Raw genomic sequence first — 144,179 nt, forward strand, 5'->3', positions numbered from 1 at the left:
ATATGTCATATCTAGAGTTCAAAATGACAATTCTCAAGGTTATAGCCAGGCTTGAAAAAGGCATGGAAGATATTAGAGAAACCCTCTCCAGAGATATAAAAGCCCTTTCTGGAGAAATAAAAGAACTAAAATCTAACCAAGTTGAAATCAAAAAAGCTATTAATGAAGTTCAATCAAAAATGGAGGCGCTCACTGCTAGGATAAATGAGGCAGAAGAAAGAATTAGCGATATAGAAGACCAAATGACAGAGAATAAAGAAGCTGAGCAAAAGAGGGACAAACAGCTACTGGACCATGAGGGGAGAATTCGAGAGATAAGTGACACCGTAAGACGAAACAACATTAGAATAATTGGGATTCCAGAAGAAGAAGAAAGAGACAGGGGAGCAGAAGGTATACTGGAGAGAATTATTGGGGAGAATTTCCCCAATATAGCAAAGGGAACGAGCATCAAAATTCAGGAGGTTCAGAGAACGCCCCTCAAAATCAATAAGAATAGGCCCACACCCCGTCACCTAATAGTAAAATTTACAAGCCTTAGTGACAAAGAGCAAATCCTGAAAGCAGCCCGGGAAAAGAAGTCTGTAACATACAATGGTATAAATATTAGATTGGCAGATGACTTATCCACAGAGACCTGGCAGGCCAGAAAGAGCTGGCATGATATTTTCAGAGCACTAAACGAGAAAAACATGCAGCCAAGAATACTATATCCAGCTAGGCTATCATTGAAAATAGAAGGAGAGATTAAAAGCTTCCAGGACAAACAAAAACTGAAAGAATTTGCAAACACCAAACCAGCTCTACAGGAAATACTGAAAGGGGTCCTCTAAGCAAAGAGAGAGCCTACAAGTGGTAGATCAGAAAGGAACAGAGACAATATACAGTAACAGTCACCTTACAGGCAATACAATGGCACTAAAATCATATCTCTCAATAGTTACCCTGAATGTTAATGGGCTAAATGCCCCAATCAAAAGACACAGGGTATCAGAATGGATAAAAAAACAAAACCCATCTATATGTTGCCTCCAAGAAACTCATTTTAAACCCGAAGACACCTCCAGATTTAAAGTGAGGGGGTGGAAAAGAATTTACCATGCTAATGGACATCAGAAAAAAGCAGGAGTGGCAATCCTTATATCAGATCAATTAGATTTTAAGCCAAAGACTATAATAAGAGATGAGGAAGGACACTATATCATACTCAAAGGGTCTGTCCAACAAGAAGATCTATCAATTTTAAATATCTATGCCCCCAACGTGGGTGCAGCAAACTATATAAACCAATTAATAACAAAATCAAAGAAACACATCAACAATAATACAATCATAGTAGGGGACTTTAACACTCCCCTCACTGAAATGGACAGATCATCCAAGCAAAAGATCAACAGGGAAATAAAGGCCTTAAATGATATACTGGATGAGATGGACATCACAGATATATTCAGAACATTTCAACCCAAAGCAACAGAATACACATTCTTCTCTAGTGCACATGGAACATTCTCCAGAATAGATCACATCCTCAGTCCTAAATCAGGACTGAACCAGTATCAAAAGATTGGGATCATTCCCTGCATATTTTCAGACCAAAATGCTCTGAAGCTAGAACTCAACCACAAGAGGAAGTTTGGAAAGAACACAAATACATGGAGACTAAACAGCATCCTTCTAAAGAATAAATGGGTCAACCGGGAAATTAAAGAAGAATTGAAAAAAATCATGGAAACAAATGATAATGAAAATACAACAGTTCAAAATCTGTGGGACACAACAAAGGCAGTCCTGAGAGGAAAATATATAGCGGTACAAGCTTTTCTCAAGAAACAAGAAAGGTCTCAGGTACACAACCTAACCCTACACCTAAAGGAGCTGGAGAAAGAACAAGAAAGAAACCCTAAGCCCAGCAGGAGAAGAGAAATCATAAAGATCAGAGCAGAAATCAATGAAATAGAAACCAAAAAAACAATAGAACAAATCAACCAAACTAGGAGCTGGTTCTTTGAAAGAATTAATAAAATTGATAAACCCTTGGCCAGACTTATCAAAAAGAAAAGAGAAAGGACCCAAATAAATAAAATCATGAATGAAAGAGGAGAGATCACAACTAACACCAAAGAAATACAAACTATTATAAGAACATACTATGAGCAACTCTACACCAACAAATTTGACAATCTGGAAGAAATGGATGCATTCCTAGAAACATATAAACTACCAAAATTGAACCAGGAAGAAATAGAAAGCCTGAACAGACCCATAACCAGTAAGGAGATTGAAACAGTCATTAAAAATCTCCAAACAAACAAAAGCCCAGGGCCAGATGGCTTCCCGGGGGAATTCTACCAAACATTTAAAGAAGAACTAATTCCTATTCTCCTGAAACTGTTCCAAAAAATAGAAATGGAAGGAAAACTCCCAAACTCATTTTATGAGGCCAGCATCACCTTGATCCCCAAACCAGACAAGGATCCCATCAAAAAAGAGAGCTATAGACCAATATCCTTGATGAACACAGATGCAAAAATTCTCACCAAAATACTAGCCAATAGGATTCAACAGTACATTAAAAGGATTATTCACCACGACCAAGTGGGATTTATCCCAGGGCTGCAAGGTTGGTTCAACATCCGCAAATCAGTCAATGTGATACAACACATCAATAAAAGAAAGAACAAGAACCATATGATACTCTCAATAGATGCTGAAAAAGCATTTGACAAAGTACAGCATCCCTTCCTGATCAAAACCCTTCAAAGTGTAGGGATAGAGGGCACATACCTCAATATCATCAAAGCCATCTATGAAAAACCCACTGCAAATATCATTCTCAATGGAGAAAAACTGAAAGCTTTTCCACTAAGGTCAGGAACACGGCAGGGATGTCCATTATCACCACTGCTATTCAACATAGTACTAGAAGTCCTAGCCTCAGCAATCAGACAACAAAAGGAAATTAAAGGCATCCAAATCGGCAAAGAAGAAGTCAAATTATCACTCTTCGCAGATGATATGATACTCTATGTGGAAAACCCAAAAGACTCCACTCCAAAACTGCTAGAACTTATACAGGAATTCAGTAAAGTGTCAGGATATAAGATCAATGCACAGAAATCAGTTGCATTTCTCTACACCAACAACAAGACAGAAGAAAGAGAAATTAAGGAGTCAATCCCATTTACAATTGCACCCCAAACCATAAGATACCTAGGAATAAACCTAACCAAAGAGGCACAGAATCTATATTCAGAAAACTATAAAGTACTCATGAAAGAAATTGAGGAAGACACAAAGAAATGGAAAAATGTTCCATGCTCCTGGATTGGAAGAATAAATATTGTGAAAATGTCTATGCTACCTAAAGCAATCTACACATTTAATGCAATTCCTATCAAAGTACCATCCATCTTTTTCAAAGAAATGGAACAAATAATTTTAAAATTTATATGGAACCAGAAAAGACCTCGAATAGCCAAAGGGATATTGAAAAACAAAGCCAAAGTTGGTGGCATCACAATTCCGGACTTCAAGCTTTATTACAAAGCTGTCATCATCAAGACAGCATGGTACTGGCACAAAAACACATAGACCAATGGAACAGAATAGAGAGCCCAGAAATAGACCCTCAACTCTATGGTCAACTAATCTTCGACAAAGCAGGAAAGAATGTCCAATGGAAAAAAGACAGGCTCTTCAATAAATGGTGTTGGGAAAATTGGACCATTTCCTTACACCACACACAAAAATAGATTCAAAATGGACTAAGGACCTCAATGTGAGATAGGAATCCATCAAAATCCTTGAGGAGAACACAGGCAGCAACCTCTTCGACCTCAGCCGCAGCAACATCTTCCTAGGAACATCGCCAAAGGCAAGGGAAGCAAAGGCAAAAATGAACTTTTGGGATTTCATCAAAATCAAAAGCTTTTGCACAGCAAAGGAAACAGTTAACAAAACCAAAAGACAACTGACAGAATGGGAGAAGATATTTGCAAACGACATATCAGATAAAGGACTAGTGTCCAAAATCTATAAAGAACTTAACAAACTCAACACCCAAAGAACAAATAATCCAATCAAGAAATGGGCAGAGGACATGAACAGACGTTTATGCAAAGAAGACATCCAGATGGCCAACAGACACATGAAAAAGTGCTCCATATCACTCGGCATCAGGGAAATACAAATCAAAACCACAATGAGATATCACCTCACACCAGTCAGAATGGCTAAAATCAACAAGTCAGGAAATGACAGATGCTGGCGAGGATGCAGAGAAAGGGGAACCCTCCTACACTGTTGGTGGGAATGCAAGCTGGTGCAACCACTCTGGAAAACAGCATGGAGGTTCCTCAAAATGTTGAAAATAGAACTGCCCTATGACCCAGCAATTGCACTACTGGGAATTTACCCTAAAGATACAAACGTAGTGATCCAAAGGGGCACGTGCACCTGAATGTTTATAGCAGCAATGTCCACAATAGCCAAACTATGGAAAGAACCTAGATGTCCATCAACAGATGAATGGATCAAGAAGATGTGGTATATATACACAATGGAATACTATGCAGCCATCAAAAGAAACAAAATCTTGCCATTTGCGACAACATGGATGGAACTAGAGCGTATCATACTTATCGAAATAAGTCAAGCGGAGAAAGACAAATATCATATGATCTCCCTGATATGAGGAAGTGGTGATGCAACATGGGGGCTTAAGTGGGTAGGAGAAGAATCCATGAAACAAGATGGGATAGGGAGGGAGACAAACCATAAGTGACTCTTAATCTCATGAAACAAACTGTGGGTTGCTGGGGGGAGGGGTGTTGGGAGAAGGGGGGTAGGGTTATGGACATTGGGGAGGGTATGTGCTTTTGGGTAAATTGGAAGGGGAGATGAACCATGAGAGACTATGGACTCTGAAAAACAATCTGAGGGGTTTGCAGTGGCGGGGGGGTGGAGGTTGGGGTACCAGGTGGTGGGTATTATAGAGGGCACAGCTTGCATGGAGCACTGGGTGTGGTGAAAAAATAATGAATACTGTTTTTCTGAAAATAAATAAATTGCAGGAAAAAAACAAAACAAAACAAAAAAACAAACAAACAAAAAGATTAGAGCTGAGATCAATGAGGTAGAAACCAGAGATACAGTAGAACGTATCAATGAAACTAGAAGATGGTTTTTTTTCCCAATTTATTTATTTTCAGAAAAACAGTATTCATTATTTTTTCACCACACCCAGTGCTCCATGCAAGCCGTGCCCTCTATAATACCCACCACCTGGTACCCCAACCTCCCACCCCCCCGCCACTTCAAACCCCTCAGACTGTTTTTCAGAGTCCATAGTCTCTCATGGTTCACCTCCCCTTCCAATTTACCCAAATTCCCTACACCTCTCTAACGCCCCTTGTCCTCCATGCTATTGGTTATGCTCCACAAATGAGTGAAACCATATGATAATTGACTCTCTCTGCTTGACTGATTTCACTCAGCATAATCTCTTCCAGTCCCGTCCATGTTGCTACAAAAGTTGGGTATTCGTCCTTTCGGATGGAGGCATAATACTCCATAGTGTATATGGACCACATCTTCCTTATCCATTCATCCGTTGAAGGGCATCTTTGTTCTTTCCATAGTTTGGCGACTGTGGCCATTGCTGCTATAAACATTGGGGTACAGATGGCCCTTCTTTTCACGACATCTGTATCTTTGGGGTAAATACCCAGGAGTGCAATTGCAGGGTCATAGGGAAGCTCTATTTTTAATTTCTTGAGGAATCTCCACACTGTTCTCCAAAGAGGCTGCACCAACTTGCATTCCCACCAACCGTGGAAGAGGGTTCCCCTTTCTCCACATCCTCTCCAACACATGTTGTTTCCTGTTTTGTTAATTTTGGCCATTCTAACTGGTGTAAGGTGATATCTCAATGTGGTTTTAATTTGAATCTCCCTGAGGGCTAATGATGATGAGCATTTTTTCATGTGTCTGATAGCCATTTGTATGTCTTGATTGGAGAAGTGTCTGTTCATATCTTCTGCCCATTTTTTGATGTGTTTGTCTGTTTCGTGTGGGTTGAGTTTGAGGAGTTCATTATAGATCCTGGATATCAACCTTTTGTCTGTACTGTCATTTGCAAATATCTTCTCCCATTCCGTGGGTTGCCTCTTTGTTTTTTTGACTGTTTCCTTTGCTGTGCTGAAGCTTTTGATTTTGATGAAGTCCCAGAAGTTTATTTTCGCTTTTGTTTCCCTTGCCTTTGGAGACGTATCTTGAAAGAAGTTGCTATGGCTGATGAAGATGGTTTTTTGAAAGAATCAATAAGATCAATAAACCATTGGCGACACTAATCCAAAAGAAAAGAGAGAAAGCTCAAATACATAAAATTATGAATGAAAAGGGAGAGTTCACAACAAACACCAAGGAAGTAGAAACAATCATCAGAAGTTATTATCAACAGTTATATGCCAATAAGCTAAGCAACCTAGATGAAATGGATGCATTCCTGGAAAACTATAAACTCTCAAAATTGAATCAGGAAGAAATTGACAACCTGAATAGACCAATATCTAGTAATGAGATTAAAGCAGTGATCAAAAACCTCCCAAAAAACAAGAGCCCAGGACCTGATGGATTCCCTGGGGAATTCTACCAAACCTTCAAAGAAGAAATAACACCTATTCTCCTGAAGCTGTTTCAAAAAACTGAAGCAGAAGGAAAACTTCCTGACTCTCTCTATGAAGTCAGCATTACCCTGATCCCCAAACCAGGCCTACGAAAAAGGAGAATTTCAGACCAGTATCACTGATGAATATGGATGCTAAGATTCTCAACAAGATCCTAGCAAATAGGATCCAACAGCACATTGAAAAGATTATCCACCATGACCAGGTGGGATTCATCCCTGGGATACAAGGATGGTTCAACATTCGCAAATCAATCAATGTGATTAAAAAAATTAATAAGAGAAGAGAGAAGAACCACATGGTCCTCTCAATTGATGCAGAAAAAGCATTTGACAAAATCCAGCATCCATTCCTGATTAAAACGCTTCAAAGTATAGAGATAGAGGGAAAATTCCTGAGCTTCATCAAATCTATCTATCAAAGACCCACAGCAAATATCATCCTCAATAGGAAATAGCTTGCATCCTTCCCGTTGAGGTCAGGAACACGACAAGGATGCCCACTTTCACCACTCTTGTTCAACATAGTATTAGAAGTCCTAGCAACAGCAATCAGACAACAGAGAGAAATAAAAGGTATCCAAATTGGTAATGAAGAAGTCAAACTCTCTCTCTTCGCAGATGACATGATTCTTTATATGGAAAACCCAAAAGACTCCATCCCCAAACTACTAGAACTCATACAGCAATTCAGCAACGTGGCAGGATACAAAGTCAATGTGCAGAAATCAGTGGCTTTCTATACACTAACAATGAAAATACAGAAAGGGAAATTAGAGAATCAATTCCGTTTACTATAGCACCAAGAACCATAAGATACCTGGGAATAAACCTAACCAAAGAGGTAAAGGATCTGTACTAGAGGAACTACAGAACACTCATGAAAGAAATTGAAGAAGACACAAATAGATGGAAGACCATTCCATGCTCTTTGATCGGAAGAATTAACATTGTTAAAATGTCTATACTGCCTAGAGCAATCTATACTTTTAATGCTATTCTGATCAAAATTCCACCGGTATTCTTCAAAGAGCTGGAGGAAATAATCCTAAAATTTAATGGAATCAGAAGAGACCCTGAATCACTAAGGAAATGTTGAAAAACAAAAATAAAATGGGGGCATCATGTTGCCTGATTTCAAGCTTTACTACAAAGCTGTGATCACCAAGACAGCATGGTACTGGCATAAAACAGACACATAGACCAGTGGAACAGAGTAGAGAGCCCAGATATGGACCCTCAACTCTATGGTCAAATAATCTTCGACAAAACAGGAAAAAATATACAGTGGAAAAAAGACAGTCTCTTCAATAAATGGTGCTGGGAAAACTGGGCAGCTATATGTACAAGAATGAAACTCGACCATTCTCTTACACTGTACACAAAGATAACCTCAAAATGGATAAAAGATCTCAATGTGAGACAGGAATCCATCAGAATCCTAGAGGAGAACATAGGCCGTAATCTCTTCGATATCAGTCACAGCAACTTCTTTCAAGATATGTCTCCAAAGGCAAAGGAAACAAAAGCGAAGATGAACTTTTGGAACTTCATCAAAATCAAAAGCTTTTGCACAGCAAAGGAAACAGTCAAAAAAACAAAGAGGCAACCCACGGAATGGGAGAAGATATTTGCAAATGACAGTACAGACAAAAGGTTGATATCCAGGATCTATAATGAACTCCTCAAACTCAACACACACAAAACAGACAAGCATATCAAAAAATGGGCAGAAGTTATGAACAGACACTTCTCCAATAAAGACATACAAATGGGTATCAGACACATGAAAAAATGCTCATCATCACTAGCCGTCAGGGAGATTCAATTTAAAACTACATTGAGATATCACCTTACACCAGTTAGAATGGCCAAAATTAGCAAGACAAGAAACAACATGTGTTGGAGGGAATGTAGAGAAAGGGGAACCCTCTTCCACTGTTGGTGGGAATGCAAGTTGGTGCAGCCTCTTTGGAGAACAGTGTGGAGATTCCTTAAGAAATTAAAAACAGAACTTTCCTATGACCCTGCAATTGCACTCCTGGGTATTTACCCCAAAGATACAGATGTCGTGAAAAGAAGGGCCATCTGTACCCCAATGTTTATAGCAGCAATGGCCATAGTCGCCAAACTATGGAAAAAACCAAGATGCCCTTCAACGGATGAATGGATAAGGAAGATGTGGTCCATACACACTATGGAGTATTATGCCTCCATCAGAAAGGATGAATACCCAACTTTTGTAGCAACATGGACAGGACTGGAAGAGATTATGCTGAGTGAAATATGGACTCTGAAAAACAATCTGAGGGTTTTGAAGGGGCGTGGGGTGAGAGGTCGAGTACCAGGTGGTGGGTATTATAGAGGGCACAGATTGCATGGAGCTCTGAGTGTGGTGAAAAAAGAATGAATACTGTTTTTCTAAAAATAAATAAATTGGGAAAAAAAAGAATTCTTGGGAGCATGTTCTTCTCATTAATTGCCCTGAATATGTCTTGCCAGCCATTTCTGGACTGTCAGTTTTCTGTGGTTGGGTCTAGTGTTATTCTGATGTTCCCACCTCCGTACATAAGTAATTTCTTCCCCTAGCTTCCCTTAAAATGGTTTCCTTGATTCTAAGATTCACGAGTTTTGCTCTCATATACTGGGGGGGGGGTGTCAGTCTACCCTCATTGATCTTGGGGGGTGTCCTGTGCCTCTAGGACATGATTATTTGTTTTATCCCCCAGATTAGGGAAATTTTCAGGTAGGATTTGGACAAATATATCTTCTAGACCCCCTCTATCTTTCCTAACCCTTAGGGATCCTAAAAATTTTAAATTAAAAAAAAAGTCTGATATTTACTGTTTTCCCTAAGACCTGAAGTTTTGCATCCCTCTATCAGAAAATACCATAGGAAACCATTGTTTCTCCTCCTTATCTCAGAGAGGGCCCCCTTGTGCTTATTCTCATGTGTACTTGCCCTACTGAAATACACCTCCAGTGTGCCAAGAGGCAGGGGTCAGTGTAAGGGGCTCTAGATTGTTCTATGTGGTGGTGCTTTGCTCCCTGTAAGTGTTCAGCACCATTGGTGGGATGAATATGGTGGTGCTATGCTCTGTATAGCCTCAGAACTGATAGTTCCTGAACCTCACTCTTCAGATAGCCCTCACAGGAAAGTGGGAAATCACTCTTGTTTCCCCGGTTTCCATGAGAACTTTGTATTCAGCCAACCTGGGACCTATTGTTTTTATCTCAGGCAGGTGACTGAGTTTCAAAATTTCAAATTTTCTAGACTCCTGAAGTGCAGACCTGCACTGTTCCCTCTTGGGGAGAGGGGAGTGTCTCCATGCTTCTTTCTTTCTCTGGGCCTCTGCCAGGAAAATGGTCACAAGACCGTGCAGATGTTCAGTTTATGACATCCCAGAGCAGAAAGCCTTCACCTGGACTCACTGTTTGCAGCTGGCTTTCCCACTCTTGTTTCTTGGAAATCTGCCACACTCAGGCAACCCCTGTTCTTCTTGTGACCACAAGGACCCTGAGACCATAGAGTCCCACCTGGGATTCTGCCCTGCTTTGCTAAGCGAGCACCTTTAATCCAGGGACATAGCCCACTGTAGCAGACTTCTAGCTCCAGTTTTGCTCTCTACTATTTTTAACACTTCAAGGTAGCCTCCTTAAGCAGACTCCCTCCCTTCTGCTTTTATCCTCAGATATATCATCCCATAATCAAGGATTTGCACCTTCTACCTTCCAAAAAGTGGTTGCTCTTCTACTTGGATATTTGCAGCATTTCCTTTCTCAAATCTCTAATGGATTTTGTAGGTGTTCCAAATGATTTGGTAACCATCTAGATCTATTGAAGGGACAAGACAAACTTATGATCTCCTACACTTCTGCCACCTTAAATCACAATCACTGTTGCAAATTCTTTATAACACCCCCAGACCGTTGATGAATTTGCTTTACGTATGGCAACACTCTCTTGTTTAACTTGTCATGTTCACTTTAACCTTGAATTGGGGGCTTATCACTTCTCTAACTCTGGCCAGTTATGATGACCATAGTATAAGAGTGGGTGTGATTAGATATTGAATGATGAACCATAACACACATACAATCCTAGAGTTTTGGTTATCTGAAGTGTTTAAAACAATATCGTTTGTGGGCACATGGGTGGCTTAGTTTGTTAAGTGTCCAACTCCCAATTTTGACTTAAGCCATGATCTCAAGGTCCGGAGACTGAGGCCTGCATCAGGTTCCATGCTAAGAGGGGAGTCTGTTTGCAATTCTCCCTTTCTCTCACTCACCCTGCCCCTCCTCTCTTTTTCTCCATCTTTCTTTCCCTGCCTTAAATATGCAGATAAATCTTTAGAAAAAGAAAAGATTGATTTTATATTTTCACCCTACCCACTGCTGAAAATATATTGATTCTTTCTTCTTAATCACTATGGAAATAGCTGGTTCTTTGCCTGCATGGTAACGGAAAATGTTCAAGGTACTCACAGAGTTTGAAATAACAAAGTATATGGAATTAGCTGCATACAGAGGAAATGTATGAGATACAGAGAGATGATGACAGGACTTCTATAGTTTGATAATTATATGCTGAGAGAGAGGAAAAGTGACTTTTACAAATTGAATCTCTACTATGTTTTTGTTTCCTCTACAACAAATTGTAATAGTGTTTCCTTAAAATGTGGTGGCTCAGGAATAGTGGAAATGAGTGGAGATGATATTTCAAATCAAGACTGGAGTTTCTCTGTTCTCAACATCCTAGCTTCATCCCTTTTCACACTGAACTTTCCCTGCCCATTCTATTTGGTGGGATTTTCTGATATAACCTGTTATCATAATAGAACAACAATGTGTGGGCCTGGGAACAGATTGTGAAACAAACATGTCCTCTTAAATGCCACACATGCCCCTGTAGTCACACACTATTCTACACAGCAGCAGTTGGACCCACAGTGTGTAGAGGCACATGAAGCACTTTCACTCTGAACACTCTACAATGACCTGTTGGAATGGGGATGTGATGATACACACATTGCCTTCCATTCCAATTGTCACTCTCTGAGCTGAGGAGCAACAGTAGGGTAACAGTTGACATGCTCCGTATGGTGGGAAATCTGATCTTTTTTTTTTCTACAGGTGAGTTCATATTAATTTTCCAAAGGCTGTTCCTTTAAATGGGTTGGATCACGTAAACTGAAATTTTTCTCACTTGTTTTTCATTTCCAGCCTCCACTTTGTCTACAGGGTTATTGAGGTATTTCATAATTTTGTGATAATATTTTATAGTTTTCAGACTTTAATCAAGCTGCCTGCCTTAAATATGTTCTTAATGTTAGAAAAATATATGATTTCCAGAAGTCAATTTTTTTTCATTTAGTGATTCATCACATGCATATTATATGCAGTGCTCCTCATAAGAAGTTTCCTCCTTAATACCCATCACCCATTTAGCCCATCCCCTAACCACCTCCCTCCACTAACCCTCAGTTTCTTCTCTATCATTAAGAGACTATTATGATTTTTATCCCACTATATTTTTCCCACTTGTTATATATGTTATATATATGTCAAGTATATATATATAGTTGTTATATATATGTCCCCACTTGTTCATCTGTTCACTACCCACTATGTTCATCTGTTCTGTTCATTCAGTTCCACATTTGAGGAAACCATATAGTATTTGTCTTTCTGTGACTGACTTGTTTCACTGAGCATAATATACTCTAGCTCCATCCACCTCACTGCAAATGGCACAATTTCAACCCCCATGATAGCTGAGTAATATTACATTGTGTGTATATACCAAATGCCCCTTTTCTACATAGTCATACAGAGAACAAGCAAAGGGAACAAATTCACACTGCTTTCATAGGATGAAGAGAATCTTGATGCTGCCATCCCAGCGATAGACATTACAGGGTAGGAGAATTACAGGTCAAGTCTTCCTGATTGAGATGTCAAAACAAAAACCAGTATTAAGGGTTTATTTCCAGAAATCCTAAAACAAACAAACAAACACAAAACTGGGATATCCTGTGGGATTTTTATGGGTTGATATGGATGGGATAACTGACTGGGTAAAACCCAGGAGAATGGTGAGAAGGGACAGTACCATTGGCTTGATGGAGCTGAAAGTTTGGGAGCTGAGAGTGAAGATCTCTGTTGTGATCCTCAAGAAGAGATACAGGGTGGCATATCCAGGCTGGGGTTTGGTGGGTGTGGACAGAGAACCCTGTTTCTCATAAATACAGGGTCTAGATGGCAATGTGTAGAAGAATGAAACTCGACTATTATCTTACACCATACACAAAGATAAACTTGAAATCGATAAAAGACCTCAACGTGAGGCAGGAATCCATCAAAATCCTAAAAGAGAACATAGGCAGTAATCACTTCAACATTGGCCACAGCAACTTCTATCAAGATATAGCTCACTTCTCTTAATCTCACGAAACAAACTGTGGGTTGCTGGGGGGAGGGAGGTTGGGAGAAGGGGGGTAGGGTTATGGACATTGGGGAGGGTATGTGCTTTTGGGTAAATTGGAAGGGGAGATGAACCATGAGAGACTATGGACTCTGAAAAACAATCTGAGGGGTTTGAAGTGGCGGGGGGGTGGGAGGTTGGGGTACCAGGTGGTGGGTATTATAGAGGGCACAGCTTGCATGGAGCACTGGGTGTGGTGAAAAAATAATGAATACTGTTTTTCTGAAAATAAATAAATTGGAAAAAAAAGATTAAAAAAAAAAGATATAGCTCACTTATTTGTGGAGCTTAACAAAAAGCATGGAGGACATGGGGAGTTAGAGAGAAGGGGGTTGGGGTAAGTTGGAAGGGGAGGTGAATCATGAGAGACTATGGACTCTGAACAACAATCTGAGGGATTTGAAGTGGCAGGGGAGTGGGAGGTCGGGGTACCAGGTGCTGGGTATTATAGAGGGCACGGATTGCATGGAGCACTGGGTGTGGTGAAAAAATAATGATACTGTTATGCTGAAAATAAATAAATTAAAAAAAAAGATTATCAATAAGACCAGGTGGGATTCATCCCTGGGCTAAAAGGATGGTTCAACATTCACAAATCAATCAATGTGATAGAACAAATTAATATGAGAAGAGAGAAGAACCACATGGTCCTCTCAATTGATGCAGAAAAGGCATTTGACAAAAATCCAGCATCCGTTCCTGATTAAAGCACTTCAAAGTATAGGGATAGAGGGAACATTCCTGAACTTCATCAAATCTATCTATGAAAGACACACAGCAAATATGATCCATAATGGGAAAAAGCTTGCAGCCTTCCCATTGAGACAGGAACATGACAGGATGCCCACTCTCTCCACTCTTGTTCAACATTGTATTAGAAGTCCTAGCAACAGCAATCAGACAACAAAAAGAAATAAAAGGTATCCAAATTGGCAAGGAAGAAGTCAAACTCTCTCTCTTTGCAGATGACGTGATTCTTTATATGGAAAACCCAAAAGACTCCACCCCCAAACTACTAGAAATCATTCAGCAATTCAGCAACGTGGCAGGATACAAAGTCAATGTGCAGAAATCAGTGGCTTTCTTATACACTAACAATGAAAATACAGAAAGGGAAATTAGAGAATCGATTCCATTTACTATAGCACCAAGAACCCTAAGATACCTGGGAATAAACCTAACTAAAGAGGTAAAGGATCTGTACTTGAGGAACTACAGAACACTCATGAAAGAAATCGAAGAAGACACAAAAACATGGCAGACCATTCCATGCTCTTGGATCGGAAGAATAAACATTGTTAAAATTTCTATACTGCCTAGAGCAATCTATACTTTAATGCTATTCTGATCAAAATTCCACCGGTATTCTTCAAAGAGCTGGAGCAAATAATCCTAAAAATTGTATGGAATCAGAAGAGACCCCGAATCGCTAAGGAAATGTTGAAAAACAAAAACAAAACTGTGGGCATCACATTGCCTGATTTCAAGCTTTACTACAAAGCTGTGATCAAGCTGCTGACCAAGACAGCATGGTACTGGCATAAAAACAGACACATAGACCAGTGGAACAGAGTAGAGAGCCCAGATATATGGACCCTCAACTCTATGGTCAAATAATCTTCGACAAAACAGGAAAAAATATACAGTGGAAAAAAGACAGTCTCTTCAATAAATGGTCCTGGGAAAATCGGACAGCTATATGTAGAAGAATGAAGCTCGACCATTCTCTTACGCCATACACAAATATAAACTCAAAATGGATAAGAGACCTCAACATAAGACAGGAATCCATTAGAATCCTAGAGGAGAACATAGGCAGTAATCTCTTCGATATCAGCCACAGCAACTTTCAAGATATGTCTCCAAAGACAAAGGAAACAAAAGTGAAAATAAACTTTTGGGACTTCATCAAAATCAAAAGCTTCTGCACAGCCAAGGAAACAGTCAAGAAAACAAAGAGGCAACCCACGGAATGCAAGAAGATGTTTGCAAATGACATAACAGACAAAAGGTTGATATCCAGGATCTATAATGAACTCCTCAAACTCAACACACACAAAACAGACAAGCATATCAAAAAATGGCGGGGGGGTGGGAGGTTGGGGTACCAGGTGGTGGGTATTATAGAGGGCACGGCTTGCATGGAGCACTGGGTGTGGTGGAAAAATAATGAATACTGTTTTTCTGAAAATAAATAAATTAGAAAAAAATATATTAAAAAAAATAGAACTTCCCTATGACCCTGCCATTGTACTCCTGGGTATTTACCCCAAAGATACAGATGTAGTGAAAAGAAGGGCCATCTGTACCCCAATGTTTATAGCAGCAATGGCCACGGTTGCCAAGCTGTGGAAAGAACCAAGATGCCCTTCAATGGATGAATGGATAAGGAAGATGTGGTCCATACACACTATGGAGTATTATGCCTCCATCAGAAAGGACGAATACCCAACTTTTGTAGCAACATGGACGGGAGTGGAAGAGATTATGCTGAGTGAAATAAGTCAAGCAGAGAGAGTCAATTATCATATGGTTTCACTTATTTGTGGAGCATGACAAATAGCATGGAGGGCATGGGGAGTTAGAGAGGAGAAGGGAGTTGGGGGGAATTGGAAGGGGAGGTGAACCATGGGAGACTATGGACTCTGAAAAACAATCTGAGGGTTTTGAATGGGCGGGGGGTGGGAGGTCGGGGTACCAGGTGGTGGGTATTATAGAGGGCATGGATTACATGTAGCACTGGGTGTGGTGCAAAAATAATGAATACTGTTATGCAGAAAATAAAAAATAAATTAAAAAAACAGATAATCATATCAAAAAATGCACAGAAGACATGAACAGACACTACTCCAAAGAAGACACAAATGGCTAACAGACACTCGAAAAAATGTTCATCATCACTAGCCATCAGGGGCATTCAAATCAAAACCACACTGAGATACCACCTTACACAGTTAGAATGGCCAAAATTAACAAGACAGGAAACAACACGTGTTGGAGAGGATGTGAAGAAAGGGGAACCCTCTTACACTGTTAGTGGGAATGCAAGTTGGTGCAGCCACTTTGGAAAACATGTGGAGATTCCTCAAGAAATTAAAAATAGAGCTTCCCTATGACCCTGCCATTGCACTCCTGGGTATTTACCCCAAATATACAGATGTAGTGAAAAGAAGGGCCATCTGTACCCCAATGTTTATAGCAGCAATGGCCACGGTCGCCAAGCTGTGGAAAGAACCAAGATGCCCTTCAACAGACGAATGGATAAGGAAGATGTGGTCCATACACACTATGGAGTATTATGCCTCCATCAGAAAGGATGAATACCCAACTTTTGTAGCAACATGGACGGGACTGGAAGAGATTATGCTGAGTGAAATAAGTCAAGCAGAGAGAGTCAATTATCATATGGTTTCACTTATTTGTGGAGCATAACAAATAGCATGGAGGACAGGGGGTGTTAGAGAGGAGAAGGGAGTTGGGGTAAATTGGAAGGGGAGGTGAATCATGAGAGACTATGGACTCTGAAAAACAATCTGAGGGGTTTGAAATGGCGGGGGTGTGGGAGGTTGGGGTACCAGGTGGTGGGTATTATAGAGAGCACGGATTGCATGGAGCACTGGGTGTGGTGAAAAAATAATGAATACTGTTTTTCTGAAAATAATTAAGTTAAAAATAAATAAATACATACATACATACATACATACATACATACATACCAAAAAAAAAAAATTCCTCCAATCTGGTGAGCTTGAAATTGTATCTTATTTTATTTTTTATTTTGTATTTCCTTGATTAATAATGAGGATAAGTACATTTTCAAATACACATTAAACATTCTTGTGTATTTTTCTCTAAATAGCCTGTTCACATGCTTGCCCACTTTCCCACTGGGCTATTTGTAGTTTAATTATTAGGGGTCCATTTGATATTCTGTATATTAATAATTTGTCAATTACATATACTACAAGTACCTTCTCCCAGTTTGCAGCTTGTTTTTTACACAGTTCATGGTATCTCTTTTCAACTTTTTTTTTAAACTTACTATATAAAATATGGGATATAAACAAAAAAAAGGGTAGTATAATATCAGCTATGTACTCATTACCCTTCTTCAAAAATCATCAGTTCATGGCTAATTTCATTTCATTTATAGCCACTACTCTCCCAACTTATTTTTTTAAGATTTCATTTTTCACTTGAGAGAGAGAGACAGGGAGAAAACAAGCAGTGGGAGAAGCAGAGGGGGCAGGGAGCCCAATGTGGGGCTTAATCCCAGGACTCTGGGATCACAACCTAAGCCAAAGGCAGACGCTTAACTGGCTGAGTCACCCAGGTGCCTCCTACCCTCCCATCTTATGCTGAAACAAATATCTCTAATAAATTACTTCATCAGTAAAAAGCCAATGTTTCTATTAAACAAGGGAATTTTCCTTTTTAAACATATTCACAATATCATTATTGCACCCCAAAATTTAACTTAATTAGATATATCGTCAAATATCAAATGGCCATGTTTTCTATATTGTGTATATATCTTCAGTTTGTTTGTTTGAATCTGGTCAAATAAAGTACCACAATACCTTGTGATTGATTGATAGGTCTTTTAAAACAGCATCCACATATCCCAAGAAAATAGTCTGGGACAGTTTCAGTTTTCATCATTTACTTTGTTTGCTAGCATAATCCAAAGTGACTAAAGAGTTATTTTTGTATTATTATGAATTCAGAGGCTTAAACATTTTTAATATGTTTCAACATATTACATTTATTATCCTTACTGAAGATCAAACTCTCCTGTCTTTGGTATGTAGAAGTCTATTCATTGTGGCTTCTGGGTCCTCACAGTATTTGATAGCATAGCATCCACACTTCTTTGTATAAGAAATTCCAAGTTCATCTACCTTTTCTGCCCCAGACTTGAAGTCAACCATTTCACCAACAGGTGAATGCTTTGTAGAGACCACAATCTGGATGCTAGAGAAATTCGTTGCTATTGGGTTTGTAATTTTTCTTAGACATTCTTTATCAAAAACTGAAAAGCATTCTATTAAAAAATACATATGAGTTTACACTGATAACTTAAATTTGAATTAGAACAGAGGGTTTTCACTATATTTTATCAATTTTATATATTTGTTTCTTTCTGATATTATACCACCCTTTCTGCTTTTGTTTATATTTCAAATTTTCTATAATAAAAGAAGTTGAGAAAAGATATCATAGATGGTTTTTAAAAAAAGTTGCAAACCAGAAGATATTTGTAGGATATATTATTGACCAAGAATTAATAGTTCTCTAAATTTCCAAAATTCCTAGTTCTCAAAGGCATGAAAATCATTTCTCATTTGCATTACCCCACATTACAATCTTATCCATTTACAATAAGAACTTGGACTAGTTACTTCATGAAGTCAGAAAGTCAAGGAAGATATTTTTTGCCTTCCTGGTCCCACTATGATATTTCAAGATATGCTCTTAGCTGTAGTCAGCCTACTCATGTATGAGAAGCTTTCAGCCATGTCACCTTACTTTGGACCCAGGGAAACCTGGGCTACATGCCTAGATCTTGTATTTTGCAGAAGCTGATAACTCATTTATTTCCCTGCATTTCTTCCTTACTTCCCTACTCATTCTAAATTAATGCCATTTTCAGTCTTTCATATTTTTCATATATATATATTTATTTATCTAAAAATATTCTTGAGCCCTTAGTATGTGCCAGCTACTGAGTAAGGCTTTCAAGAGGAAATTTTTTTCATTTTTATTTTTTAACAGGATTATTGATGTGTGATTAATATAAAAATTGCACATATTTAATGTATACGGTTTGATGGGGTTGAACATATGTATGCACCTGGGGAACCAGGATTAATTTGTGATCAAGACACATACAGTCACTGCCCTCATAAATCTTACAGCCTAATAGGGGATCCAGACATTAATAAAGTATTCATGCAAATAAATGCAGAAGATAAATATGGTGAATGCCATGAAGTACAGATGTAGTGTTTAAGGGATAAATATGTCCAAGGTATTACAGGAATTTTGAGCAATGGCCTATGAGGTTTAGAGATATGTGTAAAAGTGCAGAATGTACATTCCAAAAAGTGTGGAACTCATGCAGATAAACACAGGATCGAAAAATAGTTGATTTGAAAGGAGAACTATAGGCTATGCCATGTTTTAGAAATTAAAAGTGAGTCAGAGAGTACAGTAGATCCCTGTAAGTGAAAAGTATCTCAATTCTTCACTGAAAAACCATCCTTCCCCCTTTTTCACTCCATGTAATTCCACAGAGTTGACTCCAGCAATGAAATCATGAAGAAGACCTCTAAAAATGTCAAATCCAGAGAGTTTATCTCATCTACACTGATGTACAGAGATAACCATGTGAACCATCATGAGCCTATCAGGGAAATGAACTTTGTGTTAGGTTCCAAAACAGACATTATTCATTCAACCTGCTGTACCTCTAACAAGGGCATCAGAGTTGATCCTGCTGTCCCTATCTGAAGCCTGATTCTAAAACCAATACAGAAGCACCAAGCCCTCCAAGCCTACCAAGCCCAAAGCTGCAAAAATAGGAAACAAAGATTCTTCAAAGTGGATTGCTACATGTAATCATTAAAGGGCCTACCCTCTTGCCTCAGGTTTCCAGATCTGTGCACTCTCGCTTTGAGGTAAGCAGATCCATTTATTGAACATACAACCCTGTCTGTAGCAGCATCCCAAACCCACAAGGTTTTGGATGTTCACAGATGGTTGTGCAGGGAGAAGATCTGTGGGCAGGGATTCAAATCCATACTCAGATTATGTCTACCCCAGTGCATAATATGTCACCTTCTCTCCCCACCCCTCGCCATGATCAGAGAAGTCCAATACAGTCAATCTGTCACTATGGAATATTTACATATCAAAGACTCAGTATCAACCTCTACATTTGGAAGGCTGGGTGCCTAGCAGTGGTAGCCATATCAGCCTTGGTGAGTGGAAAGTCATGGTGCCGTCTCTTCTGCCACGGCCATTTTGTGCATGGTCACAATGAATATGGAGGAAGCTGGGCCAGAAGTTGAGTGATATCCACAGGATCATGATTATGGAGAATTCCCTCTGATATGGCTGCCTTTGCTGGGCATTTGTGTGGTGATAAGTATATACATATTCCGCCTATTCTGCAGGATTGATCCTCTTACCACCCTCCCACCTCCACTGCACCCTCCCACTCCCACCCCATGAGACTGTAGGTATAGACTGAGGGAGAGAAGGTAAAGCAGAGGAGAGATGACTGTGATTGTCTAAGTTCCCAGTCCATGAACTTTACTTGTGGCTATTGAAATGGCTTTGGCCCAAACTTGCATATGCCCAAATCAACTTATATTTATTTTATATGCATTTTTTGTGATTCAGTGGATCACATTATACCCAATTCATAAGACATTCCATTTACTTGCTGTCCCATGACCAGGGATCTACTTTCTTGCAGTGTTCATACAAAGAGGGAATAACTTTTAAAATGGAGAGTAGTGGACAGCAGAATAGGAGAAAGGCACAATCTTTCTCTTTATGGTCAGTACTGATTCTACTGTAGGTTTTACCAGTGGAACCCTGTAGCCATCTGTCTGCCATGAACACCTCTGATACAGTTAGGTTTGCTGGGGCTTAAGGACCAAGAACCAGAGCAACTAGTCCTGTTACAGAGACGTTTCTTGTTCCAAGTCCCATTCCAAACTGGGAGCCTTATGGATTACCCTGTAAAGGATCAGCACTGCAGGTCCCAAAGTAAAGCACGTTGCCTCCAAAATCCTGAGATACTCACCATTATGACTCTTTCTTTGTTGTGAGCAGTACAATATACAGCAACTTCTCTTTCACTTTCCTATAAATATCCCCTTTTGCTCCAGAATTTTGGACTCTTAGGAACTCCAACTATTTGACAATGATGCTGAACTTTATCTCCCGCCATCTGGCACACTTAATCGTCTTAATAGGACGGTTATCTAGAGTGCTTCCTGTAGGGGCCTACTTAGCCAGAGTGACTCCATCTCGGTTAAACAGCCGTTTTGTTGTTTGTGCAGTACAACTTAAACTGACCCTGGCTCCCACCCCCAGAGGAACTTACTTAAAAGCAAGTCTAGAAAACCAGTAAAATATGGTTGACCAGTCCCTGGTAACAGCCCAAATACAAGAATGGGTCAGGTCAGGTGGAGATAACAGAGCCCAAATACAAGGAAAGGTCAGGTCAGGTGGAGACATCCAATCAGTAAATCACACATACTATCTCCCTAACCACCAAAGAATGTTAACTCCACCTTTTGGGTGCCAAACTAGGGTGCCAATTCTGATCAGAATGATAGGCTAGTTCAAACAGCTACTATAGGGTAAACTATAATTCAATTGGCCACCCACGTGTGACCTAACAAGACTATGCAACTTTCTCTGCATGTTACAATCTCACTGGCCAGGCTCAACCACATGGCCTTTGCTCTATAAAAGCTAGTCTGTGAGGCTGGGGATGGTCGCTCTCTCTGTAAGAGACGGCCCTGGCCAGTTGGTTTGATTCTTGATGCTGGCGCAAAATAAAGCTTGGCTTGACTTTCGCTTTAGTCTCACTCCTTTGATCACGGACCCCATCACTTCCTAATGCCCGATCACCAGATCCCATTAGCACGGGGTCATGAACCAACATGATGATCTGGTGCATACAAAGATGAAAAGCTCCCCCAGACTTTATTATAATACAAAGGAGGAAAATGAGTATAGCAGTTGGCAAAATAGTCAAGTAATTTTGTCCTTGCCTTATAAATGCAAACTTGTCTTTTATTATCAGTGGGAATGGAAAATCAAACACATGACTGGATCTATTCCCCATGTGCCTTGTACCACATCTGCCTCCCCTCTACTGGCCATCCCCTGTGCTCAGGCTCCACCCAGATGCCTAGAACCATAGCTACAAATCATCGCCCCATGCTATGTTTACAATAACCTTTGGTCATTCTCCATCACCCACTGTTGAGCAGTCAAGTAGTCCCTAATCAGCAGCGTAGTGGCTCACAGGGCATCAGGGATCAGTTATGGAGCTATAAGACTGGCTGGTTACATTTCCACAGAGTCAAACAGAAAAGATGCAACAGGCCCAGAAGGATTCAGAATGGAGGGACACGTTATTAGGTCCCCACTCATCTGGTCCCATAGGACGGCATAGAAATGGAGGGACCACATGACAAATAGCACAATTGGCAGTTTGCTCTGCCACCCAAGAGCCAACTCTAAACTCCAGCCAAGTCATTTTCAGATTCACATGGAAGCAGGAAAGCTGTTTCTGACTAGAGTTTTCCTTCTTGTTGAAAAAATGTCCTTTAGAATTTTTTAAAAATTTCAACAGGGCTCTATGTAAGTAGTAAGATTTCCATATATTTCCCAATATTCTTGTGCCTTTTCCCCTCTAATATCTTTAATTGTATGTAGATTCTATTGGGAGCCACCAATTACTATGACCTCTCTGCATTTTGGAGATACTTACTCACTTTATTACTCATCTATTTTGCTGATGAGAAATCCACTGTCATTTTTACTGTTACTGATTTTTTTGAAAAGTTGTCTCTTTCCCTTGAAGGTATTTAAGATTTTTCTTTATTCTTGATGTATCAGTAACTTCTTCACTAGTGTTCCACTTCTACATATGGACAAAAAAGAAAAAAAAAATCTGTGTTGCATTCTGGTAAAGAAGCTCCCCAAACCCTGTAATTTGTGGGATTTTGCAAAGGTCCCATTATGTAGACATGATGGATTAAACCACTCATCACTGGTGATGAGACTGGTTTATTTTTTTAATTTTTATTTTTTAAAGATTTTATTTACTTATTAGAGAGATAGAGAAAAAGCACAAGTAAGGAAAGCAGCAGACAGAGGGAGAGGGAGAAGCAGGCTCTCTGCTGAGCAGGAAGCCTGATATAGGGCTTGATCCCAGGACTGGTGCTCTGATGAGACTAGTTTAAACTCGATCTTGACTTTTGAAGAATTTTTCCTTTCAACAGTCTTTTTTTTTTTTTTTTAAGATTTTACTTATTTATTTGACAGACACAGTGAGCAAGGGAACACAAGCAGGGGGAGTGGGAGAGGGGCAGACACTCAATGACTGAGCCACCCAGGCACCCCTCAATGATCTTTTTATATTTCCAAGTGTTCCATTTTTTTCTTATCTACTTGTATTTATTTCTGTTTTAAGTTTTTCTTTGAATTCCTGTGAGTTCATTTACAGTGTAATATTAGTTTCAGGTGTAAAATGCAGTGATTCAACAATTCTATATGCTTCTTAGTACTCATCGTAAGTGCATTCTTAATCCCCTTCACCTGTTTCACCTATCCCTGCCCTCCTGGGTGACCATCAGTTTCTTCTCTATAGTTAGGTGTCTATTTTCTTGGTGTCTCTCTTTCTCTCATTTATAGCAGCATTATCTACAATAGCTTATTAAGGAAACAGCCCAAGTGTCCATTGACTGATGAATGGATAAAGATGTGGTACATATGTCTGCAATAGAATATTATGCTGCTTGTTTTTCTCCCCCTGGGATAAAATATTAAAAAAAGAAAAAGTTTTACTAATGTATAACTGATACTCTGTTGTATGTATATAACTGATACAGTTGGATGAGTTTTGACATATGTATGCACCCATGACACCATCTTCACAATTAAAATAATGTATCACCACCTGCAAAATTTTCATGAATTGCCTCTTCCCTCCTGATCCAACCCTATCCCCAGGCAATGGGGATCTATTTTATTCTTTTTTCTTAAGATTTTATTTATTTATTTGAAAGAGAGAGAGAGAGAGCAAGAGGGACAAGCAGACTCCATGCTGAGTGTGCAACCCAACATGGGGCTTAATCCCATGACTGTGAGATCATGATCTGAGCCAAAATCAACTGAATGAGCCACCCAGGCACCCCGATCTGTTTTCTATTATTACTGTTTGCACTTTGTAGAATTTTTATAGAAATGAAAGCACACAGAATGTACTTTTTATCTGGCTTCCTTAATTAAGATTCATCCATGTTGTAACAACATTTCAGTTTTTATTGCTGAGTATTCCATTGTATGAATATACCATAATTTGTTTAATCACTCACCTGTTAATGGGCTTTTTAGTAGTTTCCAGGTTTTTGTTACTACAAACAAAGCTAGTATGAACACTCATGCACAAGTTTTGTGTGGACATGTGCACATTTCTCTTGGATAAATAGGTAGGTGTGAAATGCCTGGGTCATATGGTGGGTGTGTGTTTAAACTTTCTAAAAACTGTCAAACTTTTTTCCAAAATGCTTGTACCATTTTGTACTTGATTCCCTTCTCCCTGTAACTGGGATTTCAATTTTTTAAAAACCGAGGTGAAATTCACATAACATACAATTGTGTTAAAGTGTACAACTTGGTGTTTAGTGCATTCACAATGTTGTGTGACTTCTCTCTAGTTTCAAAGCTTTTTCATATCCCATACCCATTAAGTAATCACTTTCAATTCTTCCCTACTCCCTGGAAACCACTAATCTGCTTTCTGTTGCTTTGGAGTTGGCTATTCTAGAAATTTCATAAAAATGGACTCACACAGGGGTGCCTGGGTGGCTCAGTGGGTTAGGGCCTCTGCCTTCGGCTCAGGTCGTGAACCCGGGGTCCTGGGATCGAGTGCCGCATCTGGCTCTCTGCTCAGAAGGGAGCCTGCTTCCTCCTCTCTCTGCCTGCATCTCTGCCTACTTGTGATCTTTGTCTATCAAATAAATAAATAAATAATCTTTTAAAATAAATAAACAAATGGACTCACACAATTTGTGACCTTTTGCGTCTGGCTTCTTTCACTGAGCGTGCTGTTGAAGCTTATCCAACTTGTATTATCAGTACTGCATTCCTTCTTCTGGCTGAATATAGTCCACTGTATGTATGTATATGTGTATGTATATGTATATGTATGTATCACATTTTGCTTATCCATTTATCTACTGATGAATATTTAGGTGGTTTCCACCTTTTGGTTATAGTGAAGAGTGCTGCTATGAACATTAATGATAAATGACTTAATACCCATTTTCAATTTGGAGGAAATATACCTAAGGAAATTGTGGGATAATATGCTAACTTGGTGTTATGCTAACTTGCTAACTTTTTGAAGAAACTCCAAGGTTCCTATGTTTCTATATGCTTACTAACAGTTATTTTCCTGTTTGTTTGGTTTTTTTAAATAATAGCCACCCTAATGGGTGCAAGGTGGTTATTTCATTGTGGTTTTGATTTGCATTCTCCTAATGACAAATGATGTTGAGCACCTTTTCATGTTGACCATTTGCATATCTTTAGAGAAATATCTATAGGGCCATTATTTTGGACAGCAAAAATTTGGCTCTGAGCCTCCACTGACTTGAGGTAATAAGGAGCGCTTAAACATTCTTGCTTAGCATATGCTTTTTAACTTTCTATTATGGAAAATTTCAAAGATATGAAATTAGTTATTCAATTAATAATTCATAGATATCCCTTGTAGTATTAGCCCTGACAATATTGGGTTTTCTTTCCTTATTTGATTGCCTAGCCGTTCACTTCAAAGATGGCCATCTCTAATAAACACATTGCCAGCTATACCCTAAGATGCCAGCATTTACTCCCCTATGGCCCAGGCTCCTTGGTTTTAGGGATCCTAGTTGGTTTCTGTAACTGACTACTTAAGCCACTTGTTTTTTCTCTTCCAGCACTTTAAATTCCCACTCTTATGTTTTAAATTCACCAATAAAATGTGAGTTCATGAAACCCCAGGCCCCACCCTCAGCCCCAATAAAAGCATAACCCCGGGCCCGCTCATTCACTCTTTCTCTTCCTCCCCAACCTTCCCCCCAATCTCACTGCGTGGCACACATAACTTCAGGTCCTGTAAGTAATAAACTTTTTTTTTCAGTTTCTTGATGTTGACTGCTGCAAGGGATCTTGTAAACATTTACTAAGAACCATAAGGGCTGGTCCAGTCATAATACTGGTTAATGATAGGCTGTACCCAACACCAAACAGTCCTACTGTCTTCTTAATACTTGATTTTGACAAACTATGTGCTCTCTTTCTCCCTTTGTTTAATTAGAGGAAAAAGCCTGTCTACTTACATCACACTAACAAGTGATTTCTACAATTACTATTTTGGGCCTATAGCAGACCTATAAAGTTATGTGTAAAATTATCTAATGCATGTGATTTTTCTTTGGTTCTTCCAGGAGAATGAGAAGGCTTTTATTTTTATATAAGAGCTATTTTCTAATAGTTTGGGCTACTAAAATGTTACTATTATAATAACATTTATGGGTTACCAAAATGTTGTTAAAATCTATATAGTCATAGAACTTACTGAGAAAAAAAAAAAATGAGAACAGAACAATGTTCTGCTAAGAAGCCTGGCTGATACAACACACCAGCCTGCATCACAAAATAACAAAACACAGACCGAAAACACTGTGTGTAGGTAGCTGGTGCAAATCACTGGGATTCTGGGTCACAGCTTCACCTTGCTCTCACTTGTTCTCACAGAAGCCACCAGCCATGTTATCAGCGGCCCTAAGGAGAGGCCTACGTGACCAAGAACTGAGGGAGGATGCTGGCAGACAGGCAGGGAGGAACTGAGAGCCTCAGCCCAACCATCCCAAAGGAACAGAGTTTTGCCCCCAACTACCTGAGTGACTTTGGAAGGCCTGTCAAGCTTTGAGATGATCACAACCCTGGCTGACACTGGGTGTCAGATGATCACAGACTCTGAGCCATGGACCCAGGTAAGCTGTGCCCAGACCCCTGACCATCAGAAGCTATGAGATAATAAATGTTTGTTTCAAACTTCTAAGTTTTAAGGTTAATTTTTTACATGGCAATAAATAACTAATACACCAGGAACAAATGAGGTAGTACTATATCCTGGCCTAGAATTTGTCCTAAAGTTGCCTTGGGCTAGTTACTTAACCTGTGAAGGCGGCAGTTCCTTATCTTTAAGATGGGCAGAGCCTTCCCTGCCTCACAAATTAACTGTGGTATCTGCATGGAAGATCTACTCATTGACAAAAACAACAGGCTTGCTAGGAATTCAACAGAAAACTTGAACAGATTCAAACCTGCTTACCAATATCTTCAAGGAAGAATTTCAGGGAATTTTTCATATTTCTATTTCCTTATACCAAAAATATTTATAATTAGTAAAAACAAAGGACACACTCAACATCAGGTAAAAATCACGTTTTCCTTTAATTGACTACTTAATTCACACCGTTTCATCTCTTGGTTGCTACTTTGGTAACAATTAGGTCCCCACCTCAAGAACATTGCATTCTGAACGGGCTGACACAGAGCCAGTAAGAACACAGGCCCCAAACCAGGGCTTTTAGAATAACTAGAACAGCAGAACCAGCCTTTCTCTTCACTCAGAAAGGGATATTGAATCAGAGGGTCTAAAGCTCCAATTTCCAAACACAGAAAACCTGGAGCTCAACGTAAAAATGGAAACCAAAATGCATCAGAAATGAAATATTGCACCTCCTCATATACTCAAGGTCAAGATGGCTCATGAGAAGTATGTTATCTGATCAGCTGACTTGTGTTAGGAATGGCCCCACTCCAGCAACTCTAAAGGAAGCTGTTTTTGTTTCTATTTCATTTCCCAGAGGGGTATAAAAATCTACTAAAAGGGATATAATCAATCAGAATAAATCAGCTCACTCACAAGACACTCCCAGATAATGATTTTTGGTTGCTGAACACAGTCAGCACATTATTTCAAAGTGGCAAAATTCGGGATAATTTGAAAAGAGAATTCAAAAATGACAGCTACATTTGCTGATAGGTTTATGTGAGACACACATACATTTTTTTTCCAGTGTATATGTCAAAGGACCAAGATCCCTGATCATCAAAATAAGTTATTTTGTACATTATAGTGCACAGAACAACAGAGGGAAAGACACTTTCTCGGAGAATGACCAAAAGGCATTTTGCAAAAGGTTCATATCACTCTGAAGCATAAGGACTGGAGCCCAGTGCCTTGTGGCCTTCATTAGCTTGACCCCTCTTCTTCTTTGGTTGCAGTGGCCTCAGTGGCAGCTGTCTCTTCTAAACGTTCTGCTGGCTTCTTCTCTTCCTCTTCCTCCTCGTCCTCCTGGGGATAGAGGTCGGGATATTTCTGCATGCATTCCTGCATGGCCCGGAACTGGTCTACACAGTCTGACCCCTTGACATCCTGTGTGCTATAGTGGAAGCAGGAAAAGGCTGACTTGAACTGTTCCCCGCAGGGGCCACTGGCCATTCCCCCAAGGCACGGGCAGTTCCAGTTAATGTCTCCATTTGGCAGGATCAATCCTAGAATGGGAAAATGTGAGACAGGCTCTCGAAGGTTTCTGAAAAAGCAAAACCAAGTCCAGGCCTCAAAAGATACTTGGCAGGTACAGAACAGCAGGAAATACTGACTGGTAGGCCCTTGCCTGTGGACCTACCTCTATATTTGGATTAGGCTCAAATGCCTGTGCAAATGCAGCATCCTTTGGCTTGGCTGGAGAGAAGCCACCAAAGGCAACTTTCTCCATGCACTACCCTGATCTATATTTTCAGCCGCCTCCCAGTGCAATGGCTCTGGCTGTGCTAAACATTGTAAAGCACTTAATCTGAAGAAGAAACCACCACTGGGTTGGTGAGCAAGAAGCTTTAAGGAGCTGAAGTACTGACCTCCTTCTTTCACCCTCTGCTCAGCTCCTGCTCAAATGATCAGAACCAGAACACCCCTGCCTCCAAAAAAGGCACCTTGCCCCCTCAAGCACCTCTGGCTCTGCAGATGCTCTCAGAAGCTCAGTGTGAGGACTGGTCAAGAGGAGGCTGAGCCTTCTGCACTGGCAGGGAGCTACCCAAGGCATGCTGTACGAGGAAAAAGCTAATGGCACACCAAATGGTGTGTTCTAGTTTTGTAACAATGAAAAACCTAGAAGGATGTTAACCATACTGACCAACTGCTAAACAGCACATGTGCTTCAGGGAAAGGGGGCCACTACAGACTGAATTCGGTTGCAATATTCTACAGGGCCCCTTACTTTTGAAATTTACACTTTCTTTGAACCTTACTCACATCTAAATAGTATTTCCTGGTTTTCTAAAAAGCTTTCAAGATGACGGCTTCATTTCCAGCTTTGTAACAGACAGGGAAATAGGATTCATATGAAAGTTTCTTACATGAGTTTTTTACAGGACTGAGAGCACTCTGTAAGATTCTAAGATGCCCAGTGAAGTGACAAAATTTTTCGCTCTAACCAAATACCGAGGCGTGGTCCTCTGAGTTAGTGTCCAAAGTCCTAGGCCTAGGCTGAGCCCCACCTCTTTGTTCTAGCTCAGGAAACTTCAATGACCAACAGATCTGCTGCTGCAGTTGCTTACTGGTAAACTGGGCTACCAGTGGAGATGTCAGTGGTTACCGCAACCCCAGCAGGCAGGTCACCACTAGACCATCACTCGCTGCAGGGCATGCTCTCGAGTACCGAACTATACGTGGCAAAACACATACTCCTTCTGACAACCTTCTTCAGTATGTACTACAAATCCCAGTTCGCACAGGAGATTTTGTGGTTCAGTGGGGTCTAAATCAGGACTACAGCCAGGGCCCAAAGGATTCCCAGAGCCTAAGCTGTCTCCCTCACATTGTACCACCTCTTCCTATGCAGGTGCCAGAAACCTACGGGTTCCCCTCAGAGATACTGTGGATTAGCCTCCAGACACAATAAAGCTAGTAGCACAAAAAGCACATCACATTATGTTCTTGGTTTCCCGGCGCATATGAAAGCTGTGTTTGCACCACCCTGTATTCAGGGCATAATAGCATTATGTGTAAAAAACAATGTATATACATTAATTGAAAATACTTTATTGCTAAAGAATGTTAACCATCATCTGAGCTTTCAGAGAGTTGTAAATTTTTGCTGGTGGAGGGCCTTGCCATGATGTTGATGGCTGCTGACTGATTTGGGTTGTGGTTCTGGCAATTCTTAAGGTAAGACAACAGTGAAATTTGCTGCATCAATGGCCTCTTCCTTTCACAAAGAATTTCTCTGTAGCACGTGATGCTGTTTGATAGCATTTTACCAGAACAGAGCTTCTTTCAAATTGAAATCAATCCTCTCAAACCCTGCTGTGGTTTTATGCCCTATTCTAAATCTTTTGTTGTCATTTCAATGATCATAGCATCTCTACTTGGTGTAGATTACATCTCAAGAAACCACTTTCTTTGCTTAGCAATCAAAAATAACCTCTGATCCGATAAAGCTTCTTTTTTTTAATTGAAGTGTAATTAACTTACAGTACTATATTAATTTCATGTGTATGATATATAATTCTATACCCTTCTTGGTGCTCATCAAGATAACTGTACTCTTAATCCCCCTCCCAGTTCACTCCCCCAATCCCGCAACCATCAGTGAAAGCTTGATCATGAGATCAAAGCAGTTCGGTCACGCCTTTAGGCTCCACTTTTTTTTTTTTTTTTTTTTAAGATTTTATTTATCTGACAGAGAGAGAGAGAGAGATCACAAGTAGGCAGAGAGAGAGGGGGCAGCAGGCTTCCTGCTGAGCAGAGAGCCCAATACAGTGTCCAATCCCAGGGCCATGAGATCATGACCTGAGCTGAAGGCAGAGGCTTGACCTACTGAGCCACCCAGGTGCCCCTTCAGTCTCCACTTCTAATCCTAGTTCTCTTGCTATTTCCACCACATCTGCAGTTACTTCCCTCCCTGAAGTCCTGAAGCCCTTAAAGTCCTCCACAAGGCTTGTAATCTGCTTCTTCCAAATTCCTCTTCATGGTGATATTTTGACCTCTTCCCATGAGTCACACATGTTCTTTATGACATCTAGAACGGTAAATCCTTTCCTGAAGGTTTTCATTGACTTTGCCCAGATCCAACAGAGGAATCACTGTCTAACAACAGCTATAGCCTTTTGAAATTACTTCTTAAATAGTAAGACTTGAAATCAAAGTGACTCCTTGATCTATGGAATGCAGAATGGATGTTGTGGTAGCAGGCATGAAAACAACAATCTTGTACATCTTCACCAATGCTCTTGGAGGACCAGGTGCACTGTCAATGAACAGTAGTATTTTGAAAGGAATCTTTCTTTTCTGAGCAGTAGGGCTCAACAGTGGGTTTAAAATATTCAGTAAACTACACTGTAAACAGATGTGCTATTATCCAGGCCCATCCTCAAGGTCCTGAGGATTTCTGGAATGTTAAGTGAGCACTGGCTTCAACTTTAAGTCACCAGTGGAATTAGCCTCTAACAAGAGAGTCAGTCTGTCCTTTGAAGCTCTGAAGCCAGGCACTGACTTCTCTCTGGCTATGAAAGTCCTCATTGGCATCTTCTTGCACTAGAAGGCTGTTTCACCTGCACTGGAAATCTGTCGTTTAGGGCGGCCACCTTCATTCATGATCTCAGCGAGATCTGGGCGACGCGCTGTAGCTTCTGCACCAGCACTGGCTGCTTCACTTGCTCTTTTCTGTCACGGAGACGTCTTCTCTCCTTCACCCTCGTGAACCACCTCTGCCAGCTTCACACTTCTCTCCTGCAGCTTCCGCACCTCGCTCAGCCTTCACAGAATGACAGGGAGAGGGCCTTGCTGTCCGTGAGGCTCTGGCTAAGGGAATGCTGTGGCTGGTGTTACCTTCTCTCCAGACCACTGAGACCTCCGTATCAGTGATGAGGTTGTCGGCTTCCTTATCATTTGTATTCACTGGAGGAGCACTTTTCATTTCCTTCGAGAACTTTTCCTTTGCCTTCACAACTTGGCTAACTGTTCAGTGCAACAGGCCTAGCCTTCTGCCCATCTTGGCTCCTGACAGGCCTTCTTCACTAAGCTCAATGACTTCTAACTTTTGGTGTGATGGAAGAGACTACAAACTCCCCCTTTCACCTGAACACTTAGAGGCCACAGCCAGGCTGTTAACTGGCCTAATCTCGGTATTGTCGTGTCAGGGAACGGGGAGACCAAAGGAGAGGGAGAGTGACAAGGAAGAGCCAGTCTTGGAGCAGTCAGAACTCACACAATATTTACTGATTAAATTTCCTGGCTTATGGCACCCAAAACAGTTATGAGTAACAGCAAAGATCACCAATCACAGATCACCATAAAATTTATAATAATAACAAAGTTGGAAATACTGCAAGAATTACCAAAAGTGACAGAGACATGAAGTGAACAAATGCTGTTGACAAAAATGGCACCAACAGGGCTTCGAGCATGGTCCTAACAAACCTTCAATTTGTGAAAAGCGCGGTATCTGCAAAGCGTGATAAAACAAGGCTTATATACAAACACTGCCCTCGGAAGGCTCAAGACCTGGAAACCTGCACAGCCAATTTCCAAATGAAATACTAACTTTTTAAAGTAACAGCCCAGGTCTGCAGGAGTCTATGCTTCGTCATTTCTCCGGGGAAGGCATGCTAGAATGAGGTCGCTTCTCCCAGAGGGCGCTTAGGCAGCCAATCTACATTTCAAGGATAAAATGTAAAAATACACAGACATCAAGATGTCAAATTAAGCCCGGATGCTGCAGGTTTGGAACATACAATCAAAAGCCTGCAGTTCTAGTCCCTGCCACTAACTTCCTTGACCAGTCCCCACTTCCTCCTGGGCCCTCAGTTTTCCCCCAAACCAGGAGATCTTTAAGGCCCTCATCTAGTCTTTTTGAGTGGGTGCAAATTCCTTCTGCCGCCCTTCTCCTGGCACTCTAACAGCACGAAGTGCTATCTTAGCCACAGAGCTGGGTGCTTGGATGCAGGCGGCCGGCAGGAACCGGGGGCCTACTTAGTCTGCTGAGTGGTTCTGCCACTGATGGCTCAAACCCAGGTCCCAGAGCTCTCTGTTGTATAAGCTTTTTGGTTAAATCATTCATTAGAAGGGGCTGCAAAGGCATATACCTCTACGGTCCAAGCAGATCAATTATAAATGACAGAATGAGGTAGCACAGAAAACAGCAGGGATGGTAAGTCCTGGCAGGAATGGAAGGGGAATGCACAGGCTCAGCAGAGACACAGCCAATTTTTAAAATGCCGTGAGGCAAACAAAACACGGCGTGATTGGTTCTGTAGGCCCCACAAAATGTGCTTAACTAATACAGACCTTAAGAAAGGCAGAGCACTGGAACTGACAGGCGACTTATCTCCAGAGCACTGGAACTAAGAGACCGAGTGCTGATTGAAGGTCACTTCCATAGCTGCCTTTCTTTTAAAACACCTTTGCCTCCCACCATTCCCAAAGGGGTGCTCAACATGCCGCCTTGGCTCGACTACTCTCAACCCCCAGAGCAGTAAGTCATTCTCCCTGAAAACATATGCTTCAATTAGCGTCTGAAAAATTCTAATTGGGAGCCTATACCCCATGGGCTGCTGCTGCTACAAGCTCTCTCGACCACAGTTACCACCAGGCAGCACTGGAAGGGTCACTAATTATCATCACAGGTGTCAGAAATGGCTTTAGATTGGTCAACTGAGTACTGTTTATGATACAGACTGTATATAAACCCTGCACACACACACACTGGTCAGCCTTACGCACACGGGGGGAGTTCCAGTGAGCCCAGTGGTCTAAAGCATTCGGAATGGCATCCTAGGCCCAAAAGACTACTGACCATTACTAAGTTGTATGCAACAGTTCCGTCTAGGTGAGCTGGATCCTGCCACTGGAAAACTGTCCCTCAGTCTTGAGTGAGCTTTTGTGCAGGGTCCTTGCTGGAGCCCCAGTGAAAAGATAGCCGACCTCACCACCTCATAGAACATGGGGTAGAGCTCTTCCGGGCCTGCTTGCTAACGGTCTGTAGATGTGGCAGAATCCCGCCTGGCAGCTTGACTGAGTAGAAGGATCCCTGTCCCCTTAAAGTGCCTGCCAGACCAGATTCCATGACCACCCCCACAACCCCTGCCTAAACCTTCATGGTCGGGAAGCAGCCAACCAGCTTCAGTCTGTGTAAAACCTCAAAAGAGAAAGAGGCAGAAGACCTCAGTTCAGAAGAAACTTAGGTTTTGGCCTAACAGCCAAGGAGTGCAAAAGCATGAGGGCTGGAAAGCATTCAGCCAGCCCCTGATACCTGGGAAAGCTGGCTAAGTTCCTCGTCCTTGGGAGATAGTCCATGGCTGGGAAGGACACCTGAAAAACCTGACCTTGGCCAGAACAAAATGGGAAAAGAATTCTGGACATTTTCCCCCAGGAAGGGTCCGTGGGTCCCCAGCAGGCCCGTGTCGCTCACCATGCTCCTCATACGGATCACTGGGATCATCGGCCACCAGCTCTGCGTTGCTTGGAGTTTCATGGTCCTCTTTGGTCACAAAGATGATTCGATCCTTCCCTAGTGTTTGGAGAACAGAGAAAGAAACATTTTGCTCAAGAGCAGCCAAACAGCCCCAAACCCCAAAGCGGCACAAAAACCAAGTTTTAAGACTGTCCTATGCCAAACCCCCAAGTGAGGTGACCATCAGACTGTCCTTCCTGGGCTGCATCACTGAGTCTGTGTGATGGTCTAGCAGCCACTTCTACTGAGTGCTGCAACTGGAACAAAAACTTGACCAAGGTCATGGGTGAGGGAGAAGATGCCGTATGCACCCTCCAAGTAGGAGCCAACATGCCCAATCCAATGAAATGCAGCTGCTTCAGTCCCCAGATGTGCTGATGGCAGAGAGATGCAACAACTTCTTTCTTCCTCCCATCAAGAAAGGGCCAGTCCCGTCTCAGAATTCCTATGGCGCTTGGACTGTCAACTGGGTGGAAATGTCAAGGCAGGCCCCTCTGCCATCTGCCACCCTCCCAGCTCTCTCCCCTGCACCTTCCAGCCATCAACACTCTCTCACCTTCCTAAAACCTGTGCACACCAGCTCACCACACAGCAGGTGTCTGTCTGATATTCCTGTTGTGGTCGGAAGCACTTTGTCTTCGGCACCCTACATACTGCATGTCATCGGTTTCCCCTGCAGTCCCTGGATGGCAGACTGAGGCCAGCCCCTCTCTGGGTCCTGTGTGTCAGCTAGCTCCTGCCATCCCATCACTACCCTGACAGGAGCCAGCAGGAGCCCCATACTAAAGTGGTGAGCCTAAGGCTCTGGGAAGTGACGAACCTGAGCTCACACCGGGCTGGAATGTAAACCCAGTTCCGTGTGTCTCCAAAGGCCATGCTGGGGAGATCCTTTCCTCAGACCCACACTGCCCTTACTACCCCCAAGACACACAAGAATAAAAGCAATAGCTAACACAGGGTACTTAGCATGACTCAGACACTGTCCTGAGAGCTTCGTGTGCTTGGAGCAGGAATGAATGTTTTATACAATAAGCCCCAAGAAGCTGAGAATCAAGAGAATGTTTGCTGAATGAATGAATAGGAGCTTTCTTCTAAGCTACTGGGTACCCACCTGGTGAAGGGCAAGGACAAATGCAACAAGTCTACTGACCACCCATTCTCACCCAGGAGATGTGGGACGATGGGACCTCATCTGGAAGGAGATGGGAAGTGCCTGGCATTTAAGAAGACTTCTCCAGGTCCCATCCAGACTGGCCCTTGGACAGGGCCCTCATCAGTGGAGTAGAGTGAGTTAGCTACAATGGGGGCAGAGGCTACGCCTGCGGAAGTGTGGCTCTCTGGGAGCTGCTAGCAATTTCTATGATTATTTCAGTTGTTTTACCTTTATATTTAGGGAAGTTCAATCACAGGCTTGTTAAGAGAAAACAAGGGAAAACGGTTGGCCCCCACCAAGCCTGGAGTACTTGGAAGAGGCTTGAGCCAAGTACAGGGCTAAAAGCAGAGCAACGTCTCCAGAGAAGACAGTTCTGGGGACAGAGGGAAGGCACCCTTCTCATGCCTCCAAAGGGTCTCCCACATCGGGTAACAAATAGTAAGGACAGCTGACCATTGGCATGCTTGGGGACAGGCCTCCAGCCCACCTGCAGTTCTGCCATCCTGTGACTAACTCCTTCCTGCTTGTCAAACTAGCTCTCCCTCCATGCGTGCAGTCCTGTCCCTGAATGTGAACTCCAAGGCTGGGCTCCTCAATTCCTCTATCTGGCCAAGGCCACTCAGCTGGTAAGTGTCCAAGAAGAACTAGGGCCCATCTGCCTGCTGTTCGTGCCAAAGCACAATGCAGCCCCTCTGGGTCTTTGACTGAGGTTTGGTGTCCTCATCAGCACCAGTGTTCTGTCATTACATGAGCAAAAATAGCTTCATCTGGACCATTCTTCAGATTTGCCTTGAGAGCAAAGTCCTGCATCTTGCTGCTCTTTGCCTCTTTCACCTGTTTTTTTAATTTACTGGATATTTACTTACACATTCTAAATTAAGCTGAAGTTTATCGATACCTTTAGTTGATAATGGTGGCTTCACCTAAGTCTTAGACGCTTCACAGACTGTGCGGGGAATGGTCCTGCTGAGCTGTCTGGCAGAGAAAGTAAGGATTCCAAGCCTCCCTGAGTGGCACTTTTCCTACCCTGGATGGGTGTCTTGGTCCATTCAGGCTACTATAACAAAATACCACCACCAGGGTAGTTCCTAAACAACAGAAAGTTATTGCTCACAATTCTGGAGGCTGCCAAGTCTAAGATCGAGAACCCAGCATGGTCACCTTCTGGTGAGGGCCCCTTCCTACGTCACAGCAGCTGCCCTCCCTTGCATCCTCACAGGGTGGAAGGGGCTGGAGATCTCTCCAGAGCTGCTTTTCTTTTTTTTAAAGATTTTATTTATTTATTCGACAGAGAGAGATCACAAGTAGGCAGAGAGGCAGGCAGAGAGAGAGAGGAGGAAGCAGGCTCCCTGCTGAGCACAGAGCCCGATGCGGGACTCGATCCCAGGACCCTGGGATCATGACCTGAGCCGAAGGCAGCAGCTTAACCCACTGAGCCACCCAGGCGCCCCCAGAGCTGCTTTTCTAAGGGCATTCATCCCATACGTGAAAGCTCCACCTTCATTCCCTAAGCACGTCCCAAAAGCCCCTTCTACTAATACTACCACCCTTGGAGGTTTGGATTTCAACCTATGAAAACTGGAGGGACACATTCATATCATCCAACTTGGGGGAGAGGATTCCCTGGGTGATCTGACTGGTATCTAAGCAAGGATCTGTCTTTGCATCCCCAATCCTGGTATCCAGGTGGAGCTCCTTTTGTTTCATGGACAAGTAACAGTAAGGGCCAGAAACCATCTGTAGAAAGAACAGAAGCATAGCTCTGAGGCTGAGATGGAAGCCCAGCTTTGAGGGTCTGGCTCAGTGGCACTGATATCACAGAGTTTTAGACCTAGAGTTCAAATCTGAAAATAAGCACATAACAGCTGTGATCTCAGGCACCTTCTTGTGGCCTTAGGAAACAGGTCCCCCAGCAGCTCAGCCTCTCTGAACCCAGTAAGGGTCAGGAATCAGGGGCCCCAGGGCCCACTCTGAAAGCAGGACTTAAGGGTGAAGCTGAGAACAGAAAGCCTGATTAAACAGGTGGATACCAAGACACCCCCAATTCAGTATTTTTACTCTCTGTACACCATCCTTAACTCCTTTCAACCTTCATCATCAAATCTGGTTGGCTCTACCTTCAAAAACAGCCAGAAAGATCTGCATCCCTCACTACCAAGACCCTATCTCCCACTACTCGCTCCATCCATTCCCACAACTCGTTGCTTTTACTGGACACACTGGGGGAACACCTACCTCTAGGCCTGAGCCCAGGCTGTCTTCACATCCAGGAGCACCCTCCAGATATCCCCACAGTCACCCTCTCCCTGACTTCATACCTCCTGCTCAGATGCCTCCTTCTCCAACCACTCTCCATCTCCCTTGGTCTGCCTTTTCTCCAAAGCACTTTTCCTCATCTAACATATTATTATATATTTGCTGACTCCCTGTTTCCCCCACTGAAAGATCAGTTCTTGGGGAAAGAATTTCTCTATACCATTCATTGCAGTATCGCCAGAGCCTAGAACAGTGTCCAGAACATGGTGGGTAATCTATATTTGTAGAACAAATGAAAAGAGAAAACAAACTGAAGACCTTAGCAGAGAACAGGGACACAGAATGGTTCTTACCATTAAGTAAGTAGACTACAAACAAAACAAAACAATTTTGGATACATAGTCTCATTTCCCCCAGAAATGGGAATAGGAACACACAGATCATCTTGACATGTCAAAATCTTCAGCAGATCCAACCCAGATGGAGCGCCCATCTCTTCCCCAGTGCCACAAAGTAGATGATGGTACCTGCACTCACCAGCACCTGCTCAAGGGCTGGCATACCACAGGTGCTCAATAAATGTCTGCTGAGGAACCAGAGAGGGCAGACAGCCACAGAAAAGAGGAAACTAAAGAAAATAATGGTGTGGCACCAATACATCCAAGTGTGGGTGGTCTAAGGCCAGGGAGTCTACGCCATGGAACACCTAGGATGCCAAAACGTTTAACCTGAAAGCTGGGTGGTGGCGGGGATCGGGGGCGGGGGGGACCCTTGAAGTAAATTTGCTCAGGCAAGTGACTCATTCAGAATGAAGAGCCAGCCATGGAAGAGCTGGGGAAATAGAGGTATCAGGCAAAGAAACAACTAAGACACCAGTGTAGCTTGGCACTGACAGGGTAGTTAGAAATCAGGCTGGAGCCAGATCACACAGGGGCTTTCAATTCTCATCCCCAAACTAAGAGAGGGATCTTTGACCCAGGAAAAGATAAAGTTACATGTTTTGGGTGGCAGATGGAAACCACCTTTCCTTCCCAAAGAACCTGAGACTCCTAGATAGCCTAACAGGCAAGGGGAGGTGTTATTCATCTGGCACATCTTCATTATACCTAAAAAGCTCAAAATTATTTGAGTAATTAGAGACATCAGTGAGTACTATGGCTTTATGACCATAAACTAGAACCAAAGAAGCAGTTCTAGAAGCAGCATGAGGTACTGGGAAAAGGCTTGAAATTTTGAATTGAGCTATTCTCCTAATTGGGTATATGACCTCAGGTAGGTCTTCCACGTCTCTGGTCTTCAGATTCCCTGAATTAAACTGAGGGAATCAGACTGACTATTCCCTAAAGAATTTCTGGGTGAGTTCCAACTCTTTGTAGTTTTATACTCTCATGTGTCCACCATAAATGCCAGGCACAGAGAAGATGCCCCTGAGTACCTTGTTAAATGAATGAAGACCAACTTTTCATTGTACCATTGGAAACTGGGGCCTAGAAGGGTTAGGTGGCAGCTCAGGGCCAAAAAGCCCGTTAATGGCAGTGTGTGGGGAGGCCCTTGTACTCCAGCCAAGAGACTCCTGGTTCTTCAGTAGAGGTAAGAACAGATGAAGCAAAGAGAAAATAGGTGGAGATGGGCACTTCGTTGGAAAGGTGGGGTATTCCCAGAAGAGAGGTCCCTGGAATCCAGCGGGCCCCAGACTGAATGGTGCAGTTTCTGTGATCAGACTGATGAAGCTCGAACCCCAGCTCCAGGATATTCGGGGTCAAGTGCCTTAGGCCAGCCACCTCTGTGTCTTAGGGTCCACTCTTTGATACAATGCAGATAACAGAGCCTCACTTATAATTATTAAAATCGCCGCGAGATCAATGAGGGAAGCCATATAAAGACTCTTGAACAAGTAAGTGCCTGGTACGTAGTAGGGGCTCAATAAATGTCCACGTGGGTGGCATTTTTACATTCCAGAACAGCCCCTAACCCCTGTGGCAACTTTTCAGGAGGAACAGTTAAAAAGCGAGTACAAATGCAAACGCGTGGTGGGTGGTAAGAGCGACAGTAAAAAGGAAAAAAATCCCAGTTACGAGACAGAGTAAGCGTGCTCAGCACTTCCTGTGCCCCCCTGGCCTAGTTTACTAAATCTCCCACGTGCCGGTCCTTCTGAGGACCGGGTTCCAGTCTCACAGTGACCTTGGACCAGCCTCGTTCGTCCCAGTCTCGGCTTTCTCATCTGCAAAACGGACGTGGCGACCCCACTGCCCAGCCCTCCCAAGGGTCCCGAAGAAGGTACCCCGGGCCGCGCCTAGAGTCTCCCGCGCCTGCAGTACCCCCCGGGGCACCGGGGCCTAAGTGTCCCGGGGGTGGCAAAACCGCATGTCCCCTGCAGGCCCTCGTAGGCCGGTCTCCATGGCAGCCCGCCCTGCCTACCTTCCTGCCGGCAGTAGGCCATGGCTGCAGCCCCGGCACTCAGACCTCGCGGCGACAGCGGTGGTGGCAGCACAGGCGGCGGCGGGCTCACGCTGTGACCTCTTCTCGGGCAGGGCAGACGGCTCCGAGGCCCACGCGGAAACCCCCCTCCAGGACTGCCCGCCGCGCGCCTGCCTCTGCGACCTCCCAACCCCAGCCCGGCCCCAAACAGCCGGGAACTACGTTTCCCAAGAAGCCGAGCGCTGCTCGGTTTCTCTTCAAGGCCGGAGGAACTACATATCCCGGAATGACTTGCAGTGCGCAGGCGCATCAATGAGGTACAGCACGTGTTGTAACTCAGTGGTCAAAGCGCCTGATCCCGGACTACATTTTCCAGAAGGCCCTGCGGCGCGCATGAGCAGGAAAGCTGTGGCTCTCGGGGCTGTAACTTTTGCACGTCGTCTCTGATTCCAGGCTTCGCGCGGATTTTCGCAGCTTTTTGTCGGGCGAGAGGCCTCTGGGCTTTGCACTCAGGCGGTAACCCGTTCCGTAGCCGAGCACAGCGTGGGTGAGCGCCCAGCCGGGTCCCACCATGGCCGCGAACGTGAGTGTCTCCTGGTCTGCTGGACCCCATCTTCCCCATCTCCCCGAAGGGGCCGCCTGGGTCCGTCTTGCCTGCCTGACCCTTGTCTGTGCGGCCGGCCCCATCTCCCTCTACATGCCCTTGTTCCGGGTTTCCGGCCGCTAATACGTCCGTTCACCTCTCTTGGTCTGTCCGGACCTTCTTGTCGGGCCGTACGTTTGCGGGGAGGGAGACACAGTGTTGTTCCTGGCATTGGGATCTCCTTGTGCTAGGGCGCCTTCTCGCAGTCCTTCCTTTCATTCTCAGCTCCCACCCGGGCCCTTGGGCTTCTCCTTTACGGGCTGTGAGAACTGGACGCGACCTCCGAAGAAGCAGGTCCACGGGAAGGGTGGGGAAGCCGATACCGCTCAGGTGGAACTTATTCATCAACTGACAGACTGGGTTGTGTGGACGGTCAGGGAGTTCCCCGCCCTGGGGAAGCGTGTAAACGGAGGCTGTGATGCTGCAAAGGGGTGCGGGCGAGATTGAGAGCGGAGGAGTTAGGATGACTGTGAGAGGGAGCATTTTCCTCTGCCCAGCCCCTTGTCTTCCTAGGTGTATTTGGTTAGAGACGTCATGGCTGCAGGTGCTTCCTTTCAAAAGCCTGTGCGCCGTTTCTCCCTGCAGCCTACCCCTCTCAGGAACCTTTCGATTTAAGATTTAAGCCCAACATTCATTCAACAAACCGAGCAAGCACCTCCCACCGCGGTGCTGGGTGTGGGAGAGACTGGTGACTCACCACTCCGATACTGTGTGAAAGTGCTTCTGGAGCCAGCCCTGGAGCCCTGCCAGCCCCAGGACGCTCCCTCCCTCCTGCTTTGCTGGAATGTCCTAGCTGCTCTCCCCTGGCCTGTTACACCCTCCTTCCAGCCCCTCCTCTGTCCCCAAGATCCCTCTCTGCCCCCTATACCCCTGGAGAGGAGGTTTGTATCACTGACAGCCCTAGTATGCTCCGCCTCAATTGGAGTTGTCTAAGAGACCTAGAAACTTCCAGTGCTGCCCCTGGAAAATTTTCAAAGGTAGTCCGGGACCCAGGGTCTGCCAGGGGAGAAGACAGCCCAGAGACCAGCCTGCCCCCATACCATGTTCTACAGATGGAGAATTTCCCCCAGCAGGTGAAGGCACTTGCCCAGGGCCTCACAGCTGGCTTGGCCAGCTACTTCACAGAAAGATACTGAAGACAGCAGGCTCTGGGGGCAAATCCAGTTTCTTCCTGTCAGAAGCGGTGTGGCCCTAATCACTCTGGGTTTGTGTTTCTTCGTGGGGATCTGTTAGTGTGAAGTTTAAGGGAGTTAGTCTGTGCTTCCTACAGTGCCTGGTGCATAGAGGGAGCTTAATATTAAAAAAAAAAAAAAACTATATTCATAGTCTGACACAGATGGCCCTGGTGGGCACAGACTGTCTTGGGTATACTGGCACGTGCTCTTTGCCAAGGAATGTGTATGAATGTGGGTATCTTCTGCAGCCAAACCTTTGCTGAGTCACCCAGGAGCTGGGTGCACGCTTACTGGAGCCACCAGACCTGGTGAGGAAGAAAGATCTGAAGCTGGTGGGGTGGAGCAGGGAGGCGACAGGATTTCTTAATTGGTATAACGACAGAACTGCCCTGTGACAGAGGTACTGTGAACCATCGTCATTTTGTATGGGAGTAAACTGGATCAGAGAGGTAGAGCAACTAACGCAGGGTTACACAGCTAGTAATTCTCAGGGTCTGTGTGTCATTTTCTGTTCCATCACTCATTGCTCTTTGCTCCTGAGCCTAGAGTGCTCACTGAGGACCCATGTATATATTCAGCACATATCAAGGAGCCAACATCAAGATAAGGGGCTCAAAGATGACCTTGAAGGGGAAGAAGAGAGGCACTGGAAGATCTCCCTCAGGCTAGGGAAATAGTCCGTTAGGGAGATATGGGTGGAGGAAATCAACGTCATCCTCCATTCCAAGACCCTCCATGTTTACTGGGATTTTGTTTTGGAATGTGGGCAGTGTGCCCTGTCATAGCCCACCCTACCCCCACCGTAGACTGAAGTACACCTTCCTGAGCCTTTCTTTCTTCCCTCCAAACCCTTCCATGAGTCCTCTCTTTGACATTGGCTCCTGGATGGATGCTGAGGGGAGGCCCAGAAGGAAATCATAGCCTGCTGGCTTCCAGTTTTGGGGCTGTGCTTTAATAGCAGAACGGACTCCTTTTCCTGACGCTCTCTGCAGCTGGCTTCCAGTGTTCAGCTCTTCTTATGGCCCAGTGTTCATTTCCTCCTTATGAGGAATGTGGCTTGGAGCAAAGTGGTCGGAGAATGGCCTCTGGTCTGTCCAGATATGAAACCTAACTCTCCTCTTAGAGGCTGAGTGATCTGGGCTGATGACGTAACTGATGAGCCTTGTTTTCCTCATCCGTGAAATGGGATAGCAATAGCTTTCCTGTGCCTGACTGTGACAGACTGGCGTGTTGCCACTGTCATTATTATGTTTGATGGTCACCTACCTGCCTGCAGTGAACTGCTCTACTAATGTTTCCCAGTGGTGTGGAAATTTAAGACCATTTCTGAATCTAATAGACATCTGGACTCTGGCAGGCCTGGGCTGGGGGCATTGGGGGACAGTCAGAGAATATGGCATCAGCCTTATTCAGGCAGAGATTAACCCGAATCTCTCCTCTGGGCCCCTGTGCCAGGGGCTTGGCTCAGTCTGAGTGCGCATCTCAGAACCACTTTACACCTTTGTGACTTTTGTCAGCGTACCCCCAGCCATGGCACTGGTCTTGCTGTCCATTGCAGAGAAAGGTGATAACATTCCCACCCTTTGCACCCGTACATTATGGCCTATGTCCTAGGCACTGAGCTGTCTGATAATTAAGACCTTTGGTTCTTACCAGAATACTGTATACTGGATTTTTATCCACATTTTACTGACGAGAAAATGAAGGGCATAAAGGGGTTAATTGCTCGCCCCAGGTCCCGTAGCCTGAATTGAAACCCACTCCTGGTGACTCTGGAATTCTGCCACTGACAATGATAGTCCGCAATGGCCACACTTCAAACCATACTTCTGTTATTGCCTGGATGAAACTTGACCCACTGACGCTACTGGGGATGTACTCCAGGGTCTGCCTCTGAGATCTGTATTCAACACCATCTGCTCAGGCCCTGGAACCTGCTGGGATCCCCCAGCCAGCAGGGGTCCCTCATTTGGCACTGGACCTGCTCCTCACTGAACACTCAGCACGGCTTAGTACTATTTGTGCCTGCAGCTCAGTGGCCCTGCAGCCTCCCCTCACCCCTGCAAGACCCTGCACAGTCCTTGGGAAGCTGAAGTATTCAAGTGTTGTTCAAGTTTGTTGAATCAAATTAATAGTGTATGTCTGATAACCTCTTCGTAAAACAGTTTGGCCAGTTTCTTAAAAAACACACATCATCCCTGTGATCCAGCAATTTCCCTCCTCCATGGGTACTCGTTACCAATACCCAAGGGAAATGAAAACACATGTCTTCATAAAGACTTTACAGGAATGTTCATGAAGCATTGTTTATAATAGCTAAAAACTGGAAACAATCAAAATACCCATCCACTGGTGGCCAAGTCAGCAAATGCTGTATGCTCCTAGACAGAGTACTACTGGGCCATGTAAAGGAATGAGCTACCACCGCAGTGTAGATGACCCATCTCAGAATCTGGACAGAAAAGAGGTTGTCCTGTATGATGGCCCCATTTATATTGGCTTCTGTAAGAGGCAAGATACAAACTCAAGGAGTTGTTACCACTAGGAGGTGGGAAGAGAGGAGTATTGGCAGGAAAGAGGCACAAGGTAACTTCTGGGATGATAGAAGCGTCCCGTATCTTGATCTGGGTGTCCGCCAAATGGGATAAGCATTTGTCAAAACCCATCAAACTTTATGCTTAATATCTGTGCATTTTTACTGTATATAATTGAAACTAGTATACACAAATAGCAAAATTCAATTTACTTTTTTAAAAAACTGATTTTCATTTTGATTTCTTAAAATATTTTTTCCTCAGTATTCCAGTACGACTAACAGGAGAGAACATGTCAAAATGACAACCAACCCCCAGCCAGGCTTCTTGGAACGGCTCAGCGAGACGTCGGGTGGGATGTTTGTGGGGCTCATGACCTTCCTACTCTCCTTCTACTTAATTTTCACCAATGAGGTAAAATGTCTGGCATTCCTCTGTACAGAGTGAGGGTCCCTGCAGTATCAGGGAGAGAGCAAAGGCTATGAACCCAGAGGCTGGATGTGCTAATAGGGCCTACCTAGATTTTACAACAAGTAGGGTGGAGAGGGAGGGTGATGGTGCTGAATTAATCAGAATTCTTTCTCTTGTGACCTGTCTCATAACTGCCCTAAGTAGGAAGACAAATGGATTGGTTCACATGCCTAAAATCCTGGGGTGGCAACAGGTTCAGGCATGGCTGGATCCAGGTGTTCATGTTGGGTCACTAGGAGTCTCCATTTTTCCATCTGTTGCCTCTTAACTTAGCAGCCCCATCTCTTCCAAAATCAACTTAGCAACAGTTGCAGAGAAATGGGTTAGTGTCCCAGCTTGTCTTAGTCCTCTCTCTGAACTAATCCCTGTGGATTAGTGGACCCATGTTCTGATTGGCTAGGCCTGGGTCACATGTTTTGGGCAGCAGTACAGATGGGCCCATAGAAACTATAAGGACTCAGGAGTGGAGGGTGGACAGTGGACCCATGTTCTGATTGGCTAGGCCTGGGTCACATGTTTTGGGCAGCAGTACAGATGGGCCCATAGAAACTATAAGGACTCAGGAGTGGAGGGAAAAAGGCAGAGTAAGATGAGGGGGAGCACACAGACAAAAGCACCAGCTGTTCCCAGCATGGGGTGGTGCTGAGAATTAGGGGAGTTGGGGTGTGCAGCAAGAAGAGGGCTGCCTGGGAAAGCAGGATTCTTTGGCTCCAGTTCCAACTGTGCCACCCACCAGGCCTCGGTTTTCCAACTGTAAAATGGGGAGATGAGTCTCCATGCTTCCCAAGGTCCCATACTGCTGGGATATACTGCCATGAGCCCAACTGTTGAACCACACCTAAGTTGAAAGGTGGCCTCACTCCCTTTTGCTCACAGGGCCGTGCACTGAAGACAGCAACTTCCCTGGCTGAGGGGCTCTCACTTGTGGTGTCCCCTGACAGCATCCACACCGTGGCCCCAGAGAACGAGGGAAGGCTGGTACACATCATTGGGGCCCTGCGGACATCCAAGGTACGTTTGAAAAAGGTTGCTGACCCCACCAGATGCTCAGGGCACATGGCTGGATGTTGTCTGAGCAAGGATTTTGAGCACGTGGGCTCTGGAGATGGGCACACATGTGTGACTCCCGGCCGCATCACTCAGCAGCTGTGTGGACCAATCACTTGAGTCTCAGCATCTTTATCTGTAAAATGCAGAGCATACCTGCTCTGAGCAGTCAGTGGGATTAGGTCGCTCACCTCTTGGCATGGTGCTTGGCCCATGGCCAGAGCCTTACAACAAGGTGCTTTAGCGGTTAGGCTCAGCGTGTGTGGCTGGCACAGGGCTGAAAGGGACTCCAGTTGTCGGATCTCGTGTGTTTGAACCCTAGTACACTGTTGTTGGCGCCATGCCATCGGACCTTGCCAACCAAGCCGGGACCATGAGGCTCCCGGTCCCCGGGCAGTGGGTGTGAAGGACTTAGGATGGGCAGCCTCACCCGACTCTCCCGCCCGAGATAGCCATGGTAGTCTCCACTGTGTCCCTGTCCTTTGTGCCTGTCTCTTGTCCAGTCCCTCTTTCTCTGGCATCCTGGGCTCATGGGAGCCTTGGCCTCTGTTCTGTGTTTTGACTTGTGTGATTCTTTTCGAAGCTCTTGTCTGATCCAAACTATGGGGTCCGCCTCCCAGCTGTGAAGCTACGCCGGCACGTGGAAATGTACCAGTGGGTGGAAACCGAGGAGTCCAGGTGAGTGGCCAGGGACTGAATCCTCAGGCAGGAATACTAGAGTGACAGGTGTTGGGATACAACACAGGTGGCTTTTGATCTTGATGCTTCTAATGAGAGTGGCTCTAAGAAGGAGGAAGGACAAATTAGCCCCCTGTGTACTACCCCATTGGGGGATGCCCAGGCTCAAGACATGTCTGGATCCAGGCTGCAGACAAGTGCTTTCCTATGTGTGGGCTCTGTGTCCTCTCCCAGACCAGAGCAGAGATGGCCCCGAACTATGTCCTGTCCTGGTACGAGTCTGAGGGCAGGCATCCTTAGGCAGGCAGGGGCCCCTTGGAGCTGAGCAGCATGGACTGTGAGTGAGGGGTAAGGAGGTGGCTAGGGGAGCCAAGGCAGCCGGAGAAGGGGGGCCTCCGTGGGGCTATCCAGCACAGAGGGTGCGGCCAGGTCTCTGAGCTCAAGGCAGGGCTGCCGCCCTTGGTGTGGGCCTAGTGGAAGCACATTTCAACTCGGGATGAGAAAGCTCTTTTCTTCGGCATGGGCCTTCAAGGGGTGGAGAGGAATGCATGGTGGGGAGTCAGCACCCTGTTACCACGCTGCTTTAGACAAGGCCTGCTCTCATTTAGGGATTTTGACCTGGTGGCCCAAGTTGCTTCCAGCTGGAGATGCTTAGAGATGGAGTACTTCTAGGGTGAGAGGCTAACTCTGGGGCTGCCTCTGCTTTCCCCGCAGGGAGTACACTGAAGATGGGCAGGTGAAGACAGAGACAAGGTACTCCTACAGTGAGTACCGCCACCCCCCTATCCCCGCATACATGGGGTCTCTGCCCTTAGCGGAGACAGATGGCAGTGGGGAAGGTGTGGAACCAGGCATCGGAAACCCTGGGTTCTGGTCCTCAGGGTCCTGCTGTTCCATTCAGTGAGGCTCCAGGAGCCACCCTTCCAGCACTGAAGTGACCACAGGCTTAGATAAAAGGACAGAGCCAGTGGGCCTCAGACATGTGGCCACTCTTACCATGTTTCTGATTGTTCCATCTCCCTGTGACAGACACCGAATGGAGGTCAGAAATCGTCAACAGCAGAAACTTCGACCGGGAGATTGGCCACAAGAATCCCAGGTGAGAGCTGGGTTCCCAGGCCTGAGCACAGTCTTGGCTGCTCCTCAAGGGTCCCCAGCCTCAGCTTCCTCATCTGAGTGATGGGATTGAGTTCCTTCTGCCTTGTGAACTGATGAAAGTCAGGGACTTGGTTCTGAGGCCAGCTCCCAGGCTGGGCAGGACCCAACTTCCTGAGCCCACACAGGCTCCCCTCACACTAGTCAAGAACGAAGGGCCTGGACCGAGTGCCTGAAGGAACTTGCATGTCCAGAGCCAGGGTGGGAATAGCCATGTGGGTGGGAAGATAATCAAGAAGGGTTTTCAGGAGCAATGGAATTTGATGTGGGCCTTTGTAGGATTTTGGCAGAGAGCGGCTAGGTCATAGAAATGGAGGTGGTGAGCTGGTCTTAGCGCTGGAGCGTGGCTTGGGCAGGGCTGTGCCAGGAGGGGTTGGGAGCTCCCTGGGGCTGGGAAGGGTCAGGGAGGCTGTGAAGTCCACAGAAGTTCCATCTGACAATAGGTGGCTGGGGAGGGGGAGGCCAGTAGGGGCCTAGGCAAGGAGGTACGAAGCACTGGGCTATAGGAGACAGGAGGAGGGTGCTTTACTCGGGCGAGGAGGACAGGAGCATCCTGGGGGTAGGTGTGGTGAAGACGAAGTGCCTAGGCTGGTCTGGACTTGCAGGAGCCCCCTGGGTGGGAACGCTGCCAGGCATAACCCAAAGAAACCTGCAGAGCTCCCTGCCGGCACCGTACTCTACCAGCAGCGCCTTCTCTCTCCCACAGCGCCATGGCGGTGGAGTCGTTCACGGCCACAGCCCCTTTCGTCCAGATTGGCAGATTCTTCCTCTCAGCAGGTGAGTCTCCAGCCCCTTCAGATGAGCCAGCAGCACCCAGAGGCCCTGTGCTTCTACTTGGCTTCCTCCCAGGAGCAGTGTGGGTACAGGTGCGGGATGAGCCTGCCAGAGGGAAGGCGGGTCCCAAGAGTAGGGGGACTTGTACAGAAGAGCCCCACCCCAGCGGGCTCCTCCGAGACACGGTCTCTTCTAGAGAGTAACTACCAGGCCTTGCTGGTGCCTGATCTGATCAGACAAAGCTGAGAGCCAGTGGTAGAGACAAGACTGCCCCCCAAGGGGTGAGCAATTCATTGCAGGAAGCCACCCCCCAAGTGACTCCAAAGAGATGTTCTTCAGGGACAAGGCAGCACCTGGCGTGGGAGAGAAAACATGCAGGCACCAAGTAGCCAGGGCAGGGGAGGAAGGGTGGAGCCCCAGCACTCTGCCAGGAAGCTCCAGGGCCTAGCTTGTCTGCCATCTGCCTTGTCGCTTGACTGGTGGCTGCTGTGCCAGGCAGCCCCAGCCTCAAGGGTACTGCACGCAGCAGGGGAGCCAGGCACGGACAGGTAACAGCATCTGAGGCAGAAGGGGTGCAGGGCTCAGGCTGTTCCCGGAGCTGCAGTGGCTCCTGCTGGCCAGGAGGGCAGACAGGAAGGCTTCCTGGAGAAGGCAGAGACTGAAGGGGACCCCTGCAGTACAGAAGGAGGGGTTGGAGAAGGGTGTTCCCGGTGGGAAGAAGGGTCAAGGGGTGTGCCGATTGGGGGAGGCTGTTTGCACACCACTGTTGTGACCACTGCACACTCCCCAGGCCTCATTGACAAAGTGGACAACTTCAAACCGCTGAGCCTGTCCAAGCTGGAGGACCCGCACGTGGATATCATTCGCCGGGGAGACTACTTCTACCACAGTGAAAACCCCAAGTATCCGGAGGTACGTAGGGGCTTGGGCTGCTCACACAGCAGAGATTAGGGCCCTGGGAGTACCGCCCCTTGGACAACACACAGGGGACACATTCCTGCTTGGGACATGGTTTCGATTCAGTTGAACTGCTTGGCCAAACGAGATTGGAAAGGAAAAGCCTCAAGGTGCTGGGAGCACCTGGGCAACAGTGTGCTGGCGGGAAGACCGTGTGAGCTTTGGGATTCGATGGGGCCACGGACACAGGCCCAGGCTGGCTGCTCCTGGCATATCCCAGCCCACTTCTCTTCCATCCCCAGGTTGGAGACCTGCGCGTGTCCTTCTCCTATGCGGGGCTGAGTGGCGACGACCCTGACCTGGGCCCAGCTCATGTGGTAACCAGCTTCCCCAGGGCTGAGCCAGGCAGGGCCTCCTCAGCTCCCACTGTGCAGTGCCCTGAGTGGGGGGACCCCTCCTTTAGGCCACGCGTGCATGCACTCCCCTCCGTACCCGGGCGGCCCTGCCTCTGAGCGGCTTCAGAGCCCGTGTGCTGGACAGCTGTCTGCCGGCATCCGTGGGCCACAGGTTACGGGGCTGCTCCCAGGCAGCTTTGCAGAGACTGCCTAGTGATGCTGGTGAGAGTGCTGCCAATTGCATGCAGCTTTCCTTCCCCCAGGCTCCTAGTTTTTGCCCTATAACTACTTGGTCTCAGGTGCCTGACCCTGTCACCTAAAGTCCCAGCCCTTCCCCTGCGAGGGGTCCTCCCTGGAGCCTGAAACAAAGCAGCTCAGCCCAGCTGCCCCAGGGGGCACACAGCGTGAGGGGTGCTGGGCCGGGCCAGCTGATCCCCTCGGCTCTGACGCTAAGGTCTCTGACCAGGTCACCGTGATCGCCCGGCAGCGGGGTGACCAGCTACTCCCCTACTCCACCAAGTCTGGGGATACCTTGCTTCTCCTGCACCATGGGGACTTCTCGGCAGAGGTGAGTCCATTTGTGTGAGGGACTTCTCGGCAGAGGTGAGTCCATTTGTGTAAGGGAAGGGAAGGCAGCTCCCTCCCTCCCCATCCCCGCCCAGGGTTATTCAGCCCATGCCTACACGGAGAGCATGGCCTGTGCAAACGGAAGGAGTAAGTGTCCATGTGTGTGCAGCACGAAGGGGAGAAGATGGGGCACAGCACACCCCTCCTACTCCTCAGGCCTCTAGTCTCCTGTGGGGGCAACTCGCCAGAAGAAGCAATGAGGGAGGATACCCTTGTATTGAGTGTTGTGAATGTTGGGGGGCAGAGGGGTCAGCAGAGGCCTCTCTGAGTGACAGTTTGGCTGCATCACAAGTGAAGAAGGTGGACTCAGAGCCAGCAGCATGCGGGGGTCAGGCGGTCGCCGCGGCAGGAACAGGAGCACGAGGGTTCCCCTGGCAGGTGCTGCCCAGAGGAGGCAGGGCTACCCAGTGGGCAGGGACCTCCATAGTGGTGTGGGGCTTCTTTCAGAGCTTCAGGAAAGTGGGGGGATTTAGGGCCACAGAGTCCTGGATGGGAGTGAGGGCCATACCCCATCCCCATCTATAAACTGGGGAGGGTCATGCGTCACTGGAGTCCTGTCCTTGGCTGATCATGGGTAGTTCTGTTGCAGGCCCTAAAACTTAGCCTCTCTTCTCTAGGCAGAAACCCTTTTCTTTAACGGGAAAAATTGTTTTGCGTTGTTGGTGAACACTGTGTGTCACTGATGGGAAGTTCTGTGCTTGCCTGGAGTAGGACTGCAGGACTCCAATCCATAAGAGAAAGGGCTAGTGGCTGGGGGGATAAGGCGTAGCTGTGGCCTTCCGACCCTGTTATTAGGCCCTCAACTGCCGTGTTTCTCACTTTAGCCCCCAGCTCCAGGTGGTGATGGGCCTGGCCTTTGCCTTTATCCAGGACCAGGGTGTGGCAGCCGGTTACCAGCCTTGGGGCACAGTTGCCACCTCCCACTTGGGCGGGCATGAGTCACCCTTTCCATTGGCTGCTCTCAGGGACTTTCTAAAATTAGGAGGCCCTGCTGAGGCCACCTCTCTCTCCAGCAGCTCTGTGCACTTCAGCCCCCTGCAAGTGGAGGCCCGGGTCTCCGCACTGTCCCCCCAGAGAGGAGTGGCCTCCAAACTTCCCAGGCAGGAAGTCTTGGACCACACTGACCACCCTGGGCCTCTGGCACAGGGTCTGGGGTCTCTGCCAAGCCAGGAGAGAAGGTCCTAAGCCATAGAGGTGGTGAGGGCCCTGAGAAGGAACCCAGCCCCCGTGAGTCAGGATGCCCAGATTCCAGTCCTAGAGGCAGGAGGGTTGCGTGTGGACAAGTATGGACCCTGGACATGGCCCAGGTCAAGCCTCGCTCTGCCTTCCGTGGGCTACAGGACCTTGGGCCCATTGTTTATCTTCTTGGAGGATAAGAATTATGATCCCTACTTTATTTAGTTCTCGTAAAGATTATGCATCCATTTATTCTGAGGCTCCATTTCCTTATCTGTAAACTGGAGATGAGCATGTCTACCTTGTGAAGTTAGTTTCAGGTTTAAGTAAAGCAATGCTGGAAAGCACTGAGGACAGTGACTGATAGAGGGCAGACACTAAGTGTTAGCTGCTGTTACTGTTATTGTCCTAGATAACGACGGGGGCCTCTCCAAAGAAACACATTCAGGCCAACACTGGAAGAAGTGTGGGAGCTGGCTGGGCAGGACTGTGGGCGAACCAGCTCCAGGTGGATCCAGCACATGTGCAAAGGCCCAGGGGCAGGAGGTGGACATTTGACCTGGTCCCAGACAGGCGGCAGGGCCTTGGCTGGGGGCCATGGGAGAGGAGGTGACGGAAGCAGGGAGACCAGCGGGAGGAGGCTCTTGGAGTGGTCCTGATGAGAAAGTGTAATTGTGGTGAGAGATTTGGGGAAACGGGGACACAGCTTGATAGGATTTAGGTGGTCCCTGGATTTCGGTGGTCCCTGTGGGGAGGCACAAGCTGTGAAACACCCCGGTCGTGGCTTGTGGATGCAGGAGGTGGCTGTAGCACTCACTGAGGGGGATGCGACAGAAAGGACCAGGTGTCAGGGAGGCGGCAGGGTTGGTGTCGGACAGCATGTGGGCATTGGAAGGCCCAGCCCAGGGCTGTAGCTGGAAGCTGGGGGGAGGGGAGCACTGGCAGGGAGGACATGGGACTGACGCTGCCGCCGAGGTGCAGAGGGCAGCCCGAGAAAGGGGGCAGCTGCAGGTGCGGAGAAGCAGGGGCGACGTGGAAGGTGAGGCATGCCAGAGTCGCAGGAAGAGCATCTGAGGTGAAGGACCACGCACACTGCTATCAGAGGGAGGGCCGGGCAAGGCATGCCAGCCAAGGCGATGGGCTAAAGACTCTTACCTTCACCTATGGGGCAGACGCTTAGGCGTGGGCAGGCGAGGTGCCCTTATATCCTGTCTGCTCGGAAATGGCCAGCGGCTCCTAGGTGGGCATGGAATGCACCCCTTGGCACCTGCCCTGCCAACCGGCGAGCCGGGGCCCCTGGGAGACCGGAGACGTGACACCTCTCCCTGGCTTTGTCCTGCAGGAAGTGTTTCGTAGAGAACAGAAGAGCAACTCCATGAAGACGTGGGGCCTGCGGGCTGCTGGCTGGATGGCCATGTTTATGGGCCTCACCCTCATGACCCGGATCCTCTACACCTTGGGTATGTGTGCAGACAGGTCGGGGGCATCTAGTTCACCCTCGTGTGGGCCCATGTACCGCCTCTGTGCTGCTCATGCACCCGTGGCCCTTTCTAGTCCACAGTGCTCTTCAGGGCCAAGAGCGGGCATCTGGTCCGTGTCTGTCTCCTGCTCCACAGCACTGGGCTGAATGGGCCGAGGAAGACAGACACGAAGGATAAAGGCTTTCAGGGGTGGGGTGGGGAGTTCCAGCTCCTAGGAGGCTGGTCTAGGCCTGGGGATCTGAGAGCCTTCTGTCCCCAGCCCACCTGCTCCTTCCTTTAGCCCTTTACTCCACAAGTGAAGAAGCACAGCGAGCAGGCTAGCCAGCCTCTGGAATCGGTTACGTCAGAGTTCGGGGACACTGGGGCCGTGCTCTTTCCTGTCTCAGCTTCAGTTACCTCACCTTGTAGGCAGAGTTTTGTGAATGTTTGGCAAATAGGAAACACCCCCCCCAAACCATGGTGGTTCCCTCCCCACCCCAAGACCTGGGCCCAGTTTGGGGCAACCAACAAGTTGGAGCACAAGGCAGAGTGCTGGGTGACACACTTGGCCAGAGTTGGCACCAGTGAGCCTAGCAGTTGCCAGGTGACCCGGCCTGGTGTAGGACTGAGGCCCTGGGTGACTGAGTAAGTGCTGGCCCCACACTGTTGATCTGGGAGGATGGCATCTCAGGGGACTCGCAGGCAAGCCTTTACCCCAGTGTGTCCATACCCAGTCTGTTGACTGTGTCCAGCCTGTGCCGGGCCGCACGGAAACCTCTCCCCTCTTTACCCTTTCTGGCTGAGAAGAGGTTTGGCCACAGTACCTCCCAGGCTAGGAGGAAAAAGGACACTTCCTCCCCTCCAAGGCATTTTCGGAGTCGGTCAGAAGTGCAGGTGGAGTGACTGGGGAAGTTACAAGGCAGAAGCCCTCATTCACTGTTCTCTTCAGGCAGTGAGTACTTATTGAGTGCCTGCTGTGTAGGACACTACTCTAAGCTCCAGAGAGAATGCAATGAGCAGAACAAAGTCCCTGTCCTCTCAAGGCTCAGAACCACGGCTAAGAGCTCAGGCTCTGGGTGACAGTCTTGGGTTTAAAACCTGGGTCTGGCACTTTCTAGCTGCAGGACATTGGGCAAGTTGAACTCCCTGGGCCTCAGTGACCTTGTGGGTAAAAGGAGGGTAAGAATAATACCAGCCTCCCCAGGCGGTTTGAAGAGATGGTCCACACGGTGCCCTACATATGCACAAAAACATGAACTCTGCTTATTAGGAGGGCCATGGTGGGGTATTGGTGGGAACAGACCAAGAGGAGCCAAGAAGTGGCCTGCAGGGTCCTATAGTCATGGCAGGGCAGCAGGCCTTGCTCTGCAAACCCAGTGGCAACAGACTGCGGGGGCCTTCTAGAACTGAGGGGGAATTCCCCCCACAGACTGACATCAGCTAGGGAATGCCAGCCTGGAGGGATAGACAGGCCAAGGACAGAGTAAGTCCAGATGGATTAGCTGGGTCCTAGACTTCACCATACTGGGCCAGTGTGGCAAATGGAACACGCCACCCTTGCGACCGGATGTCTTCTCTTGGCTTCTGACTGAGACATCCAGTCTTAAAGGCTACAAGGCACTTCCACCTGCCTGCTCCTGGAGCAGTGCGTGGTACCAGGGCACACACGTTCTCTGGATCCACCAGCTCTCATGGGAGGCTGTTCTCTTTCCACCCCAAACCCCTGCCTGTCCAGACTGGACATCGTCGGCCCATCCTTGTCTACAGACAGGAGCGACCTACTCACCTCATGTGATGCAGAGCCTGGTGGCCTCAGAAGCCTCACCACCTTTCTCTTCCCCACAGTGGACTGGTTTCCCATCTTCCGAGACCTGGTGAACATTGGCCTGAAAGCCTTTGCCTTCTGCGTGGCCACGTCGCTGACCCTGCTAACCATAGCTGCTGGCTGGCTCTTCTACAGGCCCCTGTGGGCCCTCTTCATCGGCTCCCTGGCCCTGGTGCCCATCATCGTTGCTCGGACGCGGGTACCGGCCAAGAAGCTGGAGTGAATCAGGCCCTGGTGTGAGGCTCCACCCGTGTGAGCCTCAGGATCCTGCTCCTCCCCCTCTCCCCCTGCCCCTCTTGACCCCAAGTCAATTTTGGATTCTGTGCCTGCTCCGCTTCTTGAGGAGCCACACTTGGCTCTGTGCACAGGTGTCAGGTACTGGTTTATGTGTTCCCCCCGTTTTGCTTGCCAGTGGGCAGCTCTGGTGAGCAGAAGGCAGTCCCCATCTGGCAGGGTCACAGGTGTCCTCCTTGCTTCCTTCCCTTCTCTTGGACTGTGTGTGGCCGGTTCACGTGTTTCGCTTAGCTGAAATCTGCAGACAGGGAGGTGGTAACACTGCACAGACTGCTGCCTGATAACTTGCCGCACCCCTCTCCTTGGAGACAAGTGCCAGGGCTCTGTCACAGCTGGTGTCCACTGTGAGCCCACGGGGCCAGTGTTCTCGCTGTCCCTGAGCAGGGCCGAGTGCCAGGACGGACTGAGCACACTCCCCTCCCCGCTGTGCACAGGCGCCCCCCCACCCAGCCTGGGCACAGAACCCACCTTGGTACTCAAAAAAGAGGACTTCCCCTGAGGTCATGGTAAGGAAAATGAGACATTTGGTGGGCTTGATGTGTATTTTATCATTTGGCCAGAAACTTCGTGTGTAGGATTTCCAGAGGTCCCGAAGGTTGTTTGCCTTTGTTACATGCTTCATGGGTCTTCTACCCGAAAAGGGAATTGTTTCAAATCAGATTCAAACAAAGCCCTGCTTAAATGATGAGCCATTCAGACTGTTACAGAAAAACTCCTTATAATCTGTCCATTGAAGTTCATTCAGGCACAGGAATGTATGAAACGGGGGTGTGACTTACTGGTTTAAGAAAGTTTGCTCTGTCAGTACTTGGGGCTAGTGGAAGGCTCGAAGATGCTTTTGAAGCTAGCGCTTGCCAAGGGCTTCCATTCTGGGAGGAGATGGGAATTTGTACGAGGCGGAGAAAGGCATTTCCTTTCATCCTCTGGCATCAGAAACAACCGATTTCCTTGAAGATGAATTTTGAGTTTTTAGCTAACCATTAAAGGAAGAGGTGGGAAGCTTTCCTAAGTGGTCTCCCTCAGCGTGACCCCCATCAACTTGAATCAGGAACTGGAGGCCTGAGGCTTGTGCAGCTCTCAGGCCTCATTCCTTTCGCTGTGGGGCAGAGGGGTGAGGCTTTCCCTTAAGCCACTGGGCACCTGCTGCTGAGTGACTCCTAGAACGCCCATAGCTTCACTGCTATGTACAATCTACGTGTACTTCACCCTGTTCCCTCTCATAGCCCGCTGAAAGATCGAGAATGTTGTCACCTTGATGGTTTAAAACATCCTTCGTGTACCCTTTTTCTTTCTATGACTTGGACTTGGACTTACTCTCCCTGGCTGGGAATGGCTGCTTTCAAAAATTGGTTGGTGGTTGAATAAGTGATCGGAACTCGCAAAACTAGCACCCTGACAATCTGTTAGCCTGCGAGGTCTGTGGTGGCTTGAGATTCTTCACGCCGACAGCTGGCCGCAGAGATGACCTCTCTCGATCTAAGAACTGATACAGTATTCACTGCTGCAGTTGTCACTGAATCTCTAAACTCTTAAAGGATGCTTCTGGAAAACAGTACGTCTAGGTGGTAGCTATCTGTGGGGTTTGGTTTGTGTAACTTTTTCTGGTACAGATTTTAAATTACTACAAATTTCAGTCATGTTTTTAAAGAGCAAAAGAATGTTAAATATTTGAAGTCTTTGGGAAATCATGAAATTTGTATTATCTTCGTATTTTTTGATAAGAATTCAAAATAAATTTTAAAATAGCTTTTATAGGACCTTGCCGTTACTCTTTTTTTGAAATTTCTCTTAAACAATTCAGCCACAGAGCTAAGAACCAAATGAATTTTTAGAATTCAGTTCTAAGTAGTTTTTAGTAGTTAAAATAGGTTTCTATTTTTCTTAAAAGGGCAGCTCGATACTTTTAGCACTTTGAAGCCTTACTTACCAAAGCCCACTTTGTTTTTGGATTGATTTAAAGTACTCAAACCTCCCCCAACTTCAAGAATGCTTCAGAAAAGGTGGCTGGAGCCACAGTGGGACACTGTGTGATAGCCACCCCCCCCAGGGCTTTAGGTCAGCACAGACCCGAGTTCCAGCCCCAAGCCTGGCTGTGCGACAGTGGCGCGTCTGCGATCCCTGCCTCTCAGCTTCCTCATCTAGAAAATGGCAGGCGGTGAGGCTGTTCTCCCTCCTGCACCATGGTGAGGCCTCAGTGAGCTCAAGCCCATGACATGCCTGCCGTGTTCAGGCATTTTCCCTTTTTGCCTCCCGTTCAGAAGCAGAGCTGCTGACTGTCTGCCCTGGAGCTGACAATTTGTGTACTCTGCGACAAGCTCTGAAGCAGGTGATTTCCCAAAACCACCTCTTCTTTGTCAAACCCGAGGTTCGGTTCCATAATGCCTCTAAGGAGCAGACATCGGCAGGAGTGAGTAACAGGTTGCTTGCTTCTAGGGTCCGGAAGTGCAAGGCTCTGCAGTTTCCACGGCAACCCCGGTTTGTTGTTCCACACCAGCCCTCCAGCCAAGCTCTCACTGCTGATGAGTCACACCCCAAGTGTTTTGTTTGTTTCCCTTGGATAGAACTGGCTCCGATTTTTAAGGGCTCCTGTCAAAGGTTAAGTAACATCTCTCCTCACTTGAACGTAGGAAGAAAAATTTCCATGTGTGGAATGATGAGTTCACCATCTACCTGAGAACAAAACCTGGTCTTTAGTCTCCTATGCCGACCATAAATCTGAAAGAAAAACGCAGAGCTGAGTCTTTTTAGGTAAATGTTTTATTTTTTTCCTCAAAATGTTAGAAAAGTTATTTCTCCTGAATATCTACAATGCATAGAGCTTTTATAAATTTATCCACAGTGGATAAAATCTGGTTGACACTAACCCACTTTCACTAACATTTCTTTAACTCTCAGTGTGTTTCCTTTCCTGATTTCAGCTCTTGGTTTGAGTCTTCTGCCACCCTGAAACGTTACTTCCAAAAGTGGGTCCCGCTACCACCATAACTGGAGATGCCCATACTTCCCAACTGCACTCCCTACCCCATGAAGAGGCAGCATTAGGCAGTGTTAGTACATCTGGCTGAGAGAAAAAGGCATGGCCCAGACAAAAAGGCTCCACCAGCTGCAGGAGAGGCAAAAGCATGAGGGTCTGACAGATGAAGAACTCACCTGGAAGGAACTGTGCATTTCTAAATCAGCCAGTGGTTTCTATAAGAAAATGGGACTCCTGTTTCCAAAGGCAGCTAAGCGACATCAAGGTGGTGGGAGAGTCTCCTGGGAAGTGTCCCAGGGCTCAAAGTAGAAGGTGCGGAGATGGACAGCTCTGAAAGCCCTACCCCACATCTATCCAACAAGGCCCGGGGCAAGACCAGACCCACAGCACCCCCTCAGCTTAACCCCTCTGTCCCCTGGCCCTCGTCCATAGCACACGCTGTTTCTCTGCCTTCTCAGAGGAGATACCACAGCCACCAGGGCCGGTACATCCCCCAAGGCAGGTGTGGGGTTCAACAGGTGGCCACTCCCATCACAGCCTCTCAAAAGGGAACAGGTGGGAGGCCGCAGCCGCCTTCTCCCTTTTGGTCTTCTTAGGGCACTTTGGCTTCTGTTCTTCTTCAGCCTCTCGGTTCTGGGGCCAGGAGGCAGCCAGGATCCTCGATGCTTCTGCTTGAGAGCTGGTCCCCTCCTCTTCATCAGAAGACAGTCCACCTCCTGCAGGTCCTTGGAGAGCTCTCTCCTCTCTCTGGATGGGGAGGGACAATGGTGGGCCTCAAGTCAGTCATCAGATGGCAGGGAGCACCACCAGAGGGCAGTCAAGCCCCCAGCAGCAGCCACCCCGACCCCTGCCCCTGCCCACCCCCCTCCAGCCGGTGGCTTTGGGAGGGCAGGGAGGGCCACCACACGGGGCTGGGGGAGAGCCTGCCTCACACTGGGGACTCCACCGAGCAGGGACTGGAGAACTTGCTCTGGGCTCAGTGCTGGGAAACAAAAATGTTTATGCAGGGGACCGCGCTCAGGGAGCATACAACTGAATGTAGATCACAGGACTGGTGCTTTGCACTTCTTTACCTCACTCCTGCACAAAAGCGCACTAACGTCTTCAACTGCACAGGACCAGCTTTCTGTGCCAAATGTTCCAAGGAGGCACTCCCTGACCAGGACCCACTGGGGAGCTGGGCATGGAGGGTTTGGATGCAGGTAGAGCATGTGGGTGGACGAAATCAACATAGAGCCTGGTGAGAGGTCACCCAAGGGATTTGAGAGAAGAGCGTGTCAAGAATATTTTGCCAGTTTTAAAGGCAAACTGGCAGCATGTGGAGTTGCAGACAGGGAGAAAACGGGTGTGGTTATAGCTGTTCCAAGAACACATTTCTGACCCAATACTGATCTCACCACATAACCATGTGGAGGGGCCTCTGCCCCTCTGGGAGACCCTCTGAGGGTGACACATCCACCTCGCACAGGCTGGCCCAGCCCAGGGCAGGTACCATGAAACACGACTTAAGTGAGCAACCCTGGCCTGGAGGATAGTCACAGGCACAGGAAGTGCAGCCAGGCTACGGAGGGCACGTCAAACACAGACACACAGGGTGCCTGTTCCTCCCTGGATGGGCTCAGCATGAGCTCAGACCCCAGCAGGCACCTGCTTGGCAGATGGGAGCAGGAAAGGTGGTTGACAAAACACAAGGCATCTCTGGGCAGAATCCGGGCTCAGGGTTCTGAGTCCCCCTTTTCCACCTGACCTTGTCTCTTTCCAAAAAAGCCACACTGACCTCGTCCCCATAGCGAAGCTTCAGCCTCTCCCTGATGAGCAGTCCCCTGACCAACAGCTTCCAGTTCCCGAGGGCCCGTTTCTCTCTTTTCTGCAGGCAAAACAAAGAACACAAAATGTTAAGTACTATCACTTTCAGGAAAAGTGTCTAGATGGAACCTATGAACATCTGAAGATCTAAAGATCCAAAATCAGATTCTTCGGTTAAAAGAGTTTCTCAGCCATGCCATGTCTGTTTTAAAGGAGCATGATTTTATAAAGGGATGCATATAAAAGGCACCAAAACAGAAGCCTCTTTTTAACTGTTAGCAACTTGAACATCTTTAAGGAGGAGGCTTGGATCACAGGCAATGCCTTTCAGTAGAGGCAGTGGTGGATGGCAGGTGCAGCAGCCACCAGAGCCAGGATCCAGGTACACAGTGGACAGGGATGCTGGATGGTGAGGTACGGACAGGACCCTGTTTATCCAGGGCTGGCTCCGTAGGGTGCCCTCTGGCGTCTGAGAGCTGGAAAGAGCTTCGGGGCCCACGGTCCCTCCTGTTACCCACAGTGCAAGTGAGGCACCTGCCCCCACGTGGGGGCTCGTGTTCCCTGCCCTTCTGCTTTCACCTCAGGTCCCCACCCAGCCCGCCCTGGCCACATGGCTCACCTCCTTCTCCCGCTTCTCAATGAGCGCCTGCTCCTTCTCCCAGGCAGCTAGGAGCACATCTTTGTATTCCTCGCAGACAATGTACCCGTCGGTTCTGTAAGGATGCAACAAGGATGGCCCTACTTGAGGCTGCCGCCTCCGGCCTCGCCTCCCTCAGGCCTCGCCTCCCCCTGGCCTCGCCTCCCCCTTGCAGAGGCCAACCAGCTGCTCCCCAAAGAATTTCCAGCATTAGGTATATGCAGTCCCAGCCCTAGCTGCCGACAGCACCCGTGCAGGAGGCAGGCCTGTGGACTCCGGCCCTGCGTCTTTCCCACGCCCAGCCCCACCCGCTGGGATGACAGAGGTCACCTAACCAAGAAACGTGCTGACCTCGCCTGTTCCCTTGTCCCCAACCCCCAGGAGACGGTTTTCATCTAGCATCACGAGCACGTGGTGCCATTGGTTTTGTTGCCTCTGGATGGAGGCAGAGTCAGCCCGAGTAAAAGTGTGAAAGGAAAAGGTAAAGTGTTAAGGCTGACTTGGCAAATCCAGAGTAAAAACCGGAAAATGGCCTCAACCCCCACATCGACTTCCTGCCCCCTCCTCTAGGACAGCCCAGCCCTCCTGCCGGTGCTGCAGAAGGACCCTCACGCACATGGGATGGGAGTAGCCTTTATGGAAATCGAAGCCGGTGATGGCCTGGACACAGTCAATGTCCAGCTTGCGGGCCACACGGTGCAGGTTGGGCAGGTTGAGCTGGACGCAGCCAATGGGCATCATGCTGGGCAGGAAGAGGTACACGTTCCCAAACTCATTCCGGGGGACCTGCAGAGGGTAGCACAGCCGGTCTAGCCAGCAGCAGTGTGCAGCAGCCCGGTCCTGACCCGTCACAACACTGCCCTCACCTTGCCGTCCACAGCCACAGGCGGCTGGTACTCCTCCGTCTGCCACTCGCCAAACAGGCCCAGGTCGTTGTGGTCCTGCAGCTGGGGCTCGGCAAGGCGGGCCTTCCGGGCCCGGTTGGAGTAGCCTTTCACCATCTGCACCAGAGGGAACAGCCAGTTTAGAGGAGGACCACCGCTTTCAGAGCACTTACTATATACCGGGTACTGTGCTGAGTGCTTTCCTGAACCCATGGCCTCATTTAACCTCCACCATGAGCCCAAGATGCACGCACTTCCCACCTGCTTACAGTGCCTAGTACCACCGTGGCCCCAAGGACAGCTGCTGCTAGCCAGCACCTGCAGATGGTCCCTGCTCTATGCACTGTGCCCCATAGGGCGGTCCCACCACTGTCTCCACTGTGCAGACAGATGGGTGACCCGCGAGCGGCAAGCCACTGCCTACAGCCACAGGCCAGAGGGCCAGAACCAGGCTTTTACCAGCCACACCACGTGCTCTACCTTCATCGCAGACGGTGACTGCGGCCTGGAGATGAAATCACTGAAGTCCCATCGCTCAGTGAGTGAAAGGGCTGGGATTTAAACCCAGGAACTAGCAGTGTCATGCATTCTGGAAGGCACTGACGGCATGGGACCCGCCGCACACTAACTGACCATGTCTAGTGCCCAGAAGTTTCACTGGGGAGCGTGAGCAAGAAAGCTGCATACGTGTCACAAGGAGGAGCAGGATGGGCACACTGGGCGCCTCTGGATCAGGGCTCACCACGTTTTTTTGGAAAGGGCCATATGCAGCCTGTATTACAACCCTTAAAAAATGTCACATGTCTTGCATGCTCGAAAGATACATCTTACAAATTCCATTAGACTAAGACATATTTGAATGCTTTCTCTTCCTTTGGTCTTTCTCAGGTTAGAAAAGTCAGCCCTGGATTCCTCTCCCGGGTGAGCACTCAGCAGCCGGGAGTGCCCAGGCCTCTGTCCCCAGTGCGCAGCCGCTGCCGCTGCCCCCTCCCCCCCTCCCCACCCCTATGGTTACCTTGTAGGGCACTTCTCCCAGCCTCACCACTCTGGCCTGTTTCAGCCACGTGTCCCGGGAGTGCAGGGTATGCACGCAATCCCTGCGGGAGCCAACAGAGGGAAACACAGGACAAACTGAGTCCATACCCAGCTTGGAGCACTCGCGGCACAGAAGCCTGCCTCACAAGGCTCCCCAGGAGGAAGGGCTCAGGCCTCCATTCTCTCCTCAGGCTGGGCTCCTGGGGGGACCAGGAGACCTGTGTTATACCAACAGCTAATCTGGACTTCCTATCTTCTCAAAAATGTGTCCGTTTACAAATCTGACCTAAACAGAGTTGTCTTGTCTGTCTTGGACTGCAAGCCAGGACTCCCCCATCCTCCCACAGTGGGAGGCAAAGCAGTACCGGTACCCTCCACACCACCATGCCAGCACCTGGCTGCCCAAGGCCCGGTTTGCTGCTAAACACAGAGATGGGGGAAGGACCGAGTGTCCAGAGAAGGGGCAGGGGACCCCCAAAAAGACACCAGAACTGCGAGCTAGTGAGTTTCCACGGAATGATGACTCACGCACATGGAACAGTCTTAATTCCTGGCAGCCAGTGACTGCACAGCACGCCTCTGGCTTCACTCTCCTTCCAGGGTAAGCAGTGTAGCCCAGCCTTGCAAGGCTACCCCACCACGAGTTCCAACTGCCTTCCTTGCTGAGCTTTCTGCGACAGGACATGCTCCTCTCCTCCTCAGTCGGCAGCCCTGCACTCTGGCCAGAGAGTGGGCTCCGCAGAGTGAGGGCATGAAGTTCCCTTCCAGTGCGGAAACCAGACCCTCTGCTCCTGCCTCCTCTGTGCCACGGCCTACCAGGGAGACCCTGCATGAGCCACTGTCCCTTCTGGAGCCTTGGGGGCATCCTCTATCTGTCAAGATATGAGCTCTGTCCTCTCTGCTCTGCCAGGCTAAGGGAGGACCAGACACTTTCCCGGTGCTAGAGCATCCCGATTGGGGCTGAGACCTCCACTTGCACTTCCCCCCACCCCTTGGCAGGCTACACAGCTCTGATCGCCCCAAGGAGCCATCATGTCACAGTCATGATCTTCACATGGGGGCTGGGGAGAGGCTGGACACTGTCAGGACATTCCAAGGAGCACGGTGGGGAAGTGGACAGAGCCCTGTCAGGCTACATCTCAACTTCTAACCACTTTACACCCTCAGAATGGCTGTTATCAAAAAACTCAAAAAGTGTTGGCGAGGCCGTGGGATAACTGGCATCCTTGCGTGTTGCTGGTAGGGCTGTAAAACCATGCAGCCATTGTGGAAAGCAGGAGCCTAGTTCTTCAAAAGTTAAACATAAAATTACCATATGATCCAGCAATTCTACTTCTGGGCGTGTATCCAAAAGAAATGTAAGCAGAATCTCAAAAGATTATCTGTACACCCATGTTCACAGAAGCACTATTCACAACAGCCAAAAGGGGAAGCAATGCAAGTGTCCGTCCCTAGAGGCCAGTCACAAAAGGACAAATACTGCATGGTCACATTTACGTAAGGTCCCCACAAGAGTCCAGTAAAAACCAACGCGGTGGCTGACAGAGGTGGGGGGACAGGGGTTAAAGTGAGTGTTTCATGGGGATGGAGATTCAGTTCTGGAGATAAAGTCCTGGAGGGGTGCCTGAGTGGCTCAGTATCTTTTGTTTTAATTTTGTATGTACTTTACATTCTTCTCTTATTCCCTTCCCCTCTTCCTCTGCCATTTTTTTTAGTGTGAACAAGATATATACAAAATATACCATTTTAACCATTTCTAAGTGTGCAGTTCCATGGTGTTAAGTACATTTACGCTGTTGAGTAACTGTCCCCACCACACACCTCCAGAACTTTTCCATCTTCCCAAAAAGAAGCTCCGTCCCCATTAAAGTATCCATTCCCTTTAATTTTCATGATCAAATCTTTTATTTTCTTCTTTTGTATGTTTGTAACTTACATTTTAGGGATCTATTTCCTATTGTCCCATATAAGCCTTGTCATACTTTTCAATTTTTCCCCCATAACTCTTTTGCACCTGCTGGTCTTTTAACCCTTGTTTTCATCTTCAAGCCTGAATCCCTTCTACATGTGCCCCCATGAAACAGCACACACATACACACAACATAAAGCTCATCCCGTTTGACATAAGGGCTGACATAAGCAGCACTCCCCGCCCCCATCCAGGAGCCTGATAGTCCCAGGCCATCGGGAAGCCCACAGAGCCACCAAGCTGCCTCACACACCTGGAGTAGACAGCTTCTCCACGACAATAGCCAAGAATCGCAGCTGTCTCAGGGTAGATGGCCTCGTATTTCAACAGATGCCTCTTCAGCGCATACAGAGGGTGGTTCTTGTATGTGCCAATGACAGTAGGCAAAGGCTGGCCCAGGTGCTTTGCCTGGAACTGCAAAGGCCAGAGAGATAATGCTGAACATGTCTGGAAGAGGAGGGGAGGTCTGAGGCAGGCGAGCCCTAGACCACCTTGTTCAGCAAAACAGTGAAGCAGAGGTTTTGTGAGCACCCATAACACTGCACCTGCAGTCTGGTTCCAGGCAGGTTTCAGATAAAGCATGGAATCCCGGGGCTTGTGGCAACTGTGAAAAAGTCATCTAACCTATTCATTCTCAGTGCCTAGACACCCTGGCCAACACAAGCAGGTTAGTGCCTGCTCTTGTCCTCAGGGAAGACACATGGTTTTCTTCAGGAAGGCCTTACCTGCTCTGTGATGGGGGTCTACTTGGGTCTACTTGACCCTACTCTCCCAGGAAACTCCAATGGGCCATTGGCACCATGTCTCTCCTTGCCCTTGTGCTCCTTGTGACAAACACTCATTCTTTTAGTAGTTCTTTCAGGATTCTGATTTCTCAGTGGACAATTCCACATGGGGCTCAAATAGGGCAGGGAGATACACGGCTACCACACTCATGAGTTTTGTCTTCTTTCACTCAGAGCAATTTATATGACTGTGTAAATTGTTTTAAAGCTCCAAATTTACAACTAGAAGGTAACTAAAAGTGTGCTGCATAACGGTCAGACAGATGTGGGCTCAAATACCAAAGCAGTTAATCTCTCAGAGCCTCCATTTTTAACTGGTAAAATCAAGGCAAAAGCCATCCCAGGTCTATAGTATTGTGAAAATTCCAGATCACACACAAAGATACCCCCACCACATGGGACCGGGCATATATAAGGGGCACCAAGATGGGCCTTCAAGTCCACAGCAGCCAAGGCCTTACCTCTGAGTCTTCTTTCTTCTCCCTCTCCACCAACGGGCTCTGGTATGGTCTCAAGGTTTCAGCCCACCACTTGGCATCGACCCGGCACTTGCGGGTCGCAGTCATCCAGTCTGGATCGTACCTCTGGGTAACATCCCGGACCCAGCCATCACCGTCGATGCCCACCACATAGGTCATGGGCTTGGTGGCATACTTGTAACAGGACAGAGCCTGGCCCACCACACCATGCACACAGTCCACACACACCCACTTTTCCTCTTGCTCACAGAACACCTCTAGCCACTGGTCTACACCAGCTGCTTTCCCTCTTTCTGCCCCCTCACCATCACTGGAGATTTTCTTGCCTCGTTTACTCTTACTGCTTGACGAGCTCGTGGTTGCTGCTGGGAAGCTAGGGTGCTTAGGGTGCCTTCCACGTTGGGTCCTGGAGTCACTCCTGGACCCTGCCTTTGATCTCTGCCTGGGAAGGCCAGGTTCAGAATCCTCATCAGATGAGTGATGGGCTTCCCCGCTGGAGAGCTCGAAGTCAGAACCGCTACTACCCTTGTCACTCCCACTCTCTTCTTTATAAGACACCCTGGAGGCCACCTGCCGCTCTCGGCCATGCCGACGTCTCTCGGTATCCTCCTGCTGCCCTCCTGCCTTGTGCTCTTCTTCCCCGCTGGAGGGCTCTCTCTGTTTCTTCCTGACTGTAGCTGCTTTGCTCCTCTTCCCTTTGGCACTTGGACGGCCAGGGCCCTTAGATGACGTGACCTCTTGTCTGGTTCCTTGGCTGGTCTTGGGTTTGGTTTGGCTTTCTAGAACTGGGCTGCAAGTTTCCAAGGAGCCTCCAGCACCTTCCACAGATGTCACCTTTGGAGCTTTCTTTCCCTTAAACAGAAGAGGAAACTATGTTTTTCCTTTCTATGCTCATATGATAGAGATCCTATACTCTGCCAGGGCTAAATCACTGGCTACAGAACCAGCACACACAGGATGTCCCCAGCTCAGACAGGGTAGGGCAGGGCCAACAATCCTTTAGGAATGTAAGAATGTATTCACTAAAATCTGTGGTATCTTAGCTAAGCCACAAAGTAAACTCTTTGCACTCTAGAACCTGGTGGGAGGGGCAGGGGTATGAACACAGGAAACACAGGAACCTGGTTTCCAACTCCAGTTCTGCTTCTCATTCATTATGTGTTCCAGTCAACTATATATACATTTATTTACATTTCCTCAAATATTTATTTATTACATATGGGTAAAACTCTGCATCAGTTTCCTCGGTAATAGTACCCACCTTGCACATAACATGCCTTGCAAATAAATACTGATGGACTTAAAAAAGTTGCTGCATTAAGATGATGGAATTAAATCCACCCCTGGACCACTAAGTCTCGACAGTACCAATAGTGCAGCTCGTCTAGTGCCAACCCTCCTCCTCCGATGACAGCAGAAGGCAGAGTCCTTCATCCCTAACTGTTCAGCACAGCCAAGAAGGAGGAGGATGGGGCCATTCTGCTGTGTCACAAGGCAGAAACTAACCCACCAGGCAGCCAGGACCTCTCTTGGGCCCCTCTGTGCCCTCTGTGCCACTGGTGACCAGTTTTCCAAACATGGGGGTGAGCAAGGTAGGCTCCAAGGGGCCCACGCTCCATAAATGCCGACCCGTAAAAGTAGTCCAATGACCAATTTTTTTGTTATATGATAATTTCTCCCTCCCCGCTGAGCCAACTGCCCTTTGGGAGCACCCCACCTTTGCTGGGGGTAACTTCAGAGGAATCGGCTGCAGAGACAGAACCAGTCGGGTCGAGAGCTGTAGGGCCCGGAGGATCAGTAAAAATATCTGTGGGGAAAAAGAATGATGCATTTATCCTAAGAAAAGAATGGAGGTTTTAACAAAATTCACGGTATTTGTTGTGGTAGTTTTTTTTTTTTTAGAATACGGAAAAGTTAGAAACCACCAAATAGGTGCCTAAAACCCTGAGCACTACTAAAATTGATGCCAAACAGGTATCTTTTTATAGAAAAATGGAAAGATGTTCACTACATCTCAGAGAAGTTTGGTTTTTAATGTGTTATGTTAAATTTCATTAAAGAAAACAAAAAAACTGGGGCACCTGGGTGGCTCAGTGGGTTAAAGCCTCTGCCCTTGGCTCAGGTCGTGATCCCAGGGTCCTGGAATCGAGTCCCACATCAGACTCTCTACTCGGCAGGGAGCCTGCTTCCCCCTCTCTCTCTCTGCCTGCCTCTCTGCCTACTTGTGATCTCTATCTGCTAAATAAATAAATAAAATCTTTTTTAAAAATGTAATTGTTTAAAAAAAAAAAACCTGACAAAAAGAGTAACTCTTGGAACAAAAAAGCGACCACATTCTGGAAGGTAGAAAGTGCAGAAAAATGAATATGAGGTGACAGAAGGGAAGATAGGTCACGGGAGGAGGGGCCGGCTCTTGGCAAGCCGCAGAGCACCAACGCACACAGTTGGAACTTTTAGAAGTTTGCTCCACTGGGGGACGATGCTCCAGAGGCTAAGTGGGGGGGTTGTAGCCCTCGCGGGGACAGTGTGGTCTCAGGTCCTGTGGGGTCACAGAACAACCCAGGGTGCCTGAGTGTGGCACGCCCCCAAGTATCAGAGTAGGAAAGTAGGCTACAGAGACAGGGCCAAGGAGTGGGTGCTCAACTCAGGGTTGCCATAAACCGTAATCTTGGGCACAGTCGGGCAACTGCTCTTCATGCAGGAATCCCAGAAGTGGCAGATCCGGGGAACAACCCACCCTTCCTCCACCAGGAGGAGAGGCACGGGAGCACGCTGCAGGAATCTGCTGTGTTTGGAGACTCTAAGCAGAGCCATGCACCAGAGCTGGAAAACGCTCAGTCACAGGCTGGGTGAGCCTGGAGTGCAGCCGGAGATCAGGGAAACAGGAGGGACTGACTGCTTTTCTCTGAGGGCACACTGAGGAATGGGGCCCCAAGCTCTCAGAGCCTGGCCCCTGGCAAGGGCGGTACAAAGACATTTTGGAAAGTCACTGCAACAGGCCCCTCCTCCAGAAGATCACTAGCAACACCTAGCCAAAAATCAAGTTCAGCCATCAACGTCAACTGTTGAACTCCAGAGCAAGGGGAATGCAGCACATACAACTCCTGGCTTTTTTTTTAACCAGGATTCTTTAGTCTCTCCAAGTTAAATGTTCTAAATTTTATTTTTCTCTAACTCTATTGTTTTTTAATTTTTCCTTTACTAGTTTAACTACTCTATCTTATCAATACCTTTTTAAAACCTTTTTCAATTTTCACTGTTTTATTCATATTCTATCTCTTCACTGTATTTAACCTTATTTTTTGGATACTTGTAAGTTTTCCTTTATTTAAAATTCTAGGATACAGTTTCTTCTAACAGATCGAAATATACCTTAAATCTAGCATATGGCTTTCTTCTACTCTCTAGCCTGATGACATTCTTTTCTTTTTCTTTTTTTTTTTAAGTGACTTCTCATCAATTCCTTTTTTAGAATCATTTTTAATTTTCATCTTTACAGTCCATCCCTTAATTGTGTTTACCCTTATAATTTTATATATATATTCTTTTCTCTAAAATTTTGGCAGTTTCTTCTAACAGACCAAAATATAACAAAAATCAAGTGTGTGACTTTATTCTGTTCACCAGTGTAATCTTGTGTGTGTTTGTGTGTATAAATACATATATGTTTTCTTCTCCTTTCTTCTCCCCCTGACTTCAGGTCTCTTCTGATATGGTTAGTGTACATATTTCTGGGGTCGTTGCTTTTAGTATTGTGCTCTCTCATTCATCTATTCTTATCTAGATAAAATGTCAAGGCGGAAAAACTAACCTCAAAAAAAAAAAAAAAAAAGAACAAAAGGCAGTACTGATGGCTAGGGACCTAATGAATATGGACATTAGTAAGATGTCAGAACCAGAGTTCAGAATGATGATTATCTAGATGCTAGCTGGCTTGAAAAAAAGCACACAAGATACTAAAAAATCCCTATCTGGAAAAATAAAATAACAAAAATCTAACCAAGTTGAAATCAAAAAAGCTATTAATGAGGTGCAATAAAAAAGGGAGGCTCTTACTGCTAGGATAAATAAGACAGAAGAGAGAATTAGTGATATATAAGACCAAATGATGGAGAATAAAGAAGCTGAGAAAAAGACAAAGAAACAACTACTGGACCATGAGGAGAGAATTTCAGAGATAAGCGATAATATAAGACAAAACAGTATTAGAAGAATTGGATTCCCAGAAGAAGAGGAGTGAGCAGAAGGTATATTGGAACAACTTATAGAAGATAACTTCCCTAATTTGGGGAAGGGAACAAGCATCAAAATCCAGTAGACATAAAGAACCCCCCTCAAAATCAATAAAAATAGGTCAACACTCTGTCATCTAAGAGTAAAATTTACAAGTCTCTGTGGCAAAGAGATAATAGTGAAAGTAGTTGGGGACAAAAGATCTGTAACCTACAATGGTAGAAATATTACATTGGCAGCAGACTTGTCCACAGAGACCTGGCAGGCCAAAAAGGACTGGCATGATATATTCAGGGCACTAAATGAGAAAAACATGTAGCCAGGAACACTAAATCCAGCTAGGCTGTCACTGAAAATAGGAGAGATAAAAAACTTCCGGGACGAACAAAACCTAAAAGAATTTGCAAACACCAAACAAGTCCTACATGATATATTGAAAGGGGTCCTCTGAGCAAACAGAGAGCCTAAAAGAGACAGACAAGAAAGAAACAGAGACAATATACAGTAACAGTTACCTTACAGGCCATACAGTGGCACTAAATTCGTATCTTTCAGTAGTTACCCTGAATGTAAATGGGCTAAATGCCCCAAGCAAAAGACACACAGTATCAGAATGGGAAAAAAAACAAGACCTATCGATACACTGTTTACAAGAAACTCATTTCAGACCCAAAGACACCTCCAGATTTAAAGTGAGTGAGTGGAAAACAATTTACCACGCTAATGGACATCAAAAGAAAGCTGAGGTGGCAATCCTTATATCAGATAAATTAGATTTTAAGCCAAAGACTATAATAAGAGCTGAGGGGCGCCTGGGTGGCTCAGTGGGTTGGGCCGCTGCCTTCGGCTCAGGTCACGATCTCGGGGTCCTGGGATCGAGTCCCGCATCGGGCTCTATGCTCAGCGGGGAGCCTGCTTCCCTCTCTCTCTGCCTGCCTCTCTGCCTGCTTGTGATTTCTGTCAAATAAATAAATAAAATCTTTAATAAGAGCTGAGAAAGGACACTGTATCATACGCAAACGGTCTGTCCAACAAGAAGATCTAGCAATTTCAAATATCTATGCCCCTAACATGGGAGCAGCCAACAATATAAACCAATTAAAAACAAAATCAAAAAAACACATTGACAACAATACAATAATAGTAGGGGACTTTAACACCCCCCCTTGCTGAAATGGACAGATCATCTAAGCAAAAGATGAACAAGGAAATAAAGCCTTTAAATGACACACTGGACCCGATGGACCACACAGATATATTCAGAAAATTCCATCCCAAAGCAACAGAATACACATTCTTCTCTAGTGCACATGGAACATTCTCCAGGACAGATCACATCCTGGGTCACAAATCAGGTCTCACCCGGTACCAAAAGACAGGGATCACTCCCTGCATATTTTCAGACCACAATGCTCTGAAACTAGAACTCAACCACAAGAGGAAAGTTGGAAAGAACTCAACTACATGGAGGCTAAAGAGCATCCTACTACTACTCCCGATGAGTGAGTCAACCAGGAAATTAAAGAAGAATTTTAAAAATTCATGGAAACAAATGAAAATGAAAACACAACTGTTCAAAATCTCTGAGATACAGCAAAGGCGGTCCTGAAAGTATATAGCAATAAAAGCCTTTCTCAAGAAACAAGAAAATCTCAAGTACACAACCTAACCCTACACCTAAAGGAGCTGGAGAAAGAACAGCAAAGAAAGCCTAAACCCAGCGGGAGAAGAGAAATAATAATCAGAGCAGAAATCAATGAACTAGAAACCAAAAGAATACCAGAACAAATCAAACAAACTAGGAGCTGGTTCTCTGAAAGAATTAGTAAGATTGATAAACCCCTGGCCAGACTTATCAAAAAGAAAAGAGAAGGGACCCAAATTAATAAAATCATGAATGAAAGAGGAGAGATCACAACCAACACCAAAGAAATAAAAACAATTACAGGAACATATTATGAGCAACTACACACCAGCAAATTTGACAACCTGGAAGAAATGGATGCATTCCTAGAGACATATAAACTACCACAACTGAACCAGGAAGAAGTAGAAAACCTGAACAGACCCATAACCAGTAAGGAGATTGAAGCAGTCATTAATAATCTCCCAACAATCAAGAGCCCAGGGCCAGACGACTTCCCAGGGGAATTCCACCAAACATTTAAAGAAGAATTAACATCTATTCTCCTGAAACTGTTCCAAAAATCAGAAACAGAAGGGAAACTTCCAAACTCATTTTATGAGGCCACCATTACCTTGATCCCCAAACCAGACAAAGACCCCATCAAAAAGGAGAATCACAGACCAATATCCTTGATGAACACAGATGCAAAAATTCTCACCAAAATACTAGCCAATAGGATCCAACAGTACATTCAAAGGATTATTCACCACGAAGAGTGGGATTTATTCCTGGGCTGCAAGGGTGGTTCAACACCCATGAATCAATCAGTATGATACAATGCATTAATAAAAGAAAGAACAAGAACCATATGATATTCTCAACAGATGTTGAAAAAGCATCTGACAAAGTACAGCATCCTCTCTTCATCAAAACTCCTCAAAGTGTACAGATAGAGGGTACATACCTCGATATCATCAGAGCCATTTATGAAAAACCCACAGTGAATATCATCCTTAATGGGGAAAAAAACTGAGAGCTTTTCCCCTAAGGTCAGGAACACGACCTTAGGGTTGTCCACTATCACTACTGCTATTCAAATAGTACTAGAAGTCCTAGTAATCAGACAACAGACAACAAACGGCAATCAGACAACAAAAAGAAATAAAATGCATCCTTATCAGCAAAGAAGTCAAACTCTCACTCTTTGCTGATGATATGATACTTTATGTGGAAAACCCAAAAGACTCCACTCCAAACTACTAGAACTCATACAGGAATTCAGTAAAGTGGCAAGACATAAAATCAATGCACAGAATTCAGTTGCATTTCTTTTTTTTTTTTTAAAGATTTTATTTATTTATTTGACACAGAGAGAGAGAGATCACAGGTAGGCAGAGAGAGGAAGGGAAGCAGGCTCTCTGCTGAGCAGAGAGCCCGATGCGGGGCTCGATATCAGGACCCTGAGACCATGACCTTAGCCGAAGACAGAGGCTCAACCCTCTGAGCCACCCAGGTGCCCCATCTTAGACTTTTTTAAAGTGAATCAGAAGAGAGATAAAGATGCCAGTTGTTTGGGCTTTTAAGATCCAAGAAGCCTGGTCTCCTTCCGTAAACAAACAGAAAACGTATGTAATGAATAGGAACCTTCCGGAAATAAAGCCGTATTTCTATCTCTATTTTTGGTAGACAGAACTCTCCTGACTGCACCACTGCCAGCAATATCATTTCTCAAGTCGGAAGGTAGGGAAATGCTTCCTGATGGATTTCAGCAGACAAGGTTTGAAAAAACATTTCCTATGGACTTCTGAACATAATTTTTGAATAGTTAAGGGAAACAAGGCTAGGGTACCTGACCAAAAAATAAGTGTTTACAACCCCAGGACACCAAGCAACTGAAAGAGTGCAGGCTTTCCACCCATATACAGGTCCCAAACCTGACTCTAGTTGCTTACCAGCAGAATGACCCTGAGAAAGTTCTTTGGCCTCCTTGAGCTTCTAAATGTATTTTTTATTTCACAAGGCCTGAATAAGGAAGAACATGGAAAACTCTGGAATGGTACCTGGCATGTGACTGCCATGGCCATTAGCTCCCAGCACTAAAAAACTGTGCCAGGGCACCTGGGTGGCTCATTGGGTTAAGCCTCTGCCTTCAGCTCAGGTCATGATCTCAGGGTCCTGGGATCGAGCTCTGCATCAGGCTCTCTGCTCAGCAAGGAGCCCACTTCCCACCCTCTTTGCCTACTGCTCTGCCTATTTGTGATCTCTCTGTCAAACAAATAAATAAAACCTTTGAAATGGAGAGGAGAAAGGAGTTGAGGGAAACTGGAGGGGGAGATGAACCACAAGAGACTATGGACTCTGAAAAACAATCTGAAGATTTTGAAGGGGCAAGGGTGGGAAGTTGGGTGAGCGTGGTGGTGGGTATTATGGAAGGCATGTATTGCATAGAACACTGGGTATGGTGCATAACCAAAGAATTCTGGTACACTGAAAAGAAATTAAAAACGAAGCAAAACAAAACAAAAAACCATGCCAGGAGGAATCACTTACATGTACCAACTCTTCATCATCCCGTGCAGAGTAAATAGCAAACCTCCTTTCCAATGTTGTCTGCAGATCATCTCGCTCATTGGTTGAGAGGTCTGCATTCACTGTAAATGTACCAACAAACCTGGAGAGAAACCAGACATTCCCCATGTCACGAGTCAGGGCCAAGAGGAACACTTGCTATCCTCTTATAGCCAAGAAAATCAGACGGGAGAGTCTCAAGAGGGAATCGGGAGCCCTGCTTGCCTCTGCTCTCATCTTCCCAGTCTATGTGGCTGACCCCGGCTCCACTCAAGACCCCAGCAGACTTCACATGTCCTTGGGAGGTGCACCTAAAGGACCATGCTTAGGTGCTCCATGCACCTAAAGTACCCAGCAGATCTCTTCTAAAGCACTCCTCACACTACCCTGATTACCTGGGGTGCATCTGTCTCCTCAGCCAGGCTGGGAGGTGTTCCAGGGCAGAGAATGTGCCTGACGTGTGTCTATCTTCAGGGCTGTGCACTCAAAGCCCGGCATAAGGGGTCCCCTCAGGGAAGTCTGTGCAACTGCCTGGCCCCCAACCTCTTAGAGACACAAGTTCTACTCTAGGCCTCTGCAGGACAGGCCAGAGGGCATACCATTTCACCAGGTTTGACAGATAGCAGGCATCTACATCCTGAGGTGGCACTCTGGTAAAACGAGCTGGGATGATGGACAGGCTGATAGCAAGTAGATCTGGCTGGTTGCAGATGTTACTTCGATAGAAACCATTTGCCAGCAGGCATAGCAGGTGAACCTGGGAAAAGGGGGAAGATGGTAGGCTGAGAACTAGAGTGTTTTCTGCTGCCAAACTGAGAGATATTGTGTAGGCAGGAATTATTTATTATTTTTATACACAAGAAAGTAAAAATCCCAACATTAGCCATTTCCCAAGACCTTGTCTTCACCCTGTGCTCTCCCTAGATACTTATTCCCTTGACAAAATAACCAAATCTCAGAACTGCAGCATATAAACTTCTATATTTTAAGAGGCCTTGCTGTTTAGGATTTGCTCCCAAAAGATCGGGAGGAAAAGTGAGACAGGGGTGAGAAGGGAGAGACTGCACAAGTGCCAGTAGCTGTCCAAGCCGGCGGATGGCGCAGGTTCACCACAGGGTTCTCTGCCTTCCCTGGGTGCCAGGACCCAGCCACTTCTGCTGCAAACCCTAAAGCCAGCTGGCCCTGCTCCCAAGCTCCAACCGCTCCCCAGCCTCCGGAGATGATCATGTGACTCCTCGCCGCCTCCTCCAAAATCTTACATCCTTTTCCCTTTAGAACCGTCTGCCTCCTTCCCCACCTCTGACCTCCCCATTTCAGTCAACAGCTCCATTCTTCTCCCCTCACTTAAGCTTCCCATCTTAGAGTCATATGAACCCTTCCCTTCCTTCCACCTCTTCCAAAAGGTACAAGCAGCACAGCTATCCCACGTGCTCCTCAAGGCCTCAGGGAGGTGGGTGTCTCATCTCCTCACTGTCCTTGCTCTGAGCTCATCTCACTCCCAGATCTCTGCAGCTGCTGTAGATGTACTGTCTCTTCCAGCCCTGTCAGCTCTTCTCACTCTGGCTGCCTGCTGCCCATCCGAGGGAAAGCTGAGTGCCCTTCCCTCACTCTCACAGGCCACCAATGCATGCACCCTCCATTACACAGACACACAGAGAACTAGAGGGCCCTCTGAACTTGTCACAGGCAGCCTCCCCAGCTTCTGTGCTCCCACCTCTCCCCAGTGGCCTTTCTCTTAAAGAAAGCCACCTTCCTCAGCCACTCAACCCACACCGTTCCCTTTCCTCATTCTGAGCCTTGAATTTCCTGTTTTGACATCTGTCTTGTTCCGTCTGTGAGAACAGACACTCCTTAATGGCAGGAAATAAGCTTTCTACAAGTCTCCATCCCCACAACGCCAAGTACCTTGCTAGGTCTATAATGTGGTTCACTAACTGCTAGCTGAAGTCAAATACACGTCTCTTCAGCGGTGTTAGGAATGGAGGTTATGAGGGGAGCCTGGGTGGCTCAGTGGGTTAAGCCGCTGCCTTCGGCTCAGATCATGATCCCAGGGTCCTGGGATCAAGCCCCGCATCGGGCTCTCTGCTCAGCAGAGAGCCTGCATCCTCCTCTCTCTCTGCCTGCCTCTCTGCCTACTTGTGGTATCTTGTCTGTCAAATAAATAAATAAGTAAATCTTTAAAAAAAAAAAAAAATGGAGGTTATGAGACAGGTGGAAGAAGGGATGGAGGGAGCGTGCCCATGGGTCTGGCCCTCCTATGTGCCAGGTCTGTGCTCCAGACTTTGCATGTCATATTGGCTCTGCCCCCACAACCCCCTCCAAAGCAGGCACTTATCACACCCCACCTCAAAGATGAGGAAACCGCTCAGGGAGACAAAGAAACTGGCCAAGGTCACAGAGTGAGTAGAAGAGCCAAATAAAACCAGGCCTGACTGAGAACCAAAGCTGTGTGCACCACACCACACAGCCATAACACAGAGGACCCTGTCCCTTCGCCTCCCACCCTTCCTTACCTTGTGTGTGTCCTCATGGACTTCTTTACTGAAACGTTTCATCATCCTCCGAAGATAGGTCTCAAACTCCACTTTTATCCTTTCACTGCCATGCATATTGAAAAATCCAAGAATGAAGTGGGAGACTGACCTCTGGGCCCTGACCCCAGGCCCCCAGTCACACATCATGGCTTGTGACTCGCTCTCCTGGTTCTCTTATACAAGGCCGTGCTACTCAGGCACATCTGCAAGTTGGCTATTTTCCACAGACTTTTCTGTTCCTTCATACCTGCACACCTTGGCTCAGGACACTCTCCACGCATCAGGCCTCATGCACGTGCTTTGAGGCGCACATCCCCCAAGGAGTCTTCCCTGCCTGACTGACCTCCCGACTACTGACTCCCTCCTTTGCACCAGTACTTCTGGGCTAAATTGGTGTACACACATTTCTATGGTGCTGTGAAATCTTTCATGCCTGCATCCAGGCATCTACCCTCCTCCTTCATGCCTAATGATGTACCCATTACAGAGTGGAACTCATTCGCCAATTGACCACCAGGCGTTGTGTTCACATTCCCAAGCCGCCAGCAGATGCAGCAGTCCTGGGAATTCTGGGATGGAATGGGGGCTCCCTACCACAGGGGGCACTGCCTCAAATCATACAGTGTGATGTAATGTGAAAGCATGAGTGTCGAGTTGGCAGGAGAGGGATTTGATTCTTGGCCCAACTGCTTCCTAGCTGAGTGACTCCTAAAATGTTACATCTCTGAGCCTCCACATCTTCATTCACACACTATCTTCAAGTTTAAGTAAAACTAGGGACAACCTGCAGAGTCCTCAGCATATACCAGATATTCAAGTTTCCTCTTCCCATGTCCTGCCACAGCCATAAAACAAACCAGGATTCTTGTTCAAGTCCTCAAAGTAAACCCAGGGCTCTCTCACCTAAGCCTGCTGACCACACTGGTACTCAGCCCCAGTCTCCTATGTGTTTCTCAAAACCTTTCATTAAGTATCGGCTCTTGCTCAATATGTGTGACAGGAACTTAGAGAGAAGGGCCTAATCTTACCTTCTTTCCCTTGCTTTAGCCTGTTGGGGTGTTTCGATCTCTATCTCCACTGGTTCCACAGGCAGGACAGATTCAGAGAAAGCTGTGTTTTCTCCCATGTCACCTGGCACAGTCTCACCAAGTTCTATCAACAATAATTTTTTATAAAATCAGTAATAATAAGGGTACCTGGGTGGCTCAGTCAGTTAAGTGGCCATCTCTTGGTTTCAGCTCATGATCTCAGGGTTTTGGCATCGAGCCCTGCACTAGGCTCCATGCTCAGTGTGGAGTCTGCTTGAGATTCTCTCTTCCTCTCCTGCTGCCTCCCCAACTGCTCTCTTCCTCTCCCTCTCTCTCCCTCTCTCAAAAAAAAATAAAATATGTTTTAAAAAATCTGTAATAATAATTATTATCGCTACCATATTAAACAAAATGGAGGTTCTGAGGGGAGTGAAGAACAGATGAAACATAGGAGACCCCTACTCCTGCAGTGCTTTGAGTATCTCAAAAATGCGACAGACTGAGTTGTTTCACATTTATATCTCATTTAATTCAAACAACACAGAGAAACAGCCCTTAGAGGAGGGAACTGAGGCACAGAAATACTGACTTGAATTCAGACCTCTGGTATTAAGGATCTGATGTTAACGTGTGTGTTTTAGTAGAGACTTAGTCTTTCTCCAAGAGACAAAAACAACAACAAAGAAGAATAATTACCTATTATTCTTACTACAATAACCCATATCACAATTTGCAACATATACAGGCATGAATTTAGGGGTCTTGCAGCCCCAATCGCAATCTTGTAATGGTAAGGAATACATCCTTTTTATCTCTTTATCCTCTATATCGCTTATGAATACTAGCTGAAATAAACTGAATTCGCTGAACTGGATCTAACTGTAAACTTTGTTATTAGCAAAGGCCTCGTCAAAGATGCTCTGGGCCAAGAAGCAGTGACACCCCACTGGCGGCAATGAACACACCTAATGCCAAGATTTGGTTTCTACATGTCAGTCACTGATGAAATGAGCGAGGGCTTGCTGGAGAAACAAAAGCTGATCATAGGTCTGGAGCAAGAAGAATACAAGATGGGCCTGGAATATGTTCTTGTGCCAGAGAACAAAAACGTTCTCAAAAACGTTTTTGAGGTCCAGAGGAAGCAAGACCACGGAGCAGTAGGAGACTGAACTATCATTAGGTCCCAGCAGTTCAGCTAGATAGTTATCAAACCATTCTTAACACCTACAAACTCAACAAGAAATAGAAGAGAAGAAGAGCAGCAATTCCAGGAACAGAAAATCAACCACTTCCCAGAAGGCAGGACATGGGGGAAAAGTGAATCCGAAGCAATGGGAAGACAGACCCCAGGGGAACAGGCTGGCTCCTGGCAAGTGGTGAAGCAGCTCAAAATCAGAATTTTAAGAAGTCTGCTCCACTGAGAGACATTGCTCCAGAGGCTAAGCAGGGGGTGGAGCCCTGGCAGGGACAGTGTGGTCTCAGGACCCGCGGGCTCACAGAAAGACTAGGGGTGTCTGAGTGTGGCAGAGCTCCCAGGTATTAGAGAGAGGGGAAACCAGCTACAGAGACAGACCAAGGAGTGGGCTCTCAGCTCGGGGTTAACTTGAACTGTGATCCAAGGCACACTCAGACCACTGCTCTTCCAGGAGGGACCCCACAAGTGACAGATCTGGAGAGACTCCCTCCTTCCTCCTCCAGCAGGAATCTGCTGGGTTTGGAGAATCAAACAGGGCCGTGTACCAGAAATAGAAATGCTCAGTCACAGGCTGGGTGAGCATGGAGTGTAGCTGGAAACCAGAGAGACAGGAGGGACTGAATGCTTTTCTCTGGGCACACTGAGGAATGGGGCCTCAAACTCTTAGCTCCTCTGGGCTGGAGACTGGGAGGCTGCCATCCTCATTCCCATCCTTCAAAGCTGTATGGAAAGCATTCAGGGAACAAAAGCTACCAAAAGTGAACCCAAGCAGATTGCTTAGCCTGGCCCCTGGCAAGTGTGGTGCAATTCCACCACAGATGAAGAGATTTGAAAATTACGACAACAGACCCCTCCCCCAGAAGATCAGCAAGAACATCCAGCCAAGACCACATTCACTGATCAATGAGAACCGCAGAACTCAAGAGCTAGGGGAAAGCAAAACACAGAATTCGTGGCTTTTTTCCCATGATTCTTTAGTTTTTCAAAGATAAATTTTTGTAATTTTATTTTTTTCTTATTCTATTTTAACTTTTCCTCTTCCCTTTTTAACATTTTTTAACTACTTTATCTTATCGATACCTTTTTAAAAAATCTTTAAATCTCCATTGTTATAGTCATATTTTATCCCTTCATATTTAACCTTTTTTGTATACTATAGGCTATTTTTCTTTAAAATTTTGGGATACAATTTATTCTAGCAGATCAAAATATACCATAAATCTAGCACATGGCTTTGTTCTTGCCTCCAACCTAATCACATTCTCCCCTCTTTTTTTGACTTTTTTTCAAACCAACTTAGCAATTCCTTTTCTAGAATCTTTTTAAATTTTCATCTTTACATTCATATTCCATCCCTTCATCGCATTTACCCTTTTTTTGCATATATGTAAGTTTTTCTTTCTTTAAAATTTTGGGAGGTAGTTTCTTCTAAAAGACCAGAATACAACCAAAATCAAGTGAGTGGCTCTGTTCTATTCACCAGTCTAATAAATTCTCCCCATTCTTCTCCCCCCAGTTTCAGGTCTCTTCCGAATTGGTTAGTGTATATTTTTCTGGGGTCTTTGCCACACGTTTAGTATTTTATTCTCTCATTCACCTATTCTTATCTAGATAAAATGACAAGGCAGAGAACTCACCACAAAAAAAGAACAAGAGGCAGTACCAACAGCTAGGGACCTATTCAATACAGACATTAGTAAGTTGTCAGAACTAGAGTTCAGAATGATGATTATCAAGGTGCTAGCTGGGCTCTAAAAAGGCATGGAATATATAAAAGAATCCCTTTCTGGAGAAATAAAAGCCCTTTCTGGAGAAATAAAAGAAATAAATTCTAACCAAATTGAAATCAAAAAAGCTATTAATGAGCTGCAATAAAAAATGGAGGCCCTTACCGCTAGAATAAATTAGGTAGAAGAGAGAACTAGTGATGTAAGAGACCAAATGATGGAGAATAAAGAAGCTAAGAAAAAGAGAAACAACTACTGGGCCATGAGGCGAGAAATCGAGAGATAAGTGATACCATAAGACGAAACAACATTAGAATAATTGGGATCCCAGAAGAAGAAGAAAGAGAGAGTGGGGCAGAAGGTATATGGGTGAAAATTATAGTAGAGAATTTCCCTAATATGGCAAAGGGAACAAGCATCAAAATCCTGGAGGCACAAAGAACCCCCCTCAAAATCAATAAAAATAGGTCAACACCCCATAATCTAATAGTAAAACTTACAAGTCTCAGTGACAAGGAGAAAATCCAGAAAGGAGCTAAGGACAAGAGGTCTGTAACCTACAATGACAGAAATATTAGATTGGCAGCGACTTATTCACAGAGACCTGGAGGCCAGAAAGGACTGGCATGATATATTCAGAGCACTAAACAAGAAAAAATGGAGCCAAGAGTACTATATCCAGCTAGGCTGTCACTGAAAATAGATGGAGAGATAAAAAGTTTCAAACAAAAATTTAAAGAATTTGCAAACACCAAACTAGCCCCAAAGGAAATATTGAGGGGCCCTCTAAGCAAAGAGAAAGGCTAAAATAACAGACCAGAAAGGAACAGAGACAACATACAGTAACAGTTACCTTACAGGCCATACAGTGGCACTAAATTCGTATCTTTCAGTAGTTACCCTGAATGTAAATGGGCTAAATGCCCCAAGCAAAAGACACACAGTATCAGAATGGGAAAAAAAAAACAAGACCTATCGATACACTGTTTACAAGAAACTCATTTCAGACCCAAAGACACCTCCAGATTTAAAGTGAGTGAGTGGAAAACAATTTACCACGCTAATGGACATCAAAAGAAAGCTGAGGTGGCAATCCTTATATCAGATAAATTAGATTTTAAGCCAAAGACTATAATAAGAGCTGAGGGGCGCCTGGGTGGCTCAGTGGGTTGGGCCGCTGCCTTCGGCTCAGGTCACGATCTCGGGGTCCTGGGATCGAGTCCCGCATCGGGCTCTCTGCTCAGTGGGGAGCCTGCTTCCCTCTCTCTCTGCCTGCCTCTCTGCCTGCTTGTGATTTCTGTCAAATAAATAAATAAAATCTTTAATAAGAGCTGAGAAAGGACACTGTATCATACGCAAACGGTCTGTCCAACAAGAAGATCTAGCAATTTCAAATATCTATGCCCCTAACATGGGAGCAGCCAACAATATAAACCAATTAAAAACAAAATCAAAAAAACACATTGACAACAATACAATAATAGTAGGGGACTTTAACACCCCCCCTTGCTGAAATGGACAGATCATCTAAGCAAAAGATGAACAAGGAAATAAAGCCTTTAAATGACACACTGGACCCGATGGACCACACAGATATATTCAGAAAATTCCATCCCAAAGCAACAGAATACACATTCTTCTCTAGTGCACATGGAACATTCTCCAGGACAGATCACATCCTGGGTCACAAATCAGGTCTCACCCGGTACCAAAAGACAGGGATCACTCCCTGCATATTTTCAGACCACAATGCTCTGAAACTAGAACTCAACCACAAGAGGAAAGTTGGAAAGAACTCAACTACATGGAGGCTAAAGAGCATCCTACTACTACTCCCGATGAGTGAGTCAACCAGGAAATTAAAGAAGAATTTTAAAAATTCATGGAAACAAATGAAAATGAAAACACAACTGTTCAAAATCTCTGAGATACAGCAAAGGCGGTCCTGAAAGTATATAGCAATAAAAGCCTTTCTCAAGAAACAAGAAAATCTCAAGTACACAACCTAACCCTACACCTAAAGGAGCTGGAGAAAGAACAGCAAAGAAAGCCTAAACCCAGCGGGAGAAGAGAAATAATAATCAGAGCAGAAATCAATGAACTAGAAACCAAAAGAATACCAGAACAAATCAAACAAACTAGGAGCTGGTTCTCTGAAAGAATTAGTAAGATTGATAAACCCCTGGCCAGACTTATCAAAAAGAAAAGAGAAGGGACCCAAATTAATAAAATCATGAATGAAAGAGGAGAGATCACAACCAACACCAAAGAAATAAAAACAATTACAGGAACATATTATGAGCAACTACACACCAGCAAATTTGACAACCTGGAAGAAATGGATGCATTCCTAGAGACATATAAACTACCACAACTGAACCAGGAAGAAGTAGAAAACCTGAACAGACCCATAACCAGTAAGGAGATTGAAGCAGTCATTAATAATCTCCCAACAATCAAGAGCCCAGGGCCAGACGACTTCCCAGGGGAATTCCACCAAACATTTAAAGAAGAATTAACATCTATTCTCCTGAAACTGTTCCAAAAATCAGAAACAGAAGGGAAACTTCCAAACTCATTTTATGAGGCCACCATTACCTTGATCCCCAAACCAGACAAAGACCCCATCAAAAAGGAGAATCACAGACCAATATCCTTGATGAACACAGATGCAAAAATTCTCACCAAAATACTAGCCAATAGGATCCAACAGTACATTCAAAGGATTATTCACCACGAAGAGTGGGATTTATTCCTGGGCTGCAAGGGTGGTTCAACACCCATGAATCAATCAGTATGATACAATGCATTAATAAAAGAAAGAACAAGAACCATATGATATTCTCAACAGATGTTGAAAAAGCATCTGACAAAGTACAGCATCCTCTCTTCATCAAAACTCCTCAAAGTGTACAGATAGAGGGTACATACCTCGATATCATCAGAGCCATTTATGAAAAACCCACAGTGAATATCATCCTTAATGGGGAAAAAAACTGAGAGCTTTTCCCCTAAGGTCAGGAACACGACCTTAGGGTTGTCCACTATCACTACTGCTATTCAAATAGTACTAGAAGTCCTAGTAATCAGACAACAGACAACAAACGGCAATCAGACAACAAAAAGAAATAAAATGCATCCTTATCAGCAAAGAAGTCAAACTCTCACTCTTTGCTGATGATATGATACTTTATGTGGAAAACCCAAAAGACTCCACTCCAAATTGCTAGAACTCATACAGGAATTCAGTACAGTGCCAGGACATAAAATCAATGCACAGAAATCAGTTGCATTTCTATACACCAAGAGCAAGACAGGACAAATTAAGGAGTCGATCCCATTTACAACTGTACCCAAAACCATATGATAGTTAGGAAAAAACCTAACCAAAGAGGCAAAGAATCCATACTCAGAAAACTATAAAGTACTCATGAAAGAAATTGAGGCAGATACAAAGAAATGGAAAAACATTCCAACCTCATGGACTGGAAGAACAAATATTATGAAAATGTCTATGCTACCTAAAGCAATCACCACATCTAATGCAATCCCTAGCAAAATACCATCAAATGTTTTCAAAGAAGTGGAACAAATAATCCTAAAATTTATATGGAACCAGAAATGGGTTCCATGCATATTCCATATATACATATATATGTATATACCATATGTGTGTGTGTGTGTGTGTATAGTCACTCATATATATATATGCCATACATATATACATATATATGCACATGCCATATATACATATGGAACCCATTTATATATATATATGGAATATGGTTAGTCCATAATAGCCAGAGGAATGTTGAAAAAGAAAGCCAAGGTCGGTGATGTCACGATTCCCGACTTCAATCACTATTACAAAGCTGTAATCATTAAGACAGTATGGACTGGCACAAAAACAGACACATAGATCCCAGAAACAGACTCTCAAGTCTATGGTCAACTAACCTTCAACAACGCAGTAAAGAACGTCCAATGGAGAAAAGTCCCCTCAACTAATGGTGTTGGGAAAACTGGACAGCCACATGCAGAAAAATGAAACTGGACCATTTCCTTATACCACACACAAAAAAAGACTCAAAATGGATGAAGGACCTCCATGTGAGACAGGAATCCAGCAAAACCCTTGAGGAGAACACAGGCAGCAACCTCTTCAACCTTAGCCGCAGCAACTTCTTCCTAGAAACATTACTAAGGACGAGAGAAGGAAGGGCAAAAATGAACTATTGGGACTTCATCAGGATCAAAAGCTTTTGCATTGCAAAGCAAACAGAAAAACCAAAAGACAACTGACAGAATGGGAGAAGATATTCAAAAATGACATATCAGATAAAGGACTAGTATCCAAAATCTATAAAGAACTTATCAAACTCTACACCCAAAGAACAAATAACCCAGTCAAGAAATAGGCAGAAGACAGGAACAGCTATTTCTGCAAAGAAGACATCCAGATAGCCAAGAGACACATGAAAAGGTGCTCAACATCACTTGGCATCAGGGAAATACAAATCAAAACCACAATGAGCCAGGTGGTGGGTATTAGAGAGGGCACAGATTGCATGGAGCACTGGGTGTGGTGCAAAAAACAATGAATACTGTTACGCTGAAAAGAAATAAAACAAAAACAAAAACAAAAACCCACAATGAGATACCACTTCACAGTAGAGGATATGGAAAAAGTAGAACCCTCCTAAACTATTGGTGGGAATGCAAGCTGGTGCAGCCACTCTGGAAAACAGCATGAAGGTTCCTCAAAAAGTTGAAAACAGAGCTACCCTATGACCCAGCAATCACACTACTGGGTAGTTACCCCAAAGATACAAATGTAGTGATCCAAAGAGGCACATGCACCCGAATGTTTATAGAAGCAGCAACGCCCACAATAGCCAAACTATGGAATGAACTTATATGTCCATCAACAGATGAATGGATAAAGAAGTTGTGTGTGTGTGTGTGTGTGTGTGTGTGTGTATTCAATGGAATATTATGCTGCCATCAAAATAAATGAAATTTTGCCATTTGCAACAACATGGATGGAACTAGAGGATATTATGTTAAGCACAATAAGTCAATCAGAAAAAGACAATTATACGATTTCTCTGATATAAGGAATTTGAGAGGCAGGGAGGGGGTTATGAGGGGTAGGGAAGGAAAAAATGAAACAAGATGCGATCAGGAGGAAGACAAACCATAAGAGACTCTTAATCTCACTAAACAAACTGAGCTTTGCTGTGGTGTGTAGGGAGAGGGTGGTGGGGTTATGGACATTGGGGAGGGTATGTGCTATGGTGTGTGCTATGAAATGTGTAAGCCTGATGCTTCAAAGACCAGTACCCCTGGGGCAAATAATATATTTTATGTTAATAAAAATAAAAAATAAATTAAAAAAAGAAAAACGTTTTTGAGAATGAGGCCATGTCAGATGGACACTGTAAGGCACAAGGCTTAAAGGGGCTCTCACCAGCCAAATCTGGGACAATCTGAAGATCAACAAGTATAATGATGATAACTGATAACATGTGAGTTTTAAAAATATCTCTAAGTCCATAGTGATAATCAAAATAAATATAATTTAAAAGAGAGAGCTCTTCTTTACAGATCACAGTCACATGAGAAATGCATATGAGATGACAGAATCAGAGAGTCCCATTTCATGATGCTCAATATAATAATCTGATTCAATAAAATTCAAAGCATATGAAAAACTGTTAAGTAAAAAGTTACTAGAGAATAAGATATTCACACAGAATCAGAGTATCACCTGATATGGTTAATTACAGAGGGAAAATGGACCTTTATGTTTTCACAATCTGGCAGAACCACCTTGTACGATCACACTTAGCATCACTAGTGGGGCAAACTGACATTAGGAGTCTCTTAATGGTATGAAATACAAAGCTATGAAGTATACTTGCCCCCCAAAAAAAGTTTAACCTAAATTCAATCAAGCCTTCACTTACAGTTTATAAGAAACCAGGGGATACTGAAACAAGTTTACCATCACCCTGAGATGCATATCACACAAAACTGGAATCAAAGACATCCCATAAGAGAATAGGCCAGGACTCTTCAAAAACAGCAGTGCCACAAAAAGAAAAGAAGAAAAAAAAAAGGTGCTGGGTGGGGGGACACACTGTTCTAAACTAAAGGAGACTAAAGAGGTATAACTCACACTTTGATTAGATCCTGGATTAGAAACAAACAATGGCTATGAAGGATATTTTTGCAACAATTAGGGGCTTTTCATTTTCTTAAGTGTGAAACTATTTCATCATGCAGGAGAACGTCTTAGTCTTAGGGGAACTGATGAAGTATTTACAAGTCAAGTACCAGAATGTCTGCAACTTACTTTCAAATGGTTCCAAGCTGCATATTTACAGAGAAAGATACATTCACTACTGGCAAATGTTAAAGTTACTAAATCTAAGTGAAGAGTCCATGTACTACATTTTCCACTATTTTGTAGGTTTTCAAAAATCATTTTCAAAATCAAAAGCTGAGATAAAGTTAGCACAGACAGAAGGAATCAGGGATTATAACATTAGCTGCCACTTACTGTGAGCATATGATGCTTTAGGCCCATTAAATTTGCAGACCTTTCTTCCTCTGCTACAATCCTGCAGCCTAGCCTGTAAACAGCTCACACGGAGCAGTCAATGCTTACTAAATGTTATTGGTGAAAAATCTCTGATTTTTTCAGAGTGGATTTACTTGTTCACACAGCTATACAAGTAGCAAGGCTGGACCCTGAACCCAGATCTCACTACTCTCAAAGCTCATGTGCTTTCTGAGACAATACTACCTCTCTGTTTCACAATCTCCACTGACAGCCACAAGAGGAAGAGAATATACAACCTTCTTTGGTAACCTGGTCATGAATTGGTCTTTGCATCAAAAGCAAGTCCCTATTGTAACCTTATTTGGTCTTAGTTTCACAAGGAAACAAAAGAACTGCAACTAAATGATGTGACTCCAAGCAGATTCAAACAGAAAAACAGGATCACACAGCAATGTTTTACCTTCGACCTCTTCCCAATCATCTTCACTTTCTTCCTCATCTTCTCCTTCACAGCTGCCTTTGTCCACAGCAGCTTCTCTCCGTGGGGGCTGTGCCTTCTTGCCACCTTTTGTGAAGTCCCTGTGTAAAGATCACAGGAAGGAAGGTGAAGAAGGCTCACACATCCTAGTGCTACATTTAAGCTAAATGGAATCCTAAGGACTCCTATTTATTTAGACACTGCTGCAATTATTTAAAGATAATGGGTGAGCTCTGAGCCTCATTCCCTCCACTAAAGGTCTCAAGGGCTCCTCAAGATGAGCTCTGATCATCAGTCTAATACTAGATGTGCTGTCAAAAAGAAAGCATGCAATGGACCTAAAGCCTAGAGCTGTGTGAGGGAAAACAGAGCTGTGCCTTGAAGTGGTACAGGAGTAAGAAGAAACCACAATAACATTGTAAGTTCCAGAAGTAAAAGCTGGGACATGGATTATACATGCACATTTGCTGATCATACCATAAGCCAACTCAGATGACTGTTTCTCCCCACCTCTACAATGTAAGGAAATGGAAGCTGGTAGAATTCTAACCGCAAAGTATGTGGGAATGTGTCCATACATAGGTATGTCACAAGTAACAACAAAAACATAGATAACTAGCTAGTTAAGTAGGTACCAACACAGATAAGCAGCAAGCTGAATACTGACTAAAGATGCAATGGTTGCTAATATGTAATCCATTTTCGCAATTTCATATATAAAATGTGCTTGGTGAGGGAGGAGTCAAGATGGTGGAGCAGTAGCAGGCTGAGACAACATCAGGTAGCAGGAGATCAGCTAGACAGCTTATCAAAACATTCCAAACACCTACAAATCCAACAGGAGATCGAAGAGAAGAAGAGCAACAATTCTAGAAACAGAAAATCAACCACTTTCTGAAAGGTAGGACCCACAAAGAAGTGAATCCAAGTGTCAGGAAGCTAGACCACGGTGGGAAGGGCCCACCCTCAGCCAGTGGCAGAGCAACGGAGTACAAAATCAGAACCTTCAGAACTCTGCTCCACTGTAGGACTTCACTCCGGAGGGTAAGCTGGGATGAAGCCTACATGGGGACAGCGTGGTCTCAGGTCCCGCAGGGTCACAGAAGGATCGGGGCTGTCTGAGTGTTGCAGAGCTTACAGGTATTAAAGAGGGGAAGCCGGCTACAGAGACGGATCCGAGGAGTGAGCTCTCAGCTCGCGGTTACCTTAAATTGTGATCCGTGGCACAGGGACCCCACAAAATCCAGGGAGACTCCCCCTGGAAGAGCTCAGGTATCTGTGGGGTTCGGAGAATCCAGGTGGGGCTCTGTGCCAGAGATAGTGATGCTGGGTCACCAGCTAGGTCAGCTCGGAGCACACTGGAAGCCCAGGGAGACGGGAGTGATTGAGCGCTTTTCTCCCAGGGTGCACTGAGGATTGGGGCCCTGAGCTCTCAGCTCCTCTGAGCTGGAGACTTGGGAGGCGGCCACTTTCATTCCCGTCCTCCAGAACTCTATGGAAAGCAGAAAGCATTCAGGGAACAAACGCTCCCAAACCAAGCAGATTACTTAGCCTGGCCCCTGGTAAGGGCGGTGCAATTCAGGCAAATACACTTGAGATGTCTACAACAGGCCCCTCCCCCAGAATATCAACAAGAAATCCAGCCAAGACCAAGTTCACTTACCAGGAGAACAGCAGAATTCCAGAGGAGGAGAAAGCAAAGTATGGAATTCATGGCTTTCTCCCCATGATTCTTTAGTCTTGCAAAGTTAATTAATTTTTTTAATTTTATGTTTTTTCTTCTGCTAAATTTTTTTTGACTTTTACCCTTTCCTGTTTTAACGATTTTTAACTAATTTATCTTAACAATACCTTTCATTACAAAAAAATCTGTTTTGAGCCTTCATTCTTATAGTCGCATTTTATCCTTCACTGTATCTAACTTTATTTTTGGTGTACACATAGGGTTTTTCTTGTAAAAAAATTTGGGGTACAACTTCTTCTAATAGATCAAAATACACCCTTAATCTACACAGGGATTTGTTCCAGTCTTCAGGCAGAGCAAATTCTCTCCACTTTCTTTTTCTTTATTCTCCCAAACAACTTATCTTATCAACTCCTTTTTTAGAAATTTTAAAAAAAAATTTCATCTTTATAGTCATATTCCAACCCTTCACTGTGTTTATCCTTATATATGTTTTTCATTCTTTAAAATTTTGGAAGGTAGTTTCTTCTAAGAGACCAAAATACTCCCAAAATTAAGTGGGTGTCCCTGTTCTAGTCACCAGTCTAATATATATTTTTTTCTTTTTTTTTTTTAATTTTTTTAATTTATTTTCAGGGTAACAGTATTCACTGTGTTTGCACCACACTCAGTGCTCCATGCAATCCATGCCCTCTCCAATATTTTTCTTTTTTATATTTTTTCTTTATTTGGTTTTTTTTTTTTTTTTTTCTGAAATTCTTTTTACTCCCTTTCTCCCCCCAGTGATTTGGGATCTCTTCTGATTTGGTTAAAGCACATTTTCCTGGGGTCTTAGTCACCCTTTTAGTATTTTATTTGCTCCTTCATATATTCTTATCTGGACAAAATGACAAGGCAGAAAAACTCACTACAAAAAAAAAGAACAAGAGGCAGTACCAAAGGCTAGGGACCTAATCAATATGGACATTGGTAATATGTCAGATCTAGAGTTCAGAATGATGATTCTCAAGGTTCTAGGCAGGTTCAAAAAAGGCACAGAAGATACTAGAGAAACCCTGTCTGGAGAAATAAAAGCCCTTTCTGGAGAAATAAAAGAACTAAAATCTAACCAAGTTGAAATCAAAAAAGCTATTAATGAGGTGCAATCAAAAATTGAGGCTCTTGGGGTGCCTGGGTGGCTCAGTGGGTTAAGCCGCTGCCTTCAGCTCAGGTCATGATCTCAGGGTCCTGGGATCGAGTCCCGCATCATGCTCTCTGCTCAGCAGGGAGCCTGCCTCTTTCTCTCTCTCTCTCTCTCTGCCTGCTTCTCTGTCTACTTGTGATCTCTCTCTGTCAAATAAATAAATAAAATCTTTTAAAAAAAATTGAGGCTCTTACTGCTAGGATAAATAAGGAAGAAGAAAGAGTTAGTGATATAGAAGACCAAATGACAGAGAATAAAGAAGCTGAGCAAAAGAGAGACAACAACTGGACCATGAGAGGAGAATTCGAGAGGAAAGTGATACCATAAGACGAAACATTAGAATAATTGGGATTCCAGAAGAAGAGAGAGGGGAGCAGAAGGTATATTGGAGAGAATTATTGTAGAGAATTTCCCTAATATGGCAAAGAGAACAAGCATCAAATCCAGGAGGTGCAGAGAATCCCCCTCAAAATCACTAAGAATAGGTCCACACCCTGTCATCTAATAGTAAAATTTATAAGGCTTAGCAACAAAGAGAATATGCTGAAAGCAGCCTGGGACAAGAAGACTGTAACATACAATAGTAAAAATATTAGATTGGCAGATGACTTATCCACAGAGACCTGGCAGGCCAGAAAGAGCTGGCATGATATATTCAGAGCACTAAACGAGAAAAACATGCAGCCAAGAATACTATATCCAGCTAGGCTGTCTTTGAAAATAGAAGGGGAAATAAAATGCTTCCAGGACAAAGAAAAACTGAAAGCATTTGCAAACACCAAACCAGCTCTACAGGAAATATTGAAAGGGGTCCTCTAAGCAAAGACCCTAAAAATAGTAGATCAGAAAGGAACAGAGAAAATATACAGTAACTGTTACCATACAGGCAATACAACGGCACAAAATTCATATCTCTCAATAGTTACCCTGAATGTAAATGGGCTAAATGCCCCAATCAAAAGACACAGGGTATCAGAATGGATACAACAAACAAAACTCATCAATATGCTGCCTACAAGAAACTCATTTTAGACCCAAAGACACCTCCAGATTTAAAGTGAGGGGGTGGATTTACCATGCTAATGGACATCAAAAGAAAGCTGGGGTGGCTATCCTTATATCAGATAAATCAGATTTTAAGCCAAAGACTATAATAAGAGATGAGGAAGGACACTCTATCATACTCAAAGCGTCTGTCCAACAAGAAGATCTAACAATTTTAAGTATCTATGCCCCTAAAATGAAAGCAGCCAACTATATAAACCAATTAATAACAAAATCAAAAAAACACATAGACAACAATACAATAATAGTAGGGGACTTGAACACTCCCCTCACTGAAATGGACAGATCAACCAAGCAAAAGATCAGCAAGGAAAGAAAGGCCTTAAACGACACACTGGACCAGATGGACCACACAGATATATTCAGAACATTCCATCCCAAAGCAACAGAATATACATTCTTCTCTAGTGCACATGGAACACTCTCCAGAATAGATCACATCCTGGGCCCTAAATCAGGTCTCAACTGGTATCAAAAGAAAGAGATCACTCCCTGCATATTTTCAGACCACAATGCTCTGAAGCTAGAACTCAATCACAAGAGGAAATTTGGAAAGAACTCAACTACATGGAGGCTAAAGAGCATCCTACTAAACAATGAGTGAGTCAACCAGGAAATTAAAGAAGAATTGAAAAATTCATGGAAACAAATGATAATGAAAACACAACTGACACAGCAAAGGCAGTCCTGAGAGGAAAATATATAGGGATACAAGCCTTTCTCAAGAAACAAGAAAGGTCTCAAATACACAACCTAACCCTACATCTAAAGGAGCTGGAGAAAGAACAACAAAGAAAGCCTAAGCCAGAAGGAGAAGAAAAATAATAAAGATCAGAGCAGAAACCAATGAAACAGAAACCAAAAAAACAACAGAACAAATCAACAGAACTAGGAGCTGGTTCTTTGAAAGAATTAATAAGATTGATAAACCCCTGGCCAGACTTATCAAAAAGAAAAGAGAAGGTACCCAAATTATTAAAATCATGAATGAAAGAGGAGAGATCACAACCAACACCAAAGAAATACAATTATAAGAACATAATATGAGCAACTCTACCCCAACAAATTTGACAACCTGGAAGAAATGGATGCATTCCTAGAGACATATAAACTACCAAACTACAACTGAACCAGGAAGAAAGAAAACCTGAGCAGACCCATAACCAGTAAGGAGATTGAAACAGTCATCAAAAATCTGCAAAGAAACAAAAGCCCAGGGCTAGACGGCTTCCCAGGGGAATTCTACCGAACATTTAAAGAAGAATTAATTCCTATTCTCCTGAAACTGTTCCAAAAAATAGAAATGGAAGGAAAACTCCCAAACTCATTTTATGAGGCCAGCATTACTTTGATCCCAAAACCAGATAAGGATCCCATCAAAAAAGAGAATTACAGACTAATATCCTTGATGAACACAGATGCGAAAATTCTCACCAAAATACTAGCCAAAAGGATCCAATAGTACATTAAAGGATTATTCACCTTGACCAAGTGGGATTTATTCCAGGGCTGCAAGGTTGGTTCAACATCTGCAAATCAGTTCAATGTGATACAACATATCAATAAAAGAAAGAACAAGAACCATATGATACTCTCAATAGATGCTGAAAAAGCATTTGACAAAGTACAGCATCCCTTCCTGATCAAAACTCTTCAAAGTGTAGGGATAGAGGGCACATACCTCAATATTATCAAAGCCACCTATGAAAAACCCACCGCAAATATCATTCTCAATGGAGAAAAACTGAGAGCTTTTCAGCTAAGGTCAGGAACACAGCAGGGATGTCCATTATCACCACTGCTATTCAACATAGTACTAGAAGTCCTAGCCTCAGCAATCAGACAACAAAAGGAAATTAAAGGCATCCAAAATGGCAAAGGAGAAGTCAAACTCTTTGCAGATGATATGATACTATACATGAAAAACCCAAAAGACTCCACTCCAAATCTGCCAGAACTTGTACAGGAATTCAGTAAAGTGTCAGGATATAAAGTCAATGCACAGATATCAGTTGCATTTCTTTACATTAACAACAAGACAGAAGAAAGAGAAATTAAGTCAATACCATTTACATTTGAATCCAAAAGCATAAGATACCTAGGAATAAACCTAACGAAATAGGCAAAGAATCTCTACTCAGAAAACTATGAAGTACTCATGAAAGAAACTGAGGAAGACACAAAGAAATGGACAAATGTTCCATGCTCATGGATTGGAAGAACAAATATGGTGAAAATGTATATGCTACCTAAAGCAATCTACACATTTAATGCAATCCCTATCAAAATACCATCCATCGGGGCGCCTGGGTGGCTCAGTGGGTTGAGCCGCTGCCTTCGGCTCAGGTCATGATCTCAGGGTCCTGGGATCGAGTCCTGCATCGGGCTCTCTGCTCGGCAGTTAGCCTGCTTCCTCCTCTCTCTCTGCCTGCCTCTCTGCCTACTTGTGACCTCTCTCTGTCAAATAAATAAAATCTTAAAAAAAAAAAAAAAAAGAAGCACTTCTGAGGAATTAAAAAAAAAAAAATACCATCCATCATTTTCAAAGAAATGGAACAAATAATCCTAAAATTTATATGGAACCAGAAAATACCTCGAATAGCCAAAGGAATATAGAAAAAGAAAGCCAAAGTTGGTGGCATCACAATTCCGGACTTCAAGCTCTATTACAAAGCTGTCATCATCAAGACAGTATGGTACTGGCACAAAAACAGACACATAGATCAATGGAACAGAACAGAGAGCCCAGAAATAGACCCTCAACTCTATGGTCAACTAATATTCGACAAAGCAGGAAAGAATGTCCACTGGAAAAAAAAACAGCCTCTTCAACAAATGGTGTTGGGAAAATTGGACAGCCACATGCAAAAAAATGAAATTGGACAATTTCCTTACACCAAATAGACTCAAAATGGATGAAGGACCTCAATGTGAGAAAGGAATCCATCAAAATCCTTGAGAAAAACACAGGCAGCAACCTCTTCGACCTTAGCCGCAGCAACTTCTTCCTAGAAACACTGCTAAGGACAAGGGAAGGAAGGGCAAAATGAACTATAGGGACTTCATCAAGATCAAAAGCTTTTGCACAGCAAAGGGGTCAGTCAACAAAACCAAAAGACAACTGACAGAATGGGAGAAGAAGCTTTTGCACAGCAAAGGGGTCAGTCAACACAACCAAAAGACAACTGACAGAATGGGAGAAGATATTTGCAAACGACCTATCAGATAAAGGGCTAGTATTCAAAATCTATAAAGAGCTTAGCAAACTCAACACCCAAAAAACAAATAATCCAATCAAGAAATGGGCAGAGGACATGAACAGACATTTCTGCAAAGAAGACATCCCAATAGCCAACACACACATGAAAAAGTGCTCCATATCACTTGGCATCAGGGAAATACAAATCAAAACCACAATGAGATACCACCTCACACCAGTCAGAATGGCTAAAATTAACAAGTCAGGAAACAACAGATGGTGGCGAGGATGTGGAGAAAGGGGAACCCTCCTACACTGTTGGTGGAAATGCAAGCCAGTGCAACTACTCTGGAAAACAGCATGGAGGTTCCTCAAAAAGTTGAAAATAGAGCTACCTTACGACCCAGCCATTGTACTACTAGGTATTTACCCTAAAGATGCAAACATAGTGATCCAAAGGGGCAAGTGCACCCGAATGTTTATAGCAGCAAGGTCCACAATAGCCAAACTATAGAAAGAACCTAGATGTCCATCAACAGATGAATGAATAAAGAAGATGTGGTATATATATACAATGGAATACTATGCAGCCATCAAAAGAAATGAAATCTTGCCATTTGCAACGACATGGATGGAACTGAGTGAAATACATCAATTAGAGAAAGACAACTACCATGTGATCTCTCTGATAATGAGGAAGTGAAGATGCAACGTGTGGGGTCTGGGGGATAGGGAAAGAATAAATGAAACAAGATGGGATCGGGAAGGAGACAAACCATAAGAGACTCTTACTGTCACAAAACAAACTGAGGGTGGCCGGAGGTGGGTAGGGAGAGGGTGGTAGGGTTATGGACAATGGGGAGGGTGTGTGCTATGGTGAGTGCTGTGAAGTGTGTAAACCTGGTGATTCACAGACCTGTACCCCTGGGACTAATAATACATTATATGTTTATAAAAAAAATTTTTTAAATGTGCTTTGAGGGGTGCCTAGGTGGCTCAGTGGGTTAAAGCCTCTGCCTTCAGCTCAGGTCATGGTGTCAGGGTCCTGGGATCGAACCCCGAGTCAGGCTCTCTGCTCGGCAGGGAGCTTGCTTCCTCCTCTCTCTCTGCCTGCCTCTCTACTTACTTTTGATCTCGGTCTGTCAAATAAATAAATAAATTTTTTTTTAAAAAATGTGCTTAGAGCACATTTACTTTTTGCTTTCATAAGGTCTGACCTGTGGTATCAAGTGAGAACATCATCTAAGATTTGAGCTCAGACTTTTAAAATAACCAGTCGGTCTTCAGCTCTAAAATTACATGCATTCCCCTTGCGGCCGACCACTTTCAGCACCAGAGAAACAAAAATTTCTCCTTAGAATAAATGTAGTGAAAATGTCCATGCACTATGGATCTGACAGCAGTTGACTATCAATGTAGAGGGAAGGGGGGCCCAGAGCTTTACCCACCAGCACAGCATCCTGGTCTATGTGTACATGGATTTCTCTGATAATTCAACTAGTGGGAAGAGACAACTGGGAAGCAGGAAGCTCAAAGGCATGCACTCTCAGGAAAAGTCTAAGGGAAAAGAAGAGGTGACTTGAGTGCAAAATTCCCATGCTTCCATGGCCTGTCTACTGCTGGCCCTCTCCTGGGCTGCCTTCCTCTGCCAGGACTGCAAGCTGCAGGGAAAGCCAGCACGAAGATGGAAGACTGGTTTCTGAAGGAACTACTACCTCTCTGTTCTGCCTCTTCCACCCCTCTCACACCTTTCCTGAAAGGTGAACAATCAAGTGTTCACAAGGCTTGTAGTCACTGTTCACCACACATTACTATGCATGTTTACTCAACTGCAAATTCAGCCCAACAAAAGGCCCTTCCCTAGATGCCACAGGGCCTACAAAAACAAACCAGGTGTGGCTGGCTCCAGGCTTCAGAAAGCCTACAGGGTAGTAAGCCAAGGTACATGGCCTAGGCACAAATAAATGCAAGAAATCAGAGGAGAAAAAAGGGGAAGAATCAGTGAAGACTGTCGAGTGGACGGATTCTGATCCACATCTTCCAGGTGGAAGAAAGCATTCCTATAGCAGGAAGAACGAGCACGCTTCAGAGGCAGAAAGTCTGAGCATGTGGCAAGAGAGCAACAAGAAGTCCAGTTGGGTGGGAGCAGAGTGAATTTGTGGAGAGCAGTACAAGTGAAAGCTGGAATGGCAAGCCAGTATCTTAGGTATGTAGTATCACTGTGCAGTATAAAGAGCACTGGACCAAGTCAGAGGCCTAAATGTCATCTGTCCAGTTGTGTAACCACAGATAAATGCCTTTCTGTTGACCATCACTGTCATCCAAAAAGTCTGGGAAGCAATCAATACAAAGCTGACCCTTGAATAACACAGGGTTAGGGCACTGACCACTTGCACAATCAAACATCTGCACAGAACTTTCAATACCCCTAAAACTACTACTACTAGGCTACTGTTGACTGGAAGCCTTACCAATAACATACAGTTGATTGAACATATATTTTGTATGTTATACAGTTTATATACTGTATCCTTCCAGTAAAGTAAGCTAGAGAAGGACACATTTTTTAAAAGTTACAAGAAAAACTTCATTTACAATACTTACTAAGGTATTTGACCAAAAAAAAAAAAAAAAACCCTCCATGTAAAAGTGGATCCATGCAGTTCCAACCTGGTTGGTCAAGGGTCTACTGTAATTGTGAAGAATCTTACTAGTGGTCTGAGCTCCAGCTGGAGGAGTTTAAAGATCCCATCTTGGACACAGATACCAGTGACAGCAAAAAGAGACTCACACTTCCAGGGGGACAGAATCAAGACCTGGCTGGAAGCTTTTCAGCCATCTCACCTGAACTCCTCCCCATCGCTGAGGGCTTCATCCTTTACAACTGTGGGGTTTTCAGATTTAACAGTCACCTTGGCCACTTTCTTTTTGGCTGGACCATGGGCAGGGCCACCAGGATCACTGCAGCCTCTCTTCCTCTTTCCTTGTGAGCCTTTGGAGAGAAGCCTTGTCTTTAACGGTTTCTTGTCTTCCAAGACATCTAGATGACCACAAAGAACACAAGGTAAGCAACACAGGAAAGGCAGAAGCAGTGTGACTTCACAGGCAGGTGATGGAAAGCCCTCTTCTGTCACCTCCCTCCAGACCCCATCTCCATTGCTGGGACACCATTCCATTTATTCCACAACCAGCCTCCAGGCTCCTCCTGCCTCCAGCCCAGTATACACCCTGCACTCCCAATAAAAACCAGCTTCCTTTATCGGGGTTTATTCCATTCCCTTGTGAGGTTACAAGAAATGCCACAGAACCCTAGTAAAACCTGGCTTCCAAATCTCAAATTTCAGCTAATAGCCAGGAAGGAAAAATACATCAATCTGCTAAGTAATACCTTGCTTACTTATTACTTGCCAAGACTAGTTACTTTAGGAGTAACCTAAACCTATTTATTAAGTAAATGTTTTGAGCTCATAAACATGTCCAAGTTTTATCACAACCTTACTATTACTAATCCATGCTTCTACTATCTTTCAAAACCAAATCCTGCTCAAAATATACTTCATAAAACCTTTCTAATCTAACCCAAAAGTGTACTCATATACCATCCATCTCACCAAGCTTAGGGTTGGAATAAGACAGTAGTAATTCAAAAATACCTTTATTTCCTTAAAATAATTGTTGTTTTGATAAAGGGAGATTTTAAAAATGTACAGGCTGGGAACGCCTGGGTGGCTCAGTTGGTTAAGCAGCTGCCTTCGGCTCAGGTCATGATCCCAGCGTCCTGGGATCGAGTCCCACATCGGGCTCCTTGCTCAGCAGGGAGCCTGCTTCTCCCTCTGCCTCTGCCTGCCATTCTGTCTGCCTGTGCTTGCTCTCTTCCCCTCTCTCTCTCTGATAAATAAATAAAATCTTAAAAAAAAAAACGTACAGGCTGCTGGCTTTAGTTAAATTAGGGTAACTAAAGGTATGGCCTGTTTCTTAATATATTGATAAATCAATTTTCGATAAAGAATAAATAACAGCAGGGAAAGATATCTTCTATTTTGCAAATATATTCATAAAAATAATCTTGAATCTGAAATAAAGCATCTTCGTCTTTGCATGACCACTTCAGTTAATTTTGGAAAACAAAAATACTTTAGTTGTTTTTGAGGTTCCAAAAGGAGCAGCAATACTAACCTAATATCAGATTGTTCATTCCTTTCATTTGTTTTGTCCTACTGACTCTACTGATAGATATTTCTATTCCCCAAGAATATACTCTTGCATGGGAGAAAAGCTTTCCATATAAATAAAATCATAATTTTAATAGATTCCTCCTAGTAGTAGGGCATTTGTTCTAACACTAGATAAAATCACTAATCCAGTTCAGTTTCTTTATGATGTTTTATAAAAGGAATTCAGGCATTCTCATGCTTTAAACATTTTAACCAAAACACAAACAATTTCAAAATTCTTTCCAATCTGAGACGCTTCTTATTCCAAGGCCAGAAGCTGCTTAAAGGTTTATGACTTGACAGTTTGAGTAGGATGTTCCTGACATCAGGATTTCTGGATCTTTTTACACTTTTTAGCCCTCTATGAACACATGTGAAACAAAGGTGTGAAATGCTTCATTTTTACTAATCTAAAAACACAGGTGGGAGGATAACTCAAAAGCACCATTTCTTCCACACCAAACTTACATAGTTGGTTAAAAAAGTACAACTGTGTCCATTTTTGTGCTTTGAAGAAAGAGTTAAACGAGTCAAAAGGCGGGCAAGAATGGAAACAAAAAACTCTGAACCAAAAAAAATTTCCACACGATTATTTTCAATCATTCCCCCCATCTGTGTTTCAGTTGGTGGGGGGAAGGGACCAACCAGGGTAGAAGCCGATGATCCCCCTTCTGACACTCTCCTGGAGGACAAGAGTAGCCTAAGACTATGTCACAATGCCTAAGTCATTCACTCAGTCACTAAGCATTTTATCACCTCACATCACCTTAAGAATTAGAAAGCTGAGTACAGTACAATTAAGATACTTTGAGAGAAAGAGAACATATTCACATAACTTCCACTACAGTATATTGCTTTAACTGTTCTATTTTATTATTATTGGCTATTAATCTCTTACTGTGCCTAATGTGTCAATTAAACTTTATCATAGGTATGAACATATAGGAAAAAAACACAGCATATACAAGGTTTGGTACCACCCATGTTTCAAGAATCCACTAGGCGGGGGGGGGGGGTCTTGGAATATATATCCCTACAAATAAGAGGGGGGACTACTCTAATACCCGTAAATTTTTAAAATCTGCATGCCCAACCATGATATAATCATTATGCACATACATTAGAATATTAACTCAGTCATCTTTTAAGACAGAGGAAATGACATGATAAAATGTTAAACATGCAAAATTGTTTTTACAGTATGGTTTCCACTACTTAGAGAAACAGATGAGAAGGAAATATGCCATTATTTCTGGATAGCAGAAATACAGGTTACTTTTTTTTTTTTTAATTCTTTACACTTTTGGGGTCCCAGAGAATCCAGAGGCTATTTTCTAGGCCTCTCTTAAGATCTAGGGCTACCTAACCAGTCTCCTTGAGCTCAATATGTTAATTTCAGAAGGGCGGGGATTATCACTTTGGTCTGCTTAGCCTTCTATTGAGGTTTTTAAATACCTGCTTAAAACTGTGAGTACTTAGAATAAAATATGAACTCCTTAACTTGGTTTCCAGACAAGGGTCCTGCTTATCTTTCCTGCCTCAATTCCTACTACTTGCTTCTCACTGTGTCCAGTCGTGTGCCAACCACATTTCCTTTCCTCCTAAGTCTTTAAACATATTGATTCCTCTGCCTATAACTCTTCTCTGAGAACTTCCTTTGAAAAGCTCCTTCAGGACACTAACTGATTCAAAGTTTCACCTCCTCAAAATAGGTGTCCCTGGACCACTGACTCTGACTTACTTCCCCCCGACCCTGCCACCCCTATGTCAGTTCTATTACCTTTAACTCTTTTCGTAACTCTCATCACCATGTGAACTTACTTAACTTTTTATTGTCTGCCCTACCAAGACCTCCCCACAAACTGTAAGCATCGTGACAGCAGGGACCTTGCCTGACCCATTCACTACTAGAATTTTAGTGCCTAGAACAGTCTCTGGAAATAGCAGGTGCTCAGTAAATACTTGCTGAAGGAATTAATGAGTCATATCAATGAAAAGCATTAACATAATGAAGAAACATGAAGAAATTAGAGGGGCGCCTAGGTGGCTCAGTGGGTTAAAGCCTCTGCCTTCAGCTCAGGTCATGATCTCAGAGTCCTGGGATTGAGCCCCACATCGGGCTCTCTGCTCAGCAGGGAGCCTGCTTCCTCCTCTCTCTCTCTGCCTGCCTCTCTGCCTACTTGTGATCTCTGTCTGTCAAATAAATAAAATCTTTTTTAAAAAATTTTAAAAAAGAAATTAGAGATGCCCTAATAGAAACACGGAAATACTGTGGAAGACCATTTTCTTTGACCCTAAATGTTGAATGATGCCAGGGGTCATCTTGGCATGCACTGAGGTGCTGTTAGAAACCACACTGAAGATCACTGAGTCAGTGTCACCTGTAGCCCAAACCACAGCCAGATTTTTCCTCCACCCAAGCACAGCAGAGGTAGTTAACTCTTCCTGGAAGCTGCTCACCGGTTAGCTCCTCCAGCTGAGTTTCAGTGAAGCTTGGGTGCATCCTTGCCTACACCTAAGCTGAACTGATAGAAGCTAGCCCATCTGATTGCCTGATATGGACCATGGCAGGAGTGCCTATCTCACTGAAAACTCACAACCACCCTGAAAGACAGTAATATGTTTCAGAGCGGCTAAACTACTTGTCCAAAATAATTTACACAAGTACATATGAACAACTAATTGTTGGAGCTGCACCAAATAAAGTGCTTGGCATTTGGATTTGGCATCCAAATAAAGTGTTCAGCAGGAAGGAATGGTACCCAGGCAGGTGGAATTCCCATCAGATTACAACTTCTAATTTTTAAACTGCCATATATTCAGAATATATTCTCTCTGACTGGAAATAAAAACCCCTTTCATAGCCATTTGCTGAAATGTTACTCATTCTCAAAGTCGCAGATCAAACATAACTCCTTTAGAGAGCATTTCCCAATCTCTCCAAACTTATTATTCCTTCAGAAGCCACAAAGCCTGCTACCTTCTTCCAATGTATCACCCTGTCTTGAGTATTTTTTGTAAATATCAACACTACGGCACTTTAAGCTCCTCCAAGTAATCTCTCTCACATCAACTAGCATGTGCACAGCACATATCAGGTATCCCAAAAATGTCATCTGAATGAGTAAATGAATAAAGTAGAACTCATAGCATTAACCATGAGGTAAATCACCTTCTAAGTTTAGAAATGACTTCCATTTGCCTATGTACTAACGGATGATAAACTTATGTAAAGAATCACAGGATTATTGAATCTAGGGTCATAGGAGTCCTTGCTGGTTACCTAATCCACACAGATTATTTTAAGAACCCCAGAAATCCCTTCTACAGCATGCATTATGCAATTATTTAAAATATTTACTGAGCACTTAATAAATGCACAGCAAGAGAGAACAATATAGGACACAGCAAAAATAAAACATGTTTCATAAACTTAAACTGTGGGAAGCAAAAAAGAAGTAAATTAACAAGATCATTACATTATGTGACAGAGGCTGTTAGGGCCTGTGGTAAAGAGTACCTGGGGAAGATCACCTTAGATAAGGCACTCAAAGTGGTGTAATTTCTGAAGGAACAGAAGAAATCTGCCACCCTAGAGCAATGGAGAAAGGAATATCAAAGCCAAAGGCTCACGGTGAGAAACAACATGGCATGTCTGAAAAATAGAAAGGAAGCCAGTAGAGAGAGTATCTGGCAGAGTCATAGGAGACTACAAGAGAAGCAGCAGCAGCCAAATCATGTAAGGTCTTGCAAGCCATGGTAAGGAATTTGGAGTTTAGGCCAAGAGCAATGGAAAGCCACAGGTCTGTCAGAGGAACATGGCATGATTCGATTTTTTTTTTTTTTTAATCACCTGGGCTGCTGGGTGGGAAAACCACTGCAAGGGAATAAAAGAAATTAGGGAGTCCAGTAAAGAGGCATCTGTAATCGTTCAACTGAAAAGTAATGGTGGCTTTAGGCAGGGATTGTGACTGTGGAAACAAAGAGAGGTGAAGAGATTTGAGATACAGATGGATTAGATGTGTACCTCTAAGGGAAAGGTGTGCTTAAGAGCTAATTTAATTTTTGAACTGCCATATATTCGGAATGGGAAAAGGTGGGGAAATAGGTTTAAAGGGGGAAATCAGGAGTTTTGCTTTGCCCTTGACAAATATCCAGGTGGAGAAGTCAGATTGGATCCGAATCTGGAACTCTGGGGTGAGATTTAACTGAAGATATTATTCTGGGAGTCTGCAAACTACAGCACTCTGGTCCATCCGTCTTCTGGGACCACAAACAACTGCAATGCCTTTTTCCCTATTCAGCTGTTTGCATCTGCAGGAGGCTGGACCGTATCCTGTGGGTAACAGGGAGGAAGAAAGAAGCTACGCGCGAGAGCCAATGGCCAGGTAGAGCTCCAGGGGAACGCCTAGGGTGCATCACTCCTCACGAGGACTAATGAGCAGCGACGTCGGTAAGGACCAGAGCACCGACACAACCGCCTGTCTCCCCTTGCAGCGTAATGTCGTCTCCTCCGGGAAGATGGAACGGGGCAGCCTACGCCCCCCACCTCCCAGAGCCCGGCCTCCCCGCTCCCCGCACCTTGCCTCCTGCCCTCCACCAGCATATCCCCCTAAGCCCGGCTAGATCTCGCTCTCACCCGCCTCCTTCTCCACACGCCCGGCCATGCTCTCGCCCTTGGCCTTCCGGCCGCAGGGTTCGCGTCCTTGCGGCTCCCTACCGGCCGCGCGCTTCCGAACCATATTGCCCAGGCAAGACTCCCCTAGAGAGTGACGCACCACACCACGGAAAGCTGAAAGCGGACTCCGCCCCACAGGGGAAAACACACCGCAACGCCCCTGCCTTACGGACCTAATTAAGCCCATGAAGCTCCGCCCAGCCTCAAATGACCAATACAAACCCTACGAAGCAAGTCGGCGCGTAGCAGTATGTTCTCCTTCCGTCGCATTGCGTTTTCGCATTTCCGGAGACAATAACGATGGGCTCGCGTACTCCCGCGAGAAGCGGGAAAGGGCGCAGGGTTTGAAACATGGCGGACGACGTGGACCAGGTGAGTGGGTTCTGAGTCGCTCGCTCCAGGAGGACTTCTTCGCTATGGGTCCTGGCCCCGCTGGGCTTTGCGTACTAGGGCTACTTTCTCCAGCATCACCGGAAGGTGGCCTGTCATGCCGCCTGTTTCTGGGTTATCACGGCTTTAAGCTGCCTCTTGGTAACCGCGCACCCTCCGAATTTTGTCTCAGGCCCTGAGATGTTTTCCTTTCCGAAGCCAGCCTGAAAACTAGTTATTCTTCATGCTGTTAACTTCCTTTCTCTTCAATCTCATCTTCGTCTGCAGGGTGAGAATTATTATCCCTGCCTGCCTTACGGATTCTGATAGAAAGCGCGATAATAAGGCTTACTAGTTACGATTTTTTTTTAAAGGTTTTATTTATTTATTTGACAGACAGAGATCACAGGTAGGCAGAGGCAGACAGAGAGAGGAGGAAGCAGGCTCCCCGCTGAGCAGAGAGCCCGATGCGGGGCTCGATCCCAGGACGCCGGGATCATGACCTGAGCCGAAGGCAGAGGCTTTAACCCACTGAGCCACCCAGGCGCCCCACTAGTTACGATTATTGAGCGCAGCAGTTTCATTTATCCAACAGATACGTAGTAAACATCGGCTTTATATGGTTAGATACCATTCTGTGCACCAGAGACACCGGCATTGACGAACATCCCTATCCTCACTTGGAGCTTATATTCTGGGGAATGGCAGATAATAGAAACATGTGCAATAGGTAGGAACTGTAATGTGGTATGAGGAAAACAAGCAAGGAATCGGTATATAAAATAAGTTGATGGTCCTTCAGGCCTTCTCATCTGCTCTTCTTTTCCTCAGATATATCTGTGGGTCAGGCCGCAACTTAAGCTTTCTCCTGAAATCTCAGCCTCAAGCAGGACTCATGTGGCCGCCTACGTAAAACAGCACTCTTTCTTAGTCGCCTAATTTTTCTTCATAACATGTTGTTAATATTAAATATACTCTTCGTTATTCAGTGTTTTATCTTCCCTTCCAGAATAGGAGTCCTTTTTTTTCTTTTTCTTTTTAAAGATTTTACTTGTTAGAGCACAGCAGGGGTAGGGGCAGAGGTAGAGAGAGAAGCTGACTCCCCACTGAGCAGGGAGCTGGTGGTGGGTCATGATCCCAGGACCTGCGATCATGACCTGAGCTGAATCCAGGCACCCAGAATATGAGTTCTTTAAAAACAGGAGTTCTGGGCACCGTCCTGACCATCCTGTTTAGAACAGTGCTGGAAACACTGAACAAATAATTTACTGAACAGATGAATTGGTTAATCCTTTGAAATGGCAGTATTTAAAGCTGCAGGAGGAAGAGTATGTGGCTAGTGGGCATTCTAGACTAAGCCTAAAGGAGCACTAGGGCTCTGTGGTGTGTATCTTACAGTATTACTGTATATTTATTAATATGCCTCTCCCCACTAGAATGAACTTGAGGGCAGGGACTGACCTCTCTATCATCTCGTAGTTGGTTAGCTCTTCCTTAACAAACACCTGTTTTTCTGGGAGTGGGAACTAGTTTGGTTCCCCACCCCCCTCCACACCCCAATCTAGCTTTTTAAACTGTAGAGCCTGTAGCATTCAGTCACATACCTCCACTAGCCTAATGTACTCACTGAAGAAGCGCTCCTTGAATAGTCTTACCAACTCCTGGCTTTAACCATCCCTTGCATTTGGATGACTCAAAGTCATCTTAGCCCTGATCCGTCACAGTTCTTTAATTGTTAATAACAAGAACCATTTCTAAGTACTCTCAGATTGCCAGGTACTATTTTAAATACATTAAATATGTTGATTTCATGTATTAGCTCATTCTACACTCACAAGATATGAAGGGAAGACATGGCTTCCTCATTTTACTAACAGGGAAGCTGATAATTAGAGATGGCATGATTTTTAATCTGAATTCATAAGTATCACAAGGTGTCTGTCGGTGGCTCAGTGAGTTAAGCATCTGACTCCTGATTTTGGTTCAGGGTGGTGAGATCAAGCTGCAAATGGAGCTGCGCACTGGGCATGAACCCTGCTTAAGATTCTGACTTTCCCTCTGCCCCTCTGTAAGTGACAGCACATACTGTCTCATAAATTAAGTAATTGATAATACAAGTTTGAATTCATGTAAGTATCAGATTCAGGAGTTGAACCCATACTGCCTGACTTCAAAGCTAGTGCCTTCAACCAGTATTCTGTATATTCATCTTGTGGCCAGTTGGTACCCTAAACTCAGCCTTGACCCAAACTGAACCCATAATCTTCCCCCAAACATTCATGTTTCCTTAGCATTCTGACTAGTGTGTGTGGTAATCATTAAGTGGATGTTTTTCAAATCACTAAGTGATATTTGAGGTAAGGCTAAAGTCCCAGAGACTAACTTCCCATAACTGAAATTGGGTTAGGCAGTTTGGATTTTGAGGGAACAAATACAGTGATGATTATTTTGCCGTATAACTGCTTCCTGTGTATGTGTGTTTCAGCCTTCATTTATATAGCACTTACTATGATCCAGGATCTGTTCTAAGCCTTCATACATGTCATTTAAGCCTCACAACAACAGTATTAGATTGGTACTATTATTACTCACATTTTACATATTCGGAGACTGAGGCATACAGGGGTCAAGTAGCCTGCCCACAATCACACAGTATAGCAATGATTTGAACACTGCACTCCCTAGTTCTGTATTACTAAGCCTGTTTCTTTCATCAGCAACAAACCACCAACACCGTAGAAGAGCCCCTGGATCTCATCAGGCTCAGCCTGGATGAGCGAATTTATGTGAAAATGAGAAATGACAGAGAGCTTCGAGGCAGATTACATGTAAGTAAATTTATTAAATTACCTTGAAATCAGATTATTTCCTTGTCATCCCTTACTAACCCAACCCCTTTGAAATAGAAATACTGTCCAGTGTAGAGGAGTATTTTGAGTGTAGATAAGAGAAAGGTAGGTCATCCATATTTGTACAAGCCAAATGGAACTCCATTTTGTTCATGTTTTTAACATGTTTTCCCCTCACAGAAATGATGTGTTTATTAAAGAACATTTTCATTTCTTTCCTTCTGTTTATTCGTAAATAGCATTTACTCTCCATTCTTACTTCAGTGTTCTTTGAGTTACTGACATGTACATAAATCTTTGTTTTCTTGTGACAAAAATTAAATAGCATAGAAGTACTTAGAGTGAAAGGCATAATCCCATTTTTTCTTTTGCTAACCACTTAAAAATCAGGTCTGTAGTCTTTCAGATCTTTTCTGTATATTTACACAAATATACATATATATGTGATCACATGCATATATATGCACTGTATACATCACCTCTAAATAAAAATGGATCTTACTATACATGTTTTTGAGCCCCTTTCTTTTTCACTTAATCTTTCTTGGAGATTATTGATCATGAGTGTATATAAATCTTTATTCTTTTTAATGACAGCATAGAATTCTATATGGTAATAGTGGGTTTTTAAGACTGTTCTCTATTTCTTGCTACTATAAATAATGCGCAGTATGTATCTTTATACATATTTCTTTGTGTATGTCCGCAAATATTTCTACAGGTTTGGTCCTTTGAAGTGGCGCTATTTATTCAAAAGAGAGTATACTGAACATTTTGCCCTTTCTTGTTTTTATTACTGCCATTCTGCCTTAAAGTGATTTAAAGTAGCTAGTGTTGAGCATTAATTACATGCCAAGTGCATTTATTATACATGTTTTGTATGGGGGCACCCGAGTGGTTCAATCAGTTACACGTTCAACTCTTGATTTTGTCTCGGGGTCATGGGATTGAGCCACACCTCAGGCTCCACATTCAGCACAGAGTCTGTCCCTCACCTTCTGCCTCTCCTCCTGCTCTTCTCTCAAATAAGTGAATGAAATATTTTTTTAAGGTTTTATTTATTTATTTGCCAGATCACAAGCAGACAGAGAGGCTGGCAGAGAGAGGGGGAAGCAGGCTCACTGCTGAGCAGGGAGCCTGATGCGGGACTCAATCCCAGGACCCTGAGATCATGACCTGAGCCGAGGGCAGAGGCTTTAACCCACTGAGCCACACAGGTGCCCCTCGAATGAAATAATTTTAAAAAATAAATAAATAAGTGTTTTGTCTGTAATACCTCATTTAACCTTTAGAACAATTCTGTGAGGGTAGATACTTATTAATCCTGTTTTGCATTTGAAGAAGCTCAGGCTCAGAAAGGTGAAGTTACCTGCTTAAAGTTTAACAGCCAGTAAAGGAAGGGCCAGAATAGGAACTAGGCCTTTTGATTTGATTTTTACTTTACATAAAACCTAAAGTGAAGGACCTCCTGTACTTATAGAGGAAGTAGGGACCTATGGAGACAGTAGCCTTAATACACAGCTAGCTTTACGAGAAGAGGGACCCCCAGAAATGGAATAGTGGCAATTTTGCCAAGAAAAATAGAATAGCGCTTAATCATGTGGGCCTGTGGCACGTGGACAGGCACCCCTGGTCTGTTATGTTGTCTGAGCTCTCAGAGGCTGCTTCTGTTCCCCGCTAGACTTGATTACCTCTATACTTAATGGCCCTCAAACTTTGTGTGTTTGTTTTTTGGCCCTCGTATAGATTTTTGCTCTGTTAGTGTGCTTTGCCAGTTCCCCACGTGGCTGATGGGCTGCTTTTATTTTCATACAGTCTGGTCAGCCATTTAATTAATACTGTTACAGATAAGCCTCACTGGGTTCTGAATAAGGTCCCTGGAGTTTCACCTTTCAGTAAAATACCTGAGCTTTGGAGTTTGGATTGAGGACATCCCTGAATATCAGAATTGCAGCATTTATTGATTGAGCCCACAAGTGCCAAACACAGTTTATTTTGGCTAGATTTTCAGTGGGCAGGGTGTTGCTCTACTTACTTTACATGGTGGTGGTTAGGACAGTGAGGGCTGAAGGGCAGTATCCTGTGCCTTTGGAGGAGACTGCAGTGCCATCGTCTTAGCAGTTAAAGAATTTTATTTCCTTTACTGTCTCTTTCCTGTCGTGCTGTTCCAGAGGGAATTGAAAGAAGTCTACTGAAAAGTGATGAATTTCCCTTTTTTCATAATTAAATATTACAAATGATGTGATTGCCTTGGATGACCAGTAAGGTGGATACTTTAAAAAAAATAATTTCAAGTTATTTTGCGCAAACTCATATAAGCAGCTTTGTACTTTTATCAGGTTAATTAAATTATCACTGGAAATAATTTGTGAAGAAACAGTATATTACTAGCAGAGTTATTCTTTGCTTGCATATAAAATTTGTGGTATAAGTATTGTGCAGAAGACCTGTTCATAGTTTCTTAATTTGATGATTAAATTTCTTGGTCCCTCACCTTTCCACTTCAGGCTTATGATCAGCATTTAAATATGATATTGGGAGATGTGGAAGAAACTGTGACTACTATAGAAATTGATGAGGAAACATATGAAGAGATATATAAAGTAAGTCATGCAGTTCTGTTCCTCACTTTTAAAATGTCAGTTGTTCTTAGTCTGCAGCAGCTTCACACTTACAGGAAGCCTGTCATGATTGGATACCTAATAGGGCTCAGTAAAGTATAGCAATCAAATGTAAAAGCTTTAGGGTCAGACAGACCTGGTTTCTAGTACTGGTCTGGCCATGTCCTATCTAGGATACACTGGGCCAGGGAATTAACTTGGGAGATTTAATTTCCTCATTCTTAAGTGGGAATACTACCACTACCTCATAGGGTTGCCAGGGTTCATGGATACATGAGAGTGTAAGATGCCTATGTATGCTAATATATGAGAGTAATGCTGGACAATGTTGCTAATGTTTGATATGGATCTGAGCTATAAAAACTAAAACTGAGAAATTCTAAAAATACTCCTTAAAATTAATAGTAAGCCTAGTACATGTTAGAATAAGTAACATTCTTATTTAACAATAACTAAAAATGGTGAGAAACATCTTTATTGTACCTGTTTGCAAATTTCTTTCATACCTGGCTTATTAGATGACATCTAGATTCTCATACCTTTCTCTGCATTTAATCTGTTATGATATGTTACTGTTGAAGAAAATGCAGCCTCACAGAGAGGTAGTTAGAAAAAGGAGGAATATTGGATAAAAAGGTGGATATTGGCCTTTGATGCCATGTTAAAACTCAACAAGTGGTAGTTTCTTAAAGGTTAGATGCCGGATGCCTGGGTGACTCAATTGGTTAAGCATCTGCCTCACATCATAATCCCAGGGTCCTGGGCTCGAATCCTGCATTGGGCTCCTTGCTCAGTGGGAAGCCTGCTTCTCTCCCTTTGCCTGCCACTCCCCCTGCTTGTGTGTTCTCTCTCTCTCTCTCTGACAAATAAATAAAATCTTGAAAAAAGAAAGTTAATTGCATTGTGGCATCTGAGACCATTATCAGTGAACTTCTCATACTCTTATTATATGCAAATTCATTGGTCTACTTTCGTCCTTTCAGTGGATTTGTTACAATGCAGGATTCTGTAACAACAGGCATGGCACTCATCATTTGGAAAATATTAGTTTGTGGAGTTATGCAGATCTTCTGAATGTTGGCATATTTCATTGTTCAGTATAAAAGAAGAAAATTACACTTAAGTCTTCTAAGTATTGGGAAGCCAGTCTGATGCTCCTAGAGCATAGTGGTTTAAAACATAGACTGAGAGTGTAGGACTGGATTTAAATCTTGATTCCCTCGCAGACCAGCTATTTAATTGTATCACACTACCCAACCTGTCTGTGACAAGTGTCCTTACCTATAAAATGGAGTTGGTAATAGGACCCACTTTATACAGCTATTTAGGATTCATTGAGAGGTTATGTGAAAAGCCTTTAGATTAGCAATAGGCACATAGTAAGTGTTCAGTTGTTAGCATTTGTTGGTTTTTGTAGTTCTGCTTTATCCTGGCTTTCTGTCTTCAGCCACTGCTGACTCCTTTACAAATTTTCTTCCTGTAAACATGGGCTTTTAAATTTTGATCTATGTTTTTTTCCCCTCAGATCCATCATTTAGTCACTATCCTATGTGATAAGCTGGAGTCCATTCCAGTTATCAGTACAGCACCAAAGCTTGGGCTCTTCATAGATCTAGGCTCAAATGTTTGCTGCTGGTGATTAGTTTCCTGACTTTGGGCAAGTTAGAGAAACTTCCTAAGCTTCGGAGGCTTCTGTAAAATGACAACTATGCCCACCTCCCAGGATTACAACAAAAGGCACTAAATTTGGTATGTGTAAAGCTCTGGCATGTGGTGATTGGTGGCCATTGTGATTGTGGATAAATCTGTATCTGCAGTTACTTTCCTTTTCTGATCTTCACTCTTTCATATCCAGTATTCTAACTGAAAATATTTTCCCTTTTGATGTTATCTTGAACTCAGTGCCTCTAAAGCTAAATTGCTGGTGTTCTTCACCTTCAAAACAAGGTCATTTTCAATTCCCTGATTCTGTTCACGATTATCTACTATTTAGACCATAAATTGCAGAATTTTCTTGGACTTCTCTCTTTCAGTCACACTGATCAATAACTAATTAGTTGTTTCTTCCTTCATGCTGATTTAAATGTGTCATTTTCTTTCCTATTGCCATGACTCACTCAGGTATTTCCCTTTATGTCCACCTCCATTTCAGCCCATGCACAACTGAGTGCCAAAGTAATTGTCTCACATAATGCTTTCATTTGTTACATTCATGCTTAGAGACATTTAAAGCTTTCTATGGCCTATAGAGCAAAGCACAAGTTCAGGCTAGGTTAAGACCCTCTTCAGTGTGATTTAAACTTTCTAGTCTCCTCTCTGATGACTCCTCTGGCCATATTGGTCCACTTGAGTCTTCAAAGTGTGCCCTCTGTAATCCTGCTTCTATTTTTTTTCCCATAATGTGCCCCCTAACTAGAATGTTGCCCTTTTCTTTTTTTCTGCAAAGCCTGTTTCAAGAACTGCCTCAGTCCCAACTCCTCAGTGACACTTTATCTCTGACCACCTGGGCCTTCTTTCTTCCTTTGGTCATTTCCTCCTTTGGTTGGATCGTCTAGCCTTTGGTACTCTCAGCTGACACTGATCTTACTGACTCTTCATTTCTATAACCCTTTTCATCTTGTGAGCTATTTGATAGCAGAGCCCAGGACATTACTCATACTGTTCCCCATAGTGCCATGTTAGCTACAGGTGATGAGTATATGTGCAGATTGTTAGAGGAGTATGGGAGAGGGCAGTGGGAGGGATAACAGAGATAAAGTATAGATCTTCCTTAACATATAGTGGGGTTACAGCCTGACAGACCCACTCTAAGTTGAAAATACATTTAATACACCTACCAAACATTGTAGCTTAGCCTAGCCTAGCCTACCTTAAATGTCTCAGAACACTTACGTTAGCCTGTAGTTGCCCAAAATCATCTACCACAAAGCCTAGTTTTTAATAAAGTGTTGCATAATCCATGTAGTTTATTGAATAAAGTACTGAAAGTGAAAAACAGAATGGTTGTTAAGTATATTGGTTGTTGACCCTCTTGATCATATGGCTGACTGGGAGCTGTGGCTGCTGCCACTGCCCAGCATCACGGGAGAGTGTTGTACTGCATATAACTAAGACCAGGAAAAGATCAAAATTCAAATTTTGCAGTACAGTTACTTGTGAATGCTTTTTGCTTTCATACCACAGTAAAGTCAAAAGATAATAAGTCTAAGAACAAAAAAGAGATAAAAGTAGAGGGAAAATATCCAGGAAGAGAACAGAGAAATGGGGTAAAGGAAACTAAGACATGTTGAATAATTGCTGTGAGCCAAAGATTTACAGATTTTACTACATTTAATCCAGTAACAGGCCAGCAGTGTTACTCCAACTTTGTAGCCTAGGAAACCCAGGTTCAGCTAGGAGGAGATAAGGTATGATTTTCCAATACCAGCCTAACTGCCTTCAAAGCCTGTTGGGTTCATTTCTATGTATTAGGGCCTGGGGCTCAAAGTAGTTGACAATGGAATTGATGGACAGTGGTATCTTCAAGTTAGCAGTATGGCACTAGTTCTTTTGGAGAGCTCAGGAGTAGCTGAGCTAACATGGGTAGACTGCCTGTTCTATAAATCTCTAGGATCTGGCAGACCATGCTCTGTCCCTGCTATGGTGTGCTTTAAAATCTAACTTAGAAAGTGCCCACTATACAGAAAAATTGTGGGTACCTTGAATGTGAGCAGTTAGGCAAAATAGCTTCAGAGAGATAACACTAGATATGGACAAGTATTCTGTCATAAGGTAAACTTACTCTAACAGTAAACAAGTGGAAATGGGAGGGATTGGAGAGTTAACTTTTGCTGAATGCTTGCTATATGTCAAGCGCTGTGCCATGCATTTTATATACATCATGTATAATTCTAATAGCTCAGTAAAATAGGCCTAGGTTAAAGCTAATTGGCAGTACTATCTCCAGAAAAGTATATAGTATGCAGTATTTCCCAAACTTAAATAAGCATAGTACTTTTTGCCTTAAGAATGCATATTGCTACATAACAGATTACCCCAAAACTTAAAGGCTTAAAAGCACATACATTTATTACTTCACCATTTCTATAGGTCAGGTGTCCAGACGCAGCATAGCTGGGTCTTCTGCTTCAGGGTCTTTGATGAGGCTACGCAAGGGCTGGAGTCTCTTCTAAAGGCTCAGCTGTGGAAGAATCTGCTTCCAATCTCATTCACATTGATGTTGGACTTGAAAGCCTCCATTTTTGCCATTGGGTCTTCACTACTTGGCAGCTTGCTTCATCAAACCTAGTGAGAGAGTTGGCTAGCAAGATGGAAGTCAACTTTCTAATGGAATCTAATCATGGTAGTGACTCCCATTACCTTTGCTGTATTATGTTGGTTAGAAGCAAGGCATAAGTTTCACCCACACTCCAAAGGAGAGGATTTCACAAGGTTGTGAACACCAGGAAGCATGAGGATCATTAAGGGCAATCGTAGAAGCTACTTGTCTTGGAAAATGCTGCCATGTTCATTTCTGTTCACTGAATCTCCAGAAAACGATCATTGAATTAATGGAGAATCATTACAGATGAAGTGGATTCCACAGGAAGGAAAGGAACTTTTTAGTTCAGAAATATGACCACTGAGTAAGAAATTTAAGTAAAATATATCAATTATTTTGATGAACACGGACTCTTTCACTAAGCTTGCTGCCCTTGAACTAAGCATACCTTTTGCAAGTGGAAGGAAACCAGAAGGAATTAACTGCTTCATAACAGCAGTCACATGACAGAGAGTGCTTCTCAGAGTATGCACCTTAAAGCCGGAGCATTGGCATCACCCTCCACTGTGTTTGAAATGCAAACTCATGGGCCACACCCTGACCTCCTAAATGAGACTCTGGGCTTGGAGCCTAGGAAACGGTCTTAGGAGCTGGTGAAGAGGTGATTCTTTATGCACGATTGAGAGCCACCGTCCTGAGAGAGTGTTATAGGGAAGAGTTAGATTACTTTTTCAGTGATAGATAAGTGTACTTGAGTTTAGCATACTAGTAAATATAGAAATTTAGTGAGGGATTCTCCTTTTACGTTAGTTCCAGTACCCAAGAAGCTCGTAAAATGTGGTTTTCACATTTTAAAAAAAGTTATGAAAACACAGTCATCATGAGCACGCTATGAACGTGTACACTGAAGACACAAGAGTTGTGTCTCTCCACAATGTCCGCTTTATTCAGTCACGAAGCAAGGCTAACTTAATTATAAAGCAGGTTCGGGATTCCAAACTCAATGACATTTCACCCCGGGATTAACTTGGCCTCTTACACAGTACACAAAGCAGAGCACAAGACGGGCCACACAACAAACAAGATAACACAGAGGGCCGGAAGTTAACGAACCAAACGCCAAGAACCAAACGCCAAGTGAGTCTGTGGAGGCGCAGTGGAGATAAGAGTTCGTCCAGTCCAGGTCAGCTCTTGGCACTTGCTGCTTCTGATGTTCAGTGAAGGTTTTCAGTTCTGTGTGGAGATCAGTCGGGCAGAGAGCCTCTGGCGGCAGCTGCCCTTTTGAAGTGGTCAGACGGAGGGACGGGACCTTGTCTGAGGCGTCTTGACAGTTTGCTGCAAAATTCCTTCCGTTTTAAAGGGATTTAATCAGTCTTGGGCCCCTGTAGATCTCCTCTGCTTCTGCTTACTGTCAGTTCTGGGGTATCATCAGCTGGTTCTGGTGTCGGTAATATCGGGTAGCTGCAGTCCACTTAAGCTCCTCCTGTCACTGCTTGACGCCGCCCCCCCCCCCCCCCCCCCCGGCAACATGAAGGACTCCATCTTGCTCTCTACAACTGCTCTTACTAATACTTTCTGCCTGGCAGAGGCAGGTATCTACATGTGCTCACTTGTGGTATTCCTAGAAACTAAAAAGAATGAATTAATTACCATTGCCCCTCCCACATCCTCTGTAGCAGAGCAGGGACAGGATAATTGCCCCCTCTCACCCCACCCCCCAAAAAAAAACAAACCAAAAAACCTCTCTTTGGAATGGAAACAGAGCAGAATCCCCTGGAGAGGTGTTCCTGACCTGGTAGTAAAAGTAATGTCTTTTAGGTCAGGTGTGTCCCATGTGGTATTTGGAACATATTTACACCAAGAAAATTCTTTTCTATTTATGTGGAATTCAAATTTAATTAAGCAGTCTGTTTTTTTTGTTTTTTTGGTTTTTTTTTTTTTTTAGATTTTATTTATTTATTTGAGAGAGAGACAGTGAGAGCGAGCATGAGCGAGGAAAAGGTCAGAGGGAGAAGCAGACTCCCCATGGAGCTGGGAGCCCGATGCGGGACTCGATCCTGGGATTCCAGGATCATGACTTGAACCGAAGGCAGTCATCCAACCAACTGAGCCACTCAGGCGTCCCATAAGCAGTCTGTATTTTTATTTGCTAAATCTGGCAACCCTAAGTGGGGGCTGCAGAGTTTTCACAGTCAAGTTCTTGCTTATGGTGGAAGACAAAGAGTCAAGGGCTTTAGCCAGGTTTAGTTTCTTTGAATGCAATTTCTTGAAAGCTTAGGACTTCACCTGTGTCTGATCTTTTCACTTGCAGACAGTTCTGTATGGGCCAGTAACCTCAAAGTTCTTGCCTGTACGTGGCTTGCTGAGGCCGCAATTTAGTTTCTTCCCCTTGTTCCTCTCTCTAATTAACGTTGACCCTTAACGCCGTTTGCCTAAATTTGGGTGGGAAGGCAGCACCCTTAATCTGATCCTTGCCTCAGGGCCGAGTTTGTTTAACTGAGAAGGTTTACTAGGCTTGGTCCTCAAAGCTTTTGTTCTTGTTTATTGTCTATAGTTCTGGATCTAAAGGCAGTTGGCTTTTTGAACCAGTGAATCTTATTTCTCGTAATCTTTGCTTGAAAACCAGCTCAGTCTTGCCTGGGCTTATCTCTTATACTACCCTGCTGAGTGCATCAGCAACTAACATTTGGCTTTTCCAGCCTCTTCCCCTAGAACCTTTAGGTTTAGGAGGCCCTTAGACTACTTACCAAGTCATTGCAGGTAACAGTTGTACCCCACGTTTTGCCAAGGCATAAGAGGATTTTAGATATTCGTTATCTGTTTCCTTACTTCCCAAGGCTCAACCTGTAGGCTAGTGCCCCCAGGGTACTCATTCCGCATGTGTGAGTACAACGGCACATGGAAGCACCAGTTAATGGCTCAGCACAGCAGAATTTTATTTCTCACCCACATAACAGTCCTGGGTGGAGTTTGAGTTTAGCATAGCTTTCTTCCACATGCTTAGTCAAGGACCCAGGCTTCCTCTGTCCTATGGCCCTGCCATCTCCAGAGTTCATTATCTGAGTCCCATCTAGTCATGTGGGGAAGACCACAGAGAGGCATTCATAAAAGGTTAATGGGTCAGTCACTTGTGTTTTCTTCCAATTTGTTAAAACCCAATCCTATGGCTGCACCTGGTTGCAGGGGAACATGAGTAATGTAGCTGTGTGCCAGGAAGGGGAAGAGAATGGATTTTGGTGGATAGCTCCACTCTGCCCCAATTGTTGACGTCTAGAAGAAACAAGTAAACAGTTAATTCAATGGTTCATTGTGCTACAAAGGTAAGTAAGTGGTCAGGTTTTCAAATCAATTTGTGTTATGGTGAATCTATGTTATTTTTTGTTTTGTTTTCAAATTTCTCAAAAAATAAAAATGCTACTATGTATTTGTTATAAACGTGTTCTGTTTTTGTTTTCCTCTTCCAGTCAACAAAACGGAATATTCCGATGCTTTTTGTCCGGGGAGATGGTGTTGTACTAGTTGCCCCTCCATTAAGAGTTGGCTGAAACAAAGAATTTACCGTGTCTGGAATATAGGAGTTTTTGTATGATTGCCTCTTTAAATGTAGAAGACATTCAAAAGAGAAACCTGGGTAAATTTTGATATTAAGAAGTGACCAAGGATTCTTCCACTCCTGAAATGAGTTGATTTACAGATAACTCAAAAATTCTGCACGCTAACGGGCATTTAAATTTGTTTTCCAATGCTTTCAATAAATGTGATCGCCAAGATGCAGAACTCATTTTTCAGGAATTAATTTGTTCTGTTGTTTTCTCAGACAATTTCTGGGTTTGTTTTTCTTTTAAATTAAACTTGATGTTTCCTTTTTTGATACATGTTTTTTTCCATGCAGTCTCCTGTCTTGTGAATTCTTTAAGCACACATCTTACATTGACTTTATTTGTACACATTTATCTGTGCATGCACTAGGTTTGAGACACCAAGGGGAGTACTGAAAACTACAGTTTTGCCAATATGTGTCCTTCCTTGAGTCTTCTGGGTAGGCAGTTCTTTAAACCAAGAATTGGAGGACAGGGAGATAAGTGCTGATGTAATAATGCATATATAGGATGTCATAAGAGCACAGAGAAGAGAGCCCAAAGAACATGTTGAGTGGACGGGTGGCTGTGGGGGAGGTATCGTGCCATTGTAAATGTTAATGTGGCCATGAGCTGTGAAGCATGATTTCTGTTACTTCTGCTCAGTCTGGCTGATCTCTAAGGTCAGGTTCTGGTAGTTATACACCAGTGTGGTTCAGCTTGGTCCTCTCTACCAATGCTGCCCATATTTTAAGACTCACAGAACATTTTTCCCCTCTTGGATCACAGTCCATTATTGGTGACAGGTCTACAACAACATATCTGAGTTGCACTATAAAACAAAGCTCTTTTTATTTCTAGCTTCAGTCAGCAGTTCATGCTTGAAAGGGAAAGAGGAAAGTATGTATGTTTTGCAGTCTCTAAAACTTTATTTATGCAGGAATTAGAACTTGACATCCTCTGCTTAGTAGGTTGTACCATTTTGAACTGTAGAAAATCTGATAATTGGATGGCTTGCCTGTAAATAAGCTGGATGTGTGTGTGTTAATCTATTACCCAGCACAATATGCTAATTACGCACAATATTTTAAGCCATGTGCAGGAAGGACACTTTCGTTAAACATTGTGTAAAAAGATTTTATTTTCATTATTTATTGTACTTGTCCCTAGAAGTTAATGGAAAAGGGGAAGACAAGTGTGGGCAAGCTGGCAGGTTTTATCTTACGTGAATAGACGAGAGAACCTTCCTTTGCTTCTGCTTACCCCCACAATTTGTCCTTGGGCTTCAGTATTCCGGGAGGTAACCTGTTTACATTAGCATATTCAGTATGGGAAAAATGGGACCTGCTCTTCTGGTGGTAGCAAATGGCCGATCCTTTGGATCACCCTTTCCTAGTAGAACTCTTGCCTAGATGATGATCTAGGATGATTACCATAATGTACTGAACGAAGTGTACCTGGCAAAAGTGGTTTGTGTGTGTATCCCTATTTAGTCTTTATAATAGCTCTCCTACAGAATGTTACAAGACACTGAAACTTAAAGAGCTCGTGTTGCTTGCCTGTGGTCCCATAGCTAGCATGGGGCAGTAGGTGTGAATCTGCTGGGCTCTTATCAAGCATTTTGTGGACACCCCTGGCTCTGGGTAGTATATTGCACCGAATGCCCACCACAGCCATGACATGACTGGCCATCTGGTCCTCTTGCTCTGCCACACCCTCTAGTTCTTTCCAGGGCTGTTTATTTTAGTGGCTTCCGATATCCATGATTAGACCCTGGATACTTCTATTCTGTTCTTGATCATCTTTCTCCTTTTTTCCTAGAAGTGATACATTATACTAGAACTTTTGGCAGTGAGGGGTGTTGTTCACATACCAAGGTTTCTAGAAACCGTGGGCCTTTAAAATCACACTGCTGCCGTCATGTGCCAGTAAGACTCAGCTGCAACATAACAAACGTCCACCCACCTCCTGGCTGCTAAGATACAGGGAGAGGGGCCATAAAAGATCAGCTGCAGGATAACCACTTGCATGTTACCAGACCGAGGAAAAGGAGGCAGTGTGCATTTGGGGAGCCTTTTTGTGGTTCTTGCTACCTACCTGGAGGGTTGATGTCAGCACTCATTGTGCAACAGGGACAGCTCAAGCAGCATCCTGACACAACCCTCATCAAGGCTTCTACAGGGCTGCACAGTGCTGCCCTCTGAGGGCTTACACAATATGAGGGCACCCTGGAGCCATGCCTTGGACTCCCATTCTGCACAGCCCTCTGAGCTCCAGCCAGCTGGACATCCTGTGGTCATTGGAGCTGGTGATGAGGTTTCTGCAACATGGTGTCACATAGCTCAAGAGGAGCCTTCTGACCATCTCTCCTTTGGAAGCCTCTCCAGCAGATGCCATACTTAGATCCCTGTCTTGGTGGTTTCCTGAAGGAGATTGTTATGAATTGTCATTGCTTCCTACAAAGGAAGATGGACAGACAAAATATAGGACCATGCATTTATCTTTGAGATGAAATGTGCCGAAATTGAAACCCAAGTAACTCAAGTATCTCGAGTTAGATTAAAATCATTAGGTACGAGTGGACAATTTTCATACATTTCAAATAGTGATATTTTTAAAGATCTGCATAAACTCTTCCTGTACCCCAAGGGAGAAACTGGTTTCATACACCCTTTTATTACAAAAATACCTATTACCCACAATGCATTTAGCCTACAGTCGGGAGAGGAATGTTCCACTGGGAGTGTTTGCCAGCCAGGGAGCAATGCTCACCTGTGTTGAACCAGGAAAGGAACTGGAAATTCCAGGAGTCCTGGCAGAATCCAGAGACCCAGGTGGTATTTCTGCCACTCAGTTCCAATGAACTATATGGACAAGCGCTACCCTGTAGCAGAGCAGGCTTACAACCTAAAAACCAATAGCAGTGGTCTCACCCTCAGTTGGTTCATGTGCAGGTCCACAGCCAATCATCATGGTCATAAGAATGTAGGGCTCTGACAGGCCTGAGTCACACCCCCATACTGGAAATAAGCAAGATTAGCCCTACCTGAGCCCTATGGCCTGTGCATAAAGGGAGTAGTTCTCTAAAGGGAACCTAAGGAAAGGGTGAATGGGAGCTGAGGACAAAAAATGCCTGTTAGATAGAGGTGACTTATAGTTTCCTAATTTATGGACAAAAGACTCCTTTAATTTACTTGATAACTGGTAAAATTTCTTGGAACACACCCTAGAGTGGACACCGTGATTTGAAGCCATTGCTCTAGAATCTAGTAGGAGGTCCTGGATCCTGAGGGGAAGTCAGCGTGGGTGGAGCTTAGACTTACTCCATGACCGGGCCTGATGATAGCTGGAGTCTCCTCTGGGAGTTAGGTGTGGTGGGAACTGCCACACAGGAGGGTATTGGGCTGAGTGGAGGTACTGGGGTCCTTGGAGCTCTGAAGCAGGTGGGTTACTTGTAGGTTGTGAGTGAAGTACACAGCCCCACAAGACAGGTGGCTGCTTAAGAGCCGGGACAGTGTACCCACAACCCCTGGCATGGGACCTGGCCAAGAGTTTGTCTTCAGTAAATGCCAAATGAGTCATTGAGTCACAGGAAAACCAGTGACAACACTCTGGGTGGAAGGAGCAAATGGTACTATTTTCTCTCCAGCTTTATGGAGGTATTATTGAAAAAATTACAAGACTCATAAAATGCTTGTGGGATTTGATAGATGTACACATTGTGAAAGGACTGTCACCATGTAGTTAAGTGACACATCCATCACCTCACAGTTTTTTTGTTTCATTTATTTGTTTGGGGTTTTTTTGTTTTGGGGTTTTGTTGTTTTTTGTTGGTGGTGAGAATATTTAAGTTCTCTCTGAGCACATTGCAGTTATACAATATAGGGTCATCAATTCTAGTTACCATGTATTACATTAGATCCTCAGACCTTACTCACCCTTACCAGTCTCTCCCTATTTCCCCATCCCCAGCCCCTGACAACCATTATTCTAATCTCCAAAGGTTTGATTTCTTTCTTTTAGGTTCCACATATAAGTGGTACCATGTAGTATTTGTCTTTGGCTTATTTCACTTAGTGTAACTCCCTCAAGGTCTACCCATGTTTCAAATGAAAGGATTTCCATTTATGGCTGATTAATACACACACACATATACACATATACATATACACCACAATTTCTTTATCTGTTCATGGCAAATAACACTTCCAAGGTGAACTTGGCACACTTTTCCAGACATTGTGATGTCCTCCATATAACTGGACAATGCTTCTTTGCCCCAGTCATCTTGTCTCCATTACCATTTACCTGAGAATAACAGTATGTGCCAACTATAGACACCAAACTAGTTATCAATTTACATGGAAAACTAACACCAAGAAATGAGGAAGCCAAGGCCAAGTGTTTTAAATTCCTTTTAGATCCATTGCTCACTTTTAATACCCAGAGCATGTAGATTCTTATTTTCTTGGCTGCTTCTAGAAGCTTGCTGGATGTGGAAGCAACATGCCCCACTGCAGTTCCTGATATTGATTACTCCAGAGGAATTCTTTTCTTGGCTCCCATCCCACCCACCTACAAGCCTGTGGGGATCTGGGCTCTGGATGTTGACAGCATCTCCACAGAGTTGCCCTTGGTGGTTGGAAAACTAACCAGAGAGTCTGGAAGTGTGGTAGAGTCATAAACCTGGCTTTAAATCCTAGCTGTGCCATGTACCAGCTAGGCAAATTATATATGCCCGAAGCTGTAAGCTGTAAGGACTGGAAAGAATTTATATAAATGGCCTAGGATAGTGCCTGGAATGTCCCTTGACACATCACACGCACCAGTTGCAGAAACCACAGAAGTGGAGACTGTACTGGAGGCCCGTTCTGTTTTCTAAGGTCACTCATTCATCTTAGTCCAACTATCCCCACTCTTTCTCTCTAGATAGTTTGCAGGAGGATCGTGAATGTGAAATAATTTAATTCAATCAATTAAAAATTGTTATCAAAGTCTACTAACTCCCACGCTCTGTCAATAGAGGACCAAACAAAACAAAATGAGTACACAATGCTAAGTGCTATGAAAGACATGGATGGTAAGGAAAAGGAGCATGACAGTAGCAGGGAAGAAGGCAGAATATCAGGGAGGCTCAGAGAAAGGTTGTCCAACCAGGTAACATTTGAGCAGACATCTGCAGAGCTAGAGGGAGTTGGCCCCGTTGGGAATTGGCAAAACAGCATTGGTCCCGGCAACTGGAACCCATGCAGAAGCTCTGAGGCAAGAACAGAGGGTCAGCAAGGAGGCCAGTAGGTGGGAGGAGAGTGAGACGAGGAGATGAGGTCAGAGAGGGACCAGATCCCAGCGACCTCAATGGTCCAGGTGTAATTCAGCACCTTCGTTGTACACATGGGGAGGAAGAGGCCAAGACTGAAAAAGACCTGCCGACCACCACAAGCAAGTCCAAGCTAATCTAGTTCAGAACCTCAACTTATGCCACTGTGTGACTCACTCTGGCAAGCGCTGCTCACACTGTAGTCCTTGGAGTTACCCAAGGTTTAATTTGTGCAGCAGTACGGGGTCCCCTAACTTCTACTTGCGTGCTACGTCACATCCCTTCTTTTTTTTTTTCTTATCCAAAATGTGTTTCTTGGGATGGTTTTCCACTCATCTTGGATCAGAAGGCTGCCTGTGTCTGAAGCAGCAACCTTCTGCAAGACTTGTCTTTCCTCCTGTGAGCTGGCAGAGGAGAGTGGAGCAACTACTGTTTGTGCCCAGCTACAGAGGGTGGTGACTTAAGAGCATGCTGGGCTCTTCCATCCCTGAAGTGTAGGAACTGGGGCCGGCACTTGTGTTTTTCTTCTTCTCTTCTGGAGAGGGATGAAGGAGATCTTTGCAAGAGGCATGTTCTTGTGGGAGGTCATCACTGCCAGCAAGGTCATTCTCCTTTTCAAAGGAAGAGGTCTTCCTGCTGAGGGCCAGCTGCCATTTAGTCGCTGTAGGAGCTAGTAGGCCATCTTCACCAAGGGCAAAATGACGGTGCTCTCTCCCCTTCAGTCGGGAAAAGACAGAGTTGGAGATCAAAAATAGGACTTGGCTCTCATCTCCTGTTCTGCTAATTTGGGGGGGTCCTTTCAGCCTTTCAAGTCTCCATTCCTCACCCAAAGGGAAATGCAGGGGAGAGTTTTACCCCTGAGGGACTTGTAGTCGAGCAGCGTCCAGAGGAGCCAGTGCACTGAAACTTACCTATCTTGATTGTCAACACCAGGTGGCACTGCGCTCTACGCTTTTCAACTGCGACTCTCCTTGGTTTGCAGTGTGTGTTAATACTGGCCAGCAAAGTCTGTGCCATTTATTTTCTTAACTCTAAACAGTTTGTGGAATTCCAAACGAAGGAAAGAAAACAACATGCTGTTTAGGCCCCGGGGAGCACGCTGTAAGGTGAAATGCCATTCTGATTGTGCCCACATCCTGTCAAGCTAAAATGAGATTGTCGACAAGGCCACATTCTAGATGAGATGGCTGTTGTCAGCTCTCTGTCCTTTGCGTGTAGTTGACTGGTGCCTGGAGAGGGCTTTGGTCAGGGTTTGAGGCCGGATGCTGCCCCTCCGCAGAGCAGATTCTTTTACCTGCTCGAAGCCTCAGTGTCTTCATCTGTACCGTGTCCTTTCAGTTCAAACTTTGCGTTATGGAGGAAGGCCTGGGATAATTCTGTTACTGATGAAAAGAGCCCAAGTGTGGAGTCTTGATAAATTCTTGGTAACGGTATCTGAAAGCCAGTCAATGTGTGTACTGGGTAAAGAATACAGATTTGGAGTCAAGAAACTTTGGTTCTCATTCCAGCACCACTACTTACTAGTTGAATAACAGACTCAACCTCTCTGATCCTCTTTCTTCCTCCATGACATGAGGACCACGGCCATACCCACTTCCCAAAGAGGGGCTGCAGCTTAACAGACATCCAAGCTCAGGGCCTGGCATACAGTAGGAGTTCAGTATATCATCATTTCCTTTCATTAAACCAGTGTCTCCGTATAATGTGCTTCCTTTCTCCTCCTGCCTTTCAGGCCTCTGTGGTTGGCCCATAGTGCAAAAAGACTACTTGTAAATACTTACCTGTCTTTATAACAAGGATCAAAGTCATTTTTATGAGTCCATAGTTTCTACCTTGCTGAGTCCACTACGTTTAAAAACTAATCTCAGTGATCTCTTCTCACACTGTTTTTCCTTTATTGGCTTTTCCAGGCTGAGGATTGCTAGAAACTGGGTCAGATAAAAGCTGATCATGATAAGTGTTTGAAAATCAGGTGAGAAGGCTGGAGGACTTCACTTTTGCAGAGTCTTGACCCACCCTGTCCTTGGTTCTCAGGAGTGTTTTTCACAGTTCAACATTAGGATATAAGAGAAATACGTGGAACCAGTTTGGTGAGCAAGGTCACCCAAAAATATCACGAGATGATGACATCACTGTCAGCTCCTGCCCAGGAAAAACCCAGGGCTCAAATGATGGAAGGAAAGGGCAGGTCATCTTCATGGCAGGTTGACAGGGTTAGCTGCAGGCCACCATCAAATATCAGGCCTGGGAGTGTTGCTAAAAATTACCCAGGGGCCACACCTGCCTTTGCTCAGTTTGCCCTGGGCAGCTATGCTGCCCTCACATGCTCAGGACAACAGAGTATCACCAACAGGTTTTTTTCCATTTCCTAGAAGAAAGGTTACCAACTGCCAGAATGAAAATAGAATGTGAATTGTGTCACAGGAATCCTGTCCAATCCAAGCACACTCATATTGTGCAATGGCCTTGAGGGGATAGAACAGATAAGCAAAATCTCAAAGTTATTATCACTTTGTTGGACTTGACATCTCAGAAGGCCCCTTGCCATCCTCTCTCTACAGGCTAGTTATGTTTCTGCAATGCTATGTGTCAAGTGAATCATGTTTTTAGTGCCCTAGAGGGACACTAGTACTTAGGTCAACCTGACGTAAAAACCCTCACATCAAGAATCTTTGTGGCTCACTGTATCTCTCTATGTCAAATAAATAAATAAAAATCTTAAAAAAAAAAAAAGAATCTTTGTGTTAAAGTGAGTAGTTTTTCCCAACTTTGTCCCTTTACCAAGTTCATGGTTCTATACATTTTCTTTTCTCTTTTTCTAATAAGTGGTTTAAATTCTACATTATTATTCTTAATGGTATGTGATAGTTTTCCATGTAGTAGTGAAATACCTATGGTAACCTGAAGAGCAAGTAAAAATTTAACAAATTGAAGGATTTGGTACTTTGCAGATTTGTCTTTCACATATATGATGAATATTTTTTTTAATTGTGGTAAAAAACACATAACATAAAATTTACCATCTTAATCATTTTTAAGCAGTAGTGTTAGGTATATTCACATTGTTGTGCAATATTCATTGGTTTTCTTGAAGCAAAGCACTCCTAGATGTCTTTATCCATAGAGACATCCCCTATCTTCCAGGTCCTTCTCCAGTGAAGTGAATACTTTATTATTGTGCCTGAACTTACCTTTCAAGGATTTCAAAACCTTGGACAGTAATTCTAAACACAATTCATGGGCAATACTTAAAATGTGTGTGGGGAGCATGTAGAGAAGGCTGTGAAGCCGTTTCATATTTTATTTGTCACAAGCCAAACTGATTTGGGTAGAAGGGCCTGGCAGGAGAGCTGGCCACAAGACTGTTGGATGAAGGTCATGATTAAAGCCTTCAGGTCATATCATCCTTCCTTAAAGCCTCCAGTGGCTTCCCATCTCACCACAGAAACCTCTGCAGTCTGACCCATCTCATTCCTTCCTGAACACATCCCTGCCTACCTCTCTGACTTTACCTCCTTCTGCTCAGCCAACCAGCCTCCTTGATGTCCCTCAAAAATGTCAAGGTTAATCCTTCTTAAAGGCCTTTGTATTTACCCTTACCTGTTCTAGAACAATCTTCTGAACTTTTGCTAAGCAACAGAGCCACTTATAACATTCTCAGTGCCCAAGCCATATCTTACGCCAATTAAGGGCCAGTATTTAAGAAACAAAAGAACAAAAACAAAACAGAACAATCCAGAAATTCCAATGTGCAGCCACATTTGAGAACCAGCATCTAGATTAGTGTTTCTCAAAGTGTTCCAGATCGGCAGTAGCAGCATCACCTGGGAACTTGTTAGAAGTGCCGATTCTCCATCTCCACATAGGGAATGAGAAACTTTGGCAGTAGAGCACAGGAATATGTATTTTAACAGATCCCCCATGTGATTCCAAAGCATGCCTTGGTTTGAGAACCATTGCCCTACATCTTTGGTGCTCAAGATGTGGCTTATGGATCAGTTGTGTCAATATCACCTGGAAGTTCTTTAGAAGAGCAGAATTTCTGATACCATCCCAGTTCATAACCCAACCAACTGAATAAGAATCTGTACTTTTAACTTTATCCCCAATGACTCCTAGGCACATTAAAGTTTGTGAAGCTTTCTATGTCTGTCCCCTGAGAGAGCCTAGGAGCAATGACACACTGGTAGTAGGAGCCCGCCTGGCGCCTAGATTCTAAATCTCAGATTCTAAATACCTGTTAACATCGAAGGGAACTGGGCTCATTAGAGAAAAGGCTGATTTCAGGCCTAGTGCCAGGAAGGTGCAAGATGAGCCTGAAATATCTTGTGCCAGAAAGCAAGGCAATTCTTGAGGGTGATGCAACATGTCAGAAAGACACAGGGGTCAGTTGCAAAGGGCTCTCACAGGCCAAATCTGAGAAGAATCTGATAACAGTGGATTATAACCTATTGAATAAAATAAAAATGGATGAGTTCATGGTGTTATAAAGAAATAGATGATTGTATAGATAAGAGAGATAGAAGGAAAAACTCTTCCTTGCAATAGAGTGTTAACTAACAGGGGTAGAAGAAAAGATGGTTAAGAAAACCATTTGTGAATGCTAAAACTAATGGGTGAAAGTTTGAGGAACAAGAATGTTTACGTTCTAAAAGTACCTCCCCACAAATGACTTGGTTACAGAAGGAAAATAGTAACGTGGTATGGAGAAACCTGGCAGAGACCACCTTCATCCAACAGTCAAACTTAACATCACCCATATTGGGATGGACCACAGTGCACTGAGGAGGACATGGCATTACTTCTGCCAAGAAGGCATTAACTGAATCTACTCCTCAAGAATCATCAAGAAACCCAAGGGGAACATTCCACAAAATAACTGGCCTGCACTCTTAAGAAATGTCAAGGTCAAGAAAGACAGCAGCTAAGGAATTGTTCCAGATTAAAGGAGACTAAAGAGGCATGAGAATTACATGCAGTATGTGATCCTGGACCTGGAAAAATGTATGCAATTTCAAAAAGTTATTGTTGGAGAAACCAATGAAATTTAAATACAGATGGTGGTTATGTAAGAGAAATGTTCGTTATTTTAGGAAATACATCCTGAAGTATAGGGCTACAGGGCTGTGTGTTTGCATTATGAACTCTCAAACAGTTCTGAAAAAGTATGTGTGTATGTGTAAAAGTATGTGTATATATTATATATTTATACAGAGGAGGAGAAGGGAGAGAGAGCGGGGCAAACATAAACAATTGGTGCATCTAGAAGATGAGAGTTTCTTGTACTTTTTTGGAACTTGTCTGTAAGTTTGAAATTATATCAAAATAAAAATCATGCCCCCAACCTTGAAAAAAGACCTATGGGAACAAACACCAAAATAAACCTAGGAAAAAGCAGTGTTCCAGAACACTTGCTTATAAATTTAGTATGACTCTGTCCTTCCAGTCATTCAGATCTCTGTTCCTCTGTTACCTTGTCAGAGGAGCCCTGGTTGGTCCCCTCCTCTAACATAGCCCCCAACCACCACTGTCAGACCCTGCCCATCATATTACCTGCTTTCTTACTCTCATAGCACTTTGTTAGCATGTAAAATTATCCTGTTCATGTATTTGTCCTCTCCTTTACTATCTGCCCCCACTAGAATGTAAACTTTGTAAGTATAGACTTTTTTTTCTGTCTTAATACACCCCCCACTAGAGTGCCTAACATGTAAGAGGCACCTTGGGGGTTTATGTTCCATGAATGAACAACCAAACAGATCTATATATCTGAGTCTCCATTTTTTCATCTGCAGGACAAGGGGGCTCTATAATTCAAAACCCAGACTCCCTCCCAGCTCTGACACAGACAGAGTCTGACAATGTAAGAGTTTAGTGAGCATCTAAAATGTCCTAGGCTTTTTTTTTTAGATTTTTTTTTTTAGACATAATCTTTGTACCCAGCATGGGGCTCAAACTCATAAACCTGAGATCACAAGTCACATGTCCTACTGACTGAGCCAGCCAGACACCCTGAAGATGCCCTAGGCTTTTATTGACAGGCTCTCACTTAACCTCCACAATAATCCTGCAGCACTGGTGATGGTACCCTTGTTCCACTGATTCATTTGACAGATGTGGACTGAGTGTCAGTTGCCTACGAGGCACAAAGGAAACAGTAATTAACACAGCAGTCCCCTGCCCTAGTCCCATGTAGCATGCTGCATTCACAAGAGCTGACTGAGAAAACCAAGGCTCAGAAAGGTTGCCCAAGTTGTTGTAGTCACACAGCCAGCACAGGGACAGCTGGGAAGGTGACCAACATCTCGGTCCAAAGCCCAAGCTCTCTGACTGCTGCTGACAAGCCACCTCAAGGGAAGGAAGTTTCTGTGAGTCAGTCCACTCCTCAGGTGGCTCCCTCAGAGCTGTCACACCACCTGTGTCCTGTGACCTCGACGCTAATTCTCACAGTGCCCCTTTCATAGGCACGGAAACAGAGCGTGCTATATCTTAGCCATTGCTGATTACATTTTTGATTATTCCATAGCCTCCTGGTCCCATTTACTTCAGATAAGCAAGAACCTGTTCTGCTTCACTGGCCAAAGGTCAAGATAAATTCAGCCGAAGAAATCATCTAAGTTGGAGATGTGATCAAATAACCTTGCCAGAAAAATAACTGAAAAAGCAAAAACTCAGAAACAAAATTAAAACCCACTTCAAAGAATGTTTAATGAAGAGACTGAGCATGAAGAATTAAAACAATGTAAGGGAGTGGGAAAACTTCCTGAAGGGTGTTTAATTTTTCTTCAGCTCATTGATCCTTTCTCTCCTTGAAAGCTTTCTTTGCCAATTAATCACTCAACTCATTACCAGGCCCTGTTTCCCTGTTTATAATTTTCAGCCTCAAGAATCCCTCTGTAAGGACCACAGTAAATTTTCCTGGTTAGCAAGACAAACATTTGTCTTAGAGGATCAATTACTATGCTGGGAGGTCTCAGATTCCTGGGATTTAGTGCATGCTTTTGCCCTTGATTTGTTGGGTGACCTTCGTTTCTCTGCCTTGGTTTCTGAAACTACACAAGGAAAACAATGTTACCCCCTGAGTCGTGTCCTGAAATTGCTCTGGGTTCCCTGTTGGAAAGTAGAAGAGGGTATTTGGCCAAGGATATGATTTATCTATGCCCATAAATGCTCTCCTTCCTCTGGAAGTTACCTAATTATGTTTAGAAGTGAAAACGCATTCTCTGTGGGCATCTAAAGTAGATTCCTTTCAGGAATGTCTAGCGGGTGAGTGAATAAAAGAGACACATTAACAGAGTTTTGTTATTCCAAAAGAAAATGTCCTATCCCCATTTTTTTGTGGCCACAAAGTTCAGAGTTGGGGAGAGGGGTGGACAAGAAAGCAGTATTGTTCTTTAAAACTACGACTCATAGTTTGCTTACCCACGAGAAGCTTTTCTGTTGCTGTTGAGTCACCTTTTTTCATGTGAGCCAGGCAGCTAACTGACCACTGGGTAGATGATGAAATGACCCACCTTTGCATTTAGTGAGTTCCCTGTCGTTAGAGGTAAGTAAGAATAAGCTGGATGTACTCTCAGCAGAGGGCTGGGTAGAGAAAGCTCAAGCATCAGGAGAGAGCTTCAGCTAAGTAACATTCATTCTCATCCAACCCTGAGACTCAGGGATCTTGGTCCTTTTCAGTGTCACAGCTCTTCTGAATAGACGGAGCTGTGCAGCAGCACATGGGGACAAAGGTGATGACAGGTGAACTCATGGGCAGATTTGAAATTCAAATCCCTGAAAGAAAGGATGGCTTTATATCTGCTACAAAGCATGAACTAGAATTAGGATCCCAGGAGAAGAGGCTAAGTAGGGTACTGCGTATTTGAGGACACACATTTCAATAGGGAATGCAGCATGGACCATGCACTCCAGCCTAAAAGGAATTTGGTGTGGCCACTGTATTCTCTCTGGAGCTTCCTCTGGAGTTTTCAGCCACAGAAGCCCCATCACTGATTAGAGGAGGACCCCCAGTGTCAAAGATCTAGAGAGTGTGAACACAGTGGTGGAAACTGGGGCAGTATCAGCTATTAATCAGGCACTTATTTTTAGAATAAATTACAACCACAATAACAGTAAGATTTGCCAATTGTTGCTCATCTGCTATGTGCAGGCGTGACGCATGGTCTGCTTCACCTGCATAGTTCTTCAAGCCAGGTGCTACCTGCCTATTTGACAGATGGGGAAACTGAGGCATACAGGGAGAGGAAATGCCTTGCCTTGCCAACGGCAGTGCCAGCATTCAAACTCAAGCCTGTCTGACTCAAGATTCATGTTCTTTCCATTGTGTCCCCAGCCTTCACTTAAAGCTAGGAACTTACATCTTAAAAAATAAAATAAAGGTGGGAATTATTAACTCCATTTTTGCTGATAGAAAAACAACTCAGAAAGTGGAGGTAGTATCAAACAAACTTAAAACTGACTGGCTCCAGACCCCGGCCGGATGGCCTGTGAGGGGAATTGTTGTACTTTGTAGAATGCCGAAACTGGGGGACAGCCCCTAGGGTTGGCTGATCACATGCTTTCAGTCTGTGAAGGAGAATCTGACTCAGAGGTGGGAAGTGAGCAGTTCAGGGGCACAAGGCAAGGCAGTGGCAGGCAGGACAAAGAGCCCCTGTCCCCGGACTCCGGGCTGTGCTGAGTGAATTTCTTTCGGGTAGATAGGGGCTGACCACACTCTGGATGTCTTTGGGCCTGGTATGGAAGCCCTGCCCAGAGGCTGGGATGGAGGCATGTCACCACAGGGGATCCACGAGGCTAGTGTAGGGGCTGGATGTCTGGCAGGGAAGCTGACTCTGTGTGGAGATGCGAACCAGCAGGCAGGGCCCTGGGATCAAGGTCACCAGCCTAGCAGCGACCCACACTGGTGAACCTAGGAAAGCTAGGGGGAAATCAAGTGGGGGCAGACAACAAAAGTAAAACTTCATTTGGGAATGTAAGCCATTACCTCTGAAATAGATGCCCCTGCTCATCCTGCTCCTTCTTGAAAGCTCTGCCTATAGTGCGAAGCCTCTCTGAATCTATCTGAACTCCCTTCTTTCCTTCTGGCTGCAAAAGCCATAATGCTGTCTGCTGTTTCTAGAAGCCACTTAAGTGCCAGGCCCTAGGCACGCAGACTCTGGTGGTACAGAGTAATGCACGGCAATCCGTGCATCCTAGAATTTCCATAAAGGAAACTCAGAGCAGGGTCAGTCTTCAATATAGCTCCCTCTGTTGTCCAGCATGGTCCAAGTTCATGAATGTTCTGTTTATTGGATCATTACCATCCATTCTACTCACGAACTCTCATTTCAACTGGAATTCTACAAATTATGATAGAACTGCATCTAAACTTTACTGGCTATAATTGCTTTTTGCTTTCATGATTCAGGATGTAGTTTCACATCTCACAGAGCGCTAAGTCAAAATAATGAGTTTTGAATTAAAACTTCTCCAGTTGAAAGGGATCCTGTGGATCCCCTAATTTAACTTTTCTCAAACTCCATTCCACAAAACAACCCTCCCACACCATGAGACAGTGCACCCAGAAAGAGTTCCTGTGTCAAGTAAATTTAAGAATTCTGGTCTCTACCCCTCTGTCTGGAAGGAGCAAACTGAAGTTTTCAAGAAGTCTTGTAGTAAATTTACTTTTGTTTAACTTTGTCCTACCCTGTGTTTCCAAAATTACTAGACCCAGGTGGGGTGTGGGGGTGTTATCTCCTTTCTTTAAACTTCTGAAAAATACCTACTGGAAAAGACTTTGGGAAATACCATTCTAGTCAAACACCCGCACCCCCCTCCCCAGCACACCTAGCAATTTTGTAGATGTGAAGATGAGGTTCAAAGAGGGGAAAAAACTGACCTGCAGTTATACATAGTTAATGACAGAGTTAGACCTGGAGTCCCCACATTTCTTCACTCCTAGGCTCACAATTCTTATCAGCCACAGGGCCCAAGTTATACTGGCAAATGGCTGGAACAGAGATAGCCAGGTAATAAAGTATGTGTTGACCTAGCTTCTACTGTACCAAATAACCTGGCTCTGAAGCTTATTGTATTGAACAAGATAATGATGTAATAAGACAGCTTTAAGTCCAACCTAAGCAACTCTGTTTGGAAGTACAAGGCCCTACCATGGCTACTTTACCTCTTATCCATCTGTAGATTACTTTTCAGAAAGCAGATTTGGAGTAGTTGGAAGATGGGGCAAGGCCAGTGATCAGGGATAAGAAAGTCATCACATGGGGCGCCTGGGTGGCTCAGTGGGTTAAAGCCTCTGCCTTCGGCTCAGGTCATGGGATCGAGCCCTACATCAGGCTCTCTGCTCAGCAGGGAGCCTGCTTACTCCTCTCTCTCTGCCTGCCTCTCCACGTACTTGTGATCTCTGTCAAATAAATAAATAAAATCTTAAAAAAAAAAAAAAGAAAGAAAGCCATCACGTCATCAGCCTTATTGGAGTGATTGATTATTACTGTTCGTGTTAGCAATCATAGCCACTTACTGAATGGGAGCAGTCTACTTCAGTGGTGACAGTGACCTAGGGAGCCCCATACTCTGGGTTTGAATCCATCATGGATTAACTGTGCAATCTTGGACAAGAAACTTAATCTCTCAGGGTCCCTGTTTCTCACTGTGAAGAGGAAATAATAATAGACCTGCATTTTCCTGGTATTGCACTCAGAGGATTTGATGCCATGATTTCTTCACAGGGATTATGGGGTAACAAACACAGTAGTTCCTGTCTTTAATAGAGAAGTTTTGCAAAAGATACACAGAGGTTTGCCTGGCAACTATCTCTCACAAACCCTGGAGGAGTTTGAGCAGACTGCCCAGGAAGCTCCTACAGGTTGCAGGAAGCAGTCATAGCGGGGAGGGGGGTAAATATATTAGGGCAAAGTGAAGAAATGCTTAATCTTCACAGAAGATTAAGGGCATATATTTTTAAACAATAATTGAGGCAAAGAGCAGTTATAGAAGACAAACAGATTTATTAAACAGGATTCTATTCATTGGCAGGGGGCAAAAAGTAATTTCAACTGGCTTAGGGGAAAAAATGAGTGGGGGAGGGAGCTGATTGTAGATAAGACTGCATCCAGGAGCTCAAGCAAGAGCACCAGAAATCTGCCCTGCTACAACTCTGGCACTGCTTTACTTGCTTTTGACTCTGTTCTGGGCCAGGTGCTCCCTTCATGGTGGCAAAATGACCACAGCAGCACCAAGTGGACATTCTACAGTTTAGCCATCCTGCCTCTCACCCAAAATTTCAACCCAGCTCCCTGGATTTCTGATGGGCCTGGCCCACATCATGTGCCCCTTTCAAAACTACCAGGCCTGAATGGTCAGGCCTGAAGTCACTTGCTTCCTCCTGGAAAGAAAACAGATATGGGGCTGAGCCCATGGCCAGATGCCTTTAGTTCCTCCTATTTCTTTCAGTTTCTGGATCCTTGTCTCCATCTTCAGCTGGTCCATACCTTTCCAGGCTTCGCAGCTGCACCTCATTCTGGCTCCAGGGCAGAAATGGCCACATCATCTAGAGAGGTCTTCTAAATTGACTTGGGCCTCTCTGTTGGCTCAAAAGTAGATTCAGAACACCAGTTCCGATAGAGGGGGGCAGTGTGGTGTGTGACAACAGGATGGCAGAGAAGTTGTTATTTTATGCACCCATTACAATTAAGAGCGGCTGTCTTGAAGAGGATGCAGAGTCTAGACTCAGAGGGAAAGGAAGCCATGATTGATTAATAATTCCTGCCAGGAGCACTAAAATAGGTAACTGTGGCTGACATGCAATGTATTTGCCAAGCCTCATTAAAGAAACAGCATGAATCACAGAGTGCAACAGCCCTGTTCATAGTCACCTTCACCTCTTAGTCCTGTGATCACAGTGTGGCGACTTAGCCTTATAAGCAATAATTCCCCATTTGCACAGTGAGAATGTTTATCTTGAAGAGTTCCTAAAAGAATCAATAGAGATAGTGTGCATGAGGTGCTGACCATGTTGCACCACAAATGGAGGCTTTGGTTTTTAACAGAGGTAGAAAGTCATCCTATTTTTCCAGGGGCCTCTTCTCAAAAGTGCCAAAATTGCCTATGAAATCTTAGTTAGGAAGATTTTCATGGTTTGAACTTCTTTTTTGAAAAATGCACTCTTGGTTCCATATCCTTATCTCCACTGGCCTTGGAGGTTCACTGCATCTAGGCACAACTTCCAGCAGCCAGCATCTACTTCTCATTGCCTTTCCTGCCAACAGCACCTTAGCCAGCACCACCATATGAGAACTTGCAAAGGGTCTGACTTATCTTCCTAAGATCCCACATTACCTTGTCTTATACCAAGGGACCCACTTAATGGCAAAGGATGGATGATAGTGGGCACACAATCACAGGACCTGTTGATCTTCCCATGGAATGTATCCCTGGAAGCTACTGTTGATCTGCTAGAATGTTGGAAGGGCATCTTAAAAGCAAAGTTAAGATGCCATCCTGGAGTGATATCGTTTAAAATTGGGAGTGCTGTTTTAGCCTTTTTAATGTTACAATTCAGTGGCTTTTAGTACATTCATAATACTGTGCAGCCATCACCACTATCTACTTCCAGAACATTCTCAGAACCCCCCAAAGAGACCTCATATGCATTCAGCAGAGCAGTCCATCCTTATTTCTCCCTTTCACCCCAGCCCCTAACAACTAATCTGCTATCTGTCTCTGTGGACTCATCTATTGTGGACATTGACACAAATGAAATAATACAAGACGTGGGGTTTTTTGTGTGTGTGTCTGGCTTCCTTCACTTAGCATAATATTTTCAACATCCATCCATGTTGAAATGGAGTCAGTATTTCATTACTTTTCATGGCCCAATAGTATTCCATTGTCTGGATATATATTTTGTTTATCCACTTACCCACTGATAAATATTAGGTTGTTTCTGCCTTTTGGTTATTGTGAGTAGTGCTGCCAAGAAATCTTTGTAGAAGCTTTTGTTTGAACATCTGCTTTCAGTTATTTGGGGTATATACCTAAGAGTAGAATTGCCAGATCACATGGTAATTTTATGTTTAACTTTCAGAGGAACAGCCAGACTCTTTCCCAGCAGCTGCACTATTTTACATTCCCACCAGAAATGTATAGTAAGAGTTCCAATTTCCTGATTTCTTTGCCAATATGTGTTATTTTTCTTTTTTTTCTTTATTTTTTTATATTTCTCATTTTTTAAAATTATAGCCATCCTAGTGGGTATGAAGTGATAGGTCATTGTGGTTTGGATTAGTATTTCCATCATGACTAATGATAGCAGGCATCTTTTCATGTGCTTATTGGCCATTGCTATATCTTCTTAGGAGTAATGTCTATTCAAGCCTTTTGCCCATTTTTTAATTGAGTTGTTTTGTTATTTTTGAGTTATAGCACTTCTTCATATATTCTAGATTTTGTCTTATCAGATACATGGTTTACAAATATTTTGTCCCATTCTGTAGGTTACCCTTTCAACTTTCTTGATTATACTCTTTGATACAGAAGTTTTCATTGTAATCAAGTTCAATTTACCTGTTTTTCTTTTGTTGCTTTGCTTCAATGTCTAGGAATTTATTGCCAAATCCAAAGTCATGAAGGTTAACCCCTGTTCCCTTCTAAGAATTTTATAGTTTTAACTCTTATGTTTAGGGCTTGGATCCATTTTGAGTTAATTTTTTAATATTGCATGAGGTAAGGATCTAATTCATTCTTTGCATGTGGTTATCTAGTGGTTCCATCACCACTTGTTGAAAAGACTATTCTTTCTTGGAATAGGGTCTTGGAACCCATTCTGAAAATCAGTTGACCATGGATATATGGATTTATTTCTAGATTCTCAATTCTATTCTGCAGTGATTGTTAGGTCTATCCTTATGCTGGTAGAATACTGTTTTGATTACTGTACCATTTTAGTAAGTTTTAAAATTGAGAAGTGTGAATTCTCCAACTTTGTACCTTTCTCAAGATTGCTGAATTTTATAAGATTCTTTCTCTGCATCAACTGAGATGGTCACAGGTGTTTTTGTTTGTTTCATTCTATTAATATGGTATATTATATTGACTAATTTTTTTAAGATTTTGTTTATTTATCAGATAGAGATCACAAGTAGGCAGAGAGGCAGGCAGTGGGGGGCGGGGGAGCAGGCTCCCTGCTGAGCAGAAAACCCGATGCAGGGCTTCATCCCAGGATGCTGGGATCATGACCTGAGCCAAAGGCAGAGGCTTTAACCCACTGAGCCACCCAGGAGCCCCATATATTAACTAGCTTTTATATGTAGAACTACTTTCCCATTCTTGGGATAAATTCACTTGGTTGTGGTATATAATTCTCTGTATATGTTGCTAAAATCTGTTTATTAGTAAATTTTGAGGATTTTTTGCATCTATATTCTTAGGGATATTGGTCTTTAGTTTTCTTTGATATCTGAGTGCTTTGCAATCAGAATAATGCTGGCTTCATAGAATGAGTTAAGAAATGTTTCCTCTTTGATTGTTTGGAAGAGTTGAGTGAGAGGATTGGTGTTAATTCTTGAAACATTTGGTAGAATTCACCAATGAAGCTATCTGGTCCTGAGCTTTTCTTTGTTGGAAATTTTTAATTACAGATTTAATCTTTTTGTTTGTAATGGGTCTGTTGAGAGTTTCTATGCCTTTTTGAGTCAGTTTTGGTAGTTTGTGTGTTTCTAGGAGTTTGTCCATTTCATTAAATGATCTGCTTTGTTGGCTTGAAGGTGTTCATTGTTTTCTCTTATCATCCTTTTTCATTTCTGTAAAGTTGTTTGTAGTGTCCCTACTTTCATTCCTGCTTTTGGCAATCTGGCTTCACAGTCCCGACTCTTAACCACCATGCCATTTGTTGTATCCATTTGCTTTCTTAGTCTTGCCAAAGGTTTGTCAATTTTTTTTTTTTTTTGGTTTGTCAATTTTTAAAAAATTTTTCAAGGAACCAACTTTTGATTTCATTGATTCTATTTTTCTTTTTTTCTTTTTTTTAAGATTTTATTTATTTATTTGACAGACAGAGATCACAAGTAGGCAGAGAGGCAGGCAGATAGAGAGAGGGGGATGCAAGATCCCTGCTGAGCAGAGAGCCGGATGCAGGGCTGGATCCCAAGACCCTGGGATCATGACCTGAGCCAAAGGCAGAGGCTTTAACCCACTGAGCCACCCATGTGTCCCTCATTCTATTTTTCTATTCTCAATTTCATTCATCTCGTCTCTTCATTATTTTCTTCCTTCTGCTTGTTTTGGTTTAGATTCTCTTCTTTTCCTAGATGGTTCATAGTGTTGTTCAAGCCTTCTATTTCTTTTTTATGTTTTCTCTAGTCATTCTATTCATTATGGAAAGTGAAGTGTTGAAATCTCAAATTATTGTAGAACAATCTACTTCTCCCTTTAATTCTGTCAATTTCTATCTCCTATATTTTAGAATTCTGTTGTTAGGTGCATATATGCTTAAATTGTTATATCTTCTTAATATATTGACTCTTTTATCATTATATAACATCCTTCTTTGTCTAGTTACAATTTATATCTTAAAGACTATTTTATCTGATATCAGTATTACCACTCCAACTCTCTTTTGGTTACTGTTTACATAAAATATATTTTTCCATCCTTTCACTTTCAACCTATTTATGTCTTTGGGTCTAAATTCGGTCTTTTTGCAGATGGCATATAGACCATTCTTAAAAATCTATTCTGCCAAAGTCTGTCTTTTAATTATAGAGTTTAAACCATTTACATTTGTTATAACTACTGATGAGGATGGCCTTACTTCTGCCATTTTGCTATTTTTTTGTATGTCAATATGTTTTATTCCTCATTTCCTCCATTACATTACTACCTTTTGTGTTAGATGTTTTCTAGTATACCATTTTGATTCCTCTCTCATTTATCTTACTAGATGTATTTTTTAATTATTGTCTTAGTGGTTGCCTGGGAATAACAATTAACATCCTACTTCATAAAAATCTATTTCAAGTTAATACTAATCTCAATAGTATGTTAAAGATTGATCCTACATAATTCTGTCCCCCCCACTTATGTTGTTATTGTCTCAAATGACATCTTTATACCTTGTGTGCCCATCAATATATTTATATTGTTGTTTTATGTAGTTCTTTAGCTAGGAAAAAAATGAGGAGTTACAAACCACAAATATCTTAATACCGACTTTTATATTTACCCATATAATTACCTTTACCGGTGTTCTTTATTTCTTCATGTTGACACAGTTGCTATTTAATGTTTTCTCATTTAAGCCTGAGAGGTCTCCTTCAGTATTTCTTGTTGAATAGGTCTACTAACAATAAACTCTGTTTTTGTTTATCTGAGAAAGTCTTAATTTCTCTTTCAATTTGAAGGTCAGGTTTCTTAGATATAGAATTTGTGGTTGACCATTTTATTCTTTCAATTCTTTGAGTATGTTATGTCACGACCTTCTGGCCTACATGATTTCTGAGGAGAAATTAGCAATCAATCTTACTGAGGATGCCTTGTATGTGATAAATTATCTCTCTTGCTACTTTTAGGATTCTATCTTTGGCTTTCAGCAGTTTATGTGTTTCATTGAGGATCTTGAGGTTTATTGAGATTCTTGGATATGTATATTCCTGTTTTTCATCAAATTTGCAAAGATTTTGGCCATTATTCAGGTATTCTTTCCATTCTTTTCTCTTTGCTCTCCTTCTGGAACTCCCATTGTATGTATATTGGTATGCTTGATGCTGTACCACAGGTCTCTTAGGCTCTATTCATTTCTGTCTATTATTTTTTCTTTCTTCTCTTCAGACTGGGAAATCTCATTGACCTGTTTTCAAGTTTGCTGATTCTTTCTTCTGCCCGCTCAAATATTCTATTTATTCTCTTTCAGGATTTTTCATTTTCATTATTGTACTTTTCAGCTTTAGAATTTCTCTTTAATCCCTCTTATAATTTCTATTTTTGTATTGATATTCTGTATTTGTTGGGCTTTTTTAATGTTCTCTATTTGTTGACCCATCATTCTCATGGTTTCCTTTATCTCTCTGAGCATATTTTAAGTAGTTGATTAGTAGGTTTTTAAAAAAATTTTGGCTTTTTTTTTTTTTAAGTAATCACAATATCTTGGCTTCCCCAGAGCACATTTCTGTTCATTTCTTTTTTCCTGTGTATGGGCTACATTTTCTTGTTTCTTTGTATGACTCATTTTGTTGTTGTTGTTGTTGCTATTGCTGAAAACTGGATATTTTGAATATAATGTGGCAACTCTGAAAATCATATTCTCATTCTTTAAGGTTTATCATTGTTGCCTGTTGCAGTTGTTATTTGTATGCTCGGTTCTCCTTTCTGAATTAATTTTGTAAAGTCTATTTTCTTTGTTATATATAGTCACTGAAATCTCTATTCTGTGAACTTGTCCTAAGCTAGTGATTTGACAGAGATTTCAGTGACTATACATGACAAAGATTTCTATCTTTTGCCTGGAATAATATAAAATCTCCTAATGTATATAAATAGACTCTTGTGTGTATGTTGGGCCATACCTTCAATGCTCAGCCAGGCATTTCATTATTGTGCCTTAGTGTTCACTTTCTGTTATGGAGAACCTCAAGGTCAGCCATAGGTGAGAGCTTAGAGTTTTCTCAGATCTTTCCTGAGCATGTACCCAGCCCTGGGCATGGAGATGGTTTTCTAGATTCCCAGCTATATGTGAAAGCTTTTCAAAACTCTTATTCCCCAAAGTGTCTCAATCTCCAGTTTTTCCTCCATACCATTTAGATTTGTCTATAGTCTGTTCCAACTATTTTTTTAAAGATTTTATTTATTTATTTGACAGACAGAGATCACAAGCAGGTAGAGAGGGAGGCAGAGAGAGGGGGGAAAGCAGGCTCCCCACTGAGCAGACAGCCCGACATGGGGCTCGATCCCAGGACCCCAAGATCATGACCTGAGCTGAAGGCAGAGGCCTAACCCATTGAGTCACCCAGATGCCACCCCGTTTGTTCCAAATATTATCACTTGCCTCAAGTGGCAGCATGTTTTACATTTGTCTTTAAATATTTTTGACAAATGTCCCCTAGATAGTCCCTCGGTCCTGAGAATTTAATAGTAGGTGAAATAAAGGTATGTCCTTTGGATTAGTCTTTCTGGTAGCAACAGAACAGACAAAACAACCAGGATTCTTTAAGAATTAGATCCATTCTGCTCGCTTATATACTCAGCACCTATATCAGGAATGTAGGCTATTGTCTTCCAAGCCACTGCTGAGTCAGGGAAGTCAAATTACCCCAGAGCTCCACTTACTATCAAGATTCTGGGGGGTTTTCCCCCCTCAATTAAGCATTCTCCTGGTTGCTGTAAACTTTTCATTAGTTTCTCAAGTTCCAATAAGGTGGATTCTCACAACTTTTGCCAACTTATTTGCTCCTTTTATGTAGGAATGAGATTTTCTAGTTTCCTACTCTGCCATTTTCACTCCAGGGTGCTGTCTTTTAAGATTCAATGTGTACTTCAAGGCGTACCTGTGTGGCTCAGTCAGTTAAGCAACTGACTCTTGGTTTTAGCTCAGGTTATGATCTCAGGGTCTTGGGATAGAGCCTTATATTGGGTTCCCTGCTCAGGGGGAAGTCTTTTTCCCCTCTTTCTCTCCCTTCACCCCTCCCCCTGCTCATGTACACTCTCTTTTTCTCTTTCTCTCTCTTTCAAATAAATAAATAAATCTTTTAAAAGGAAGATTCAACATGTACTTTGAAATAGCAGTCATTATATGGTGCTGGGACTCCATCAGGTAGAATACATGGGAACCGAGGAGTGGAAGTAGAAGGGTCCTTGTCACCATCATGTCCAATGACTCACTTCAGGAATCCCTGTAACTTTTGGCTCTGCTAGAGTAGTAGTCTTATTCCTGGCTGGATGGATGAATGGGGAGGAAGAACTTCTCCCAAGGACACCTAAAGCTATGGCTGCCCTATCTCATTTTAGCCTCCTCATACCAACAGAGCAGGAGGCAAAGAAAGGAGTTCCTACACTGAGAAGGATATCAGATCCTAATTATCATGAAGAGATAGGCCTGTTCATAGATAGTAGAATCAGGGAAGAATATGTCCAAAACTCAGGGGATTCATTAGGGATGCTCTTGGTAGAGGAGCCCAGAGACTGCCCAGAGACTACCAATATGGGCAATTGTAGCAACTATAGTTTGGTCAGTGTATAGTGACCAGGGGCTCAGAACTTCCAGGGATGTGGGTACAGTTACTTCACCAGACTAGCAACCTCAATATGCAAGAGTGCTGTTCAAGGGTGAGGGTTGTCTGGAATGAGTAGTGATACAAGGAGATAATGAACATCAACTATGACCTTGAAGACAACTGCAGCAGTGAGGCCTGTAACTTGTCCCACAAACCCTTTTGTGTTCTTTGTAGAAAGTATAACTGGCAACCAGCTAGAAGAACTGGTATCAGCAAGGAGTGGAACCTAATGTAGGGCATCAGCACCCCACCCATACCTCTCCAGGTCTTACCATTTTAGTGCAAGCTGCCCTGACTTCCAACTACCAGCACCTACATCTCTATCTAGCAGCTTTCTCTGGCTGCTGAAGCTTGCTCTAACCATAAGCATGATGGTCTATTACTACCAGAATATTAATAAATATCCCCAACCTTCAGCTGCTCCCCCTCCCCGGATAGGATATCACTAAAGATATCAGGATACCACTGTACTCTATGCTGGCTCCCAGAGTTCCCTTGTGAAATTAAGCTCTAGTTGCCTACAGATCTTGTGTGACTTGTGTGATATTACCTACTTTATTGGCTCCTTCCCTCTCTATCTCAGTTCCTACTCTCATGCAAGTGCTTCCTGGGATTAAATAAAGTACTTGCACTCAAATCCTTGGCTCAAGATCTGCTTCTCGGAGAACCCAGGTTAAGACAAACCATGTCTGTCTTCCCTCCTTCAAAAAGCTTAGTCTCTTCCTTCTGACTATTTTCCTTTCCTTTTAAGCCTAAACATGGTGGGCACTTAGATGGACATAATATTTTGCTCATTGCATTTGCTTATTGCCCATTGCATTTGAATGAAAAGCCAAAACCAAAAGCCTCTTTAACAGCGTCTACGGGACCCTGCACAATCTGACCTTAGCTTCCTTCCATTCCCTCTTAGGCTCCTGTCTCTTTCACTCACTGGACCCAGCCCCATCCAGCCTTCCTCTAGATTTATAAGATACTATTTCTTGTTCCACTGCAGAGCCTTTGCACATGTTCTTGCACCTGCAATGATCTTTCCATCATTTATCACTTGGTGAATCATTACTCATCCTTCAGATTTTAGCTTTTAAAACCACTTTTCCAAAAAATTGTCTTCTCCAAACTCCTAATATAAACCATTTCCCTTCATTATTCTCTTTCAAAGAGCATTGTTCTCCATTTTCTGCTTATATTAAGTTGTCTTCATATATTTATTGGTGCATTTATCTAATTATCTTTTTTAAATTTTTTATATAGAGAGAGCAGGGGGTAGGGACAGAGGGAGAGGGAGTGGGTGATAAAGAGAATCTTAAGCAGGCTCCATACCCAGATACAGGGCTCAATCTCACAACCCAAGCAGAAATTAAGAGTTAGACACCTAACTGACTGAGCCACCCAGGCACCCTTGATTAATATCTTTCTTTTAACCAAAGTGCACAGACTGTTGAGATGGGCTGTGAAAGTCTCCAAAGAGGATGGGTGGCAGTGACGAGGCTCTGAGTATTCAAAAGGAGGCAGGGGGCCTTGCAAGGAGCACACAGAACTCTGAGACCTGGCATTTACTCCTGGTGATGGGGATATTCGGGGGGGGGGGATCAGCCCTTCAGAAGCTTTGAGAGGTAGCTTCTGTATTGACTCTATAAGTCCCTCTAGCTAGTGCCTCATTTCTCTGTTCCTCTTGACAGAAAAAGTCTACAAAAAAATTGTCTTCACCTCCTTTCTCAAATTGCTCTCCTCCCAGTCTCAAAATCAGGTTTTTATACCCATTACTTCACTGAAACTGCCCATCAAGGCTTCCAAGTTGCTAAATCTCATGGTCAGTGGTCACTCCTCATTCTTTCTTGATTGATCAGCATCAGTGGACAATGCTGTTGACTCCCTGCTTCCTGAAGCACTCTTTCTCCT

At 44.1% G+C, this 144,179-nt stretch overlaps 4 protein-coding genes across 4 annotated transcripts; 2 read left to right on the forward strand and 2 right to left on the reverse strand.

Moving 5' to 3' along the window:
• Positions 1–27,407: 27,407 nt before the first annotated feature.
• Positions 27,408–40,555, reverse strand: CHCHD4 (coiled-coil-helix-coiled-coil-helix domain containing 4). The gene is made up of 3 exons (XM_044252915.1): positions 40,323–40,555; positions 34,454–34,552; positions 27,408–28,538 (listed from the first exon to the last, which is right to left on the reverse strand). Exons 1-3 carry the CDS (start codon positions 40,342–40,344, stop codon positions 28,237–28,239), a joined length of 423 nt encoding a protein of 140 aa, XP_044108850.1. The 5' UTR covers positions 40,345–40,555; the 3' UTR covers positions 27,408–28,236.
• A 111-nt stretch (positions 40,556–40,666) lies between these two features.
• Positions 40,667–57,225, forward strand: TMEM43 (transmembrane protein 43). Its single transcript, XM_044252914.1, has 12 exons — positions 40,667–40,905; positions 44,939–45,088; positions 46,022–46,156; positions 46,776–46,870; positions 47,585–47,634; positions 47,900–47,969; positions 48,732–48,802; positions 49,590–49,711; positions 49,999–50,073; positions 50,558–50,659; positions 53,237–53,354; positions 55,200–57,225. The coding sequence occupies exons 1-12, from the start codon at positions 40,894–40,896 to the stop codon at positions 55,400–55,402; spliced, it is 1,203 nt and encodes a 400-aa protein (XP_044108849.1). The 5' UTR covers positions 40,667–40,893; the 3' UTR covers positions 55,403–57,225.
• A 989-nt stretch (positions 57,226–58,214) lies between these two features.
• On the reverse strand, positions 58,215–104,188 carry XPC (XPC complex subunit, DNA damage recognition and repair factor). The gene is made up of 16 exons (XM_044252916.1): positions 103,985–104,188; positions 97,976–98,171; positions 87,983–88,101; positions 78,033–78,156; positions 76,984–77,068; positions 75,070–75,227; positions 74,453–74,573; positions 67,760–67,849; positions 66,025–66,894; positions 65,032–65,192; positions 62,790–62,871; positions 61,757–61,891; positions 61,507–61,676; positions 60,873–60,966; positions 60,225–60,314; positions 58,215–59,194 (listed from the first exon to the last, which is right to left on the reverse strand). The coding sequence occupies exons 1-16, from the start codon at positions 104,085–104,087 to the stop codon at positions 58,979–58,981; spliced, it is 2,814 nt and encodes a 937-aa protein (XP_044108851.1). The 5' UTR covers positions 104,088–104,188; the 3' UTR covers positions 58,215–58,978.
• A 103-nt stretch (positions 104,189–104,291) lies between these two features.
• LSM3 (LSM3 homolog, U6 small nuclear RNA and mRNA degradation associated) lies at positions 104,292–117,904 on the forward strand. The gene is made up of 4 exons (XM_044252917.1): positions 104,292–104,395; positions 107,110–107,220; positions 109,749–109,844; positions 117,588–117,904. Exons 1-4 carry the CDS (start codon positions 104,375–104,377, stop codon positions 117,666–117,668), a joined length of 309 nt encoding a protein of 102 aa, XP_044108852.1. The 5' UTR covers positions 104,292–104,374; the 3' UTR covers positions 117,669–117,904.
• The last annotated feature ends 26,275 nt before the right edge of the window (positions 117,905–144,179 follow it).

Source organism: Neovison vison, chromosome 6 (assembly GCF_020171115.1).
Source record: "Neovison vison isolate M4711 chromosome 6, ASM_NN_V1, whole genome shotgun sequence".
Classification (NCBI taxonomy): Eukaryota; Metazoa; Chordata; class Mammalia; order Carnivora; family Mustelidae; genus Neogale; species Neogale vison.

Coding starts and splice junctions, on each gene's coding strand:
- LSM3 (XM_044252917.1), top strand. CDS start 104,375: ATGGCGGACGACGTGGACCAG. Junction 104,396..107,109: donor TGGCGGACGACGTGGACCAG/GTGAGTGGGTTC, acceptor TTCTTTCATCAG/CAACAAACCACCAACACCGT. Junction 109,845..117,587: donor CATATGAAGAGATATATAAA/GTAAGTCATGCA, acceptor TTCCTCTTCCAG/TCAACAAAACGGAATATTCC.
- TMEM43 (XM_044252914.1), top strand. Junction 47,635..47,899: donor AGAGACAAGGTACTCCTACA/GTGAGTACCGCC, acceptor TCCCTGTGACAG/ACACCGAATGGAGGTCAGAA. Junction 49,712..49,998: donor AAAACCCCAAGTATCCGGAG/GTACGTAGGGGC, acceptor TTCCATCCCCAG/GTTGGAGACCTGCGCGTGTC.
- XPC (XM_044252916.1), bottom strand. CDS start 104,087: ATGGTTCGGAAGCGCGCGGCCGGTAGGGAGCCGCAAGGACGCGAACCC. Junction 75,228..76,983: donor TCCATGAGGACACACACAAG/GTAAGGAAGGGT, acceptor CCCTTTTCCCAG/GTTCACCTGCTATGCCTGCT. Junction 60,967..61,506: donor AAAGGCTACTCCCATCCCAT/GTGCGTGAGGGT, acceptor GCATCCTTACAG/AACCGACGGGTACATTGTCT.
- CHCHD4 (XM_044252915.1), bottom strand. CDS start 40,344: ATGGCCTACTGCCGGCAGGAAG. Junction 34,553..40,322: donor GGCCTACTGCCGGCAGGAAG/GTAGGCAGGGCG, acceptor TCCAAACACTAG/GGAAGGATCGAATCATCTTT. Junction 28,539..34,453: donor TGATCCGTATGAGGAGCATG/GTGAGCGACACG, acceptor TTCCCATTCTAG/GATTGATCCTGCCAAATGGA.